This window comes from Leopardus geoffroyi, chromosome A1 (assembly GCF_018350155.1).
Source record: "Leopardus geoffroyi isolate Oge1 chromosome A1, O.geoffroyi_Oge1_pat1.0, whole genome shotgun sequence".
Lineage (NCBI taxonomy): Eukaryota > Metazoa > Chordata > Mammalia > Carnivora > Felidae > Leopardus > Leopardus geoffroyi.
This window is the reverse complement of record NC_059326.1, coordinates 114344309-114445865: the sequence shown is the minus strand read 5'-3', so window position 1 is coordinate 114445865 and position 101557 is coordinate 114344309. Positions and strand designations below refer to the sequence as shown.

General features: G+C 40.1%; 5 protein-coding genes and 1 pseudogene across 17 annotated transcripts; 4 read left to right on the top strand and 2 right to left on the bottom strand.

The window, feature by feature from the left end:
• Positions 1–3838: 3838 nt before the first annotated feature.
• CDC23 (cell division cycle 23) lies at positions 3839–22441 on the top strand. The gene is made up of 16 exons (XM_045490271.1): positions 3839–4037; positions 4122–4194; positions 6344–6481; positions 8656–8698; positions 9478–9583; positions 9682–9814; positions 11603–11780; positions 11869–11966; positions 12099–12180; positions 18913–19066; positions 19182–19301; positions 19642–19717; positions 20024–20085; positions 20784–20862; positions 20940–21059; positions 21476–22441. The coding sequence occupies exons 1-16, from the start codon at positions 3883–3885 to the stop codon at positions 21644–21646; spliced, it is 1788 nt and encodes a 595-aa protein (XP_045346227.1). The 5' UTR covers positions 3839–3882; the 3' UTR covers positions 21647–22441.
• A 529-nt stretch (positions 22442–22970) lies between these two features.
• On the bottom strand, positions 22971–33447 carry KIF20A (kinesin family member 20A). 3 transcript variants are annotated; one of them, XM_045490241.1, is made up of 19 exons: positions 33315–33447; positions 32675–32860; positions 31446–31535; positions 31223–31342; positions 30512–30650; positions 30209–30396; positions 29993–30122; positions 29616–29810; positions 29397–29508; positions 29221–29289; positions 28156–28299; positions 27849–28014; positions 27574–27738; positions 27343–27482; positions 25594–25696; positions 25096–25294; positions 24769–24860; positions 24406–24543; positions 22971–23518 (listed from the first exon to the last, which is right to left on the bottom strand). In XM_045490241.1, the coding sequence occupies exons 2-19, from the start codon at positions 32837–32839 to the stop codon at positions 23201–23203; spliced, it is 2673 nt and encodes an 890-aa protein (XP_045346197.1). In that variant the 5' UTR covers positions 32840–32860; positions 33315–33447; the 3' UTR covers positions 22971–23200. The 3 variants fall into 3 exon arrangements, with proteins under 3 accessions (XP_045346197.1, XP_045346205.1, XP_045346214.1); XM_045490249.1 differs by having other exon boundaries at positions 27574–27681; XM_045490258.1 differs by lacking the exon at positions 32675–32860 and having other exon boundaries at positions 33315–33439.
• A 78-nt stretch (positions 33448–33525) lies between these two features.
• Positions 33526–60532, top strand: LOC123604276 (bromodomain-containing protein 8). 11 transcript variants are annotated; one of them, XM_045490141.1, is made up of 23 exons: positions 33526–33911; positions 34850–34946; positions 40533–40602; positions 41645–41694; positions 42032–42154; positions 42278–42358; positions 42779–42843; positions 43627–43763; positions 44289–44507; positions 44899–45043; positions 45944–46153; positions 46563–46843; positions 47182–47634; positions 49343–49436; positions 49639–49685; positions 50458–50672; positions 50856–50948; positions 51142–51210; positions 51613–51790; positions 52983–53087; positions 57861–58139; positions 59415–59678; positions 60327–60532. In XM_045490141.1, the coding sequence occupies exons 1-23, from the start codon at positions 33893–33895 to the stop codon at positions 60486–60488; spliced, it is 3456 nt and encodes a 1151-aa protein (XP_045346097.1). In that variant the 5' UTR covers positions 33526–33892; the 3' UTR covers positions 60489–60532. The 11 variants fall into 11 exon arrangements, with proteins under 11 accessions (XP_045346097.1, XP_045346103.1, XP_045346128.1 ...); XM_045490147.1 differs by lacking the exons at positions 57861–58139; positions 59415–59678; positions 60327–60532 and adding exons at positions 53572–53616; positions 55259–55661; XM_045490163.1 differs by lacking the exons at positions 57861–58139; positions 59415–59678; positions 60327–60532 and adding exons at positions 53572–53616; positions 55259–55661 and having other exon boundaries at positions 33824–33915.
• A 207-nt stretch (positions 60533–60739) lies between these two features.
• Positions 60740–66466, top strand: LOC123604344 (bromodomain-containing protein 8-like). The gene is made up of 4 exons (XM_045490297.1): positions 60740–61498; positions 61597–61665; positions 65337–65514; positions 66083–66466. Exons 1-4 carry the CDS (start codon positions 61482–61484, stop codon positions 66131–66133), a joined length of 315 nt encoding a protein of 104 aa, XP_045346253.1. The 5' UTR covers positions 60740–61481; the 3' UTR covers positions 66134–66466.
• Positions 66467–68134: 1668 nt separating this feature from the next.
• On the top strand, positions 68135–89028 carry NME5 (NME/NM23 family member 5). The gene is made up of 6 exons (XM_045490284.1): positions 68135–68262; positions 68822–68995; positions 76898–77103; positions 77773–77873; positions 84448–84566; positions 88823–89028. The coding sequence occupies exons 2-6, from the start codon at positions 68867–68869 to the stop codon at positions 88901–88903; spliced, it is 636 nt and encodes a 211-aa protein (XP_045346240.1). The 5' UTR covers positions 68135–68262; positions 68822–68866; the 3' UTR covers positions 88904–89028.
• Positions 89029–90062: 1034 nt separating this feature from the next.
• Positions 90063–90796, bottom strand: LOC123579329 (annotated as a pseudogene).
• Between the last annotated feature and the right edge of the window lie 10761 nt (positions 90797–101557).

The window sequence follows — 101557 nt, the reverse complement described above, 5'->3', positions numbered from 1 at the left end:
CTTACGGTATCATACAGAGTTGTTTCACTGTCCTAAAAATCCTCTGTGTTATGCCTATTCATTCTACTCTCACCCAGCCGGTAGAAGCCACTGATTTTTACTGTGGTTATAGTTTTGTCATTTCCAGAATGTCATATAGTTGGAATTATGCAATGTCTAGACTTTTCAGATTGGCTTCTTTCACTTAGTAAAATGCATTGAAATTTTCTCTGTGTCTTTTCATGGCTTAATAGCTCATTTCTTTTTTTTAAAGTTGATTTTTATTTATTTAAGATAATTTTTTAATGTTTATATATTTGAGAGAGAGAGAGAGAGAGAGAGAGAGAGAGGACACAAGTGGGGTAGGCGCAGAGAGAGACACACACACAGAATTCGAAGCAGGCTCCGGGCTCTGAGCTGTCAGCACGGAAGGGAAGTTGATGTGGGGTTTGAAGTCACCAACTGTGAGATCATTATCTGAGCCAAAATCAAGAGTGGGACACTTCATCAACCGAGCCACCAGGCTCCCCAGATACCTCATTTCTTTTTAGTGCTGAATAGCATTCCATTTTTTGGATGTACCAGTTTATTCATCCATTCACCTACCAAAGGACATCTTGATTGTTGTCAAGTTGTGGAAATTTTGAATAAAACTGCTATAAACAAGTTTTTGTGTAATATAAGTTTTCCACTCCCTTGGTTGCATGATTGCTCTGGATTGTATATTAAATGTAAAGTTTTGTAAGAAACTGCCATACTGTCTTCCACAGTATTTTTACATTTCACATGCCTAGCAGCAATGAATGAGAATTCTTATTGTTCCACATCCTTGCCAGCATTTGGTGTTGTCAGTGTTCTGGATTTTGGTCATTCTAATATAGGTATGTAGTAGTATATTTATTATTCTTCATGATTATTGTATTCAAGTTTTCTACATTGAAGATATGTTATTATTTTTTAATGTTTATTTATTTTTGAGAGAGAGAAAGAGTGTAAGCAGGGGAGAGGCAGAGAGTGAGGGAGACACAGAATCTGAAGCAGGCTCCAGGCTCTGAGCTGTCAGCACAGAGCCCAACATGGGGCTCTAACCCACAAATCGTGAGAACATGATCTGAGCCAAAGTCAGACGCTTAACTGACTGAGCCACCCAGGCGCACCAACCATACATTATTTTTGTAATAGAAAAAATGCATTATAAAATAGAAAGCTACAAAGTCTGTCATAGGAAGGATTGGGGAGGAGGGATGGTAGAGGAATAAATATTATATAATATTACATTAAAAAACAATACAAAGTAATGATACAACTAGAATGACTCTGGTTTTAAATATTGTAAAAAAAAAAATTGGGGTGACTGGGTGGCTCAGTTGGTTGAGCGTCTGACTCTTGATTTTGGCCAGGTCATGAGTCATGATCCCAGAGTCTTGGGATGGAGCTCCGAGTTGGGCTCCATGCTGAGCATGGAGCCTACTTGGGATTCTCTCTCTTTCTCTCTCTTTCCTTCTCCCTTTCCCTCCTTCTCCCTCCCTCTGTCCCTCCTCTCCTTCATGCTCTCTCTCTCTCTCTCTCTCAAATTGAAAAAAAATGCATGACAATTCTATCCAATTTAGCTTTTCATTGGGACAAGAGACTGGTTACACCCAAAATGTGTTGTTTGTGGAGAAGTGCTTGCCAAAGGCATCTTGAAATCTTTTTTCTTTTTTTTTTTTTTTTAATGTTTATTCATTTTTGAGGCAGGGGGCAGGGTGAAACCCAGCGAGAAACCTGATGAAACCTGATGCAGGGCTCCATCCTGTGTCTAAAAGATCATCATCTGAGCTGATATCAAGAGACTGACACTCAACCAACTGAACCACTCAGGTGCCCCCCCCCCCCCCAAACTTCTCTGTTTTCTTATTATTTAAAAGCAAGACATAGGGAAATCTGGGTGGCTCACTTGGTTCAGCGTCTGACTCTTGTTTTCAGCTCAGGTCATTATTCCAGGGTCTTGGGATTGAGCCCCGCATCGGAATCTGTGCTGAGTGTGGAACTTGCTTGGGATTCTCTCTCTCTCTCTCTCTCAAATGAAAACAAAAAATGGGGGCACTTGGGTGGCTCAGTCGGTTAAGTGTCTGACTTCGGCTTGAGTCATGATCTCATGTGCTGACAACTCAGAGCCTGGAGCCTCCTTCGGATTCTGTGTCTCCCTCCTTCTCTCCCTCCCCCACTCATGCTCTGTGTGTGTCTCTCTCTCAAAAAATGAATAAACATTAAAAAATTTAAAATAATATTTAAGAATTAAAAAAATTAAAAACAAGACAAATTATAAAATCAAATACAATTGTAAAAAATGTGATATTTTAAGGGGAAAAGTTGAGAATTCTAAACAAGTCATAAAAGTATTATTTGACTACGTATAAATCCATAAACAATTACATTTCATCCTATAAGTCAGTATATATTCAATTTATATTCAATATATATAACACGGGTATGATATAATGTAATTTTTGTATTTGCTAACAAATCATGCTTTTTTTCTTATTATAAATTCTTTTTATATTCTTATTTATATTTATTTATTTATTATTTGTTATTTATATAATTTATATATTTATTTTATTTTATTTATATTCTATACATATTTTATATTTATATTTATATAAAAGAATTTATATTAAATTCTTTTTCTTATTATAAATTTAAAACAAGTATAAAGTGTGCATCATTTGTGTAACAAGAAAAAAGTAGAATTCTGCCAATATATTGTATATCATGGTGCAATAAAGTTGACTCTATAATACAATTAAAAAATTTTTTTAATGTTTTTATTTTTGAGAGAGAGAGAAAGAGATAGAAAACATGAGCAGGGGAAGGGCAGAAGGAGAGGAACAGAGGATCCCAAGCAGGCTCCGCACTAACAGCAGAGAGCCAAACATGGGGCTCTAACCTAGGAGCAGGGAGATCACCACCCCAAGCCCAACTCTGGCGCTTAACCAACTGAGCCATCGAGGCGCCTCTATAATACAATTTTAAAAATATGTATTAATCTAAAACAACATGCTTTACCTAAAAGTAGTTCTATATAACAGCCAAGGAATGACAAACGATTCGAAAAATTCTCAAGCTGGTAAAAGTATTTATTAATATGAAAGGGTTAAAAACAAAAAACATTGAAAATGTTCATGTAATGTTTAAGAACGTTAGGGTTAGATCTGGCTCATAATCTAGACTCCTTCCTTGGAAGAGTGATAGAAACTCCCTGAGGTTTCATTTTACCTGTAAAATTGGGATGATACGAATATCACAGAGCTGTTTTAAAGGTCAAACCAGATTATATCTGTAAAAGTACATAACCTGTTACAGGATAAATCCCCAATAAATGTTAACTATCCTCCCCCCGCCCCCCGCCATGGGGTGGAAAATGAGGAAGGAAGGAATCTCCACCTGTGGCCATACATCTTCCTAAGTAAGAAAAAAATCCAGAGTATAGCAGGCATCCTTGCTAGACACATACACCATTTCGTTGTCCAGCGGCACAGAATCTGCTGACAAACTACACTCTCCCTTCCAACCACATTACCCCTAAGATTCAGGGCACTTTCCCTTCTGCGCCCTTTCTTGCTCGTACTCCCAGCCCCAGTTTCCCAGTCCACCTATTCCAGTCACTAGCTCTTGGCCCCGCTTCTTTTTTTTTTTCCACCCTCTATCCCTTCTAGTTCTAAATTTCCCGCCCTAGTAGGTCTTGACCAATCGGGGATGGGATTGTGTCTTCTTTCCCGGCCTTTTGGTGACGTTGAGAGAAGTAACATTTCTGATTGGATTTTCTGGAGCAGAAGGCCACCAATAACTGGCAGACTTTTTTGGCTCAGACGGACCGCTAGTATTATCGCTGGTGATTGGTTGGAGTGGCGAGTCAGGAAAATGGCTGCGAGTCCCTCTGTAGTCCCTATGGCTGCTCCGGTGATGCCGGTCCTGTCATCGAGCAGCGATTTCTCAAATTTGCGAGAAATAAAGAAGCAGCTACTACTCATCGCGGGCCTTACCCGGGAGCGGGGTCTACTGCACAGTAGTAAATGGTGAGACGTCAGGGTCGGAAGAGACTGGGTTTGGATCCTTGGCCTTTGGGGCTTGTTGGAATTAATTCAGTTTGGGTGTTCCAGGTCCGCGGAGTTGGCCTTCTCGCTCCCTGCCTTGCCTCTGGCCGAGCTGCAGCCGCCGCCGCCTATTACAGAGGTAAGCACTTCATCACTGTGAGCGCTCCCCACCAACCCGAAGGGTTATGGTGTATCCCGTCCTGCTTAGCAGGAATGTTTGTAGAGAGAATTAAAGCTTTTAAAGAGCTGGATGTTTTCAGCGATTTTTATCTGTGTGGTTTTGTTGATCTTTGTAAAGATTTGGTGGTGCTTTACTTAAGCTGGAGAGAATTAGTAAACAATCCTTGCTTAAGATTTCAGCCTTTTAAGTTTGATAGCCTAGCCTAGACAATGTTCTTAACGATGAGAAGAATCAAAGGTTTTAACAACAATGTAAAACTGGTTTTGGATTCAGATATCTCTGGGTTCAAATCTCAGCTACACTAGGGACTTTTGGCAAATTTCATCTGTGAAATGCGGATAATAATAGTATCTACCTTAAGTGGATATTGCTAGAATTATATAAAATAGGAATATATTTTATGTTTGATCTACAGAAGGTATTTTTACATAGTCTTTGTGGTTTGAATAATTGTCACAATCCATTTTGTTTCTCCTGAAGATGCCATTTCTTGATTCCCCTCCCCTCCACACATTTTTTTAATTTAATTTTTTATTTTTTAAAATTTACATCCAAATTAGTTAGCATATAGTGCAACAATGATTTCAAGAGTAGATTCCTTAGTGCCCTTTACCCATTTAGCCCATCCCCCTCCCACAACCCCTCCAGTAACCCACAGTTTGTTCTCCATATTTATGAGTCTCTTCTGTTTTGTCCCCCTCCCTGTTTTTATATTATTTTTGTTTCCCTTCCCTTATGTTCATCTGTTTTATCTCTTAAAGTCCTCATATGAGTGAAGTCATATGATTTTTGTCTTTCTCTAATTTCACTTAGCATAATGCCCTCCAATTCCATCCACCTAGTGGCAAATGGCAAGATTTCATTCTTTTTGATTGCCGAGTAATACTCCACTGTACATATATACCACATCTTCTTTATCCATTCATCCATCGATAGACATTTGGGCTCTTTCCATACTTTGGCTATTGTTGATAGTGCTGCTATAAACACAGGGGGTGCACGTGTCCATTTGAAACAGCACACCTGTATCCCGTGGATAAATGCCTAGTAGTGCAATTGCTGGGTTGTAGGGTAGTTCTATTTTAGTTTTTTGAGGAACCTCCATATTGTTTTCCAGAGTGGCTGCCCCAGCTTGCATTCCCACACACACACTCTTAAAAATAGTGAAGGTTTCTGATGTCAGAAAGTATAATGCATGTGAGAGGAGGTGGGTGAAGAAATAAGGAATTGATGAAGACATGTGAAAAAGGCCACTAGACTCCTAAGTTGAATGGATACATTTAGGATTTATTAATTCAATGAAGAAAACACTGAACATGTTTTGGTTCCAGTTTTGTTCAAGTAATATTTGGGCCAAGAAGGATGAGGAAAATGTAGCAAATGAAGATTTAATCGACTTACCCCTAGAATTTGGGAGATTGTATGCTTTATTAACTTAAATGTGCATCATTTCATTTATATACAGAATTATGACTGTGTTCTATACTTTTTGCAATACTAACATGTCAAAACTTTTTTGAAGTATAAAAAATAAAAGTAATTGCACAGTATGTTGCATTTCTGTACATTTTTGAAAGCCTGGAAAAGGAAGCAAATGTCAGATATTAATGCTAGACATTTTCCATGACTTTTCCACTTTTTCCTCATCAAATGTGTATTATTTGCTCCATTTTACCCATGAAAAAATGAGTTCTCAGAGAAACTAAGTAACTTCCCTACTAATGTCATGAAACCAGGAAATCAAGGAATCAGAATTTGAATCCAGTTCCCTAACACTAAAGCCTGTGCACCTTCACACCTCATTTAAAGAACTGGTACAACTTTCTGAGTGTCTTGGTTCAGTTTTTAAAATTTTTAGTTTTTCCCAACTTTTTATTTTGAAAAAAAGTTCAATGACCTTAGTGTGTAATAAGACAAATATACAAAAGTAATTTACATTTCTATGTATATGTAAATATGTATACATATCTACACACACGTATATGCTAGGTTTTGGGGAGGAAGAAAATACTTTTTCTTACATCTTGAAATTAATGAATATGCTTCTTGAATTTGAATTTTTGTTGTCTTGTTCCCAACCACTTATAAAAACTTGTCTCTCTTCTAGGAGGATGCCCAGGATATGGACGCTTATACCCTGGCCAAAGCCTACTTTGATGTTAAAGAGTATGATCGGGCAGCACATTTCCTGCATGGCTGCAATAGCAAAAAAGCCTATTTTCTATACATGTATTCTAGATATCTGGTGAGGGCCATTTTAAGATGTCATCTGCCTTCCATGAGGCATCCATATGTAGAACGAAAGGGGAAAAGTTTAATCTTTTAAATAGTTGAGCAGTAGTCTACTTGCTAAATATACTTTATAAATACTTAACAGTAATAAAGAGGATGTCATAAATAAAGTTAAAAAGTGGCAATATAGAAGAAAATATTAAAACTATTTTTTATTACATTTTATTTATTTTTGATAGAGAGACAGCACAAGTGGGGGGGGAGGGGCAGAGAGAGATGGAAACACAGAATCTGAAGCAGGCCCTAGGCTCAAGCTGTCAGCATAGAGCCCGATGTGGGGCTCAAACTCACAAACCGCGAGATCATGACCTGAGCCGAAGTCGGACGTTCAACTGACTGAGCCACCCAGGCTCCCGGAAAATATTAAAAATATTGATATGAGTCCATGGCTGGCTCAGTTGGTGGAGCATGTGACTCTTGATCTCAGGGTTGTGAGTTCGAGCCCCACCCACATTGGCTGTAGAGATTATTTAAAAAAATAAAATCCTTAAAAAAATTGATAATATTCATTACTGATAAAATAGGCACTAGGCTCCCTATTTTTATTTTTTTATTTATTAATTTTTTTTTTAATTTTTAAAAAACTTTGGGGCACCTGGGTGGCTCAGTTGGTTAAGCTGCCAACTTCAGCTCAGGTCATGATCTTGAGGCCTGTTGGGTTTGAGCCCCATGTCAGGCTCTCTGCTGACAGCTCGGAGCCTGGAGCCTGCTTCAAATTCTGTGTCTCCCTCTCTCTCTGCTCCTCCCCTGCTTGCATTCTGTCTCTGTCTTTCAAAAAGACAGAGACAAAATTTTTTTTGTCTCAAAATTTCAAAAAGACAGAGACAAAAATTTTTTTTTTTTAATTTTAAATCTTATTTATTTTTGAGAGAAAGAGGAACAGAGAAAGAGAGAAGCACTGAATCGGAAGCAGGCTCCAGGCTTTGAGCTGTCAGCCCAGAGCCCGACGCAGGGCTCGAACCCACACACTGCCAGTTCATGACCTGAGCCGAAGCTGGATGCTCAACCGACTGTGCCATCCAGGCACCCCTTAAATTTTTTAATTTTTAAAAGTTTATTTTGAGAGAGAGCATAAGCAGGAGAGGAGCAGAGAGAGGAGAGAGAGAATCCCAATGCAAGCCCAACACGGGGCTCAATATGTGCACAATGATATATGAACAGGGCTATTTATTAAAGTATTTTTTGTAATAGCCATAAAATGTCAATAACCTAAATATTCATTAGTCAAGCGGCACCTGGGTGGCTCAGTCAATTGAGTATCAGACTTCGGCTCAGGTCACGATCTCACCATTCATGATTCGAGCCCCATGTCTGGCTCTGTGCTGATACACAGAGCCAGGAGCCTGCTTCAGGTTCTATGTCTGTGTCTTTCTCTGCCCCTCTCCCGCTTGCACTCTGTCTCTCTCTCAAAAATAAATAAACATTAATATATATTCATTAGTCAAGAAATCCATTGTTAATTCTTGCCTGAAGTATTCTTTACTATGATATTGCAAAATAATGATTTTCCACTCCAGTATTCTCTCCACATTTGTGACTAGCCACTTGGCATTCTACTCTATGCAAGAGTTTTCCCTCACCATCCCCATTTATTTACCATCAGTATGAATTCAAGGATTTGTATTTGTTTTTGTAATTGTTTGTAATTTATTACTGTACTTATAAATTATGTCAATGCTCAAATTATTCCAGATTTGGACAGTGGGAGCCCCTGAATTATTGTTAAAAGTAGTGACCAGTAGTAGTTGACATTTTGGTTGGACTTGGACCCTTTAGCTAGAATCAGACTCCTAGTTTTATTTTTATTTTATTTTATTTTGTTTTATTTTATTTTAATTTATTTTATTTTAATTTTTTTTAATGTTTTTATTTATTTTTGAGAGACAGGGAATGAGCAGGGGAAGAACAGAGAGAGAGGGAGACACAGAATCTGAAGCAGGCTCCAGGCTCTGAGCTGTCAGCACAGAGGCCAACGCGGGGCCCGAACCCACAAACGGCAAGATCTTGACCTGAGCTGAAGTCAGTTGCTTAACTGACTGAGCCACCCAGGCGCCACCAGACTGCTAGTTTTAGAATGAGTTTCAAAATAAACTAAGAAAAGACCAATTTGTTGATTTTCTCTTACAGTCTGGAGAAAAGAAGAAGGATGATGAAACAGTTGATAGTCTAGGTATGGATCTCTTTATCTTACCTTTTGGATGAAAGCAGGGGTTGCATAATCATATGCCTATATGAGCCAGGCAGGTAATATAAAGGTGTGAAGTAGACTTAGGAGGACTGTTGCAAATTGGGGAGCACAACTTGGTAACTTGTAACCTGCTTGTTACCCAGCCCTGCTGACAGCTCCCTTGAAGAAATGTGGGCCTAGTGTAGTCAAGGCTTTCTTCCCTTGGCCCTACCTCATTCTTTGGGAACTGAAACTGGAAATTCAGCTTTTTAGTTGAGACTTCTGCTTTTTAAATTTTTTTTTTTTCAATGTTTATTTATTTTTGGGACAGAGAGAGACAGAGCATGAACGGGGGAGGGTCAGAGAGAGAGAGGGAGACACAGAATCGGAAACAGGCTCCAGGCTCTGAGCCATCATGAGCCATCAGCCCAGAGCCTGACGCGGGGCTCGAACTCACGGACCGCAAGATCGTGACCTGGCTGAAGTCGGACGCCTAACCGACTGCGCCACCCAGGCGCCCCATAGAGACTTCTGCTTTTTAAACACTGATTATTATTTGAAAGTTTTAAAAATCTTTGTGGGCCTAGCAAAATATGACTGTAGACCAGTTATCAGTGGTAATTTCTGGAATAAAGTGGATTGTGTAAGGTATTGTTGGCCACTTCTGAGTATTTGCTGGAAGTTCCAGGTGTAACTTTGGTTGATGTCAAGGGGAATGTCTAGGTCCGTGAAATGAAGATTGTCAGTCTTTCCTTAGATCTGAGATTTGGTTCCTTTCCTAGGTCCCCTGGAGAAAGGACAAGTTAAAAATGAGGCACTTAGAGAATTGAGAGTGGAACTTAGCAAAAAACACCAGGCTCGGGAACTTGATGGATTTGGCCTTTATCTGTAAGTGGTAGAGTAATTTCGATCCTTCTATAACATTTTCTCCAGAGTGGAAGGGATGTGTTATGAAACATTAACTTCTGTGATTGTCTCTTTCCTAGATATGGTGTGGTGCTTCGAAAACTGGACCTGGTGAAAGAGGCTATTGATGTGTTTGTGGAGGCTACTCATGTTTTGCCTTTGCACTGGGGAGCCTGGCTAGAACTCTGTAATTTAATTACGGACAAAGAGATGGTAAATTGAGAGGAGCTATGTGAAAGACCCTCTGCTCCAAGTCTTAATGTAATTCTGTAATGGGCTGGGAAGAGAGAGGTTTGCTAAACCTTTGTAGTTACATCTTTGCTTCTTCTCTAGTCTCTTTCATTGCTGGAATTTCAGTCTTTGTTTGAAAGACTCATGTCTGGCTCTTGTTTGGTGGTTGCTGTTGGATATGTGTCTAGTTATGTTAGAATATCTTTTCATTATTTCATGATTCACATTCATATTTTTTTAAATTTTTTTTTTTCAATGTTTATTTATTTTTGGGACAGGGAGAGACAGAGCATGAACGGGGGAGGGGCAGAGAAAGAGGGAGACACAGAATCGGAAACAGGCTCCAGGCTCTGAGCCATCAGCCCAGAGCCCGACGCGGGGCTCGAACTCACGGACCGCGAGATCGTGACCTGGCTGAAGTCGGACGCTTAACCGACTGCGCCACCCAGGCGCCCCTCACATTCATATTTTACTATGACTTGCTTTATAGACTAAATGCTATTATACTTTTTTTTCCTCATTCCAAAGATGCCATAGGAAAGGTTTCTCTGATATCAAGGATCGTATTAAAAACATTTTTAAGGTCTCCGCTGAGCTGTCCTAGGACTTTGTAGAGATTTAGAAATTTGTTATTTAATGAATTAAAGTATATAAAATTGCTTTATAAACTGCAGACATTTTATTAATTGTTATTATAGGACATTGTCTATAGAGTTTATTTTGCCATTCTGCAGTAGTTACCAAAATTGATAATACACTTGCTTTTGTTGGCTCTAAAGAACTGAAGGCTGGTCGATTTCCCCCAATAATGATACGTGCTACTAAATCTGGGTCTGAAGTCTTATCTTGACTTACTCCTATTTATTATCTCTAACTGCCTAATAGACTTTCATTAAAAATTTGTTTTTTCTCTGAACTCAAAATATGCAAAACCAAGTTTCTGATCTTGCCTACCAAATTCTTTCTTCCTCCCAGCTTGATAGACTCCCTTGATACCATCACTATTTCTCAAGATACCCAGTCTTGATGTCTCATCAGTAGATTTGTTCTTCTCTTTCTCTTATCTCCTTTTATCTAGTCAGTCACCAGACATTGCCATGGTCTCCTTCTTGCATGCATCTCTTTTGGTTTTCTTTGCCATCTTGGTATTCATCTCAGATTTGGATTACTTATAAGTAATAGTTACTTTTCTACCTAGTTTTTCCATTTGTACACTCCCATTCCTATGCTATCGTGCATACTGTTTTCACACTTACTCTTAAAACACCCATGTCATTGTGTCGTTCTCTTGCCAAAAATTTCAGTGGTTTCCTATTGGATCCCACTTCCTGTTTCGCCATAGGACCTGCCCTACCCATTCAGTCTTATTTTTTTCACTATTTTTGAACACATAGCCTCCTCTCAAACTAAGCTAGTTTCCTCATCCTATTCAGTCACACTCAGGATTGTTTTGCCTCTATTGATGTTGTTGCCCTGCCTAGAGTGTTATCTTTTTTCTTCTTCCTCTCTCTTTTTTTCTTTTCAAGTTCTACCTATCCTATAAGACTCACCTGAAATACTAGGCTTTTCTTTGAAGTCTTCCTTAATTTGGTCATTCCTCCCTATTGTGCTTGTAAGTCCTGTTCACTTAATTGAACTGCCCTCTGTTTGTTATGTGCTCTCCTAAAGTTTTGGTGATAAATTTCTTTAGACAAAAAGACAGTTCCTTGATGTTCATTTGAGAGAGAGGTCAAAGTATATTAAGTGTGTCCCTCTCTCTCCTGCTGGCAGCTGAAGTTCCTGTCTTTGCCAGACACCTGGATGAAAGAGTTTTTTCTGGCTCATATATACACAGAGTTGCAGTTGATAGAGGAGGCCCTGCAAAAGTATCAGAATCTCATTGATGTGGGCTTCTCTAAGAGCTCATATATTGTTTCCCAAATTGCAGTTGCCTATCACAATATCAGAGGTGAGTGAATAAGGACATTGAAATACCATCAAATCCTGAATGTAGCACTATGTTGTTATCTAAACTTTCTTACCTTTTTTTCCTGCAGATATTGACAAAGCCCTCTCTATTTTTAATGAACTAAGGAAACAAGACCCATACAGGATTGAAAATATGGACACATTCTCCAACCTTCTTTATGTCAGGGTGAGCTGCTTCCTTTGCTTAGAATTGATCAAGCTCTTTTGTGCTTTAATCTCTTGGGTTGGATTGTCACAAGTTGCATTAGCTAGGGGGTTCCTTAACTCATGCTTAGATTGTCTTTCCTTTTTCTTCTAGAGCATGAAATCAGAGTTGAGTTACCTGGCTCACAACCTCTGTGAGATTGATAAATATCGTGTGGAAACATGCTGTGTAATTGGTAAGAGTCCCTACTTTTTTTCTTTTAAGATTTATTTTTACTGTAAGTAATACAGATGTAAAAAATAACAAAAGTGTCAAAGAGGGGTTCCTGGGTAGCTCAGTTGGTCAAGCATCCGACTATGGCTCAGGTCATGAGCTTCCGTTTTGTGGGTTTGAGCCCCAAATCGGGCACTCTGCTGTCAGCACAGAGCCCACTTCGGATCCTCTATCTCCCTCTCTCTCTGCCCCTCCTCCGCTTGCCCTCTCTCTCTGAAAAATAAATAAACATTTAAAAGTGTCAAAGATAACAAAATATATACTATAGAATGTAAAAGCATAGTGTAATCCCACCCCCTAGATTATTTGGTGAGCATGACTCCAGAATGTTTTTCTATGTGAATACATGTGAATGCTAAAAATGTGTGTGTGGGTGCATGCGTATGTATAACTTGCTTGCAAAAACTGTATCATTATACACACTGCTCTGTAACTTTTCCTTTTTAAAAATATTAACAGTAAGCTTTCTCATTTTTTTATTTAGTACATGAAGATTTGTATTTTTGATGGCTATTCAGTATTTTATTTCATAGATGTACCATTTTTATTTTTATTTAACCATTTTCTATTGTATAAGTTGTGGCCACTATTTATTAATATAAAAATAGTTTCAGGAAACATCTTTGTATGTGTACATTTATTTTTTCATGTTTATTCAACTATCATCCATGTGATCCATTCCTAGCAGTGAAGGTTGGATCAAAAGTGTGTATATTTTAACCTTAATATTACTAAAAAGCTTATAAGAATTTCCAATCCTAGGGGCATCTATGTGGCTTAATCTAAGCATCTGACTCTTGATTTTGGCTCAGGTCATGATCTCACAGTTGTAAGACTGAGCCCTGCGTTGGGCTCTCACTGAGTGTGGAGCCTGCTTAAAGTTCTCTCTCTCCTCTGACCGTCTCACCTGCTCATGCTGTCTCTCTCTCTAAAGTAAAACTGAAAAAAAAAAAAAAAAAAAAAGAATTTCCAGTCCTATGAAAACAAATCAGAAAACCTCTTTCTTCGTATAGGGGTATTTCAATCTTTGTACTTTTGACATTTTGGGCTGATAATTTTTTTGTGTGTGTTGGGGGCCATCCTGTACATTGAGGGTGTTAGCAGTATCGCTAGCCTCTACCCACTAGATGGCAATAACCCTCTTCCCCCAGTAGTGACAACCAAAAATGTTTGCAGATATTGCCAACTCTTGGGGTCATAATCATCTGTGGTTGAGAATCATCCGTGGTTGAGAACCATGCCCTATGTACTCCACCACACTTACTGTGACCTTATCATCAATTGACATAAACATATCAGTGGCCACATTTGGATAAAAGTAAGCTTGGTTGTTTGTGACAGAAAGCCCAGGTTCCCTGGAAATGAAAGGGAAATCCCCCTTCCTGGGTGTTTGGTGACCTGGCGTTGAGATCGTACATTCATATCTTTCTAGGTCAGGAAGTTGTTAGTAAACTGATAGAATTTCTATCCATTAATTTAATATTATTAGCCCTTGAGTAAGTTGTAGTTCAGTGTGGGAAATAAGCGTTAAAAAATATAATAGGTTCTAGGGTGCTTGAGTGGCTCGGTTGGTTGAGCATCCAACTTCAGGTCAGGTCATGAATTCATGGTTTATGAGTTCGAGCTCCACATCTGGCTCACTGCTGTCAGTGCAGAGCCCCCTTTGGATACCCTGTCTCCCTCTCTTTCTGCCCCTCCCCTGCTTGTGCTCTTTCTCACTCAAAAATAAATAAAACATTAAACAAAAAATGTAATAGGTCCTGGGGTACCTGGGGTGCTCAGTCATTTGAGCTTCTGACTCTGGATTTTAGCTCAGGTCATGATCTCACAGTTTGTGAGATTGAGCCCCATGTGAGGCTCTGTGCTGACAGTACAGAACCCGCTTGGGATCTTCTGTCTCCCTCCCTCTCTCGAATGCCCCTCCTCCGCTCATGCATGTGCTGGCTCTCTCTCCCCCTACCCAAACAAATAAACATTTAAAAAATATAATAGGTTATTTTTTTTTTTAATTTTTTTTTTAATGTTTATTTTTGAGACAGAGGGAAACAGAGTGCAAGTGGGGGAGGGGCAGAGAGAGAGGGAGACACAGAATCTGAAACAGGCTCCAGGACTCTGAGCTGTCAGCACAGAGCCCAATGCGGGGCTCGAACCCACGAACCGTGAGATCATGACCTGAGCCGAAGTCAGACGCTTAACCGACTGAGCCACCCAGGCGCCCCAAAATGTAATAGGTTCTATTGGAACATAGGTGAGAATAAGAATAAATGATCTTTTCAATATCAGAACATTATAAAGAAAATATAAAGTCCATTAGGGTGAGGGCATAATCCCATTTTATTCAGAAAACATCTTTTGAACATCTTTTTTTTTTTTTTTTTTTTTTTTTAAGTTTATGTATTTATTTTGAGGGAGAGAGAGAGCAAGAGCTGGGGAGGGGCAAAGAGAAGGAGAGGCAGATCCCAAGCAGGCTCCATACCATCAGCACAGAGCCAGTGCAGGGGTCAAACTCAAAAACCCTGAGATCATGACCTGAACCAAGATCAAGAGTTGGATGCTTAACCAACTGTGCCAACCAGGTGCCTCATCTTTTGAGCGTCTTCTGAGTACCAGACCCTGTGCTTTCTTTTGCAGTACCTACCCTTATTGCCCATTGAGGAAGACTAGTAAAAAAAAATAACTATAATGCAGTGGGTTGAGTGTTATGATTGAGGTAAACCTAAGATGCTAAGAGAGTACATAAGTATCTAATCTAGCCTGTGATTATTAGGGAAGTCTTCCTGAGATGGTGGTGCTTGAAGGCTGGGCAGAAGTAAAACTGTTCAGTAAGAGAGTAAAAGGATTGACTTCGGAAGGGCGTTCCCTGTATAGCACCAAAGTATGAAACAGGCATTCTGCCTGAAGTAGCTCAGCATCTGGAAGCATGGTGTGGGAATGTTCAAAAAGGGCCCCTATCTTGAAGAGGCTTTTATGCCTTGCTGAACATTAGGATTTTATTATGAAGGCAGTAGGAGTCTTCTGACGGAATGTAAACCAGAGTGATGAATGTTCTCAGATTTTCAGATTTTTGGAATAATCCAGTCTAGGGATGATGAGAGCCTACACTGAAGTATTGGCAGCAGGGATGGAGAGAGGCTGTTGGACTTAAAAGGTATTTAAGAAGTAGAACAAATAGGGGGCACCTGGGTGGCTCAGTTGGTTAAGTGTCCGACTTCGGCTCAGGTAATAATCTCATGGTTTGTGAGTTCAAGCCCCACATCAGGCTCTGTGTTCACAGCTCAGAGCCTGGATCCTGCTTCAGATTCTGTGTCTCCTTCTCTCTCTGCCCCTCCCCCACTCACACTCTGTCTCTGTCTCTCAAAAATAAATAAACGTTGAAAAAAAAAAAAAGAAGTAGAACAAATAGGAATTGGTGACTGGGCAGCCAGTTGGATAACAGTGCTCTATACATGAAGAAAGGAAATAGAGGTGGGGGAGAGAAGGAATGAATAATCCTTTTTTAAACCTCCACACTTAATGCCAGTTAAAATCAAAAGAGACTTACATATGAAGAGCAATGATTTAGGAGTTTCTTGTTTGTTTGTTTGGATTTTATAGTAGCTTTTATTATTTTTTATTTAATTTTTTTAAATTTTTTTGTTTTTAAGTTTACATCTAAGTTAGTTAACATATAGTGCTATAATGATTTCAGGAGTAGATTCCAGTGATTCATCCTCTATGTGTAACATCCAGTGCTCTTCCCAACAAGTGTCTTCCTTAATGCCCCTTACCCATTTAGCCTACCCCCTGCCCCCCACAACCCCTCCGGCAACCCTCAGTTTGTTCTCTATACTTAAAAGTCTCTTATGCTTTGTCCCCTCCCTCTTTTCATATTCTTTTTGCTTCCTTTCTCTTGTGATCCTCTGTTTTGTAACTTAAATTCCACATATGAGTGAAGTCTTATATTTATCTTTCTCTGACTAATTTCGCTTAGCATAATACCCTCTAGTTCCATCCACGTTGTTGCAAATGCCAAGATTTCATTCTTTTTGACTGCCGAGTAATACTCCATTGTATTTATATACCACATCTTCTTTATCCATTCGTTCGTCAATGGACATTTGGACTCTTTCCATACTTTGGCTATTGTTGATAGTGCTGCTATTAACTTGGGGGCACATGTGCCCCTTCAAAATAGCACACTGTGTCCCTTGGATAAATACCTAGTAGTGCAATTGCTGGGTTGTAGGGTAATTCTATTTTTAACTTTTTGAGGAAACTCCATACTGTTTTCCAGAGTGCCTGCACCAGTTTGCATTTACAAGAGTTACTTGTTTTTTTAATAATTATTTGAGGTGAACTCCTTAATGAACTGTTTTTTTTTTCCCCCCTCAGTATATGTGTTAAATGCCCAGCACAGTGCCTGACATATGGTCAATAAATGTTTGTTGAATTCAGCCCACCTACTTTAAGAATGAAAAATAAGGAATATTAGTTTATGATAAAAAAAATATCCTTCAGCTTTCATATTATAGCCAATTCAGAGGAAGTAAAAGTAGAAAAAAGGGTAGAGAGAAAAAAAAAAACCTGAGGACCTGAGAGAAAATGAACGCTCTTATGAATAGAATGGTCGCAAGGATCTCCTGTTGGTTTAGTCCTTGCATCTGCTTTGATGTTTCGATGTGAATTGTTTCCTTCTTTGTCTTTTCTGGAGTCCCAATGTCTGACAGGCAGCATTTTATGTACTATGTGAAACAGCTTATACTACAATATAGCATAGTTAAGTTTGAACTCTGGAACCAGACTACCCAAGTTTAAATCTCGGTTCTACTACTAACTAGTTGTGTGACTTTGGGCCTAACCTGTCTCTGCTATAGTTTTCTCATTCACAAAGCAATAGTAATGGATCCTTCTCTCATGTAATTGTCATGAAGATTAGATAAATTAATGCCTACAAAGCACTTACAGCAATGTAGTTGCCCAGCACACTTGTAATCATTAGTGTATTTTAGCTGCTCCAAATGAGATTTAAAAAATCTCATGTACTTGATCTTTGCTCAAAACTTGGCCAATTCTGACATCCTTAATATCTCTATCATTCTCACTCCTTTAGAAGCTAGGGCATATATAGGGCTATACCCTTCTTCCTGGGTGAGGATCAGTATTTTGGCCTAGAAATGTACTATGCTGATGTATATAGCTCTAATCTTCCCTTTCCCTACTCTCTCACTTATGACTATTTATTTTTTTTACTATTATAAACATTCTTCTTCATAGCTACATTACAAACAGGATTTGTGGGGATTTAAAATTATTATTGAAGTATAATGTTATATTAGTTCCAGGTGTATAACATAGAGATTCTACAATTCTGTGTATCATTGAATGCTCACCATGATAAGCTAGTCATGATACAAAGTTATTACAGATTTATTGACTGTATTCCCTATGCTGTACTTTGCATTCTGTGACTTACTTATTTTATAACTGGAAATGTGTACCTCTTAATCCCCTCTATCTGTTCATTCATCTTTTTAAAAAAATAATTTATTCCTGAGGTTCCTAGGTGGCTCAGTCGGTTAAGCATCTGATTCTTGATCTCAGCTCAAGGTCATTATCTTATGATTCTTGAGATCAAGCCCCATTTGGGGCTTTGTGCTAACAGCGTGGAGCCTGCTTGGGTTTCTCTCTCCTTGCTCTCTGCCTCTCCCTTGCTCTCTCAAAAATAAATAAACTTTAAAAATAGCTTTATTGAAAAAAAATAAGTTTATACTTCAAGGAATTTTTGTAAATTTATACAGTTGTGTAACCATAACCATAAATCCAGTTTAGAACATTCTGGCACCCCTGGAAGTTCCCTTGAGTCTGTTTGCAGTCAGTCCCTCTTGCATCCCCCAGCAGACACAGATTTGCCTTCTATCTCTATATTTTGCTTTTTCTAGAAATTTTCATGTGAATGGTATCTTGCAGTTTTTAGTCTTGTTTGGCTTCTTTCACTTAGCTGTTTCTGAGATTCACCAGTGTTGCAGCATGTTTCAGTAGTTTTTTTTTTTAAGTTTATTTATTTATTTTGAGAGAGAGCTCAGCACGTGCACAAATTGGGAGGGGCAGAGAGAGAGGAAGAGAGAAACCACCCAGACACCCCTCAGTAGTTCTTTTGAATGTTGAGTAGTACTCCATTGTTTGGATATGTATATTTTGTTTATCCATTTACCAGTTGACTTAAGATAAATGGGTTTTATACCCTTTCTGCAAATAAAATCTTCCACAGATTCCTAAAAGCTCTCACTTGCTCTTTTCAAGACCAACAATGATAGATCTGATTTGATTCTTATGGGAGAGAGGAGCTCAGAGCTCTACCTTTTTATCCCTTGAAGTACCTCTTTAGAAACCTGGGAATGTAGTTGGAAAACTACCAAACTGTAGAAATTTCCCATCCTTTGTTAAGAAAATATGTATAAGTGCTATATGCAGATGAAATAAACTGAAGAAAAACTTGAAGTGTTAGGGAACATTTTTTTTTTTTAAACCAATATGTGTGATAGATGAGTATATTTCCCAAGGGAATAATGATGTTCCCTTCATGTACATTTTGCCTTTTCTGCAAATACTTTGGGGGAATGAGTTATAGTTTCATGCCTGCTCTGTGGAATGCTATTTTAGGGAACTTTTATTTTTATCTCTCTAGTTACTTACATGTCTTTTGTTTTTCAATCAGGCAATTACTATAGTTTGCGTTCTCAGCATGAGAAGGCAGCCTTATATTTCCAGAGAGCACTGAAATTGAATCCTCGGTATCTTGGGGCATGGACACTGATGGGACATGAGTACATGGAAATGAAGAACACATCTGCTGCTATTCAGGCATACAGGTGAGTTTGTGGTTGAGTGGTGAGGTGGAGGAGATTGATGTTAGGAGCCTCTCTTGAGCCTACAAGTCTCTAACCTTGATTCTCCCCTCTTACCAATCTCTCTTTTGTTTCGTAGACATGCCATTGAGGTCAATAAACGGGACTACAGAGCCTGGTATGGGCTTGGACAGACCTATGAAATCCTCAAGATGCCATTTTACTGCCTTTATTATTACAGACGGGCCCATCAGCTTCGGTAAATCTGACCAGTTGATGATGTGTTTGTTATGAGAAGGGCTGGTACTTTATCTTTTGATAGCTACTGAAGAATCATAGTGAATGAATGGTTTTGACTCTTAGAGACCTGGGTGTAAACTTGCCCTATGCTCCTTGGTCATTTTTATGCAGTATATTCTGATGGGTTAGTTGGTAGTATAATTGTGAACACAAAATACTGTAATTATATGAAGTATTGGATTAAAGGCTAATCCCTGCATGGATTTGAATTAGTGGTTGTTGGTGGTGTGTCCTCAAGGTTGGACTTTAGTAACTTTTTAAAGTCTTTGCTCAGACTGCCTATTCCTCCTCTTTCTTAGGCCGAATGATTCTCGTATGCTGGTTGCTTTAGGAGAATGTTATGAGAAACTCAATCAACTAGTAGAAGCCAAAAAGGTATCTGAATTTGGGTCCTGGAGAATTTGAATGGAGATGTGCTGTTTGGATGAAGGGTTGGTCTCTCTGTGCTCTAATTTTCCTTCATGTTGATCTATCTACCTAGGAAAGTTTTAAGTATTTATAGGTGCATAGGCTAAAAAGCAAAGCACGGCTGACATTGTCAGTGGGATTATCAGTCTAGTACAAATGCTTTGTATTCTGCAAATCTGAACTTCTGGGAGGCTTGTAGGACTTGAGCCTTTATGTGGTAGGTCATGGCACATGGGACAATGGTCAAAAGTGATCAGTTTATTGTTTTGACAGTGTTATTGGAGAGCTTACGCCGTGGGAGATGTGGAGAAAATGGCTCTGGTGAAACTGGCCAAGTGAGTGAAAGGAATGAAATGCTGTTGTTATTTCTGCTGGCTTCTCTGGTACGGCTCATCCTGCACTCTCTAGAGCCCCCATCGTCCTCCTACATGAGTGTGCAGATGCATCAGGGTGTGTGAATACTGGTCTGGAAGTTAAGCCATCTTGACTCAGGAGACTCCTCTCTAAAGGGGGAACTGCTTTCCTGTTAGGCAAGTGATCAAGAATGAATTGAAAGGAATGAAATTTTCATGTCAAAGCAGTCTAGGAAAACTACTTTAAGTACTGATCCTCCTCCAGATAAAGCCCAAGGAAATAAGGAATGACTCAGAAATAGCAGGCAAACAAGTCTTAAATGCAATCTTATTCCTGCCAGTTCTTTTCTGAATTCTTAGAAAAAAGTCTGAATTGCTTGGTGTCTTTTTAAAATTTTGCTCAGAGTATTATCAGAGAATTTTGCAAAGGTGTGTCATCCACTATAAGTATTTACCTACTCTCCCTCCATCACCAGTAGGAGAGGAACGTGGCTGAGTTTTGATGAGGTATCCATCACATTGGGACACTAATATTATTCTGGGTCCCAGTGTGCCATTTATGTCAAACCTTGTAGTTTTCTCTGTATTGCCATTTTTTGGGTCTTAATCATGTGCTTTGCGTTTTACCATTAGCTTGCTCTGAGATCTGATTTGTACTTACAGACCTATTTATTTTGTAGGCTTCATGAACAGTTGACTGAGTCAGAACAAGCTGCCCAATGTTACATCAAATATATCCAAGACATCTACTCCTGTGGGGTATGTTTCACGACCGTGCGAACTGGGTTGCTGATCGTATTCTCATCGCCTTAGTCACTCTTGCTTTCCTTATCCAGGAAATAGTGGAGCACTTGGAGGAGAGCACTGCTTTCCGTTATTTGGCACAGTACTATTTTAAGTGCAAGCTGTGGGATGAAGCTTCAACTTGTGCCCAAAAGTGTTGTGCATTCAATGATGTGAGTAGCAGTTCTTTGCTCAAGGGTTTGGATTTTAGGTTCAAACATATGATGTTTAAGAGGCACCTGGGTGGCTCAGTCGGTTGAGCATTCAACTCTTGGTTTTGGCTCAGGTCATGATCTCACGGTTCGTGAGTCTGAGCCCCACCTTGGGCTTTGCGTTGACAGTGTGGATCCTGCTTGGGGTTCTCTCTTCCTGTCTCTCTGCCCTTCCCCTGCCTTTGCTCTTTCTCTTAAAATAAATTTAGAAACAAACAAAACATATGATGGTTATGATCATCTGAGAGTGGAAGATGGGTAAGAGGGTAAGTGGAAAGGCTTCCTTGATCTGTGAAACTTTTACATCAGTATTTTAGAACTGGTTTTTGAGAATAGCCTTGGATAGACTTTGAAACACTTTCCTGATTTTGTTTCAGACCCGGGAAGAAGGCAAGGCCTTGCTCCGGCAAATCCTACAGCTTCGGAACCAAGGGGAGACTCCCTCCACTGAGATGACTGCTCCCTTTTTCCTCCCTGCTTCACTGTCTGCTAACAACACTCCCACACGCAGAGTTTCTCCACTCAACCTGTCTTCAGTCACACCGTAGTTGGCTGTTTTCAAGCCAGCACAGTACTAGACCCATGTTAAGCCTTACTTCTGTGTAAGGAATGGCCACATCTGTTCTTCCAAGGACCTTAGTTGTCCATTTGTACAGATGGAAACAGCTCCTTGGGGATGGTTTACAGAATCTGACAGAATAATCCTGGCAGGAACGGACATGGTCTTTTGCCGGTTAGAAGCACTTCTGTTTCCCTTCTGTTCAGAGAGTGGCTACGAATCTGGGCCTTCTTCCCAGACCTTTTCTCCCCATCTAAAAAACATCCCTTTAACAGCACTTTAGTACAGGCAAGGCTTACAGAAACCAAGTTTTAATGCTGCTGGGAGTGAGAGATTTCTTTAGGGAGGGATGGAAGGGAGAACAGTGTGCCACTCTACCCTCTGCAGGCAGTAGGGGCACTGGATACCCTAGGAAGGTAAGGGCACCGGATAGACATGACCTCATCATTCTGGATTTACTGAGCATGACTATGCTGTCAGAGGTAAGATTTAAACGGAAGCTACACATTTGTTCTTGCTCTGGGGGGACATTCTTCAGAAACATCATTTTAAGAACTCTTCATAGAAATTTTCATATTGGAATTAACTTACTAGAGTTGAATGAAAGAGGGGGCAAAAAGAATCTTACTTTGCATGGAACTGTTGATGGCAAAAGAGCCTATGGAGTTACCTATACTCTTACTAAAGCGAAGCAAGGAGTCAGGATTACAGATAATTTCATGGATGTTCAAGAGGTGTTAGGTTTTGTGACCGTATAGACAAGAATAAACCCATTTCAACCTGGTCTGTTGTAATAAATATTTTCGATGTAGTTATGTTCCCTACCCGCCCCCCCCCCCCACCCCCATGCCTATTTTCTCCCAACAGAATGGTTCCTTTCAGCCTTCACCTGTTTAGACAAGGCAAAGGGAGTCATTCTTGCTGTGCTCTTGGAGGGTTTCAGGCCTGTGCATGTGTATTCAGTAGGAGGTAATATATGCTATGCTTGTAATGTCTGCTGTAATGAATTTGAACTGTAGATACCATGGATTATTCTGAGCTCAGGGCCCAGCCTTCCTTTATTGTTTCCAGAACAAGTTTGTTACCCATTCACCAACTAAAGTCTGACACTTCATTTTATATTAAGGAAGGTTTAGAATATCTAATGTCCCTTGAATTCATTTTTTACCAAGCTTTCTTAGCTGTACACTAGTTACACGTCTCTACTGCCATTCCTGTGCAAGGTTCCAAAGGGCCTGAATTTTTAATTTTAAAATTTTTTTCCCATTTTACAAGTTCTGTTTTAATGAATTTGTTAAATTTGGAATTCAAACAATGTGAATATGTTTATTTAATATAACTTTGTGTGTGCATAGAAACCATATAAGTAAAAAAGCAATGAGATTACATAGGTGATTATATTACAAAAGGGAAGAAAATAACTAGTACCTGTATATTGCATTCTGGATACAGTTCCAGGTATGTGGTAAAGCTTAAAAGAGACCTATTTCTCCAGCAGCTGACCCGCCTCAGAGCAACGACTGCTCTCTCCTTCCCCACAGCCTTAGTATTTTTTGCCAAAGGGCCCGGATTTGAGTAAAGGGGAGCGCCGTGAGCGCAGGATCCGTGCATAAGGGCTACAGTCTGTTGAGCTTTGGCAGGTGGGTGTTCTGGGAAGTAAGTTTCGAAGAAATGGTTTCTTCCCTGGGGGCTGTTGGTTTGGTTGCTGGTTTTCCTGGTTGGCACCAAGGCGTTTTTTGGTAGAAGCCTGGCCTTGGAGTTTTAGTACAGTATGATACTGCTCTGCGATGCATGCTGCCTTCTTCCGAAGGTCCAGTTTCACTAGCATCATGTTATTCTGCAGTTCAGCCAGGGTCTGATCCTAGAAAGATGAATAAAGTTACAGAAAACCTTTCTGTCTGGTGTATTATAGAAACAAAAGGGTAAGGTACTCACCATCTGTTATTAACAACTGTTTTTAAAAAGATTAATTCTTTAAGTTAGAGCTTTCAATGGAATAGGGGGTATTTTCCTTAAGACCCCAACAAATAGCACTGAAGAGGAAGACATTTTTTCCCATGAGGTGGCATGAACTCGAATAAGTTTACTTAACCTCCAAGAGCGTCAGTGCCTAGGTATCAAATCAAGATACACAGCTCCTTTTTATTTTTTATTTTTTAGTTTATTTACTTATTTTTGCTAATCTCTATACCCACTTGGGGTGCCTGGGCGGCTCAGTCCGTTAAGGGTTCAACTTCGTGTCAGGTCATGATCTCAGTTTGTGGGTTTGAGGCCTACATTGGGCTCTGTGCTGCCAGCTCAGAGCCTGGATCCTGCTTCAAATTCTGTGTCTCCCTCTCTTTTGCCCCTCCCCTGCTTGCATTCTGTCTCTCTCTCAGAAAAATAAACATTAAAAACTTTTTTTTTTAATTAAAAGAATAAACTAAACTTATGACCTCGAGATCAAGAGTCTCATGCTCTACTGCCTGAGCCAGCCAGGCACCCCTTAAAGTCTACACATTTTGGATGAAATACAATACTATTTATTTTCATCAGGTTGTTACAACAGAGAAAACACCTATAAATTACATAGCATAGTGCCTTGTACTTAGTGAATGGTTATTTTTATTTTGCAAAGAAAACAAACTCTCCTTATTCTAAAATCAGCCCCCAAATGTCTGCCTTTCTCATCTGCTTCTCATTCTTTTTTCTCACATATACTCTGGGGTGGGCTGATGTGAGAGAAGGAAATATATAGGGTGCCCTTACCTGTTTGATTAAGATGTCATCACAAGTGGTCAAGGCTTGGCGAAGTTTTCCTGCCCCAGTGCTGTGGCAACAGGCTCTTTCTGCTGACTGGAGAGACTCACCAAGTTTCTGAAGCTCTGTCCGCAGCAGTCTTATATTCTGAAAAAAAACGAGTAGGAACCACACTGGCCAAGACCAACCAGGATAATGATCTGGAGGCACTCAACAGCCATTTGAGAGACGTAAAATTAGAAAGGCTAGTCAGTTAAATGAAGTAGCCACTCTCCAGGACAGCACAAAAACCCCCTGGTCCTCATGTAAATCAGACTGGAAAGGAAATTGCTTTATGTAAGATCCTTGGTAACAGAGAAAGGTATCAATTACCTTCTGTCCCTCCTCTAATTTCTTGTCCACATCAGTGGTGAAGGGCTTGGCTGATGGTGGTGGTTCTAACATTTTCTGATACTTCTGTAGTTCTGAGAGAAGGAAAAAAGAAACTTCAAAATGTGCGCTTTCTAGCCTTCGACTTCCCTCTTAACTGAGTTAACAGTAGCTTGCAACAAATACAGAAAGTGAGGCAATGTGCAATCTAGAGTGAGAGGTTAGGGAGATACAGGTCCAAGTTGATGAAAGTATTTTGGAGTTGGAGTCAGAAGGCCCAAGTTTGAAAACCAGTTCTCTGAACCACTCTCATGCTTTGTGACCTCTCACCTTCAGTGGTGGAACGTAGCTCTGCTCTGCACTGTTCCAGTTTAGCTTTAACCTCCTGGAGCTGCTGGCTGGAGGCAGAAGCCGCCAACCTTTGTGACCGCCGAAGGGACAATTCAGACCCTGGTTGTTGATGGGCTATTGGCTGCTGTCTGGCTTCCTGCAAAAGAGCTTCTAGCTCTTCTATTTTCTCATCCCGCTCCTAAGAGGGAAGCAGAGAACACAATTCCATCCACAGTCAGACAAATCCTACAGGAACAGATGGCCAAATGGTGAATAAAACCTTCCCTGACACTTAATGCCTGTTAGCACTTATACCATTTTCTAGGCCAAACAAATCCTTAATCAATTCATAGACTGACACATATATAGTACCAAAGACACTAGAAAAAACTTGAGTTACATATTCCTGCTGTACCAGCATTTATAAAATCTTATTTATCTCAGGCAACCCAGTGATGGAAATCAGTAGCTGGCTGGGGCTGGTTCAGGACAACTCACCTGAAGCTCTTCTTGGTAAAAACTTGTCAGTGACTCCTTGAGGATCTTTAGTTTCTCTTCATACATTTCCTCTAACAGTTCCTTTTGGGTATCCAAATGTTCACTTTCAGAGGAGAAAAATGGGTAAAGAAGATGTGGTATCCATACACACACATGCATGCACACACTCACACACACAATATTCCTCAGCTATACAGAATGAAATCTTGCCGTTTACAGTGATATGGATGGACAGAGAAAAGTCTTCGGTTAAGCAAAATCAGATGGGTACCTGAGTGGCTCAGTTGGTTGAGCATCTGACTATGGCTCAGGTTGTGATCTCACTTTGTGCATTTGAGCCCTGCAATGGGCTCTGCACTGTTGGTGTGGAGCCTGCTTGGGATTTTTGCTCTCTCCTCTCTCTGACCCTCCCCACTCATGTTTTCTCTCTCAAAATAAATAGAAAGACAAAATACCCTATGATTTCACTTATATGTGAAATCTAAAAACAAATGAACTTAAAAATACTATTAAACTTAAAATTATTTATTTTTAAATTTAAGACTTTATTCCAGTCTTGTCACTTAAAAAAGTTTTTTTTAACATTTATTTATTATTGAGAGACAGAGAGTGAACAGGGGAGGGGCAGAGAGAGAGGGAGACACACTATCAGAAGCAGGCTCCAGGCTCTGAGCTGTCAGCACAGAGCCCGATGTGGGGCTCGAACCCACAAACTACAAGATCATGACCTGAGCAGAAGTTGGACGCTTAACTGACTGAGCCACCCAGGTGCCCCCAGTCTCATCATTTTTTTTGTTGTTTTGTTTTCTTGGAGAGCACAAACCAGTGAGGGGAGCAGAGGAAAGGAAGTGGGCTCTGCGCTGACAGCCTGACGGAAGCAAGCTGATGTGGGGCTCGAACTCACGAACCATGAGATCGTGACCTGAGCTAAAGTCAGACGCTCAACCGAGCCACTCAGATGCCCCTTTCTTAAATTTATTTTTGAGAGAGAGAGATGGTGCAGGTGACTGAGGGGCAGAGAGAGAATCCTACACAGGCTCCACACTGTCAGCATGAGGCCTAAAGCAAGGCTCGAGCTCACCCCATGCAGGTCTCAACTTTAAAACAAAAAACAGACTTTTAAATACAGGGAACAAACTGGAGGGCAGGGGGGTAGGGGAAATGGGTAAAATAGGTAAAAGCAATTCAAAGGTACAAACTTCCAGTTATAAAATAAATAAGTCACAGAGATGAAAAGTAAAACAGGGAATACGCTCAATAATATTATAATAATGTATGGTTGACCAATGGGGACTACACTTTCTTTTTTTTGAGACAGAGAGAGAAAGCATGGATGCATGAGTGGGGGACAGAGAGAGAGAGGGAGAGAGAGAGGGAGAGAGAGAGAATCTCAACCAAGCTCTGCGCTGGAACTCACAAACTGTCAGATCATAACCTGAGCCAAAATCAAAAGTCATATGCTTACCCAACTGAGCTACCCAGGTGCCCTAGATGGTGACTACTATTGTGGTGAGCACTGAATAATGTACAGAAGTGTCAAATCCCTAGGTTGTACATGTGAAACTAATATAACATTGTGTGTCATTTATATTTCAATAAAACATTTTTTTAAAAAAAGAGAAGATAAGTGAGTGAAGATTCTGAGAAGCAAGCTTGGGAGACAGATCTTGAGGCACAAGATCTATGATAGTTTCTATTTCCCACCCTCTGGTCCTATTGACAGACCAAGAGGAGTCACTCAGCTGGTACCTGCACCACTGTTCCCGCTGCTGCATCTGCTCCACCATCTCATTGCAAATTTCATCACGAAGCTGAATCTCCAGCTGCAACTTTTCTTGCCGTTCTTTACAGAGCAGTGCTTTCATGGCTTCTACCACTTGTAGGAGCTCCTAGGAGAAACACAGAGGCGATCAGATGGAAGGCAGCATGGAAAATACATGGCCATAAAGCTGCTACACCAAAGCTTTTTTGCATTCTCACCTCCTTGCCATACATGGAAATGTCAGCTCCATTTTCAGTGTCCTCATCAAGGCCTGGATCTGTCTTAACTCCTGTCTCTAAGCTGGGAGATGCCCGTAGACTGTGTTCCTTGATGAATGAATGTAGCAATGGGAATCCCAGTTGCACAGGTGGAGCATGCACAAGCTAGGGGTGGGGTGGGAAATCAACTGAATTCATAACTAGTCCCTAGCAGATTCCTTAAATAAAGGTACCAGCCCAAAGTGAGCACAACCATCACACCTACAACTTCTTACCTGGCTGGCAATGGCTGAGAACTTGGCCACATGAAGGGTCTCATCATAGGTAGATGCACAGGGATTCACATTGACAATCATGCAGGAGCGGCCTCGGCCTGTGAAGAAGCCTTGGAACACTCGAGTCAACTTGCTGTCACGAAAGGGAACCAGGTTCTGCTTTGACCTAGCAGGGAGAACAGAGCTTTGAGCAGAATTTCAGCCTCTGGTGTAACCCAGCACCATCCCCAGTGGTGACCAGGAAGTCTCTCAGCAAACTGTAGTGCTCCAGATCATCCTAGCGCATGGCTTGTAATCAGAAGCTCACCGATTCTGCTGGTTTTGGCGCAGGGCAGCAATACAGCGGCCCAGGGTGTGCAAAGAAGTATTAATGTTTCCTGCTTCCTTCAGCCGCTCACCACTCTTCTGATCTTTGCAGCGTTCTGAGCCAGCCAGATCACAGAGTGACAACCTTGAAGAATGGACAGGATCTGACATAAGGACCCCACATGTTATGAGCTTTCCAGCCCTTCATATTGTTCTGGGGAGGAGACGACCCACCAAGAATCTCTGTACTCAAGGAAGCAGAGCAAGACTCTAACAGAAGTAATTCCTCTGAGGCCCTCCCTTATCCCCTATTTCTATTACCACTTATGACCAAGAAGTCCAAATTTCTTTCTTTTTTTAATTTTTTTTAATGTTTATTTACTTTTGAGAGACCAAGAGAGACAGAGCACAAGCGGGGGTTGGGGCAGAGAGAGGGAGACACAGAATCTGAAGCAGGCTCCAGTCTCTGAGCTGTCAGCACAGAGCCCGATGTGGGGCTCGAACTCACTAGCAGTGAGATCATGACCTGAGCAGAAGTCGGTCCCTCAACCGACTGAGCCACCCAGGCGCCCCTCTTTTTTTTTTTTTTTTTTTTTTTTTAAAGATTTATTGGGGCGCCTGGGTAGCTCAGTCGGTTGAGTGGCCGACTTCGGCTCAGATCATGATCTCATGGTCTGTGAGTTCGAGCCCCGCGTCGGGCTCTGTGCTGACAGATCAGAGCCTGGAGCCTGTTTCAGATTCTGTGTCTCCCTCTCTCTGACCCTCCCCCGTTCATGCTCTGTCTCTCTCTGTCTCAAAAATAAATAAACGTTAAAAAAAAATTTAAAAAAAAATAAAAATAAAAATAAAGATTTATTTAATTTTGAGACAGAGATCACAAGAGGGGGAAGGGCAGAGAGAGAGGGAGACATAGGATCCAAAGGAGTCTCTGGGCTGATAGCAGCAAGCCCAATATGGGGCTCAAACTCATAAACTGTGAGATTACGACCTGAGCCGAAGTCAGATGCTCAACGAACTGAGCCACCCAGGCGCTCCAAAGCCCAAATTTCTAAACGGAAAAACTTACTCGCTGATCTTGGGGATGATATCCCCTTCCCCTTGAAGGTGCAGGATCCGGATTGAGAAGATGCTGTGACTGGAAATCAAGAAAAAAAAAGAAGTTACTGTATATCTTCCGTGACTATGTAGAGGACCAATGTTTCCTAGAACACAGTGAAAAGCTGACTCTCACAACCCATTCACCTGCGGCTAGAGTTCTGGTTCAGATGGGTACTGGCAAAGCTCTGGTTTTTACGACCCACTTTGAGCAGCTTCCAGGCCTCCTCAGCATCCTGAACATGAATCCAATTGAGATCTAAAGCAAAGAAGAGAGAGGAATACATAAGATGGGAGCACCTAACTTTTCCTGGTTTCTCCCAAGTCCCCTTTCAGGGTTGTCCCCTGCCTCCCACTTTCCCATACCTTTCACATAGGGATTGCCATTCTGATCCTCACATAGCCGCAGAGTCTGCCTCTTGCGCTGCTGGCTAGGCGGTTCTAACAGGTCATAAAGCAGTTCGTTGTAGATCTCAAAGAAGGAGATCCAGATGGAGAAGCGGATGTCTGCAGGGACACTCACAGGGGCAGTGTCTGGCTGTGCCCAACGGTGACTCATTTCTGGGGAAGAAGCCAACGTACGGGGTATCAACCCTAGAGTAGTCCATCTCCCCTATGGTCTGCAGTGGCCTTAGAAGGAGCAACTTGGGTTGCAACCTCTGGTCTTTACCCCTGGCAGCTGTTGGGAGCAAGGGAGTGGGTTTCTACTGTTACTTGGCACAAAGCTCAATCATGGTACATACCATCCAGTTGGCTACTGCTTGTCATTTGACTGATGGAGGAGAGCCCAGCAATGCCACTGTCAAAGCTGCTACTGGTACCCATCCGTCCTTCAATGTAGACACTCCTCTTCAAGGAGGTCGACAGCTCCTCCTGGAGGGGCGCAGGAAAAAGATAAGCACAAAACTTTCCAGAGATTTATCCTCTTATCCCCACCTCTGTGAACATCAACACTTCACCTCTTGGAGGCCTCCATTTAGCAGGGCCAGTTTCTTTATCTCCTCCTGTCGAATCTGCTTACTGTCTAGCCAGATGACCTCATTGGAGAATATGGGCTTCAGATCAGGTGTTGCATGAAGTTGGCCTTGGAGGCTATTGAAGATCAGAGCCAGGGACCGGGGTAGGATTCCCCCATCCTTGATGGTACCTGGAAGCATGCGAAAAATGGATAGCTAAGTGCTATCCCCCAATTCAAAGCATCAAAAGGCAAAGAAAACACCATTACAGGCCAATCAGCAATTCTGTGAGGCCTACTAACTCACCTTGAATTGTGTGGGTTTTCCCTGAGTTGGTGACTCCGTATGTATAGATGAGCCAGTTCTGCCCTTTGAGTACATCCTTTACCATCTCTTTGACAGTCAGGTTGAAGAAAGATGCCTGTCCCACTTCTGGCCCGAAGATCTAGAGATAGACCCAATTTCTCAGACGCCCATCCCTCATCTGTGTAGAGGCAGAAGCATCCCTTCCTGGGTGACTGCCTCTGGACACTACTTAAGCAACTTCTTCCTACAGTGCTGCCAGCTGCTCTACAAACATTAAAGATTAAAACCACTCTCTTCCAGTGCATCTTTCATCCAAATCAACAAATACGTAAGGAATGCTAGCCACTAAGTCTGATGCTGCAAACACAATGGGGTAACACAATGATCACAAGTGTGGGCTTTGGGGATGGGTAGCTCTAGGTGCAAGTCCCAACTCTACCACTGACTAGCTACATGGCTTCCACAACATAACCTTCACTGAGCTATAATATCCTTATCAGGAAAATAGGGACAATAATAATAATAATAGAAATGTTGGGAATTAGTGCACATAAAGTACTTGATGCACTGGTTAGCACATAACAAGAGTCCCCAAAATTGTAGACATGCATATATAAGGAACTCAGAGTCAAGTAAAAAGCTTCCCTTTAAAGAGAGAATAAAGCTGCCTCTACATGTTGGTCCCTTGCTCATAAACCAGTACCTCCATACCTGGGAAAAGGTGAATCTATGTGTGGCTTGTCCAATTCCCCGCTCACTGCTCTTTTGGGCAAAGGAGTCCTTAGGTGCCTGTAGAACAAGGGTCTCCACATTCTCAATACGGACACAATCCTGAGAAGGGGGAAGAAAACAGTTGTCACAGAAGGAAATAATCCTGGGAACCCCTTCTGTTCTGCATCATTCCATCTTGAATCCTCCCTCCTCAGAAACTCACCTGATCTTCCTGTCGTTCCAACTCTGAAGGTAACAAGGGCCTGACCCTCAGGTATACTTTCACCTTCTCTGTACTATCCTCAGATGGAACCTGTGGTAGAATTCCAGGCTGGAATCAGTAGTTACTTCCAAACAGATGGGCAAACATAGAGTAGTTCCAGAGAATCATGCTAACACTACCTCCATTTCACCTCAAATGTCTCTGTACAGCTACTCTATAGTTCTATAATCATTTCAATCCACATGTGTTTTTTCACTACTTCATCACCCTTCACTATCTTTAGTATCTTGGAAACCTGGCTTGCCACAATGACATTCTGAATGAGAACTGGTTAACTGGTATGAAAATCAGCATGTGGTATTTTGGCAAAACACAACAGGTAAGCACCCTGGAAGCAGACACACCTAAATTTCAGTCCTAATTCCATCACTTAGAACAATGACACCTTGAACAAGTTCTTTAGACTCTCTGCCTCTTTTTCCTGATCTGTAGAATGGGGTTAATAATAGAACCCACCTCATTCATTCAACAGATATTTAGAGATCTGCCTACTATGGCCCCCAAACTTTAATAGGCACTGGTAGTCTGGAGTCAGGGACTTTCTTAAGGCTCCTACTCTCATGAAACTTTCTCTATAAAAGAGGAGACTTATCAGTAGAAGTGATCTCAACCAGAGCCACTTTCCTGCCAAGGGACATTGAGGTATGTCAGGGTAAATTCCTTGGTTGTCACAAGTGGGAAGGAGCTAGTGACATCTAGTGGGTAGAGGCCAGGTATGATGCTAAACGTCTTCCAAGGTACAAGACAGCCCCCTGTAACAAATTATCTGGCCACAAATGTCACTAATGCTGCAGCTGAGAAACCCCAGTTTAGCAGAAAGCCTCCATAAATGGAAGCTACAGTTGATATTAAAACCTTACTTAATGGGCAGTATGCTCTTGTGTAAATTAACACATCTAGGCATCACAGTGAAGAAGAGAGAACTATTAGCCTTCTCTCACAGGATTAAGTGAGTATGCACTTGAGAATGTTTCATTTGTACAATGTAAATAATGTTTCTTCCTATGGACACACAAATTTACATTTTTTACTTGTCATGATCTTAATTTGGAATTCATCTCCCAGACCCTCAGGATTATTGGTCTTTGCCCTGAAACTAATTCTGTATGGACAACTAGTAGGCTGAAGATATCACTTTCTGCTGCCAAGCCACTGTCCGACTCCTTTACCTGCTGCTTATCCTCCAGGGAGGTGGAGATGACAGAACAGTCTGTTATCAGGTCCTTGCGTACCACAGACCCTAAATCTGCAGCTGTGGACTCAAACATGGGGGAGACTACAATTTCCTCATCTGACAGCAAGCCGGCTGGCGGAGAAAGGATCCCTTGCGACATGACAGCAGGGGCAGCTTAGGTCTACAAAGAGACAAGAGTGGGTAGGGAGGAGAACCTTAAAGGACACAAGGGGCTGCAAATTCTAGCTAAGAAACAATTTTCTTGCCCCAGGACACCTTCCTCTCGCTGCTTGAATTCCTACTCCCTTCTTCCTTCAAATGCCAGGAGAGAAGAAGGGGATGAGACGGGTTAATTATGTAATCCAGTCTTAGGCATTTCCGACCGCCATGAGGAATGAACAAATACCTCACTCCAAAAGCAAAATCCCCACTTTAATTAGGGTGCCTCACCCACCGGTGTAGAGAAGGTGGTATAATTAGCTTTAGGCTTCTTCTCGAAGCCCGCCCCCAGGCCCAAAGGCAGGACAGACGTATAAAGAAAAAAAGGGATGGCGGCAGCTTCGCTTTCTGAAAACCTATCCCGGGAGGGCAAGAACTCGTACAGCCGTTGGACTCCAGGAGACCCGCAAACTCACCAAAGACGCGACACTCGCTCCTCCTCCGGTACCGGCTCACTCACACCCCGCAGCCGAACCTAGACTTTTACAGTCTGAGAGCACAACTCCACCCACGAGGTGCACCTTTGTTACTGATACAATGTTTTAAATTACGCGCTGCGTTCGTTCGGCCAATCAGATAGCGGAGCCTGCAGCTGCCAATCAGCGCAAGCAAAGGGGGCGGTGGAGCCTTTTAGACCGTTTGCTCTGGTCTGACCTCTACCCTGCTCATGCGGGTCCGGGTTACCAACTGTCGGAGTTTGGATTTGGGAAAGCCTAGAATTTTTCGCGCTTAACACTTTTCCTTGGATACACGCGTTTCTTTTCTAAGAAACTTAAAGGAAATTCTGAGGTTTCAGAGCCATCCTTTTTAGCACATTGCTTCCTAAGATCGCTCAAAAAACCTGGTTTAGGGAGCTTGCTCGTCCTGAAGGTTGGGACTACGCTTCCCAGGAGGCATCGCGAACAAGCGTCGGGACTCTATTTCCCAGAGTTCCCGGGCTTAAGCCCCACCAGGCAGTCCTCCCTGAGAGGGGGTTGGAGTCTTCGGGGCCAAGATGGCGACAGGAACGGGTAGTAAGTATGTCTGCTGTTTTTGTGTGGAAGGCCTCTTAGACCCGAGACTAGGCACCACATTTCTGTCACGCGCTTAGGGAACAGGTGCAATGATTTGCTTAAGAACCCAGGGTCTTCAAAGACCTGCGCTCGATCGTACTGTGAAGACCAACGACTAGACGCCCGGAAGCGAAGGGTCTTGTGTTTCAGGGAGGCTGCGGAGATTTGAGAGGAGCAGCTCGGCGAATCTTTGTGTGTTTGGGAGCTCTGCGGGGTGAGAGATAAAGGGGCTCTGGAGTCTTGGGTGTGCAGACGAAGAAATGCCGGTAGCCGTACAGAGTAGCCTGATCTCCAAAAGCCATTCGTTTTCTGACCAACGTTTTTGAGGCCCGTACTCTATCTCCCACAGAAACAGGGTACTTTAACTGTTAGTTTTTTCGGCCACTAGGGAAACTGCGTTTTCTGCGTCTCAGCCATTTTCCTCTGTTGGATACACTGAAAAGGTCTTTTAGGCCCGACAGCTACTTGGGGGAGGAGGTACTGAGAGAAGTAAACAAGTTTATGCTAAGAAGGAGGCAGGGCACTAGGCTCGGGGTGGAGGAGCGGGTGGCCGCTCGGAATCCTGGGAAGAAGCCTTTGCGTTCAAATTTGAATAAAATGTTAAAACTGGGCCTCTCCGGGAAGTGCCTTATCTTACTCTGACCTTCCCCCTTCCATTTTTAGAATAAAACGGTAGCCATGTCATTTGAAGAAGTAAAAGGTTTGCCATATATTCAGTGCAATTCATATGGAATAATCATTCGGTGGTGGTATTTTCTTAGGTGAAAATCAATATTCGGTGATAGTAACTCATTTTGTTCTTAGAATCCGGGATGTTTTGCATTAGGCTTTTAGTCCTTACTTTGGGCCTTAGAACTAGTGTCTGGGTGGCTTGTTCTCTAAGACTTTTCTCCTTTTAGAACACAAGCTGCTGAGTACTGGCCCTACAGAGCCATGGTCCATCCGAGAGAAGCTCTGTTTAGCCTCTTCGGTTATGAGGAGTGGAGATCAAAATTGGTAAGGCATCTAAGATGGCTGCTTTCTTGGGTCTTAGAAACTTTTGGGTATTTTTTTATTACACTGGTGCAATCTTACAGTTAATCATACTAACCTTTAAGCAGTATTTGTTTTTTAACAGCTTTATTGAAATTTAATTCAAATACCATAAAAGTAACCTAGTATATTCACAGAGTTGTGTAATCATCTCCACAGACTAATTTTAGAACGTTTTCATTACTCTTAAGAGCAGTCTCTTATCCCTTCCTTAAGCTGCCACTTGACAGTCTCCTTTCCACCTCCGTAACATCCACCCCGACACACACCCTCAGGCAAATACCCCGTCTGCTTCCTCTCTAGATGGCCTATTCTGGACATTTCATATAAATGAAATTTGAGGAATAGCAGAACTATGTTTTAAAAGGGCCCCATTTTAGGGCGCCTGAGTGGCTCAGTCGGTGAAGCCTCCTACTTCGGCTCAGGTTATGATCTCAGGGTTCGTGAGTTAGAGCCCCGCGTGGGGTTCTGGGCTGAGAGCTCAGAGCTTGGAGCCTGCTTCACATTCTTTGTCTCCCTCTGTTTGCCCCTCTGCTGCTTGCACTCTGTCTCTCGCATTGTCTCAAAAGTTAGTAAACATTTAAAAAAATTTTAAAAATAAAAGGGCCCCATGGTCTTTATATTCCCACAGGCAATGAATTTTCTTTGTATACTTGACAACACTTAATGTGTGTCATGCTAGTGGGTATGAAATGGTATCTCATTGTGGTTTTGATTTGTATATCCCTGATAATTAATGTTGTTGAGCATCTTTTCAGGTGCTTATTGGTCATTTGTCTGTCTTTGGGAAAATGTCTGCTCAGATCCTTTGGATTATCTATATTTTTATTATTGAGCTTTAAGATCTGTAAATATTCTGGACACAAATTGCTTGTCAGATAATTTGCAAATTTTTCTTTTGTGTGTTGTCTTTTCATTTTTTTTTTTTGATTGGTTTAATTTATGGCACAAAAGTTTTTAATTTTGATATGTCCAATTTATTTTTTCTTGTGTTGCTTATGCTTTTGGTGTCATAGCTAAGAGACCGTTTACTTCTGTGTTTTCAAAGCTAGGTTTATTTTGTTTATGTTTTTATTTAATCTCTCCCCCATTGTGGGAGGCTCGAGCTCACAACCCTGAGATCAAGAATTGCATGCTCTTCTGACTGAGCCAGCCATGCATCCCCAAAGCTTTATAGTTTTAACTCTCTATATATGGGTCTCTGGTCCATTTTGAGTAATTTTTCTGTAGGTTGTAAGACGATCTTTTTTATATGTGGATTTGCAGTTGTCTCACTCTCCAGTCTCTGTTAAAAAGACTGTTCTTTCCCTGTTGAAATTGTCTTGGCACTCAGTATTTCTTTTTAGAGACCAGAAAGTAAGGACTCTGGTTTCCAATTTTTTTTCTTTTTTTTTTTTTTTTTTTACTTCTAGGACGTACCCGTTTTTATTTTTAACATTTGCTTGTTTTTCCTCAGAATCAAAAGACACCTTTTACTTGTCTTAAGCCTGTTAATTATTTAATAAACAAATTTTTGTTTTGTGGCACATCTCTACTATTTTAATTGTTCAAATGAGTCTACAGAGGCACCATTGCTGGTTACACTTAACATTTCTGCAGCTTTATATATTTTCCAAATGACTTAAAAATTTTTTTTAATGTTTATTTATATTTGAGAGAGAGCATGAGCAGGGGAGGGGCAGAGAGAGAGGAAGGAAGACACAGAATCCAAAGCAGGCTCCGGGCTCTGAGCTCAGCACAGAACCTGATGTGGGGCTTGAACCCATGAACTGTGAGATCATGACCTGAGCCAAAGTCGGACACTTAACCGACTGAGCCACCCAGGTGCCCTTCAAATAACTTTTTAAAGGTGAAATCTGGATATCCTAGGTAATAGCTGTTTTTAAACCAAATTAAATGGTAAACCCTAAGACAAAATGCATCACACTAATTTGATAAATCACAAATTAAAAATAGTATAAGAATACTTAAGTAAAACTTTGAAATTTTAAATTGCATTTCTTTTTTTGGAGGTACTAAATCATAAGTTTCCAAGTTCAGAATGGCACACAGTGTCTTCCATTGCTATACCTCATCTACCAGTGTTAGCATTTTCTTAGAGTTTCATTACTTGTGTTTCTCTGGCATTGATTTTATATACATTAGCAAATACATGTTTTCTTCTCCTTTTTTTTTTTTTTAATGTTTAATTTTGAAAGGGAGAGTGACAGAGCATGAGTGAGGGATGGGCAGATAGAGAGGGAGACACAGAATCTGAAGTAAGTTCCAGGCTCTGAGCTGTCAGCACAGAGCCCGACATGGGGCTGGAACCCAGGGACTGAGAGATCATGACCTGAGCCGAAGTCAGACACTTAAACTGACTGAGCCATCCAAGCACCCCTCTCCTCCTACTTTGTAAACACAAATGGTTTTATACTATATATACTGTTCTTTACCTTGCTGTTGCTTGTCTTTTTTTCTGTAACTTAGTGTATGTGAAGCTCTGTCTCATTCTGTTTTTTCTTAAGTGTCTGTGTGGTATTGTGATAAAGGTAACTGTAATTTATTTACCTGGTATTCTATTGATGGACATTTCCTAATACAAATATGACTTTGCATATTTGTATGTAAAATAAAAATAGGATTATTGGGTCAAAGAATATATGATACAGAATTTGATAAATATTTCAAATTGACCTACTCCAATTGTTTCAATTTATATTCCCTTTGGTGATATATCACAATGCTTGTTTTTTGGTTCGATCTTTCACAATATTATAAAAGGTGAGAAATGGTTCTCATATTTTTATATTTTTCATTTACATTTATCTCATGTTGAGTGTGGTTGAATATCTTTGTGTGTTAAAGAGCTGTTTATAGTGCTTTTTTTGTAAGGTGCCTTCTTCCATTTTTCTTCTTGATTATTTGTCTTTTCTCATTACTTGGGAGAGGGCTCCTTACATACTAGGGAGATTAGCCATTTGTTTGAGCTATGAGATGCATTTTTTTAAAAACCAGTGTGCCATTGTCTTTTCTTGTGGTAATATTTTTACATTAAGACTTTTAAAATACACTTAGTTTAGGGGCGCCTGGGTGGCTCAGTCGGTTAAGCGGCCGACTTTGGCTCAGGTCATGATCTTGCGGTCCGTGAGTTCGAGCCCCGCGTTGGGCTCTGTGCTCACAGCTCAGAGCCTGGAGCCTGTTTCAGATTCTCTGTCTCCCTCTCTCTGACCCTCCCCCGTTCATGCTCTGTCTCTCTGTCTCAAAAATAAATAAACGTTAAAAAAAAAAAATTAAAAAAAAAAATAATAAATAAATAAAATACACTTAGTTTATTAATTTTTTTTTGACAGGTCCTGGATTTTGTGACCTATTTAGAAAGTTCTTCTCTAGTCTGAGATTATAAAATAATTCTATGATTTTTTCTCATACTTCCATGGTTAAATTTCTTTTAATGTTAATTATTTATTTTGAGAGAGCACAAGAGCGCGCATGAACAGGTGCGCAAGAGGAGCAAAGAGAGGGAGAGAGACACTCCCAAGCAGGGATTAACTTAGTCCTTAACTGATGCTTAATTGACAGCCACCCAGGTGCCCCTAGTTAAAATTTTTTTAAACATTTAAATCTTTAGTTCATTTGGGGCTTTTCTTGGTACAAGGTGTAAATTATGTATCGAACTTTATTTTTTGTTGATAGCTATCCATATAACAATATCATAATAACAATATTATAAAGGAAAAGAGCTGTGTGATACCATTATCTCAACACAAATTGAAAAAAAACTTTTCTGTTTAAAGTTATGTAGTTTTAGGGCGCCTGGGTGGCGCAGTCGGTTGGGCGTCCGACTTCAGCCAGGTCACGATCTCGCGGTATGTGAGTTCGAGCCCCGCGTGGGGCTCTGTGCTGACTGCTCAGAGCCTGGAGCCTGTTTCAGATTCTGTGTCTCCCTCTCTCTCTGACCCTCCCCCGTTCATGCTCTGTCTCTCTCTGTCTCAAAAATAAATAAACGTTAAAAAAAAAAATTTTTTTTTTTAAATAAAAAAAATAAAGTTATGTAGTTTTTTAACCATATAGTGTGGAGAATAAGATAGGATATCCATGTATCCAGTACCTGGATTTAATAAATCTTAATAGTTTGTCATATTTTCTTCACATCCTTTTAAAGAAATAAACATAGACACAATTAAAGCCCCTTTGCATACCACTGTGATCCCATTCTAGTCTTGTTTTTATTTCTGTCTGTTTGTCTTTTTATCTACAACTTTTTATTATTTATTTATTTGTTTATTTATTTATTTATTTTTTTTTCAACGTTTATTTATTTTTGGGACAGAGAGAGACAGAGCATGAACGGGGGAGGGGCAGAGAGAGAGGGAGACACAGAATCGGAAACAGGCTCCAGGCTCTGAGCCATCAGCCCAGAGCCTGACGCGGGGCTCGAACTCACGGAGCGCGAGATCGTGACCTGGCTGAAGTCGGACGCTTAACCGACTGCGCCACCCAGGCGCCCCTATCTACAACTTTTTAAAAGATTGCTTGATTACATGATAGCCGAAATTTGTGTCATTTTTTCACTTAATATTATGTAGTACATATGTTTCTTTTTGCTACATACATTTTATAATTATTGTTATGGTCTATTTAATGTTTTGTTGAGGTGAAATGCCATAAGTTAAATCCCTTGCAGGCATTTAGGAAAAACTTAACTGCTGTTCTGATCAAGTCCACATCATGCTTTCTTCTTGGTAGTTGCTTTTTTGTTGGATTATTACTATTTTTTTAAAGTTTATTTTGAGAGAGACAGAGTGTGAGTGGGGGAGGAGCAGAGAGAGGGGGCCTCTACTGCACTCTACTAGTACAGAGCCTGACGTGGGGCTCCAACTCATGGTACTCTGAGAACATTACCTAAGCTGAAACTAAGAGTCAGAACCACCCAGGCACCCCTGTTAGGTTATTTTTTTATATTACATTCCTATGAGTTGTATTAGTGGATCAAAAGATAACTTTTTTATTAGAAAAAAAATTTTTTTACGTTTATTCATTTGGACAGAGTGGAAGTGGTGAAGGGCCAAAGAGAGAACTCCCAAGCAGGCTCCTTACTGTCAGAGCCTGATGCGGGGCTCAAACTCACAAACTGTGGGATCATGACCTGAGCTGAAGTTGTACGCTAACTGATTGAGCCACCCATGCACCCTAAAAGATAACTTTTTAGTCTGAAATATATTACAAACTGATTTTCAAAAGACAGATCTCTTTAAAAGAGCCAAAATCAACATGAAAATACTTTCTCAAATGAACAGAAATGATGATGTACTAGACTAATACCTTCACTTCAGCCAGGAAATATATCACCTGTGAGAACGGTTTCACAATGATTCTTTACCTCTAAATGATTTTAAAGTAGTTGTGTCATTTTCCATAGTCACATATTCTAGAATACTTTCTGGTGGCAATTTATTCTAAATTTTGTACTCCAAACCTTGAACTATTAGCATAGCTTCCCCTCAACCCCCACCCCTGCCCCCTTTTTTTTCTATTTAGTGTGTAATAGGCTTTTCTCATTTTGTGTAGGGTATCAGTTAGCAGAGCAATCAAGCCCTTTGCAGAACCTGGCCGCCCTCCAGACTGGTTCTCTCAAAAAGTAAGTTCCCAAGCAAGTGCTCTTTTATTTTTTATTTATTTATTTTTTCCTGTGAGTTTTTTTGTTTTTGTTTTTGTTTTTTACTTTATGTTTTTTGATTTACATTCACATTAGCATATAGCGCAAAAATGATTTCAGGAGTAGATTCCTTAATGCCCCTTACCCATTTAGCCCATCTCCCCCTGACAACCCCTCCAGTAACCCTCTGTTTGTTCTCCATATTTAAGAGTCTCTTATGTTTTGTTCCCCTCCCTGTTTTTATATTATTTTTGTTTCCCTTCTCTTATGGTTATCTGTTTTGTCTCTTAAAGTTCTCATATGAGTGAAGTCCTATGATATTTGTCTTTCTCTGACTAATTTCACTTAGCATAATATCCTCTAGTTCCATCCATGTAGGTGCAAATGGCAAGTGCTCTTTTAGAGCAGTCTTAGAGACGTGAAATGCATTCCCTTCCAGGCCTTACTCTTTAATCACAAGTCTTTTATACCTCAAAGAGAGAAGAGTTGAGAATACTGTTTCCTTTTTTCCCCACTGTTGGCCAGTCTACCCATGTATGTTCATATTATAAACTTTTCTTGTTGTGTAACTAACAGGTAAGGAGGGTCCAAGCTTGAGAGTTAGAAAGATCTGAGTTTACTATGACTTCACTTAGACTCTTTAGACCATGATTCTCAGTTGTCTCATTTGTAAAATAGAGATAAAAGGTACTTCAGGATTCTTGTAAAGATTTAGTTGAGGCAATACCAGTAAAGCGTATAGCACAATACCTTGCATGTGGTAACTACTCAGTAGATGTTAACTATACATATTGGCTATTGGGTTGCTTTTCCTTGCATATATAAATTCTAGGTTAGAAGACTCCCTGTTCTATGTCCTGGTACTAAGTATTTTGAACTGATTTGACTGCAAAGTATTTGCCCTTCTAGAGACCACTCATCTTACATATAGCTCTTCTTTGCAAGCCTTAGTTTGAGATGTTGAAACTTTGAAAGATCGTTCCTTTCCAGGCTTGTTCATCATATTTTTACTTTTTTTTCATAGCATTGTGCTTCCCAGTACTCAGAGCTTCTAGAGACCACTGAGACCCCAAAGTGAGTACAAAGCCAGGTGTTCAAGCCACATCTCTTTAGTGGAGAATGTTTACTGAGGAATCCTGTCAGTTTTATATTATTTATATTATTTATAATATATAAATATATATATAATATACTTATATATATAAATAAGTATTTTTAAATATATATAAATTTATAATATGTGATTATAATATATAAATAATATATTTATATTATTAATATTACTGGGTGATAAAAATAGAGCAGAAGTTATCTATGGTTAGATGGTGGAGAGGCTCAAAGAAAGCAAGTGGGAGTGGGAACAAATGTTCTTTTATGCAAATGTGCGTTTTTGTTTTGAAATTTTCTGCAGACGGAAAAGGGGTGAAAAGGGCGAAGTGGTAGAAACTGTTGAAGATGTCATTGTTCGGAAATTGACTGCTGAACGAGTTGAGGAACTAAAGAAAGTGATAAAGGAAACCCAAGAAAAATATAGGTACTTAGCAGAGGGAATGCCAAATGGTTGGGAGAAACCGAAGGGGCTGACTTTTGGTACTGGTCAGAATTTTTTAAATAATAGATTAAAAGACCCAGTTAACTCATTTCTCTTTATTTCTAGACGGCTGAAAAGAGATGCAGAACTAATTCAAGCTGGGCACATGGACAGCAGACTGGATGAGCTTTGCAATGACATTGTGATGTGGGTTATATTATATTGTTCTTCCTTCTGTATACCTTCCTCTGTTTTTACCCCTTTTCTCCTCAAGTATTCTGGCTTATCTCCTCCATCTGCCATCCCTTTAGTCTTGAGTGATTCTGGAAGGGAAAAGCTGCCCCATGGCCTGGTAGCTGGGAGGGGAGAATGAGTTGTAGACAATAATGTGGAATATTTCAGTGTGAAGATACAACTTAATTTTAACTTAAAAGTGGCTTTAGTTTGCCTGAATGAAGAGCTGGTAGTTAGGCAGTACACTAAAAATTTCCTGTTTTGCTGAGAAGTATTCCTTTTTAGGCCTTTCCTCCATAGAGTGCTAGCCTGGCAGAAATTTCTTTGTGAGGGTGTTATGACCTGTGGAGGAGTTAGAGCTGGCTAGGATCTTACCCTTACTTCCCGCTTTAGGAAAAAGAAATTGGAGGAAGAGGAGGCTGAAGTAAAGAGGAAGGCTACAGATGCTGCATATCAAGGTAAATGGAACCTCCTCCTGACTCCCTTTAGCAGTTAACTATATATACAGTACTGCATGTTAATAACAGTTGAAGACTATATTGTAACATAGAATCCACTAATTCCATTTTATTTGTGCACTTATCTATGTCCTCTTCTTTTTTACCACAATAAAAACATCCCTTTATATCCAGGAAGAAACTCTTGGAAAATGAGCTCTGCTCTGTTCTCACTAGACTTAGGGTCCTTTTAGGACGCGAAGGCTTGATAATATAGATGTTGAATATAATTAAGTTTTTAGGAAGCAAAGCTCTATAAGAAGATTAAGAATAGCCCAGTCATTGGATAAGAATATAAGCATTTGTAGCTCTAGCTCTGAGCCAGTGAGGTCTTTTCTCTTATTAAAAACAAAATCGTAATAATAAGTTGTTGAAGAGGATATTGAAGGATGTTTAAGCCACCTTCCTATTCCAAGAACCTATGAGATAGTTCAGTGGGTTTGCTTAGGGTGAGAATTATGCTTAGGAAAAATGAGTCTTAAAAAGTTGCTTGTCTCATGGTGACTGGCTGGCTTAGTTGGGAGAGCATTTGACATTTGATCTCAGGGCCGTGAGTTTGAGACCCATGTTGGGTGTAGAGATTACTTAAATAAACTTTTAAAAAAGAGGTATCTGTCTCCCACAAGGAGAATGCTGCTTTAATTAGGCAACGTCCCTATTCGTCTTTTATGTAATAGCAGAGTAGTGACCAGTTTCGTTTATTTAATCTTGAAAACTTAAAAATTGTTGCTTTTTATGTTTTAGCTCGTCAAGCAGTAAAGACACCCCCTCGGAGATTACCCACTGTGATGGTCCGCTCTCCTATAGATTCTGCCTCCCCAGGAGGTGATTATCCACTTGGAGACTTGACCACAACCACTATGGAAGAGGCCACCTCTGGAGTGAGTATATTTTCATCTGCAGGAATTGATCAGCAAAGGGGCAATAAGCCAGCAGAGAGCTGAGTGATGAGGAAACCACTTTTGGCCTAGAGGCAATTTCCTCTCTTGGTCTGAAGGCCAGAGACTTAATTTACCATGTTCTGTGCTCTTAAGATAAGGATGGACCTAAAAATGTTGAGCCTTTTGACCTTTTGAGAGATAGGTAAAATAAGAAGTTGTTTGTAAGTAAACTAGTTTTTTAAAATTTCTGCTGAAATGAGGGATAGTGTTCTTATAAATATAATATTGGTAGTGGTTAAGGAGTTTGTAAAAGGCAGGTTGGGTGGAATGTTTGGGTCACTGTGAGTTTGGGTGGAACAGAGAAACCTGGAAGAAACATATGGCTGAGAGCAGGAGGGATAGAGGGTTCTGGGCAGTTACACTCAGGACTAATAAAGTAATAGTTAGACACACTAACCCATCCAGATTAGTAGGGAACCTTCCAGAGTATGAGAAGTCAGATAAAGGTTCTCTGTTGTCTCTTAGGTAACCCCTGGGACTTTGCCGAGTACCCCAGTCACCTCGTTTCCTGGGATTCCTGACACCCTTCCTCCAGGCTCTGCACCCTTAGAAGCCCCCATGACCCCAGTAACAGATGATTCACCCCAGAAAAAGATGCTTGGACAGAAAGCAACTCCACCCCCCTCCCCTCTGCTGTCAGAGCTCTTGAAGAAGGGCAGCCTCCTGCCTACTAGCCCCAGACTGGTATGGAGACTTCTGTGGGTGTTTGAGAGCTGTGGTGATTTAGTACTTTGGAAGGGAGTGCCTGGGACCTAAAATACGACATGGAAAAAAAAAAGTTCAAAAGAGAAAGAGATCTCCTAATTAAATGTTAACTTAACAAAAACAGAAACAAAAAACCAATAAGTTGATAGTATCCTCGGGTCCTGAGTTATCTGAAATCACATCTGTTTTGGTTCTCTTCTACAGAGAACTCTTGTCAAATAAGTTTTAAAAAGTAGAGCTTCCCTTGTGTCTGAAATTATTCTCTATGGATATTAACTTCATGAAGTTTGGTCAACTGCTGAAGCTTTTTTGGGAAGTGGTAGTAAAGGAAAGCTTGAGTGTATCCTTCACCTCTGTTCTTCCCTAATAGGTCAGTGAGAGTGAAATGGCTGTGGCTTCTGGCCACTTGAACAGTACAGGTGTCCTCCTGGAGGTAGGCGGGGTTCTTCCCATGATACATGGTGGGGAGATGCAGCAAACACCCAACACTGTTGCAGCCTCCCCTGCTGCCTCAGGTAAGTCAATACTTTTCCATTATCTACTTTACTTCAAAGATGTTAATCTTAGTATTGACTATCTTTGGTTTCTAGCCTCTGATAATAAGCAACTGTCAATCCTAGATGTAAAGCCCAACTTTTTTTGGAGCTACCTTACCTGTTAAACCACATAGTGCCCCAGATTGTAAATCCATTCTGTCTTCTAAATAGTAATATCTCTGGATGACCACAGCATAGATAATGATGAGAAGAATAGTGAAGTTAGTAGTGAAGCTGCTTCTCTGGGGCTTGCAAAATTATGGAAAGGCGCTAGAGATATCTGAGGCTGTAGTATAGGGGATCAAGATTTGGAGCCAGAGAACTGGACTTGAGTCTCAGGCTTCCTACATTACTGATTTTGTGACCTTGGCGAGATGACTTAACTCTTGAGCTCCAGTTTGCTTTTTTATTAATTGCAACATAATGTACTTTACAAGGATGTTGAGAGAATTGAGTGAGATAGAAAAAGTAAAGCAAAGAGAAAAGCTTTACAAAATCTCAAACCTCAGTTATTGATATTTGAATGGTGTTGAACTTGGGTGGTTTACAGCATGCTTAACTGAAGCAGAAGTGACAGATTTATTCATACCAGTTTTTCGTGGTTTTGTTGTTATTGTTTGATTTTCTTCCAGTGAGAAATTTCCACCCGTTTTTCATACACCCTGTGTGTTCTAGTATTTTGGTTTATTCCTAACTTGGAAGAAGATCTTTATTAGAAAGCTTGGAAAAAGTAAGGAAATAGATAATGAGCTTACTTAAAGAAGAGTTCCTTTCATCCTTTGAGACTAAAACTTTTCTTGGTTGAGTCTTAAAGTGGCTCTTGCTTCGTATTCATGTGCTTTCCTCTTACCTCATTTTGTGTACCTCTTTGTCTGTTAGGTGCTCCTACTCTTTCCCGGCTTTTAGAAGCTGGTCCTACACAGTTCACCACTCCTCTTGCTTCCTTCACTACTGTTGCCAGTGAACCTCCAGTTAAACTTGTGCCACCCCCTGTAGAGTCTGTGTCCCAGGCTACCATTGTCATGATGCCTGCGCTGCCAGCACCATCCTCTGCTCCGGCTGTCTCCACTCCTGAGAGTGTAGCTCCAGGTGCGTCCCTGACCCACGCCCTGAGCAGCCACTAGGTCCAAAATTTCATCTCGAGCTTCAGTTAGAGAAAGCTGACCAAGAGCATCATCTCCAATTCAGATGCTTCTGTCCTGTTCTCCATGGACATCTCTATCCTTAGAAAAACAAGAATGAAAAGATGTGGGCGGGCATTTATGTGTTGGGGGAAAGGGGCTAAGTGTACACATATGAGTAGGCTTGAGAATGTGTGCTCACCCTACTTTCTAGATAAAAGTGAGAACCAAAAAACATAGGCAGATGTAGATCTAAGGTAACTTTTTGAGTTTAAGTGTGTGGGTACTTGATATCTGTCTATAGCCTTGGTTGATCTCCAGGTGGTCACTTGGTACTAGCTAAGCTTCTGAAATTCTTTTCTCTTCCTGTTATTCAGTGAGTCAGCCTGACACCTGTGTCCCCATGGAGGCTGTGGGGGATCCACATACTGTGACTGTTTCCATGGATAGCAATGAAATCTCCATGATCATCAATTCTATCAAAGAAGAGTGTTTCCGATCAGGGGTAGCCGAGGCTCCTGGAGGATCAAAGCCTCCCAGCATAGATGGGAAGGAAGATTTAGATTTGGCTGAGAAGATGGATATTGCTGTGTCCTACACAGGTGAAGAGCTGGACTTTGAGACCGTTGGAGACATCATTGCCATCATTGAGGACAAGGTAACTATTCACAGAGCCCAAAAGAATCTCTCATCAGTCCTACATAGGCTTCTCTCCTCACCCTCTCCTTGCTTCTTGTAGGTACATAAACATTTTTCCTGCTTCTGCCCATCTCCATCTCCATAGTCCCAAGCCCTTTGGTGCTCACATTAGTCCTCTCGCAGCCATCCCTGTGTTATTGGTTTGCATAGGACAGGTGCCTGCCCATTGGTTGCATCTGCTACATGGAGAAGATGGAGAGAGAAGCTATAGATTGAGGTCATTTCATTTGGTGCTAACAGAATTGAGGGACTTGGGCTTCTTTCTTTGACTTCAACAGTGTATGTATTATGGGACAGGTAGATGATCATCCTGAAGTGCTGGATGTGGCAGCAGTAGAAGCAGCACTGTCATTCTGTGAAGAGAATGATGATCCCCAGTCCCTGCCTGGCCCCTGGGAGCACCCTATCCAGCAGGAGCGGGACAAGCCAGTATCTCTCCCTGCACCGGAGATGACAGTCAAGCAAGAAAGGCTGGACTTTGAGGAAACCGAAAACAAAGGAATCCATGAACTGGTGGACATCAGGGAGCCCAGTGTTGAGATTAAAATGGAACCTGCAGAACCAGAGCAAGGCATCTCAGGTCCTGAAATAGTAGCTGGAGTTGTTCCAGCCACAAGTATGGAGCCACCAGAACTCAGAAGTCAGGACTTAGATGAGGAACCAAGAAACATTGCCCCAGGAGAGATTGCTGAAGCAGATGTTTCCGGTGGGAAAGGCGATGAGACTCCACTTACAACTGTGAAGACAGAGGTATTTAAAATTGGCCTGGGAGGGGCACCTGGATGGTTCAGTCGGTTAAGCAGGCAACTCTTGATTCTGGCTCAGGTCATGATTTCACTATTCCTGGGACTGAGCCCTAGCTGTGGCTCTGGCTCTGTGCTGTCAGCAGAGCCTGCTTGGGAATCAATCTCTCTCTTTCTCTCTCTCTCTCTTTCTTTCTCTCTCTCTCTCTCTCTCTCTCTCTCCCTCCCTCCCTCCCTCCCCTCCTTCTGCACCTCCACTTGCATGTGTGCGAGCTCTCTTTCTCTCTCAAAAATAAATAAATATTAGGGGCGCCTGGGTGTCTCAGTTGGTTAAGTGTCTAACTCTTGGTTTCAACTCAGGTCATGATCTTACAGTTCGTGATTAGAGCCCCACATCGGGCTCTGCGCTGGCAGTGCAGAGCCTGCTTGGGATCCTCTCTCTCTCCCTCTCTGCCCCTCCCCTGCTCATGGCCACTGTCTCTCTTACTCAAACTTTTTTTTTATTTTTTTATTTTTTTTTATTTATTTATTTTTTTTTAATTTTCTTTTTCAACGTTTATTTATTTTTGGGACAGAGAGAGACAGAGCATGAATGGGGGAGGGGCAGAGAGAGAGGGAGACACAGAATCGGAAACAGGCTCCAGGCTCCGAGCCATCAGCCCAGAGCCCGACGCGGGGCTCGAACTCACGGACCGCAAGATCGTGACCTGGCCGAAGTCGGACGCCCAACCGACTGCGCCACCCAGGCACCCCTCAAACTTTTTTTTTAAAGAAAAGCTTCAAAAATTAAAAAAAAAAATAAGTAAATAAAATCGACCTGGGAGGATGGAGGGTTATACTTTAGGTAAGAAGTGACTGCTTAAGGGGTGCCTGGGTGGCTTAGTTGGTTGGGCGTCTGACTTTGGCTCAGGTCATGATCTCGCAGTTCATGAGTTTGAGCCCCACGTTAGGCTCTGTGCTGACAGCTCGGAGCCTGGAGCCTGCTTTAGATTCTGTGTCTCCCTCTCTCTCTGCCCCTCTCCCTCTCACGCTCTGTTTCTCTCAGAAATAAACGTTTAAAAAAAAGTGATGCTTGGGGCGCCTGGGTGGCGCAGTCGGTTAAGCGTCCGACTTCAGCCAGGTCACGATCTCGCGGTCCGTGAGTTCGAGCCCCGCGTCGGGCTCTGGGCTGATGGCTCAGAGCCTGGAGCCTGTTTCCGATTCTGTGTCTCCCTCTCTCTCTGCCCCTCCCCCGTTCATGCTCTGTCTCTCTCTGTCCCAAAAATAAATAAACGTTGAAAAAAAAAAAAAAAAAGTGATGCTTAGGCCTTTGGTTTTCCTGTTGCATTCCTGAATTGTCACATGGTTGATGTGGCCATAGTCTGTAGGTGTGATCATTGCTATATATGCTTATCCTGTTCCTTGTAAGGTGACCATTAGATTCCTTTTACGTGGGTAGGACTAAGAGTTTCTTCTGTAGTCTCATCATTAAAAAATAAACTTCTGGGGGTGCCTGGGTGGCTCAGTCGGTTAAGCATGTGACTTTGGCTCAGGTCATGATCTTGCAGTTCATGTGTTTGGGCCCTGTGTCTGCTTCAGATTCTATATCTCCCTCTCTCTCTTCCCCTCCCTGCTCATTCTCTCTCTCTTGAAAAGAAATGAACATTGAAAAAATAAACTTCTGTAGCTGAAGTGATGTATCAGTATTTAGGGTATGTATTCTTTTTGGTCTTCAGGCATCCCCTGAAAGCATGTTGTCTCCATCACATGGCTCAAATCCCATTGAAGATCCTTTAGAGGCAGAGACTCAGCACAAGTTTGAAATGTCAGGTAAATAATAAGCCCAGGAAATCTGAACTCTGTAACTAACTTGAAATCCTTTGCTTAGGCTTCTTGAGGGATTGTGGGTTGTGGGCAAGTAGAGGAGGTAGAATAGGTCAGCATGGAAAGGAGAGCTGCAGGGGATTATTGTCCATAGGAAGGGGAAGGCTAAGGTGGAAAAATCTTCAGGTAGTCTTTCTCTCCTCTGCAGACTCATTGAAAGAAGAATCAGGGACTATTTTTGGAAGCCAGATAAAGGTATTTCAGACTTTTCTTTATTCCTCTTGCTGTGTGACTAGATTTCCCAATAGCACTACCTTTGTAATAAATTTCAGTGAACGTGCATCTTTTTTTCTGAGATGAGACTGGTTAAAGGAGTTGCGTGGGGAAAAGTTGCAGTGGACAGTCAGGCATACTGGCAGTACTGTGGCCACATGTGCTTCCCATCTGAAAGAATATGTGAATTTCACACAGAGCTTTCTTTTGCATTTATAATGCGCAAAGAAACTTTGATACCTCAGAGTGATTTGGAGTAAATAGGGATGCCAGAGTCAGGGAGAACATACAAGAAATCAAATTATTACTCTATCCAAAGAAAGTTATCCAGAGTTTTCTTTTTAGAATTACTAAAGTAGTTATAAACAGTAATAAACATTTAAAGTGATGCGATGTGAGCTTGCTCCATCAGATGAGACACAAAATAAAAACTATTTTTGATAACTTTGTACCCAGGGTCAGAGTTCCTCTCAAGAGCAAGGGGAAAGAAGGAACGCCTCTTAGCTTAGTCTTAAGTAAGTAGCTTTTTTTTTTCTTCCTTTTAAAAAGATCCTGGGTCTTCTTCTTTGTCCAGGTTCTAAATTAAACTTGATCAGTTAGTGTAAGTAGATGGTAGTATAAGTGATAGAGAGCTCAGTCAGGAAACAGTGTGAGGCCATTTTCTAGAACTGATCTAACCCAAAAGATCATGTTTAATGACACTTTGCTGGATAGCTTTGCTTGCATTTGTTGACCGGAGCACACTGTGTCTAAGGATGCCCCAGGTGAGGATGAGGAGGAAGATGGAGTCAGTGAAGCGGCCAGCCTCGAGGAGGCTAAGGAAGAAGATCAAGGAGAAGGCTATTTGTCAGAAATGGATAATGAACCCCCTGTGAGCGAGAGTGATGATGGCTTTAGCATACACAATGCTACGCTGCAGTCCCATACACTGGCAGACTCCATCCCCAGCAGCCCTGCTTCTTCACAGTTGTGAGTATCTGAGATTCTTCTTTGAGGTCAAGATAGTGAAGGTGAGAAGTGAGAGAGTCTTACTTTTTCATCTTCTCTTTCTTGGTCTGGAACTAATAGTGGACAAGAAATGATGAGGATTTTTTTTTTTTTTTTTTCTTTATTTTGACTTATGCTTGATGGGACTCTCTTCTTTTATTTCAGCTCTGTCTGTAGTGAGGATCAAGAAGCTATTCAGGCACAGAAAATCTGGAAGAAAGCTATCATGCTTGTATGGAGAGCTGCAGCTAATCATAGGTGAGTGAGCTTTACCAGTCAGTAGGAACATTTTCTCCTATTCCTCCTGCATGTTTGTGACTAGAGAAGAGTCTGAGTAGGTTTATATGGGATTGGTGGCATTGGCTCTTACAACCTTTAGCTACTTAAATCATGTTCCCTCACCTGCTTCTGAAGGATAAGTAAGTAATTGCACCTTACTCTTTTTGGACAGATATGCCAATGTCTTCCTGCAGCCTGTTACAGATGATATAGCACCTGGCTACCATAGCATTGTACAGAGGTAAGCCATGATCCATTCAGCATACTGACTTGCCTGAATTGTAAATTGTTTAGTCTTAATGGATTTTTGCTTTAGACAGTAAGTTTAAAGCAAATGTTTTTGATGTGAGTAAAGGTAACCAGGTGGTAAGCTAATCATTTCAGTGGCTGGATCACCAAAGATAGTCTAAAAGAACCCCCTTTATTACCTTTCCCAGCCAATACTTACTGTATAGATTAACTTTGGTTTTTGGATTAAGTGCATATTTTGGGGTGAGGGGGTTAGTATTTGAGTCCTGGTAGCTAAGACTAAGGGTATATATGAGAAGATGTATATGGTAATAATATATTCAGATCCATTTGGGTCCTCTTCTCCTCCATTTATCTGTTTTTGTTTTTTTTTGTTTTTTTTTTTTTTTTTTAGGCCTATGGATTTGTCAACTATTAAGAAAAACATTGAAAATGGACTGATTCGCAGCACAGCTGAATTTCAGCGTGACATTATGCTGATGTTCCAGAATGCTGTAATGTATAATAGCTCAGACCATGATGTCTATCATATGGCAGTAGAAATGCAGCGAGATGTCTTAGAGCAGATCCAGGTACTTTGAGGATCTTTAGTATTTTAGCAAGGATGAAATGAAAATATTCAGGTGAAGGGTTGATACTGATGTCAAGAAAGGGTACTGTGGCTTTTACATAGAATATTCATCAGGGACACAATTAGGAACATAAAATTTTATTCTTGCTGGATTCATGTTGGTTTTCTCATGTTGGCTTGGTAAAAGAGTTATGAGAATATTCTCCCTTGGGCAAATAACTTCAGTTTCCTGAAGTTTTTAAATAATTCATTTATAAAATGGTAAACACCTTTTTAAAAATTATATCAAGTGTGTACATAGTAAACAGGATATAGTTTATTCTTTCCATCATGGATAATCGACTTCTATAGTAGTATTACCAGACACCCTTTGGGATATTGGGCTTCCAAGGGATGTTATCTGTCTATTGTCTGCTAAAGTAAATTGCCTAATGACTTTTGGTTCAAGTTTTTTTCTCTTTCTCATTCTTAAGAGATATTTATTTTGTATGATGGCCAAAAAAAAGTTATGTGTATTTAGGGGCGCCTGGGTGGCTCAGTAGGTTAAGCATCTGACTTTGGTGCAGGTCATGATCTCACAGCTTGGGAGTTCAGGCCCCGTGTCGGGCCCTGTGCTGACACCTTGGACAGAGCTTGGAGCCTGCTTCAGATTCTGTGTCTCCCTCTGTCTCTGCCCCTCCCCTACTTGTTCTTTCCCTCTCTCTCTCTCTCTCTCTCAAATATTAATATTTTATTATTTAAAAAAAAAATTTTTTTTTTTCAACGTTTATTTATTTTTGGGACAGAGAGAGAGAGAGCATGAACGGGGGAGGGGCAGAGAGAGAGGGAGACACAGAATCGGAAACAGGCTCCAGGCTCTGAGCCATCAGCCCAGAGCCTGACGCGGGGCTCGAACTCACAGACCGCGAGATCGTGACCTGGCTGAAGTCGGACGCTTAACCGACTGCGCCACCCAGGCGCCCCTCAAGTATTAATATTTTAAAAAAGGTTATAGATATTTAGCATTTTTAGTTCCTTTAGCATATGTAACTAGAATTAAAACCTGAAATGCAAAACTTGTAATCAGTTGAGAAGTTGTTTGAATGCTATTTGCAAAAGGGTACTACATGAAATCCTGTTTACAAGCCAGAAGTGTCTGAATTCTTCCATACTGGCTCAGATCTTGGGGCCAACCCTGTTTCTTTTCCCTGTAGCAATTCCTCGCCACACAGTTGATTATGCAGACATCTGAGTCTGGGATCAGTGCTAAAAGTCTTCGAGGGAGAGATTCTACCCGCAAACAGGATTCTTCAGAGAAGGTGAGGAGACCAAGAAGGAGCCTTGTATGCCAGTGTTCCAGTGCTAGAAGTCTGAAGCATCTAAGGAGCCTTATGTTACTACTTGCTACTTGGTAACTGCTGGGCTGCTACATTCCAGTGGTGTATAGACATATGTACATCTTAAGATGGTGGTGGTTTGCACTTATCCAAACATTGAAGAAACCTGCTGTGACTGAAGGGCCCAGTCATACAAGAAATTGTGAGCTGAATGAGTGAATTATTAGTTTCTCTACGTGAGTGCTTGCATGGTGGGGAAAATGACTTGCAGCAATCGGGGACCATCCGTTCCTGTTCCAGACGCATAATGGCCAGACTGCTTTTGGTTCTCTTTCCTCTTGTTCTTGAGTTTTTTTTTAATTTTGTCTTTGTGTATGTGGTGCTTGTGTCTCTGTCCTGAGGTTTGGGGTGCTTGTGGCTGAGAGTTTCTGTGGAACCTGATCAGTGTTTGTTTGTCCTCTAACAGGACAGTGTCCCCATGGGCTCTCCTGCCTTCCTTCTCTCTCTCTTTGTAAGTATTGAATGGCTGCAAGGGGTGGTGTTGCCACAAAAATTCTCAGCTCCTGCTGGGGGTGGGTGGCAGAGGGAAATCCAACATGCAGACCGTGGCAGTGTCTTGAACTTCTCTTTATTCAGGTCATTAAGAAACTGTCTCTTCTGCATTTCTGTCTTTCTGCATGTGTGTGTGTGTGGGCTGGGTAGGGACTATTTATGAGTTCACTGGGCTGAAATGAGGTACTCTTGGTAAGGATCTAGGATGCATCTACTCCTCATTTCTTGACTCCACCTTTTGCCAATTCTTTTCTTACAAATAAATGATTGCTCAGAGCAGCCGCTACTAGCTGGCTTCTAAAAAGTGTTCCTCATACCAGCAGATGCCCAGCACATAATTATTTTCTTTTCCCCTAATATTAAGTTGCATGACTGATGCCTGATACACAAACACTCTATACAATTTAAGATAAGGCTCTTAGGAACAGTGACCACTACATATAGTAGTGGCTGGTAGAATTAGAGATAAACTTAGTAAAGCTAGCCCTAAACAATTATCGTTTTCCTCTGTAAATTGAACAATCCTCTGGCTCTGTGTTCATATGGGGCATTGAGGCATGATGTAACGGAAGAACATCAGGCTAGAAAACCACATGTTCTGAAACTCACTGGATTATCCGTTGGAGCCTTGTTTTCCTCATCTGTGTGATGGAGCTCATATAACGAGGTACCTGTCCAGCCTACCTCACAGGGATGTTGTGAGGATAAAATGAGACAATAAGTATGGAACTGGCTTGAAAAAAATTAAAGTGTTACACAAATGCAAGGTGGTATTTTTATTCTTCATGTCGCCTCAAAGGCAACTTGTGTTCATGAGCTTTTAAAATTTTAGAGTCCTTGCATGTTAAGAATGTAAAAATGGCCTAGCCCAGCAAAAGTGTTCACTGATTCATCTTGCCTACAGGCTTCATTCAGCCTGTACCACAGACGGAACACTGTAATCTCCCTTCTTTCCTATTGGCCTGCAACAATGACTGTGGATCCCCAAGCAGTTGGCTGGCTGTTGCAAAGCTGGTTAATAGGATCTTTTATCTATTGAAGACAGCAAAGTATTGCACGAGAGGAAGGAGCTGGGCTGCAGGGAGAGAGCAGCAAATGGAAAGAAGCCTTCTGATTGTCCTGATCTCATGGAAAACAACTGTCAGGAGGTGCTAGGGAACTAGTGCCAGGGTCAGTCTGCAGGAAAGGCCTTTCTTATAGGGACCAACAGCTGGACAGGTATGTTAGCCAAGAATCTCACTATCCACTGCCCTTTCTGACCCTCCCACCTTTCTTTTACTCTTCCTCTTTCTTTGAACATGGTTTGGGGCCTGGGTGGGATGACTAATAGTCATTCTTTGGGACCCCAGGTGAACCCCAGTGACCTCTGTAGTGGGCAGGAGCAAGATACTCTGTCCTGCATTACCTCTCACAAACTATTGCCAGGAAGTTTTAGCCCACTCTGTGGGAAGACAGATCTATGCCCTTCATATCCTGGATTTTTCTGCTGATTCTCTTCCTCTTTCCCCATGAAACCAAATCCCCAATATTGTTGCAACTTCTCTCTCACCTCCTCAGCAACTTGTACTCATGCTCCCTTTCTTTGTCTGCCTGTCATCTAGGATGGGGGAACCAGGGGGCGCCGCTGTGCCATTGAAGCAGATATGAAGATGAAAAAGTGAAGCTTCAGAGTACCCTCACTGAGCTGAACCTGAAGTAGAAGTAAACAAGATAGAGCTTGGGCTTGTGGGCCCAGTTCCAGAAGTGGAAGTTACAGAAGAGGAGGCATCTGGGCCATGTGACATGAGCTGGGGAAATCTCTCTCAAGAGAGTTGGAGTAGCACAGTTGCCTGTTTTAGGGCAAAAATCATGGGCTGTGTTAATGTCCTAATGTGTAGCTAGCAGATTGTAGCTAGTTTGTACTGTCTTGTGAAGTGTACAGACTTTTTAAAAAAACAAAAACAGAAAAACACCTGTGAAATGTGTGTGTACACAATACACAATAAACTCTGAAAGAAAAGCCTAGTCTTTGGTGTGTTCTCTCTGTGTATGCGAATGAGAAACTTGTGGGGTTTTTTTCTGCATGATAATTGTTTTATCATCTCTGGAAACGAGATTATTGCGGGGGGAGTGGTATTATAAATATGAGCTGTTCAACTGCTTGGAGAAGGTAAGTAACCAAGACTGAATTTAGAAATAATGTTTTAAAGTGTTGCATCATGCAATGAGGATAATCTTATTAAGCTTTTCTTGAATGTTTGGGAAAACAAAGTTCTCAGTGTTCTGTTCATGGCATTGCTTTTGAAGAAGATTAGAGCATGGACATAGGTCGTACTGACCTTTTTCTCAGACATTGGTTCTACCTAGTTTACTGTCTTTGCAGATGATATTTTTAGGACATTATACTATTTCCTTCCTATTTCTATATGTAGGGTTTATGTGTAGTTTAAAAGTCATTGTTGGGGTGCTTGGGTGGCTCAGTCGGGTAAGCATCTGACTGGCTCGGCTCATGATCCCGCGGTTCTTGAGTTTGAGCCTCCACGTCGGGCTCTGTGCTGACAGCTCAGAGCCTGGAGCCTACTTCAGGTTCTGTGTCCCCCTCTCTCTGCACCTCCCCCACTCATGCTCTGTCTCTCAAAAACTAAACTTTAAAAAAATAAAAATAATAAATTCATTGTTATCTGAAGGCTAAAATCCATGTAAGAGTTAACAAATTTATCATCTAAGTTTATTCTAAATTTTGTTACTAAATAACTGAAACGAAATAGTTATGAGCCTTATTATAAAGAAATAGGTCAATAAAAAAGAAATAGACATAGGGTATTGTCTAGAATGTAGAACCTCCTTAAGAAAGATGTGTTTAAGAAAGTTATTGGAAGTTGCGGATCTTTATGGCTTGAACTATATAGCTTGTTATGATGCTCAAGAAGTAGAAGATATGTTCCTGTGAAGTGATAGAAAAGAGTTCAGTCAATCCAGGAGTTAGAAGGTTAAGTAACTGTAGTATATTCTCAAAGCAGTCTACAAACTTGCATGTGATACAAGCAGTGAGGCCCTAAAAATTAGGAGAGCACTGTGGAGGAGATCCGTTAAAGGACATAGACTTTGGCTTGGCAGAGAAGGTGATGGGTGAGCTTGGCAGAGCAGATTAGATTAAAGATCAAGACACTGACCACGAGGCTATGACATTTATTCCGGAACAGAGGATGAACTTTGAGAAAAATAGTGGATGAAAATGGGGAAGTGGGTTTGCTTACTGAATACCAGAGAAGGAAAGAGGATTAAGTAAATAGCGTTGATGGCGGGCATAAGGTAATTGGGGAGAGCAAATGATTTTGGAGATATTCAGGAAGTGATAATGAGTTTTAGAAATGTTGAGTTGAAGCAGGTGGTAGAGCACCTGAAGGGAATTGACTTTTGGATGCATGGAAAAATGAGACCAGAATACACATAAGTAAAGGTAAAGGTTTAGGAGCCATTTGAATAGGAGTCATCTGATCAAAGTTGAAACCTTAAAATACAGACATTATTTTAAGGAAGTATTCATGAGGAAGCAGAGGCCAAGCAATATAGAAGACAAGGATTTCTTGAAACTTGTAAAAGGGAGGATAAAGGGGTAAGAAAACCAGGATCGTGTAAATGAGAAGGAGGGTATTTTTAAAACTTGATATTGCAGTTCTCATTCTGAGAAGTGAGCGATAAATATGATCTGGAGGGTGCTTCAGGTAATTTTAAAGGATGTTTTGAGGATTTAATGGTTGATAAATTTAAAATGCCTGTACACTGAGCAAAGTATCTCTTGTCTTTCAAATGGATTGCCTTCCAATTGAGTTTAAGGGTGATTTGGGATAGAGGAATTCTGTTCAACTAGCTAACTATGCTCTTGTCCTTCCTTCCTTCCTTCCTTCCTTCCTTCCTTCCTTCCTTCCTTCCTTCCTTCCTTCCTTCCTTCCTTCCTTCCTGAGTATAAGGAAACCCAAGAAAGAATTACTGGGTAATACCTTTGTTAAACTATTTTAACTGTTTGACATGGGGCTTTTTCATTTTATTCCCAATGACAAAGATTTCCTCTCCTGTCTCCCTTCAGCTAGCTTTTATTCTTTCTAATGGTGAGTAGAAAGAAATTTCTGATCCTTTATCTTTCTACTCAACTTTGGAGATGGAAACGTCTTGAAAACAGTGATGTGAGTGAATTTAATGCATTTTTTTTCTGTGTATTTACAGATGGGGCATGAGTGGGTTTGGTTGGATTCAGAGCAAGACTATCCCAATGACTCTGAGCTGAGCAACGACTGCAGGTCCCTCTTCAGCTCATGGGATTCCAGTCTGGATCTTGATGTGGGAAGCTGGAGAGAAACAGAGGAGCCAGGGGCTGAGGAACTAGAGGAAAGCAGCCCAGGGAGAGAACCTAGTGAGCTGCTTGTGGGGGACGGAAGCAGTGAGGAATCTCAGGAAGAGGCAGAGCAAGTCAGCTGCCAGAATCTGCTCCACTTTCTTTCTGAGGTAATGGGGAGCCATTGTTTCCAAAGTTTGGAAGTCCCAAGTTTCTAAGAGAATGCTTACCCATACACATTTCTACCACTTTTGATATTGTTGACTAAAACAAAAGCTCCATAGTGGCAAGAACTAAGTTAATGGCTATGTCTCTAGCACTTGGTGCTAATACAAAATGTGTGCCAAATATGTACTTTTTGGCTGAATGTTCTAAGATTCCAGGTATTAGAAGCCCAAGGTCATAGGAAGTGGGATTTGTCTGTGTAGGACTACCTTATGAATAGCATTGCAGTTTGTTTTTCTGAGTTATGGGAGGCAATGCCCAGACTCTTTTTGAAGCTTATAACGTGACTTGAAGGCAGTATTTTGCAGTGTCCTTATTACCTTGGTTAAGGTTTACCACCAGCAATAAACTAAATTGGACAGAGTCTGTGTGGCAACTTCACACATTCAGGAGAACCTAGGTAAAGATCAGCAAGAATCCACCTCCTGTGTTGTGTTCGTTCTATCTGGATTGTCCATGGCGGATAAAAATTTTCAGCATTTTTCTAGACTGCCACTCCCAATTGATCACGGTTGACACAACGTGAACAATGAGAACGCAAGCTTCTTGAAGAGGCAAGAACGATATCTATCTTGTTTACTATTAGGTGCCTAGCAACTAGTCCAGTGTCTGTGTATATGAGATATTTTATACATTTTATTTTAAAAATTTTTTTAAATGTTTATTTATTTTTGAGAAAGACATACAGTATGAGTGGAGGAGAGACAGAGAGAGAGTAAGACACAGAATCCAAAACAGGCTTCAGGCTCTGAGCTGTCAGCACAGAGCCTGGCATGGGGCTCAAACCCACAAACTATGAGATCATGACCTGAGCTGAAGTCGGATGCTCAACCGACTGAGCCACCCAGGCGCCCCCATTTTATTATTTTTTTAATGTTTATTTATTTATTTTGAGAGAGAGCACAAGCAGAGGAAGGACAGTGAGAGATAGAGAGACAGTAACTGAGGCAGGCTCCAGTCTGTGAGCTGTCAGCACAGCCTGATGCGGGGCTTAAACCAACAAACTGCGAGATCATGACCTGAGCTGAAGTTGGACACAGCCAACTGAGCCACCCAGGTGCCCCGATATTTTATACATTTTAAATGATGGAATGAATGAATTAATCCATTTCCATCTCAAACTTAGTCACATTCACAGTATAATCATGTAACATTATTAATATGTAGATGATCGTTTCTATTGGTGTTCCTATGCATCTAATAATAAACTATGATTGCAGGTAGCTTATTTAATGGAGCCACTGTGCATTAGCAGCAAAGAATCAAGTGAAGGTTGCTGCCTTTCGTCTGGTGCCAAACAACAGGAGGGAAGGGAAATTGAAGCTACTGAAGGAGAAGAACCATGTAGAGAGCCCGGACAGTTTTCAGCCTGGGTAGACACCTTAGTAGCTAAGAAGTCACTGGGAGAAGATGGAAGGCCAGAGGTGGCTCCAACTCCCTCAGATGTTTGTGCAATTCAGCAACTACGCACAGAGAGTGAAGAAGTAAGTGGATAACTTAAACCATCTGACTGATTGGTCCTCTGTCCAGGGAGGCAGAACAGAGTGGTTACTGCATATAGGTTATCTCCAGTGAGTTAGCTACCTGGGCTCAAATCCTAGTTTTAGCACCATTTAGCTGTCTGACCTTGGGTGTGTCAGTGAACATCTTAGAACCTCAGCTTTTTCTGCTGTAAATGGAATAATGGTGCTTTCTCTACCTTAGGTTTGCTATGAAATCTAAATGAGACATTTCGTGTAAAGCTCTTAGCTTAGTACTTGGCTCATAGTAAGCAATGAATAAAATTTAGAATGCCATTGTCGCTAATATTGTCTGATCCACTAGACTAGTTAACTTAAGGTCCACATGTCATGCTGACAGTTTTAAAAGAATACAGCATCTATCTAGCAATTAGTATATTGCTTTTTCATTTTTTTCTTGGGGTATGGCATCGCAGTTCTCCAGACATATTGTTAGCAAGAAATCATTGATGTAGGTCTAGTTAAGTCACCTTTTCTATGATTTCTTTTATAGCTTTATATAATTGACCCTTCTCATCTTAAGGTCAGATTTCATTTACCCCGTGCAGGTAGAATTACCTTGCAGATAGTAAATCTCTTTGTAAAGTTTCCTTTGTTGCCTGGCATTCTCAGGGGAAGGTTCAGCAAGAATCCAAAGAGGAGGACAAGGGTGAAGGGTATGTGTCAGAGTTGGAAGACCAGCCCTGTTCAGGTGAGTGTGATGATGGCTTCAGCATTCAGGAGACTCCTTTGGTGGATATCCTTTTCAGCCGTGCTACCTCCTCAAAGTCGTAAGTATGGATTTTATCCAAGGTTGTTAAGATTCAGACTTTTATTTATGCCTATTTGTTTTTGTTTTTGTTTTTTTTTTAGTGTTTATTTATTTTTGAGACAGAGAGAGACACAGCATGAGCAGGGAAGGGGCAGAGAGAGAGGGAGACATAGAATGTGAAGCAGGCTCCAGGCTCTGAGCTGTCAGCACAGAGCCCGACGCGGGGCTCGAACTCACGAACTGTGAGATCATGACCCGAGCCTAAGTCGGACGCTTAACCGACTGAGTCACCCAGGTGCCCCTATTTATGCCTATTTGAATTTGTTACATGAACATGGATTACTTTTATAAATTAAAGGAAATTAGAATTGCAAAACACTAGAAGTAGATTTAAATATAATTTTATTGTACAAATAGAAGTCTGTATGTTTTCCTCTTATAAAACAAATCTGTTCCAGGTGCCTGGCTGGCTCAGTCAGTAGAGTATGCAACTCTTGATCTTGGGGTCGTGAGTTTGAGCCCCACATTGGGTGTAGAGCCTACTTAAAAAAAAAAAAACTGTTTCATCAACATTGAGAATCTCTTTCATAAATAACTTTTCTCTCTAATTACTATCTTTATTTATTCAGGAAACCTGGCTCAGTCAAGTTGCCCCTCAAGTCTAATACTCAAACTCTTCTTTCAAAAATACTAAAGCAGCTTCTCTTAACTTGAAATATAAAACTTGATATTACTTTTGGTTAATAGTGATTATTAAGAGAATATTTATAGAGTTTGGGGTCTCTTATGGAAGCATTAAATATGTTTTTACTCCTATGGTGTTACTCCCTTTAGATATTAACTAGAAATGCTATGTATTAAGAAAATCTCATTACCCACCTGGGAGAGACAGAATACCATTTGTGAAGTTACTGTTTCCTTTCTGTCCTGTTTTATCCCATAGGTCTGATCTAGGCCAGAGTGACCCTGTTCAGGATCACTTGCTATTTAAGAAGACTCTCTTGCCAGTCTGGAAGATGATTGCCAGTCACAGGTAGGTCTCCACACCACTTTTGGCATTCACAGCCACTCTTCTCATTTAGAGTGACTTTCCAGGATTTCTTCATCCTGTCAGAGTTTGTCCCTTAACAGGTTCAGCAGTCCTTTTCTCAAGCCTGTATCAGAAAGGCAGGCCCCGGGATACAAGGATGTGGTGAAAAGGTCAGTGAAAAAGGGGTCGAAAAAGGTTGGTTGTTTTATATCTGTCTTTTCATACTTTTATTTCCCATTTATTAGTTCCTTCCTCTCTCTTTCTCTCTCTCTCTTTATTTTTTTATTTTTATTTATTTTTTTCAACGTTTATTTATTTTTGGGACAGAGAGAGACAGAGCATGAACGGGGGAGGGGCAGAGAGAGAGGGAGACACAGAATCGGAAACAGGCTCCAGGCTCTGAGCCATCAGCCCAGAGCCTGACGCAGGGCTCGAACTCACGGACCGCGAGATCGTGACCTGGCTGAAGTCGGACGCTTAACCGACTGCGCCACCCAGGCGCCCCATCTCTCTTTCTTTTTTTAAAGATTTTACTTTTTAAATATATTTTTTAATGGTTTATTTTTTTGAGAGAGAGAGAGAGAGAGAGAGAGAGAGAGAGAGAATATGAGTGGGGGAGGGGCAGAGAGAGCAGGAGACACAGAATCTGAAGCAGGATCCAGGCTCTAAGCTGTCAGCACACAACCCAACACTGGGCTCAAACCCATGAACTGCCAGATCATGACCTGAGCTGAAGTCAGACACTTAACCAACTGAGCCACCCAGGCGGCCCATAAAGATTTTAAGTAATCTCTACACCCACCATTGGGCTTGAACTTACAGCCCCGAGATCAAGAGATGTATGTTCTGCCAACTGAGTCAGCCAGGCACCCTGATTACTTCTTTATTTCATTTACATTACTTATAAACTCAAGATATATTTTACAGCTGAACAAGTTTGTAAAGTTACGGTAAGTTTGGTCTTCATTTGAGAAGGATTGCAGGGAACAAAGGATAAATAATAGGCTGTTTTCTTTTTCAGCATTGATTTTTAAGTAATATCCATTCATCTTATATTAGTCTTTGATACTGTTTGATACTGCTCTTTTGGAACAAAACTTTAAATTTATTTTTTTTAAGTTTATTTATTTATTTTGAGTTGGGGGGCAGAGAGAGAGAGAGAATCTCAAGCAGGATCTGTGCTGTCAGCACAAAGCCCAATGTGGGTCTTGATCTCATGTATTGTGGGATCCTGACCTGAGCCGAAATCAAGATTTGGATGCTTAACTGATTGAGCTACCCAGGCGCCCCTGGAATGAAACTTTGAAAAGAATGCTATATTCATTCAAGCAGTTGTAGGTATGCTAAGGCAAAGATGCTACTCCAAATGTTTATTTACACACATTCGTTGATAGCACTATTTTGGATTTTTATAGCATAGTTCACCTAAAATGCTGTCATAAACTAGTGTATAAATAGTGTAAAAGATCAGGAAAGGACGTTTGAGACAGATTACTTCATTCTCTAGATAAGGAAAATAAGGCTCAGAGGTGCTCATGAGCTGGGAGTGATCAACAGTGAATAGCAGAACTAGATCTAAGCCAGATTCTCTTTTTTTTTTTTTTTTTAAGTTACATCCAAGTTAGTTAGCATATAGTGCAACAATGATTTCAGGAGTACATTTCTTAATGCCCCTTACCCATTTAGTCCTTCCCCCCTCCCACAACTCCTCCGGCAACCCTCTGTTTGTTCTCTATGTTTAAGAGTCTCTTATGTTTTGTCCTTCCCCTGTTTTTATATTCTTTTTGCTTCCCTTCCCTTATGTTCCATCTGTTTTGTATCTTAAATTCCTCATATGAGTGAAGTCGTATATTCTTTCTGTGACTAATTTCACTTAGCATAATTCCCTCTATTCCATCTACATAGTTGCAAATGGCAAGATTTCATTCTTTTTGATTGCCGAGTAATACTCCATTGTATATATATACCACATCTTCCTCATCCATTCATCCATTGGTGAACATTTGGATTATTTCCACACTTTGGCTCTTGCTGATAGCATTGCTATAAACATTGGGGTGCATGTGGCCCTTTGAAACAGCATACCTGTATCCCTTGAGTAATACCTAGTAGTACAGCTGCTGGGGTCGTAGGGTAGTTTTGTTTTTAATTTTTTGAGGAATCTTCATACTGTTTTCCAGAGTGGCTGCACCAGTTTGCATTCCCACCAGCAGTGCAAAAGAGATCCTCTTTCTCCGCATCCTTGCCAACATCTGTTGTTGCCTGAGTTGTTAATGTTAGCCGGTCTGACCGGTGTAAGGTGGTATCTCGTTGTGGTTTTGATTTATATTTCCCTGATGATGAGTGATGTTGAACATTTTTTTATGTGTCAGCCATCTGGATGTCTTCATTGGAGAAGTATCTATTCATGTCTTTTGCCCATTTCTTCACTGGATTATTTGTTTTTTTGGGTGTTGCATTTAGTAAGTTGTTTATAGATTTTGGATACTAACTTTTTATCTGATAATGTCATTTGCAAATATCTTCTCCCATTCTGTCTGTTGCCTTTTAGTTTTGCTGATTGTTTCCTTCACTGTGCAGAAGCTTTATTTTGATGAGGTCCCAGTCGTTCATTTTTGCTTTTGTTTCCCTTGCCTCCAGAGATGGGTTGAGTAAGAAGTTGCTGCAGCCGAGGTCAAAGAGGTTTTTGCCTGCTTTCTCCTCCAGGGTTTCGATGGCTTCCTGTCTTACGTTTATGTCTTTCGTCCATTTTGAGTTTATTTTCGTGTATGGTGTAAGAAAGTGGTCCAGGTTCATTTTTCTGCTTGTTGCTGTCCACTTTTCCCAGCACCATTTGCTGAAGAGACTGTCTCTATTCCATCGGATATTCTTTCTTGCTTTGTCAAAGCAGGAAACCCATATGTTTGTGGGTCCATTTCTGGGTTCTCCCATTCTGTTCCATTGATCTGCGTGTCTGTTTTTGTGCCAGTATCATACTGTCTTGATGATTACAGCTTTGTAATAAGAACTTGAAGACCAGGATTGTGATGCCTCCAGCTTTGGTTTTCTTTTTCAAGATTGCTTTGGCTGTTCGGGGTCTTTTCTGGTTCCATACAAATTTTAGGATTGTTTGTTCTAGCTCTGTGAAGAATGCTAGTCTTATTTTGATAGGGATTGCTAAACCCGATTCTTAACTTCTAGTTCAGTCCTCTTTGTACACTGCTGTGTCTTCTGTTATATACCCACTTTTTGTGTCTCATTAAATAATTATTTAGGTAAACATTGACTTGATTCACACTCTTTATCTCCACACAAGGAGAAGGACATTTTTAACTTTTGATTATGTAGTAAGAGAAGTAGATTAAACAAGTATATGACTACACATTGTAAACAGTCAGTCAGTATGATGGGAGTGACTCATCATTGGAGCTCTTTACAACTTTGGTACCTGGGGCTAGCATTCCTCCTACAGTAGAAAGAGTATAATAGCTGGGCTTGTGGGCTCTGGAGTCAGGCTGCCTCTGAATTGGAATCCAAGCTATGTGACTTTGAGCAAGTATTTAGCCTCTCTAAATGTGTTTCCTCTTTGCCGATTGGTGATACTAAGGCGCCAGCTTATAGGTTTATTGAGAGGATAAGTGAGTTAATGTAGAAAGTACCTAGCACACCTCTTGGCCTCTTGTAAGAAGTCAAATGTTAGCTGCTGTTGGCATTTTATTATCTGATGGGTATTGTTATCTTTGCTACTGTTTTGCTGTTTTCATTTACTACTTGGAGAGCTGGTTTTCCATGAGAGCATGTTAGGTCCCACATATTCACCATGAAAATTTGATTTTCTCTCGTTTTTCTTGGCCACCTGTAGACCCATGGACTTAACTAGCCTGAAAAGGAATCTGTCTAAGGGACGGATTCGTACCATGGCTCAGTTCCAGAGAGACCTCATGCTGATGTTCCAAAATGCTGTGATGTACAATGACTCTGATCATCATGTGTACCATATGGCTTTGGAGATGCAACGAGAAGTCTTGGAGCAGATTCAGGTAGTGTATGTAAGAGAGCTATAAGAAGAAGGAGTACAGCCTCTGGAATCTGATTTTAGTAAGTCTGAGAATAAGAGTGATGTTAAAATGACCTGTGTTCTCAGAGTTTATGTTTAAAGGTGATTAAAATCCCTGAGGTACTAACGTTTTACCTACTGCTTTGGAAAACCCTAAACCTCTGTAGGACCAGCTTTAATAGAATAATGAAGTAAAGTAGTATAGGAATACAGGCAGCAGTGAAGAAGTCTCAAGAGAGTTGGGAATACAGAAGTAACAGGAGCTCCTACTTCCAGAGCCTCAAATCAGAGGGCTAACCATGCAAACCAAAGACTGGAGTCACTCCATTTTTTGTTTGCTCTACCTATTGATATTAATGTATGTTCACACTGTCTCATCTATAGGGGTAAGACATGGTAGCCAAAAAGGACAGAGAGTTTCTTTTCTGGGCAAGACCATACTTTAAAGAAAAAAAGCATAGTCAGATCTTACTGCAGAAAAAGAAATAAAATTACAGTCAAATCTCTGTAATTTTTAAGATTCATAGCTTGCTATTACCTTGTCTTTGTAGGTGCTGAGTGTTTGGTTAGACAAAAGAAGAGACTTAAATAGTATGGAATGAGAACCAGCCAAGCCTGTGGATGTTGGAAAACCTCTTTTGTTAACCAGGAACTGCTATCCTGACCTTTTCTGGATTTGGGACCTCTTATTGATAGTTACAGAAGATCCCAGTACTTGTTTACCAGTTCTCTGTTGTCTTTTCTAATAAGAAAAATGCCTTATTCACAACCAAGGAGTCAAAGGTGCCTGTGGACATAACATAAAACAGGGAAAGCTGAGATTTGGGGCTAAGCCATAAATGTTGCCCACAGCTTTGTTCCATAGGCTTGATTTAGATGTAACTAAATTAAACGTCTTATAACTGCTCTGTAAATAAATGTTATTTCACAAGTTATAGATTGCTTTTTAATGATTACAGAATCTGGTATTAAAGGACAGTAACGGGTGGAATGAGTAAGGTACTTGATTTGGGTTTCTTACATATACTGTCTGTAGTTGGATGGTGTAGGATGAATCGAGAGTGTCTATGATTTGTCTCCGTATTTATAAAGTTGAGATAATTGAAGCGTCCTTCAAATGGCTAGGAGGGTGAAATAAGATGAAAATGTTAGAAAACATCTAGTGCTCTTAAGATTCCCAAGGGGGAATAAAGATGCCTGTAGGCTGGCATCCTCTGTTGGATAAAAGAAACCAGCCACAGCAATTTCTTACTTGACACATCCCCAAAGGCAAGGGAATTAAAAGCAAAAATGAACTATTGGGACCTCATGAAGATAAAAAGCTTCTGTACTGCCAAGGAAACAATCAAGAAAACTAAAAGACAACCAACGGAATGGGAAGAGATATTTGCAAATGACATATCGGACAATGGGCTAGTATCCAAAATCTATAAAGAGCTCACCAAACTCCACACCCGAAAAACAAATAATCCAGTGAAGAAATGGGCAGAAAACATGAATAGACACTTCTCTAAAGAGGACATCCAGATGGCCCACAGGCACATGAAAAGATGCTCAACATCACTCCTCATCAGGGAAATACAAATCAAAACTACACTCAGATACCACCTCACGCCAGTCAGAGTGGCTAAAATGAACAAATCACGAGACTATAGATGCTGGCAAGGATGTGGAGAAACGGGAACCCTCTTGCACTGTTGGTGGGAATGCAAACTGGTGCAGGCGCTCTGGAAAGTGTGGAGGTTCCTCAAAAAATTAAAAATAGATCTACCGGGGCGCCTGGGTGGCGCAGTCGGTTAAGCGTCCGACTTCAGCCAGGTCACGATCTCACGGTCCGTGAGTTCGAGCCCCGCGTCAGGCTCTGGGCTGATGGCTCAGAGCCTGGAGCCTTTTTCCGATTCTGTGTCTCCCTCTCTCTCTCTCTGCCCCTCCCCCGTTCATGCTCTGTCTCTCTCTGTCCCAAAAATAAATAAACGTTGAAAAAAAAAATAAAAATAAAAATAAAAAATAAAAATAGATCTACCCTATGACCCAGCAATAGCACTGCTAGGAATTTACCCAAGGGATACAAGAGTGCTGATACATAGGGGCACTTGTACCCCAATGTTTATAGCAGCACTTTCAACAATAGCCAAATTATGGGAAGAGTCTAAATGTCCATCAACTGATGAATGGATAAAGAAACTGTGGTTTATATACACAATGGAGTACTACGTGGCAATGAGAAAGAACGAAATAGGGCCTTTTGTAGCAACGTGGATGGAACTGGAGAGTGTGATGCTAAGTGAAATAAGTCCTACAGAGAAAGACAGATACCATATGTTTCCATTCTTATGTGGATCCTGAGAAACTTTTAACAGAAGACCATGGGGAAGGAAAAAAAAAAAAAAAGAGGTTAGAGAGGGAGGGAGCCAAAACATAAGAGACTCTTAAAAACTGAGAACAAACTTAGGGTTGATGGGGGGTGGGAGGGAGGGGAAGATGGGTGATGGGTATTGAGGGCACCTGTTGGAATGAGCACTGGGTGTTGTATGGAAACCAATTTGACAATAAATTTCATATTTAAAAAATACTAAAATTAAAAAAAAAAAAAAAGAAAAACCAGCCAGAGCCTGTGATACACTGCTGGATTGGCCCTCTGCTGGATTGGCCCTGTGCAGCCACCATCCCTGAACTGTGCTTCAGGTCTCCTAGCAACAAGCTACGTGGCACTAGAGGAGCAGGCACTAGGGTGAGTGCATAGATGAGGTCCTTGCTCAGAATCTGCAGTACACTTTGGAAATGCACTGCAATTTGGCGATCCTGGTTTCTAACCAGGCCAGACCTTATGTGTGGTCTTCCAGGAGGGGTGGGAATGAAGCGGCTTACCTGTCCCTAGAGTAGAGAGTTGCTGCAGAGTGGCCAACAGAGTTTTCACCTGCAACCCTGAAAGTCTGAGCCAGGCCCAGGCCTTCAGACTGCCCCTTGCCTCTCCCCCTCAAGGAAAGCGCTTAGGAAAACCAAGGGCATGAATTAGACATAGAGGAGAAATGGTGTTTGTTTTAGTTTAGTTTAATCTCTATACCCTACCTGAGGCTCAAACCCACCACCCAGAAATCAAGAGTCTCATGCTCCTGGAACTGAACTAGCCAGGCTCCCTGCTACCTCATATCATATTATCAAGACACTGCTTATAGAAAAAGACTCTGCAGTTTCTAATTTTATAAGTTAATAAAATCAAGCGCCTAATAACTCTGTTCTTAGTCACAATTACATTAAATTTGGGGTGGGGTTGATGCCTGTCATTGCAGTTGATTCCTGTGGAGAGTCTCCTAAATTTACATCGAAAAGGCAGAATGCAGATATCAATGCCCCCACCTCAGATATATGTAGAAAAAACTCTGGCTATTATCAAACCGGATATTGTTGACAAAGAGGAGGAGATACAAGATATTATTCTCAGATCTGGATTCACCATTGTTCAGGTAACTTCTGGGCATAATGATCTTGTTTTTTTCTTCTCTTTCCTTTTTTCTTTTTTAAATGTTTATGTAAACATGTTAACCTGTTTAGTTGCTAGTATTTAGCTTTAAATTTAACATTTATTTTAAGTATAAAAGTTATATGTGTTTTAAAAAGCTTTTCACACCTCAAAAGGATCTAAAATGAGAATTAAAATTCCTTTTTCCTCCACCTTCCTCTCCCACCCAAGTTTCAGTTTCCAGGGAAAGGCAACTACTTAAAGCTTTCTGTCCTTTCAGAATTTTTCAATGCATTTACAAACATTTCCCTCCATAAAGATAGTACAATTCTCTTCCCTTAACAAAGTTGCTTAGATAGCATTCCATGTTATTACATCTGAATCTCTCATTCTTCCTAACTTCTGTGTAATACTCCCCTGTGTGAATGAACCACACTTTATTTACTTGTTCCTCAATTGATGGACTGTTGGTATTTTCTTTTTCAACTATTACAGACATTTAAAGTGTTAAGCCTTACACTTATTCTGCAGTTGTTAGAGGTTTGAAAATGTATGTAAAAGGAGTGTTGTTAAAGATTATCATTAGGGGTGCCTGGGTGGCTCAGTCGATTAATGTCCAGCTCTTGATTTCGGCTCAGGTCATGATTTCACAGTTTGTGGGCTCAAGCCCTCCATTGGTCTCCATGCTGACAGTGTGGATCCCAAGATCCTCCCTTTCTCTGCACCTCCCCCACTCATGCTCTCTCTTCCTCTCTCTAAAAATAAATAAACTTAAAAAAAAAGATTATCGGGGCGCCTGGGTGGCGCAGTCGGTTAAGTGTCCGACTTCAGCCAGGTCACGATCTCGCGGTCCGTGAGTTCGAGCCCCGCGTCGGGCTCTGGGCTGATGACTCAGAGCCTGGAGCCTGCTTTCGATTCTGTGTCTCCCTCTCTCTCTGCCCCTCCCCCGTTCATGCTCTGTCTCTCTCTGTCTCAAAAATAAATAAAAACATTAAAAAAAAAATTAAAAAAAAAAAGATTATCATCAAATATAATGGGATTTTTAAAAATATTTGTTTTTGAGAGAGATTGAGAGAGGGAGGCAGAGAATCACAAGCAGGCTCTGTACACAGCCTGGTGCAAGACTCCATGTCACCAGTGGTGAGATCATAACCTGAGCCAAAATCAAGAGCCAGACACTCAATCAATTGAGTTACCCAGGTGCCCCAGGATATTTTAAGTAATCCTTTCTGTACCATCCCTACTTAAAATTCCAGGATTTTTAAATTTTCTTTTATTTCTACAGTGTCATATTGTCTGTTTTGTCAGTGTTTTATGAAAGAAAAAAGAAAATTTCAGTCCTCAGGAAAGATGAGGAATTTCAGATAAGCTTAGGAGGATATGTAGAGGTTCAGTGTAGGAATGGTACAAGAAAGTATAAGGAAAAAGTGCAGGAATGTATAATAAAATATTTAATATATTTAAAAGACTCAGGTTAAGAACTTTTTAATAAATGTTAGGAAAATTCTGTAACCGTTAAAAAAAAGTTGGATTCAAATATTATACTGTGTATACCAGGGTAAACTCCAAATGGATTTAAGATTTAAATATTTAAAAATTAAACATAGGGTTGCCTGGGTGACTCATTTAAGCGTCTGACTTCAGCTCACATCATGATCTCTTGCCTCGTGAGCTCTAGCCCTGAGTCAGGCTCTGTGCTGACAGCTAAGAGCCTGGAGCCTGCTTCAGATTCTATGTCTCCCTCTCTCTTTCTCTGCCCCTCCCCTACTCATGCTTTCTCTCTCTCAAAAATAAATAAAAACATTAAAAAAATAAAAATTAATATTAAACATATAAACTGTAGAAAAAAAGATGCTTAAGTTTCTTTTTGTTCTTGGAGTAGGACAGCCTTTTTTTTTTTTTTTTTTTTTTTTTTTTACTGTGGTTTCTTGTCTAAGAGCCATAAAAGAAAAGATTGATACAACTATAAACATAAACTTTTGCATAGCTAAGTAAACATTATAAACAAAGTCAAAAGCAAATAACAAACTTAGAAAAAAGATTTGCAATTCATGATAGGCAAAGGGCTAATCTCCTTAATACATAAAGAGTTCCTAGAAAAAGATAAAAATTCAGTTGAAAATGGGCAGAACATGTTGGGGTGCCTGGGTGGCTCAGTCAGTTGAGTGTCCGACTTTGGCTCAAGTCATGATCGCACAGTTTGTGAGTTCAAGCCCTGCTTTAGGTGAGCTCAGGCTCCTTATGGGGCACTGTCAGTGTGCAGCCTGCAAAGGATTCTCTCTTACTCTCTCTCTGCCCCTCACTAACTGGTGCTCTCTCTCTCTCAAAAATAAACTTTAAAAGAAAAAAGGATAGATCATGTGGATGATCACAGAAAAAGAAAAACAAATGCATCTTAAACATATGAAAAAATGACCAATCTCTAACAAGGAAAAGCAAATGAAAACAGCCCTGAAATACCATCTGGCAAAAATATAAAAGTAAATGGCACAACCGCTATAGAAGGGAACCTTGCAGTTATCTATCAATATTACAGATGCATCTACCCTTTGACTCAGCACTTCTAATGCTGGGGATCCCTCCTGTGACCCATGTATTAATATGACATTATATGTATACAAGTTATTTTTTGTGGTATTGTTTATTTTCCAGCAAAAGATTAAAAATAACCTAGCATTAGAAAATTGGTTAAATAGGGGCATCTGGCTGGCTCAGTCTGTAGAGCATGCTACTCTTGATCTCAGGGTTGTGAGTTCGAACCCCAGTTGGATATAGAGATTACTTAAAGTATTTAGAGGGGCATCTGGGTGGCTTAGTTGGTTAAGTGCCTGACTTCCGCTCATGTCATGATCTCACGGTTCATGGGTTCAAGCCCTGCATCAGGCTCTGTGATAACAACTTGGAGCCTGGAGCCTGCTTCAGATTCTGTGTCTCCCCTGCTCTCTGCCCCTCTCCCACTCATGCTCTCACTCTCTCTCTCTCAAAAAATAAATTAACATTAAAAAATTTTTTCAAAAATGGGAATGCAAGCTGGTGCAGCCACTCTGGAAAACAGTATGGAGGTTCCTCAAAAAACTAAAAATAGAACTACCCTACGACCCAGCAATTGCACTACTAGGCATTTATCCACAGGATACAGATGTGCTGTTTCAAAGGGACACATGCTCCCCCTTGTTTATAGCAGCACTATCAACAATAGTCAAAGCATGGAAAGAGCCCAAATGTCCATCGATAGATGAATGGATAAAGAAGATGCGGTATATCTATACACTGGAGTATTATTCGGCAATCAAAAAGAGTGAAATCTTGCCATTTACACCTACGTGGATGGAACTGGAGGGTATAATGCTAAGTGAAATTAGAGAAAGACAAAAATCATATGACTTCACTCATATGAGGACTTTAAGAGATAAAACAGATGAACATAAGGGAAGGGAAACAAAAATAATATAAAAACAGGGAGGGGGACAAAACAGAAGAGACTCATAAATATGGAGAACAAACTGAGGGTTATGGGAGGAGTTGTGGGAGGGGGGATGGGCTAAATGGGTAAGGGGCACTAAGGAATCTACTCTTGAAATTGTTGTACTATATGCTAACTAATTTGGATGTAAATTTTAAAAAATGAAATAAAAAAAAAAGTCTTTAGAAAAAGAATTAGTTAAGTAAACTCTGGTGAAACCACCAAATTGAATACAATGCAGCTAATTGTAAAATGAAAAAAGAGGAACCTGTTTGTGTCCTGCTATGGAAAAAATAAGATGCAGAGCAGTGTATAAAAATCTTGTGTGGTAGAAAGAGAAAAAGTAATATATATTCATGTTTGCCAACATTTGCAAATGAAACACTAGGAGATTAAAAACGGTTACCCAGGGCAGTGCCTGGGTGATTTAGTCAGTTAAGCATCAGCTCAGAGCCTAGAACCTACTTCAGATTCTTTGTCACCCTCTATCTCTGTGCCTCCCCCACTCATACTCTGTCTCTGTTTCTCTCAAAAGTAAACAAAAAAAATTTTAGTAAAAATAATTAGTGAAAATTTAAGTATGAATTAAATTATGAATGAAAAATTAGTGTGAATGGTAATATTTAACACTTTCCCTAATCAGCAGTAAACTTCATAGCAAAGAAGGCCTTGGTATACTGTATGCTTTTTTTTGTTTGTTTTAATTGTGATAAAATATACACAACATAAAATTTACTATTTTCACCATTTTTAGGTGTACAGTTCAGTACCATTATGTACATTCCCTTTGTTGTGCAGCCATCACCACTCTCCATCTCCAGAATTTTTGTCAACTGAAACTGAGACTGCTTATTAATCACTCATTCTGTTTACCCCTCTTTTCAGCCTCTGGTAACTATTATTCTGTTTTTTTCTGTCTCTCCGACTTTGACTTTTCTAGATGTGTCATGTAAGTAGAGTTGTATAGTATTTATTCTTTGTATTGTATGCTTTTAAAGCAGGCTTTATTGTAGTTGGGAGTCCATTGAACTTGAGGCTTTCTTGTCCCATCTAGGGAAAACCTGAAAAATGATGTATCCTTTCAGTAGGTGGCAGTCTTTCTTCTTTTAGAAACTAATGGTTCCTTTTTTGATATCATTTAATACTACTTCTCTTTGTGAAAATATTTACCCTCACAACCCCAAGACCAAGAGTTGCGTGTTTCACCGACCAAGCCAACCAGGTGCCCCGATGTAATTTTAAATCAACCAATATTTACTGATTCAGTATTAATTCCACTTTATTTTTTGAGAAAGAGGGCGCACAAGTTGGGGGTGGACATAGGATCCGGAGTAGGCTCCATGCTGACAGCAGCAAGCTTAATGTGAGGCTTGAACTCACAAACCGTGAGATCATGACCTGAGCCAAAGTCGGACGTTTAACCGACTGAACCACCCAGGTGCCCCCCAATTTTAGTTTAAAAAAAGCTCTTGGAGTGCCTGGGTGGTTAAGTCGGTTAAGCTTCTGACTCTTGATTTTGGCTTAGGTTATGACCTCTCAGTTCCTGCATTTGATCCCCACATGGAGCTCTGCCCTGAGTATGCAAAGCCTGGTTGGATTTCTCTCCTCTCCTCCCTCTCTCTGCCCCTCCCCCACCTCTCTCACAAAATAAATAAACTTAAAAAAATAAAAGGAGCTCTTAATTTTTGTAAGTATGCTGCATTAGGTGGCACACCTGCAGAAGGTGGGTTCCCTTGGTTTTAACAAGGGTGTGTGACAAGGGCTTACATTTTAACAGATCAAATTTTTATTTTTAACTCAGCAACAAACCCCCCATACCAATATGCATAAGAATCACAAATACTGACACATCTTTATTTTAAATAAAGAATCAAGGATTATATTAAATCAGGCGGTTTTATAATTTCTCGAATTTCATTTTGTTGACTATATGAATTTCAGTATGAGAACAGATCCAAGCACCTGTTTTGTGGTAGCTGATCCTTGGCTGGTGAGAATGTTAAGTTTGTCAGTAGAGCCTGTTTACAGCAATGCTGACCCACCTAGGTAAGCATCTTCCCATTTCTTGCTTTAGGCAGTTTGGCCAAGTTTCTGAAACCTGAGGATACATGATAGTATTAGAAGTTTTAAGAGATCCCTTGGTAAATTTCACACTATACTCTTAGGAACATCTAACCCACTTTAGAAAGATAGCTCTCTGCCTTAAATATGGAGATTTGTAGCTTTGACCTAGTGATTTATTCACATTCTGATCATCTTTATTCTAGCCAGAAGTTTTCCTTAATGAGGGCTTTGAATCCCTCTTTTATATTTTGAGTCTTTTCCTTCATGATCCACCTTTAGTGGAACTGAGAAACAGTAGTATTGGATGATTTTTTAAAAGTTTATTTATTTATTTTTGAGAGAGAGAGAGAGAGCATGAGCAGGGGAGAGGCAGGGAGAAAGAGAGCATTCTAAGCAGGCTCCGTGCTGATGCAAGGCTTGAACTCCCAAACCACGAGCTCATGACCTGAGCTGAAACTAAGAGTCGGATGCCCAACCCGCTGAGCCACCCGTGTGCCCCGTCAATGGATGATTTTTTTTTTTTTAATTTTTTTTTTTTCAATGTTTATTTATTTTTGGGACAGAGAGAGAGACAGAGCATGAACGGGGGAGGGGCAGAGAGAGAGGGAGACACAGAATCCGAAACAGGCTCCAGGCTCTGAGCCATCAGCCCAGAGCCTGACGCGGGGCTCGAACTCACAGACCGCGAGATCGTGACCTGGCTGAAGTCGGACGCTTAACCGACTGCGCCACCCAGGCGCCCCAATGGATGATTTTTAAAAAGCATTCAAATAGCTGCTTTTAGAGAAGGATGATCTCCAATCAGAAGAATGGCTGACTTGTATGATATTTTTACTGATTCATTCATATAGTCTCATTTGTGAAGAAAATAATGTTTATTTGCCCTCAACAATTTATATTCTTTCAAATTGAGACACTTAATACCAACTCTTTTTTCTTAACATCACAGTCAATCTACATATTTATGGCAGAACCAGAATAAATACACAATTTTCACATTCAAGAGAAAAACTTGTTTATAGCATCATTATACTGGGTGTTATTTCTAAGTACCATAATGAGACCAGCTCCCTAAAATAATGTAGGAAAGTTTCACAATAAATAAGAAAATATCACACAAATAGGTAAAAGATGAATTTGGAATGTTCTAAAATCTAATTTTGTTACTTCAATGTATACAAAGTATATATTAACAAAATATTGGTGATAGTAGTCTTTTTACTTTAAGGAGATAAGCTGAATTCATCATTAACAAACCATATATTGAAGGAGACTGCCAAATAGGAATAGTTTTTCTTAGGTTAAATAGCTCTTTTTTATTTAAATGTAATTAATATACAATGTTATATTAGTTTCAGGTGTACAACATACTGATTTGACAATTCTGTACATCCCTCAGAGCTTACCACAGTAAATGTGGTCACCATCTGTCACCATACCAGGTTATTACAATTTTACTGACTTTCTTCCCTATGCTGTAGTTTTCATCTCTGTGATTTATTTTGTAACTAGAAGTTCCTACCTCTTAATTCCCTTCATCTGTTTTGCTCATCCCTCCCAACCCCCTGGCAACTACCAGTTTATTCTCTGTATTTAAGAGTCTGTTATTGTTTGTTTATTCATTTGTTTTATTAGATTCCACATGTAAGTGAAATCATGGTATCTGTCTTTCTCAAACTTGTTTCACTTAGCATAATACCCTTTAGGTCCATCCACGTTGTCATGAATGGCAAGATCTCATTCCTTTCAAGGCTGATTAATATTCCATTATATATATATATTTTAAAGTGTATATACAATATATATGCAAACATACATACACATCCTTGATCCATATGACATCTTTTTTTTTTTTTTTAAATTTTTTTTTTTTTCAACGTTTATTCATTTTTGGGACAGAGAGAGACAGAGCACGAACGGGGGAGGGGCAGAGAGAGAGGGAGACACAGAATCGGAAACAGGCTCCAGGCTCTGAGCCATCAGCCCAGAGCCCGACGTGGGGCTCGAACTCACGGACCGCGAGATCGTGACCTGGCTGAAGTCGGACGCTTAACCGACTGCGCCACCCAGGCGCCCCCATATGACATCTTGATCTGGGTCATATGGTAGTTTTATTTTTAATATTTTGATGGACCTCCATACTGTTTTCCAAGTGGTTTCGCCAGTTTACATTCATATCAACAGTGAGCAAGGGTTGGTTAAATAACTTACAGAATTTTATTTATAGCCTACATTTAACTTTCTTCCCTCTCCCTTTCTTCATAATCCAAAAATCTCAAATTTGTAATGAGATTAGTATTAATTTCAAGTTACTAATGACAATGAGTTGTTATTGAATTGTCATTTTAAATACTTTTGTTGACTTTGTTTTTCTTATAGAGAAGAAAACTACATCTCAGCCCTGAGCACTGTAGTAACTTTTATGTGGAACAGTATGGGAAAATGTTTTTCCCCAATTTGACAGCTTACATGAGTTCTGGACCACTTGTTGCCATGATATTAGCTAGACATAAAGCCATCTCTTACTGGAAAGAACTTTTGGGACCAAGTAATACCTTAGTAGCTAAGGAGACACACCCAGACAGGTAACTTTCCTAGGGGGGAAAAAAGGAATCCAACAAAAACAAAAAACCACAACAACAAAAAACTGATTTCATTATAATAGGAGTGTCTTTGCATTTGAAAGTTTTCCTAAATCAACTTTTTGGTATTTTGGTTGGGGTAGGGGGGGTCAGTTTTACACTGTAGCTATTTAAATGTCTGTGTTAATACTAAATGCCACAAAAGGCTTCAGGGAATGTCTGATTCATGGTTGATTAGCCTCATTCTTCTCTCATCCTTGAATCAAACCGCCACTGAAGTGGGATTTTTCATAGGAAAATTGGCATGGCTTTTTAAAATAATATTGGTAATAAAGGGCCATAAAACCAGATTTTCAGCATTATCATTAAAGTTTGGGAACTTGAGGACATTGAATTCTTGCACTTTTGAATATGCATTGCCTTTTCACTTCTCACAAAACACCACCTCTTCTTAACCCAGAGAACTCCTATTTTCCCAGTGTATCTCTCCTGCAGATTTAAATATATTTGACCCTCATCTAGATAGGTTTAGGCTTAAAATCAAAATAGATTAAAACTTACATATATGTGAGAAGTGGCAATGCTTCTGTAAATTTCCTGAGCAGAATGCATATGTAAAGAGTAAGGAAAGGATATCACATTGGATGGTTATCATCTCTAACTTGCTTTTAGTCTAAGGGCAATTTATGGCACAGATGACCTAAGGAATGCACTTCATGGGAGTAATGACTTTGCTGCAGCAGAAAGAGAAATTCGATTCATGTTTCCTGAAGGTGAGTTATCGATGAGTATTGCATGTTCCTATTGTTTGCTTTTTCTTTTATTTGGGTGATAGAGCTGGAAAGAAAAATAGCAGGGGTTTTCTCCAATATATTTTGTCATATTTTCAAGTTATAGTTACTTAAAACTCTGAAGCCAAAAATGGAAAACTCACTATTTCCCTCATAACTAAATTGTGCCCTCTAGGGCATCTTTTGAGAAGGGTTTGCTTTTTTTATCTTTTCTCTTAGACTAGCCCTATTTAGGGTTTTTCTTCTCCTTTGTTGCAATTCCTTAAGTTATCCCTAATGAGTCAGTAAAGTTTGTTACACATGAAAAAAAGAATCTCCCTTGGAAATTAGGATAGATGTAACATTTTCTCTACTGGTTGCGTAATGAATACTCGTGCAGTTGTGAAATTAATAGTTCTCAGGCCCATTTTTTTTTTTTTTCCATCCTGTTATGGACGTTGTAAACCTTTTGGAAATGGGCATAATAAAGAACAGCATTGAGGTTTTTAGTTTATTTCAGTAATATTTTTAGATCAGGAAGAAAATTTGGTGATTTCTGTTGTACAGAAAAAAATGTAGGGGCACCTGCATGGCTCCCTTGGTTGAGCATTCAAGTCTTGATATTGGCACAGGTCATGACTCATGGTTGCTGAGATGGAGCCCCATCTGTCAGTGCAGAGTCTGCTTGGGATTCTTTTTCTCTCTCCCTCTCTCTCTCTCTGCCTTTCCCCTGCTCATGCGTGCCCTCTCTCTCTCTCTCTCTCTCTCTCTCTCAAAATAAATAAACATCTTTTTTTTAATGTAAAGCATTTGAGTGCCTGAGTAGCTTAGTCAATTGAGCATCCCACTTCAGGTCAGGTCATGATCTCACGGTTGGTGTCTTCGAGCCCCTGGCCCCTGCATTGGGCTCTCTGCTGTCAGTGAAGAGCCCACTTCAGATCCTCTGTTTCCCATTCTCTCTGGCCCTCCCCCGCTTGTTTGAGCTCTCTCTTTCTCAAAAATAAATAAACATTCAAAAAACTTACAGCATTGAGAAGCATAGAATATTTTTTGGCCTTTTTTTTTTTTTTTTTTAAGTCATTTAGACTTATTTCTCAGTATTTTCTATGGAGGATTTATTCAAAGAAAACTGAAAACTCTCTTGGAACTTTAAAAGTCCTGATTCTTAAACAAAACCTGGTGTGTTTTTTTGTTTGTTTTGTTTTGTTTTACTTTTTTATTTTTAAGCAGTCTCTACACCCAATATGGGGCCCAACTGAGCCAGCCAGACACCCCACAACACCTGTTTATAGATATTTGTACCCAAAAGGATTTGTATATATTTTGCTCTTACTAATTTCTGTCACATATCCTTTCCATTAGGGTATCTTTTTGGAATTGTTTATTGTAGAAAACTCCAAACATAACCAACAGTAGACAGAATAGTGTAATAAACCCTTAATGAAACTATCACCCAATTTAAATAATTTTGGTCAGTCTTATTTCATCTATAACCTCTGCTTCTACTTCTCAATCTTCTATATTGTTTTGAATTATATCTCAAACATGAAATGTCTTTTTTTCAAATTTTTAAAAATGTTTATTTATTTTTGAGAAGGAGAGAGACAGAGACACAGAGTAAGAGCAATCAGGGGAGAGGCAGAGAGAAAGGGAGACACAGAATCTGAAACAGGCTCCAGGCTCTGAGCTGTCAGCACAGAGCCCAATATGGGGCTCGATTTCAAGAACCGCGAGATCATGACCAGAGCTGAAGTCAGACACTGAACTGACTGAGCCACCCACACCCCGCCCCCCTTTATTTTTTTAAGTAGGTTTCATGTCCAATGTGGGGCTTAAACTCACGACCCTGAGATCAAGAGTCACATGTTCTGATGATTGAGCCAACTGGTGCCCCCATGAAGTGTCTTTTTAATGTGATAGTACTTAGATTTAGTCTAGGTACTAACGAATTAGACTTTTCTTCTGGCTCCAGACATCTAACCTCTCTGTGAGTCTTTCTCTTCTCATCAGTCAAATGCAAATAGATTAGTACCTTCCTACCTAATAGGGATATTGTTAGGGTTAAATGTATACATATATATATATATATATATATAAAATTCTTAAAATGTCTTGTGCATCTGTGCTCAAATATTAACTCCTATTATTGTTTTGTTTTTTCTAGTCCTTTTTTTGAAAGCTCTTCTTACTCATAGGATTATATTCCTCAAATGTTATTTTAGATTGCTTTTGATTTTACCATTAATTAGCCCTCTAGACATGAGTTTACGAGATAAAGTCAGACATTTGAGAAGCAGCTGTTGCAGGATAAATGTAAAGATTAATTACCTACCATGTTGCAGATCTTTTGCTGTGAGAATGTGAAGCTCTCTGGAGTAAATTCTCAGTTAGGGATATGAGCTCCCTCTTGCTTACTAGTCACTCAAGAACTATGTGCAGTGGGATGCCTAGGTGACTCAGTCAGTTAAGCATCTGGCTCTTGGTTTGGGCTCAGGTCATGATATTGTGGTTTGTGGGTTTGGGTCTCACATTGGGCTCTGCACCACAGTGTGGAGCCTGCTTGGGGTTCTCTCTCTCTCCCTCTCTTTCTGCTCCTCCCCTGCTTACATGCTCTCTCAAGATAAATAAAATAAACATTAAAAAAAATGAAAAGAACTATGTGCAAAACTCAGTATGATGAGTCACTCAAGCAAGTTATAAAGATATTCAAAGACATGTTCCTAACCTTTGAAAAATATAGTTTGCTTCCCTTTGATTTGAGATGGCTAACTCAAAGTTTTGTTACATTCCATTGCTTCAACAAATTTTTTGTATTACCTACTATGTGCCAGAAATACAAAGATGAATATGTCCCTGCTCTCAAAATGATCACATATTAAAAATCTATAAAAATAAATATGCAATGCAGTGTATAAACTATAAATATTATTAGAAAGCTTCAAAAAGTTCAATGAAGGTTCATCTCTGTAAGAAACATGAAAAGATTCTTTTTTTTCACATTAATTCATCCGGCCCTAGTTGCTAGAGACAAATAATAAATGGTCAGCAAAAGTAGATGAGGTAGGAACAATCCAAAACGAAAGTTAAGGAAATAATTTCATTCACAATAGCATCAAAAATAATAAAATACTATTTCACTCATAGGTGGGATTTACAAAACAAAATGAACAAAGAAAAAAAGAGACAAAAAAAATTAGACTTTTAAAAATAGAGAACAACAAAAAAAACAGAGAAGAAACTGATGGTTACCAGAGGGTAGCTGGGTTGGGTGTTGGGTGAAATAGGTGGTGGGGATTAAGAGTACACTTATTTTGATGAACACTGAGTAGTATATAGAATTGTTGAATCACTATATTGTACACCTGAAACTAATATAATACACTGTATACTAATTATACTGGAATTAAATAAATAATAAAATACTTAGGAATAAGCTTAACAAAAGAAGTACAATTCTTGTACAATGAAAAACACAAAACATTGCTGAAAGAAATCAAAGACTATCTAAGATGAATAGACCTCACACGTTGATGTATCAGAAGAGTCAATGTTGTCAAGATGGCATTTCTCTCCAAATTGATCAATTAATGCAATCCCTGTCAAAATCCATGCATTCTTTTATGTAGAAGTTGATAAGCTGACTTTAAAATGTATATGTAATTGTGGGCACCTGGGTGACTCAGTCGGTTGAGTGTCTGACTTTGGCTTAGGTCGTGATCTCACAATCTTTGAGTTCGAGTCCCGCATCGGGCTCTGTGCTGACAGCTCAGAGCCTGGAGCCTGCTTCGGATTCTGTGTCCCCCTCTCTCTCTGCCCCTCCCCTACTCATGCTCTCCCTCTGTCTCAGAAATAAATAAACATTAAAAAATGTATATATAGGGGCGCCTGGGTGGCGCAGTCGGTTAAGCGTCCGACTTCAGCCAGGTCACGATCTCGCGGTCCGTGAGTTCGAGCCCCGCGTCGGGCTCTGGGCTGATGGCTCAGAGCCTGGAGCCTGTTTCCGATTCTGTGTCTCCCTCTCTCTCTGCCCCTCCCCCATTCATGCTCTGTCTCTCTCTGTCCCAAAAATAAATAAACGTTGAAAAAAAAATTTAAAAAAAATGTATATATAATTGCAAAAGATCTAGACAAGCTAAAACAATTTTCAAAAAGAACAAAGTTTGATAACTTCCACTAACCTGATTTCAACTCAGTCAAATTAGGCATTGGACTCTTGATTTTGGCTCAGGTCTTGATCTCACAGTTCAGGGGTTCCAACTCCACATTGGGCTCCGCACTGTCAGTGCAGAAATTTTTGGGATTCGCTCTCCCTCTCTCTCTGCCTGTCCCCTGTTCTCTCTCTCTCTCTCTCAAAATAAATAAATAAACTCAAAAAAAACCAAAACTTACTATGAGACCACAGTAACTAAGGCAGTATTGTATGAGTCATATTAATCAATGAAACAGAATTAAGAATCTAGGAATAAATACTTACATAAATACGTTTATGGTCGATTGACTTTCAACAAAAGTGCCTAGACAATTTGATGGGGAAAAGATAGTCTTTTTCAACAAATGATGATAAGATAACTGAATATCCTCATGCCAAAAAAGAGAAAGAACTCAGATCCTCTTTTCTTACCAATTAGAAAACTTAACAACAATGGATCATAGACCTAAGCATAAGGGCTAAAAATATCTAGAAGAAAACATGGAAAATCTTCATGACCTTGAGTTGGACAAAGGATTTTTGCGTATGACCTCAAAACATGATCCATAAAAGACAATACTGATAAATTAGACTACATCAAAATTAAAAGCTTTTATGTTTCAAAAGCCATCATTAAAAATATTGGAAAGATTAGCCACAGAGTGTGATAAGAAATATTTGCAAATCTTATGAAATAAAAGACTTGTATCTAGAATTTATGAAGAACTCTTGCAATTCAGTAAAAAGAAGGCAGGCAATTAAAAATCAGGCAGAGGCACCTGGCTGGCTTAGTCAGTAGAGCATGTGACTCTTGACCTCAGCATTGTGAGTTCAAGCCCCACATTGGGTGTGGAGAGTACTTAAAAATAAACCTTTCAGGGGCGCCTGGGTGGCTCAGTCAGTTGAGCATCCAACTATTGATTTCAGCTCAGGGTCATGAGGTCCAGCCCCACATCAGGCTCTGTGCTGAACCTGGAGCCTGCTTGAGGTTCTCTCTTTCCCACTGCTCCACTCCCCTAAATGTGCATGCTCTTGCTCTCTCTAAAATAAATAAACAAATAAATAATAAAACCTTAAAAATTAAAAAAAAAACACAGAAAAGATTTTAATAAACATTTCACAAAAGATATATGAATGGCTGATAAGCACATGAAAAAGTGTTAAAACATAATTAATCACTGAGGAGGGGGACCTGGGTGGCTCATTCACTCCAGCTCTTGATTTTGGCTCTGGTCATAATCTCATAATCTCATGGTGTGTGAGTTCAAGCCCCATGTCAGGCTCTACACTGACAGTGAGGAGTCTGCTTGGGATTCTCTGTCTCCCTCTCTCTCTGCCTCTCCCCTATGCACACACATATGCTCTTGTAACCTCCCACCCCACTTCAAAATTAACTTAAATATTTATGTAACTAAAAATTATTACAACAATCAGTACAAAAAAGAGTGCTATAATGAGACTAATAGGAAAGGAACTTTTTATTCCAATCCCTTGTGACGTTTTCTAGCTTTACCTGCCATCCTGGCAAAGGACTCTCCTGTTGTTAGTTGTACCTCTCATTGAGATTGAGCCCATATACTAGTCACACAGAAATCTGTCTTCCCACCCTCTTTTTCCTTGGGCCAGTAATGATTTAGATCTGAACATGTGAGATCAGTAGCTTTGCATCCCCATCTTTATTGAAAGTTGCACATTAATGGAGGTCATCCTCAAAAGACTTAAGACTGTAAACTACATTCTTCCTTGTATAAATATATTCTTTGGTACTATGAGTCTGATTGACCTACATAGTGTTCAAACAAAGCTAAAAAGACTAAAATTTTCCTATATGTTATATAATTTATTTAAAAACTTGAAAAATAAGCAGGACTGTTAATATATATTACATAGACACAAATAGATTTTATGTGTATATTCAGTAGTCTATAAGAGAACAAGAAATACACGTACACCGTTATATCTATACCACTTTGTAAAGTGCCTGCCATTTTGTTGGCAGCAATTAATTGTTGGAATTAATTAATCTCCTAGATTTTACATGATATTCATATTTTTCTTTTTCATGACATTGTCCATTGTGATATTTACTATAAAAAATATGGAAATGGAAAAGCAGGCAAGGATATAGTAGAAAACATAATCAGAACTTTATACATGATCACTGTTAGCATTTTGGTATGTTTCTTGCCTGTCTTATATAGTCTTATTATTTCTCTGTGTGTGCTTATGTGTTTTTGAACAAACTATGTATGCTATATTCTAGTTTTGTTTCCTTTTTTAAAAAAAAACTTTGTAAGTATCATGCCACTAAAATTTCTTCTTTTGTAATGATTGTATAATATTTCATCATTTGTATTAATTTTAATGGGAATACATTTGTGTTTACAGTGATTATTGAGCCTATTCCAGTTGGACAAGCTGCTAAGGACTATTTAAATTTATATGTAACACCAACTCTGCTTAAAGGACTCACAGCCCTTTGTAAGGAGAAACCAGCAGATCCTTTTGTAAGAAATGTTTTTATTCACTCTAAAGAAATTGTCTATAGTTTTAATTTTTTTTTTAATTTTTTTTTTAACATTTATTTATTTTTGAGACAGAGAGAGACAGAGCATGAACGGGGGAGGGGCAGAGAGAGAGGGAGACACAATTGGAAGCAGGCTCCAGGCTCTGAGCTGTCAGCCCAGAGCCCAACGCGGGGCTCAAACTCACGGACCGTGAGATCATGACCTGAGCTGAAGTCGGACCCTCAACCGACTGAGCCACCCAGGCGCCCATAGTTTTAATATTTTAAACATTAAATTTTTTGAAACAGTGAATGAGCATTTTAAGAACTATCTCTTACACATTTTGGATACTCCCTTATGTGTAACTTTGGATTACTTATTCTCTTACTGTGTTTTACTTCTTAAAAAATATTGTTTTTAGGGGCACCTAGGTGGCTCAGTCGGTTATGCATCCGACTTCTGCTCAGGTCATGATCTCTCAGTTCATGGGTTCAAGCCCTGCATCAGGCCCTCTGCTGACAGCTGGGAACCTGTAGCCTGCTTTGGATCCTGTGTCTCCCTCTTTCTCTGCCCCTCCCCCACTCTTGCTTGCACTCTCTCTCTCTCTCAAAAAAAAATATATAAATAAACATTAAAAAATTTAAAGAATAAATAAACATTAAAAAATTTAAAAAATGGGGCACCTGGGTGGCTCAGTCGGTTTAGCAACTGACTTCAGCTCAGGTCATGATCTCACGGTTTGTGAGTTCGAGCCCCGCATTGGGCTCTGTGCTGACAGCTCAGAGCCTGGAGCCTGCTTCTGATTCTGTGTCTCCCTCTCTCTCTGCTGCTCCCCCATTCATACTCTGCCTCTCTGTATCTCAGAAATAAATAAACATTAAAAAAAATAATAAAAAAATTTTTTAAAAATTGTTCCAACAAAACAAAGAAAAAACATTGTTTCTAAATACATTTTCAATACTGCATCCTTTAATTACAGAGCATTGTTTTTGTGTATGATTTATATAATCACATGATAAAATTAAATATATATTTAAATACATTCAAAATTATTTTTTAAATTATTTTTTTAAAAGTAGGCTTCAGGGGCGCCTGGGTGGCGCAGTCGGTTAAGCGTCCGACTTCAGCCAGGTCACGATCTCGCGGTCCGTGAGTTCGAGCCCCGCGTCGGGCTCTGGGCTGATGGCTCAGAGCCTGGAGCCTGTTTCCGATTCTGTGTCTCCCTCTCTCTCTGCCCCTCCCCCGCTCATGCTCTGTCTCTCTCTGTCCCAAAAATAAATAAACGTTGAAAAAAAAAAAAAAAAACAAAAAAGTAGGCTTCATGCCCAGCAGGGAGCCCAACTTGGGACTTGAACTCATGACCCTGAGATCGATACCTGAGCTGAGATCAAGAGTCGGATGCTTAACCAACTGAGCCACCCAAATGCCTCTCAACATTTTTATTTTATTTTATTTATTTTTTTATTTTTTTATTAAATTTTTTTTTTCAACGTTTATTTATTTTTGGGACAGAGAGAGACAGAGCATGAACAGGGGAGGGGCAGAGAGAGAGGGAGACACAGAATCGGAAACAGGCTCCAGGCTCTGAGCCATCAGCCCAGAGCCCGACGCGGGGCTGGAATTCCCGGACCGCGAGGTCGTGACCTGGCTGAAGTTGGACGCTTAACCGACTGCGCCACCCAGGCGCCCCTCAACATTTTAATTTTTAATGATATCTAACTTTTTTTCATAGAAAACTTTTTTAACGTTTATTGATTTATTTTGAAAGAGAGACAGAGCTAGTGGGGGGAAGTAGAGAGGGAGAGAGAATCCCAAGCAGGCTCTGTGCTGTCAGCATGGAGCCTGACCCAGGGCTTGATCAAACCCATAAGTTTTAAGATCATAACCTGAGCTGAAACTAAGATCGGACCAACTGAGCCACCCAGGCACCCTTAGAAAATTTATATTTGTTCACATCCCTAGATACTTCATTACCGCTCAGTCAGGTGAAAGAATGTTTGGATAGGAGGAACTAGGGTGCTTGTCAAGGGCCAAGTGTCTTCCTGGTTCCTTCTTTACAGGTACTCTCACTCATTTGAAGACTCAGAGATAATGAGGAAAGGTTATTTTATTGTGTTTATTTTTTTTAATTTTTTTAATTTTTTTTTTTTAATGTTTATTTTATTTTTGAGACAGAGACAGAGCATGAGCAGGGAAGGGGCAGAGAGAGAGGGAGACACAGGATGTGAAGCAGGCTCCAGGCTCTGAGCTGTCAGCACAGAGCCCCATGCGGGGCTTGAACTCACAGACTGTAAGATCATGACCTGAGCCGAAGTCGGACGCTTAACCAACTGAGCCATCCAGGCACCCCTGTGTTTATTTTTTTAAAGTAAGCTCTGTGCCTAACGTGGGGCTTGAACTCACAACCCCAAGATCAAGAGTGGCATGATCTTACCACTGAGTCCTCCAGGCAACTCAGGAAAGGTTATTTAAAAAATATTTTCGGGGGCACCTGGGTGCCTCAGTCCGTTGGGAGTCTGACTTCAGTTTAGGTCATGATCTCACAGCTTGTGAGTTCGAGTCCTGCGTCGGGCTCTGTGCTGACAACTCAGAGCCTGGAGCCTGCTTCAGATTCTGTGTCTCCTCTCTCTGCCCCTCCCCTGCTCATGCTCTGTCTCTCTGTGTATCAAAAATAAATAAAAACATTTTTAAAAATTAAAAAAAATTTTAATGTATATTTTATTTTTGAGAGTGAGAGACAAATTATGAGTGGGGGAGGGGCAGAGGGAGACAGAGACAGAATCCAAAGCAGGCTCCTGGTTCTGTGTTGACACGGGGCTCAAACTCATGGAGTGCAAGATCATGACCTGAGCCAAAGTCAGACACTTAACGGACTGAGCCACCCAGGTGCCCCTGGGAAGGTTATTTCAATACCAGCCCTGATAAAATAGTTATCTCTAGCCTCTGTTACCATTCTCAAAGGGAATCCCCTTTGGAAGACAAAGATTTAATTTCTCCTACTAATTTTGTCACTTTTACCAAAAACAAACGTTATTTCTTTTTTTATTATATTTTATTTACTTATTTTAAGTAATCCCTACATCCAATGTAGGGCTTGAACTTACGACCCTTGAGATCAAGAGTCACACACTCTATCGACTAAGCCAGCCAGGTGCCCCTAGGCAGGACTTTTTACTTTTTTTAAATGTTTACTTATTTTAAGAGAGAGAGTGTATGCACATGTGCACAGGAGAGGGGCAGAGAAAGAAGGACAGAAAGAATCCCAAGCAGGATCCGTGCTGGCAGCACAGAGCCTGATGGGGGTCTATCCCGTGACCTGTGAGATCATGACCTGAGCCAAAATTAAGAGTCCAACACTCAAACCACCTGAGCCACCTAGGCACTCCTAGGTTATTTCTTTAATAATTCCTTTTCATTGTGACAATAACATCTGTTTATTTAGTAAGAAACCTGAAACTACTGAACAATGTAAAGAAAAGAAAAAGATACCTCTGGTTCCATTTACTAAACATGGTCTTTGAAGTCATCTTGTCTGGATTCAACAATGACCAAATTCATTTAGTAGTTGTAGTAACTTTCTTGTGGATTCTTTGGGATTTTCTATATATAGGATTATGTCATCTGTAAAAGGAAATAGTTTTACTTCTTTGCCAGTTTGGATCTCTACTTGATAATCTTGCATAATATAAAACTTAATGTTTTAATTTTTTAATAGTCATTTTCTCATTCTTAGAGTGATTTTGAAAGCTAGGTTTTAAATTGATATAGTACTAGGTTTTAAATTGATATAGGCACCTGGGTGCCTCATTGGCTTAAGCATCTGGCTCTTGGTTTCAGCTCAGGTCATGATCTCACGGTTCATGAGTTTCAGCCCTATGTAGGGCTCTGTGCTGACAGTGCAGAGCCTGCTTGGGATTCTCTCTCTCCCTCTCTCTCTGCCCCTTCCCCCATTCACATGTGCACATGGTTATTCTCTCTCTCTCTCTCTCAAAATAAATAAATAAACTTAGCAAAAGAGCATCTGACTCTTGATCTCCGCTCAGGTCTTGATCTCATGGTTGTGAGTTGGAACCCCATGTTGGACTCCGCGCTGGGCGTGAAGCCTACTTAACAACAAATAAATTGCTATAGTACATATTTATACTATTTGTAGTGTATGTTTATATAGTATATTTATACTATTCGTAGTATTTGTTATTTATAGTATTTATAATTAAATGTTTATTAACTTAAGAGTTTTTTTCTTTTTTCCATAGATTTGGCTAGCTGATTGGCTGCTGAAAAATAATCCCAACAAACCAAAGCTTTGTCACAATCCAACTGCAGAAGAACTTTAGTAAAATAAAGTTCCCCAAGGACAAATCACTATCTTAATGTAAAAGACACGCTTCTACTATAAAAGAAACAAACCTTCCTAAGGGTTTAAGTAACTGCATGTGAAATAAATTGTCTTTATAAGTTTTAAAAGAATGTGTTTTGTGCATAAGATAACATTATCTAAGGTAAAATACAGGTTTAGAGTATGGTTTTTGTTTTCTAATAAGAAAATTGATTTTATCTAGAAGTATTTGGAATGTTAATGAAACAATTCTAAGTGTTTTGCAATTGCAGACTGGTACTCTGCAATTAAGAGAACAATCAATTCATATAAGATGCATTAGAGGGGCACTGGGCTGGCTCATTCGGTAAGCAACCAGCTCTTGATTTCTGCTCAGTTTGGTCTCGCAGTCTGTGAGTTCAAGCCCCAAGCTAGACTCTGCACTGGCTGCATGGAGCTTGCTTGGGATTCTCTCTCTTTCTGTGTACCTCCCTCAAAAATAAATAAATATACATTAAAAAAAAGTAAGATGGATTAGAAACAACTGAAGATGAAAAGACTCTCATCCCCATGTATAACTACTTCATGTTGTGTGCCAAAAAGAACCTCTCTTAAATTTCCATGCTACTTTACATTCCTACACTGTACTCAGCAAAGGTAGTGGCTGCTGAAAATGCCACTAGGACAAGACTAGGTAAAGATACTTTTGATAGTGTTTTAACTATACAAAAGAAGATACTGTACAGTTTATTTATTTTTAGAGATAGCACGCAAGCCATGGAGAGGGGCAGAGGAAGAGAGAGAGAGAGAGAGGGAGGGAGAAAGAGAACGTTAAACTCCACACTCAGCACAGAGGGCTGGATCCCATCACCCTGGGATCATGACCTAAGCCAAAATCAAGAGTTGGATACTTAACCAGCTGAGCCACCCAGGCACCCTGAAATTATACATTTTAATTTTTTTTTAATGTTTATTTTTGAGAAAAAGAGAGAGAGAGCATGAGCAGGGGAGGGGCAGAGACAGAAGGAGACACACAGAGAGAGAGACAGAGCACGAGCATAAGCATGAGCAGGGGAGGGGCAGGGAGACACGATCTAAATCAGGCTTCAGTCTCTGAGCTGTCAGCACAGAGCCTGATGGGGGCTGGAACCCACTGACCACGAGATCACGACCTGAGCTTAACTGACTGAGCCACTCTGGCACCCTGAAACTGTACAGTTTAAAAACAAGTTCCATGCAGCCTTAGATTTCACCCCTTTTTTCTTCCAAATGGGTGAATTGTGTACGGGGAGTTTAAATACTTTACAGACAAGAACAAAAGTAGTACTAACGTATTCATTATCATCCTCTTCGTCCTTTCCATCTTTCTTCTCTTCCTTCTTTTTCTTGTTTTCAGCCTTGATGACTTTTTTGTTTTGCCACATAGGCTTGTTTTCATATTTTGGTATTGCAGCAATCTGATTTATGTAATTTTCCTCAGCTTAGCAGCCTTCTTTTCCTAAGACTGCTTGTGGTCTGCAGCCGTGTTACTCTACATCTCTCCCTGTTTCTTTGCAGCATCACTAATGCATAGGGCAGGGTGTTCTCCTTGGATTTGGGCCAGTACTCAAAAACAAAAAGACTGAAGGTGATTTCTTCAGTACATTGGGATCCTTGACCTTCATTTTGTTTCCCCTTTTGGAGGAATGTAGGTTTTCATTTCTTTTATAACTGCCTTGTCTGTATTTGCCATATCTTCAAAGTTACCTTTCTCTTTATCCCACATGGTCTTCTACATCTCTGAGTGCTTTTGTAAAACTGAGAAGGTGACTGAAGCATCTGGTTGCTTCATGTGTTCCTCCTGGCAAGTTTGCACAAAGAGTACATATGATGACATTTTGCTTCTCAGCCTCTTAGGATCTTCTTTGCCCATGTTTAGTTTTTTTTTTTTTTTTTTTTTCCAGTGTGACACAGAGTCTCACATTGCCCATCTGGTTCTTACTTGCCCTAGTCCTGTCTCTATAGAGCTCAGAGTACTGCAATGGCTGTCAGTTTATGGTATGATTTTGACAATGATGTAACATTAAGTAATAGGAGACTGGTAAAAGATGTTGCTGTATTATTATTATTTTTTAAGTTGGAGAAGTAAGACGTGGAATTTATTTTTAAATTAAGCTTTGTATGGGGCTTGAACTCATGACCCTGAGATCAAGAGTCATATGCCTGGGATGCCCGGATGGCTCAGACTGTGAAGTGTTTGACTTCAGCTCAGGTCATAATCTCATGGTTCCTGAGTTAGTTCCCCACGTGAGGCTCTCTGCTGTCAGCACAGAGCCCACTTTGGATCCACTGTCCCCTTCTCTCTCTGCCCCTCTCCTGCTCATGCATGCACATTCTCTCTCTCCCTCAAAAATTACAAAATGAATGTTTTGGTTTTTTTTTTTTAAAAAGGTCACATGCTCTACCAAATGACCAGTCAGATGCCCCAAGACAGAATTGTAGTTATGATATTTTCCTAAGCATATATCCTATATGTAGATGCATAATTAATACACATTTCAGACAGTTTAGTTCAAAAAGTTTAAATAATCATTTTGTATAATTAAAATAGAACCAGATTATGATTTTAACCAATCACTTATATATAACTATTTCCTCAACAAGTGCCTTCCAAGGATTACCAGAGAGTAGGGTAACAATTCATCTTTGTTTGCCTAGGATTTTGCTGGTTGTATAACTGAAAGTTGTGCATCCTGGAGCTTTCTTAGTCCAGAGCAATATGGAATGCTTGGTCACTCTACCAAATAGTCCTTAGGTTAGTATTTCCCAGTTATGTTTTTGTGATAAGGTACTAGTTTCAAAAGAAAATGTAAAATTCTCACTTCTTAAATTTTTAAAAATTTATTTATTTTAGTAATCTCTACATCCAACATGGGGCTCAAATTCATGACCCTGAGATCAAGAACTGCATGTTCTACTGACTGAGCCAGCCAGGCGCTTCTCAATTCTTTAATTTTAATTTTCAAAAACAAACGAACGAATAGGTTGTAAAGCACTTTATTAACAGATTTTTAACCTGGCCTAACCTCTTCAAAAAGTCAATGTCATTATTAAACAAAAAGTGGAAATGTGGAAGAACTTCTACATTAAGAGACTAAAGAGACCTCTAAAATTAAAGCATCTAACTAAAAGCAACCAAAAGCATCCTAACCAAATCTCACGAGATTGTGACTTGATCCTGGTTTTAAAAAGGGGAGTGCCTGGTGCCTCAGTTGGTTATACATCCGACTTTGGCTCAGGTCATGATCTCATGGTTCATGAGTTTGAGCGCTGCATTGCTGTTGTCAGCTCAGAACCCGATTCAGATTGTCTGTCTCCATCTCTCTCTGCCCCTCCCTTGCTTGTGTTCTCTCTTTCTGTCTCGAAAATACACACACACACACACACACACACGCACACACACACACACACACACGGCACCTGGGTAGTTCAGCTGGTTAAGTGTCCAACTCTTCATTTCAGCTCAGATCATGATCGCATGGTTCATGGGTTAGAGCTCCACACCAGGCTCTGCACTGGCAAGTGTGAAGCCTGCTTGGGATTCTCTTTCTCTCTCTCTCTCTCTCTCTCTGCCCAACTCCCCCTCCCCCCCCCCCCCCCCCCCCCAGTTTGTGCTCTCTCTCTTTCAAAATAAATAATAAATAAACTTTAGAATATATATATAAGATCCTTGGGGGCACCTAGGTGACTTAGTTGACTAAGTGTCTGGCTCTTGGTTTCGGCCTAGGTCATGATCTCATGGTTCATGTCTTTGAGCCCCACGTTGGGCTCAGTGCTGATTGTGCAGAGCCTGCTTGGGATGCTCTCTCCTTCTCTTTTTGCCCCTCCCCTGCTCATGCTGTCTCTCTCTCAAAATAAATAAACTTAAAAAAAATCTTGGGGCTTCTGGGTGGTTCAGTCATTCAACTTCCAACTTCAGCTCAGGTTGTGATCTCATGGTTTTTGAGTTCAAGCCCTGCATTGGGCTCTGGGCTTCCAGCTCAGAGCCTGGAGCCTGCTTTGGATTCTTTATCTCCCTTTCTCTCTGCCCCTCCCCCAATTTCACTCAGTCTCAAAAATAAATAAACAACAACAACAAAAAAACTTTAAAAAATCTTTAGAGGACTATTAAGGACATCTAGCTATGGATTAAATATTAGGTGGTAATAAGGAATAATTGCTAAATTTCATAGGGTCAAAATGGTATGATCATAAAAGGAGAATGTAATTATTTTTAGATCATGCATTCTGAAATATTTAGGATAAAGTTTTTGATGTTTGCAATTTATTTTCAAATGGTTTGTCAAGAAAATATTTTTATACATTTTTGATAAAACAAAGTTAGCAAAATAATTTAACAATTATTCAGTTTAGGTGGTAGGCACCCTAGTGTTCATTGTACTATTCAACTTTTCTGTGCTTTAAAACTATTCATAAATAAAGTTGGGGAAAAAAAGAGAAAAGATCTGTCATCACCATAATCTAGTAAGTTTTTCACATCATTGATAGGGAGACATTCAGATGTTACATGCCTCTTTTTTTTTTTATTTAGTTTTTATTTTTTTTCAATGTTTTTTTTTTTATTTTTGAGAGAGAGAGAGAGAGACAGAGTACAAGTGGGGCAGAGAGAGAAAGGGAGACACAGAATCCACAAAGCAGTCTGCAGTCTCTGAGCTGTCAGCACAGAGGCTGACTGAAGGCTCAAACTCCTGAACCACAAGAATGACCTGAGCCCAAGTCGGACACTTAACCATCTGAGCCACATAGGCGCCCTAAGATGTTGTATACCTCTTGATACAAAATGAAATATACTAGTCATCTATGATGTGTTCTAGCCAAATGTAAGTACCTTAAGATTATTTTAAAGATTTTATTTTTTAACTAATCTCTACATACAGCATGGGGCTTGAACTTACAACCCTGAGATCAAGAGCTGCATGCTTGGGGTGCCTTGGGTGGCTCAGTCCGTTAAGTATCCAACTTAGACTCAGGTCATGGTCTCATGGTTCGTGAATTCAAGCCCCACATTGGGCTCTGTGCCGACAGCTTAGAGCCTTGGGGCCTGCCTCAGATTCTGTGTCTGCCTCTCTTTCTGACCCTCCCTAGCTTGCACTCTGCCTCTCTCTCTCTCTCAAAAATAAACTTAAAAAAAAAAAAAAAAAAAGCAACTAGAGAGGTACCTGGCTGGCTCATTCGGTGGAGCATGCAAGTCTTAATCTTGGAGTTGTGAGCTCAAGCCCAACATTAGGTATAGAAATTGTTTAAAAATAAAATCTTTTAAAAAAAAAATGTAAGAAGCACCTAGAAAAATTTGGAAGATGGTATGTTCGGCAGGACAGCTGCCCCATCTTCTTAACACACTGGTGTCATGAGAAAAGGGATTACTTTAGATTAAAAGAGACTTAAGATACATAATCAGAATCAATTCTTGTTTCTAGATTGGACCCTGGTTTAGACAGACAAGGGGCAAAGGATCTTTTTGAAGAGACAACTGGGAAGATTTGAATTCAGACTGAGTATTAGATGAGATGAAAATGTATTATCTTGTAAGGTAAAGATTGTTAACCCAAAAGAACACATTACAAAGCAGTATGCACAATGTGATCCTACTTTGATGAAAAAAATACATATATGCATATACATGTAGAATATGATGTGGAAGGATACCCACTTAGTATATATCTTATTATTATAAAACGTCTGGAAGGTGGGAAGATGCTGTTTTACTTTTTTTAAATTTTTGCTTAGTTGTATTTTCAGTACAATTCCAGTTGCATTTCTCCAGTGTTCATGTTACTGCTTTTGTAATTTTTTCTAAGGTTGAGAAAGATAAACATCTTAATAGATGTCAACATTAAAATTGTTGGCAACATTTCTTTATTAATAGACTTTCTATGGGCAAGATGTTTTACAAGTTCTTAGTGCTGGCGTATATCTGAATTTTTGGATGTATTCCTCCTGAGACTAATATGCCTGCTATATTCAAAACACCTTTAGCATCAGTGTTGGGAAGACCAACCAAAATCTTAATAACAAAGGTAAGTAATAGATTGTTGTATTTTGAGCAATGGACAAGAGCACATAGGAAAAAGCAAATTTTACAGTCAGAGTCCAGTGTGACAGCTTCAGGAGGTCATTTCCACCACAAGAGATTCCTCTTGTGGAAAAGAGAGGCAGCATTGTATATGGCAGAAAAATTGCATTCTAGAAGTCAGCTCCAGTCTTCTGTTTTTTAAAAATGGGGCAGTGGGGTGAGAGAAAACAGACTAATCTGAGATGTATTTGGGAGATCGGATAGACAAAAATACATGCACATGGAAACATTTATAGTTAGCCACAGGATTCCTTAATTTTAGGTTATTATTTCATGGGCCATACTGCAAAGGGTAGCGTAAGGTGAATAGGAAAACAAGAAGACCGCCTTCTTGTTTACTTCCTGGATCATTGGAGAAGGGAGTAGACCACTTTCTGACCAACCTTTTATGTAGTACCAGAGTACTGTGCCCACACAGGTCATCGTTAAGTGCTTTAATGCATCTCTCTCACACTGAATGATAGTGTCATATCCTTATTAATCAAGATAGATCACTTCAATTCAGTCCCTTTCTCCAGGACTCCAAGAGACCAAAGAAAGCAAGCAAGCATGTAATTCTGTTATGGTTTGGAACTAAATGGTTCAGATGTTTCTTTACTTCTGTAGAAGTTTAGATACAGGATAACATCTAGAAGCTTCCCATGCCTGTTACCAGTCTTCTTATACTTAGCCAGGAAACATGGCATAACATGTCTAACCTGGGCATATCTTCTCAGCATATGTTTGGGGGGTTTTGAAGGGTAGAATATTGCTTGAAGAAGAGAGCTCCCGGCAGTAGTGTATATGCCCTGGCAGAAGAGTGCTACAGATTACCTTGATTTGAAAGTGTCACAAATACTTTCGAGAAGTGCTTGCCTAGCTCAGAAATACTACTACTGCTTTTCTGGAGCTCTTTATAAGAACTATTTAAATTAAGCTTTGACTTAATTCAGAGATGGCCCAATTCTTTGTTTGCTATTTCTCTCACTTCAGATGCTTTGCCTGGAAAGGCAAAATGCTTTTCCTTAGTCCCCTCACTAACAGCAGTCCCTATCCTAACTTTATTCCTTTCATTTTAGATCCATAATTGCTTTCCAAAAGCCCTGTCAGACTTAGGAGAAACTTTAACAGAATTTACTTCTAAAGGTAGAATCCAGTGATTTCTGGCAATTTGAGATAGTGTGAGTTAGCTTTCTCCTACCTCACCAAAGGACATGACTAAAGGAGGAGCTTTGTGGAGCAGTCGTGCATGGCTTTCCTATTAAATTAGACCCTTGAGTCCACGAGACTAGGATAACTAAATAAAATGATATTGTCTGTTCCTTTCCTGCTTCCAAGGTGACCCAAAAAGTTCTCTCCCATCCAAATCAAGGGTTGATGACATTGCTTTGATTGATACCTTTTGTCCCCAAACCAAATTGTTTTTTATAGCTCACCCCCTGCTAGCACTTTCCAAAGTGCCACTGCCATCAGCTCCAGAGGGAGCCCCTTCCTCAGGCTTCCTGGCCAGCAGCTGCACTGTGATGGCCAGTAACACCGAATGGGAGGAGAAAGCAGCTTGCAGACAAATGGGCAGCTAATCTGACCGACAGCCCCATCACTAGAACCATAAAAAACTTCTCTTTTTCCCCTGCCCCTCCCCCACTTGCCTCATCTGCATTTCTTAGCTGAAGTGGGTGGAATGCCTCTTGGAAGAATTATGGCTTCAATATTGTTTATCAAATCAACCTCAATTCTTTTTTTTTCCCCCTTTTTTCTTTCTTAAACCAATTCTGTTTATTGGGCCCAATATTGTCAAATCACTACAGACCTTATAGATATTAAAAGGACAATAAGGGAATATTATGAATAACTTTATGCCAATAAGTTTGACAAATTAGATGAAATAGACAAAGCCCCTAAAAGGCACAGATTATCAACAATGTGTCTGTCACCTGAACTATAGTTTCTAGATCCTTCTTTAAACTTTCTGTTACTACTCTCTGTGTTCAGCTTTTTATTTTGAAGCAGCCATTCAGAGCTTACTTAATTAGCATTCTCAATTCTTCTGGGATCTGGTTACTTTTCAGCACAAGTTTTGTAATTGTGTGAGAGAGGGGTTAAGCTATTGTATGAGAATAAGCATCTCAGGGGTTAATAAGTCTTATCTTAAGATTGTAAAACCCTGATCCTTCTGGGTGGCCTTTATGTTGAGGCCAGAATGACAGCCTCTCTGGACTTTATCTAGTGTCTCTCTGGTCCTTGCAATGTGAGAACATTTCAAGGAGTCATTAACATATATATGTGGTTAGAGCCTCTTGCACCATAAAATGGTTAGACAAGGACCAATATAAAACAGTCAGTCTACAATGAAGCTGAGGCCTTGAAAACAAGCACATCCTTTTCAGTGGTACTTGCTTTTTTATAATGTGTCATTTAGCAAATAGACTGTGAAGAATTAGTCATGCCAGACTTCTAGCCATCTGATGACTGGCTGTAGACTAAATATCCCAGTTGAAAATCTTTAGGCTTTAAAGCTTCAGTCTTTCCTTTCAAAGTTCAATTGAAATAAAATACTACATCTGATAGGACTCCCAAGTTCTAGTCTAGTTTAACTTGTTTGCACCTTTCAGAGATGCAAGTTCAGCACACAAATGGCAAACTTTTATGAGTTCCTTCATGCCTCTCAGGGGTGTAAGAAAATGAAATTTTGAAACCATTGTTACCTTTGTGCTGAGACATACAATACTAGAGTTAGGTAAAAATGTAATATTATTAAGGTATTGTCTCATCGGCCAAATCACCATGTTACATCCCCCTTTCTATTGCGAATATGATAGGTCCAAGCCTGAATTCACTATTGTGTATGGAAAGCCAGACCTTTTCTTGAGATTCCCATAGGTCTGGATACCCCTACCTGCCTTCTTCTCTCAGCTCTTTCAATAGTTAACTGACTCTCAGGGCCTGACTGTAGGCTCTCCTAAGCCACCTGGCTGGCCTTTTCCCTGGACTCCACACCCTTGCATCTTCTTTTACTTTTCTTACTGTCACAGCTCCATTCTTAAAGTCTCTTCATTTTTTTCTTGATCATCATTTCCTTTTATCTTTACCAGTGAGTTTGGTATTCCTGACCTCAACACAAGCTGCTATAAAGGTTTGGGTTTGTTGGTTAAATCTCAATAAAACTGAAAAAGATAAAGATTTTTTGAAGTTATGAAGCACATCACAGACTAAAGTACTTAAAAACATTATGCTATCATACTTTGTTACTGTTCTAGTTGGCCTGGGGACTCAAGTTGACTAGACACTGCCCATGATGAAAATAGGTTTCCTTCTTCCATTGAGTAGCTAGGTTTGACATTCATTCTATTTTGTGACAACAGGTATTTGTTGAGTAGCTCATGTATACCTAATGCGTTAAAAATAGTATCATATTTGTTGGTCTGGTATTCATAGCTCTCACAGACTGGCCAGTGTTTGTCTTTCCAACTTTATCACACCAGAACTTGCCCTTATGAACACTGCTCTAGCTAGAGTGGTCTAGTGGCTCATTCCTAATTGTGTTCATTTGCTGAAGCCAGTCTCTTCCTTTACTCCTGCATCCCCACATCACAAATACTGGATGACTCTCCTACTCTTTTATGGTTATGCAATTCCTAGTTTAGAAGGCAATTTCCTAGAATTTTGCTCTAAAATATGCTTGCTTCTTGTGCCTGTGAAATACTCATGCTTAATTTCTGACTTCTCTGGCACTTAATAATATACTCCGTAGACATAATGTAGTGGGTAATATGGTCAAATGGTTTAGCATTTGGCTTTTGGAAATAGTAAAGCAGTTTTGTATCATAACTCCATGACTTACTAGTTCTGTGACCATGGGAGGAGTTGCTTAATCTCTAAGACTGTTGCCTCATCTGTAAATTGAGGATAATGATAGTATTGACCTGACAGGTTGTTGTAAGAATTAAATGTGAAATGTAAAAGCACCCAACAGTACCTTGGAGGCACAGAGTAAGCACTTAGTCAATGTTAGCTATCATTATTTGCCTCATGTATTTTATTATTGTTTTTAATTATGAATTTTTTTCTTAAGTAAACTCTAGCCCCAATGTTGGGCTTGAACTCATGATCCCAAGATCAAGAGTCACATGCTCCACTAGACTGAGCCAGCCAGGTGCCCCTACCTCCTGTATTTTTAACTCATTTATATATGGATTATGTTCCCACCATTAATGGAAGAACTTTCTCCTATTACCTATTACATGCCAAACGCTATACTAAGCACTTTTATTATTTAACTCTCACAACAATCTTGAGGTTAAAATGATGGATCTCAGGGTGCTTGGATGGCTCAGTAGGTTAAGTGTCCAACTCTTGGTTTCAATTCAGGTATGTGGGTTCGAGCCCCACATCAGGCTCCATGTTGACAATGTGGGGCCTGCTTGGGATTCACTCTTTCTCTACTCCCCTCTCCCCCACCCCCACTCTCTCTCCCTCTCTCAAAATAAATTTCTTTTTTTTTTTTTTTAATTTTTTTTTTTTCAAAGTTTATTTATTTTTGGGACAGAGAGAGACAGAGCATGAACGGGGGAGGGGCAGAGAGAGAGGGAGACACAGAATCGGAAACAGGCTCCAGGCTCTGAGCCATCAGCCCAGAGCCCGACGCGGGGCTCGAACTCCCGGACCGCGAGATCGTGACCTGGCTGAAGTCGGACGCTTAACCGACTGCGCCACCCAGGCACCCCTCAAAATAAATTTCTTAAGAAATTCTTAAGAAATTTCTTTAAAAAATTTCTTTTAAATGATTGGGTCTAGAAGCCATATCTAGGAATTATTAGAGCTACGGTTTTTAACTTAGTTACATTTGGCTCAAAAGCCATTCCATGACTTCATGGTGTTTTTTTCACAGACCTAGAAAACCTTGTGTTTTTCATAGGTCCTGCTAAGTGTTGTGTACAGACCAAGTTCATTCATTTAATGGACTTATTTTGTATAAATCAGTGGAGTGGAACTTGGAGCTTTCCTACATTTATGCTATTGCTTTTGGGGGCCGATAATCACAGTTTTGTTTCCTTTATCACAAATGAAATGCCTCCAAATCCCTTTTCATTTTCCATATTACTAAAGGCATTCATGCCTTTATTTACATTTAACCACTACTTGTTCTTGCTTAGTTTTACCAGTGAATATTAAACTACATAATAAAACCCCTTCATTTATAGTTGAAGCAGGGTAGCTAAGAGACATGCCCAAGGTCACACATCAAGCTAATGGCTGATGAGCCAGGTTCCTGGATCACATCCAGAGTGCTACTTACTATGCAAGGAGCCCCTTGAGAAGAAGCACTTTTGAAAAGACTGTTATCATAAGCTGTTAACAGCCTCCACCTGCAGTCTTTTTTGTGGCATTAATTTAACAGTAAACCTTTTAAAAAATATAATATACAAATAAGCTGCCTTCAGCACAAAATTCAAATTATTGAAATCTAATCATAAGACCATATGTACTTGAAGAACATCTTACTATTGCTGTTTTACAGGCTATAAGCTTCTAGAAACCAAAGGGAGTTCTAATTTATTCTGTATGGCAATTGGCATGAGACATCATATGAAGGCCAGACTGTCAGGATAGAGAAACTTAGGGGCTCAGAATAGAATTTTAGAATTCCAAAAAAGTTTTGTGCATATCTAATGCATTTGAATCCAGTCCCATTCTTTTTATAGTAACGATTTTGAAGCTCAGGAAGTGATTTGCATGGCATTATAGTAAAATCTGTGGCAAAATCGGCAACACTTTTCCAATAATGCCCAATTGCATTCCTTGATTACTTGAAAATTAAAATTAAATTGTGTTGATATCACAAAAATAGCAGGAATAAATACTTTTGGAAAAATATAACCTTTAGGGAACTAAAATCAAACATTACCTTAATCTCCCTTGAAATGTGAACCGCCATATTATGTAGGCAACTTCACTGCATATACAGATTTTCCTGGCTTTTCAACAGTCCTTATGTGTTACTGGCAGAATTATTTTTTTCACCAGAAACATCAGAATTCAGAAAGAGAGAAAAAGGGAATTATCTCAGCTAAATGGGAACTTTGAAAATATCCAAATTGTGAGCTATTCTAAAGTGGCCTCAGTTTTTAACAACTTCTGATCACGGAGAGGAATTGGGATGGGTTTGGGTCATCCTCTAGGAAAATCAACAATTCTTTTCTAGTACTTTAGCCATAGAGGCAACAAAAATATCTGGCTGTTCAATATAGCTTTAACAGTATTTTTATCCTCAGTGTTTTCTTTAGGTTGTGGGTTATGTGTGTACACCTATTTGAGACCAGGATTCAAGAGAAATTTTGTATTGTCAAATTTTTGAGACAATTTCATTCTTCCCAGTTTGTGCTCATATAGATTCAGGTCACACTTTTTTCTTTGGTACAGTACTACCCAGCCTGGGTCTAAAATCAGACTGAGAAGGAGAATTATATGACAGTGGGGAACCACATCCATACCTTCAGCCCAGCCCTGTCCTTCAAACTCTGGAGATTATTCAGAGTCAACCCCAGGACACTAGTGAGTGTGGGAAGCTCTTGGAGGGGTGAG

What these genes read in the sequence shown, in the direction of transcription:
- CDC23 (XM_045490271.1), top strand. Translation starts at nt 3,883, where the DNA reads ATGGCTGCGAGTCCCTCTGTAGTCCCTATGGCTGCTCCGGTGATGCCG. An exon ending in CGCCGCCGCCTATTACAGAG is followed by an intron (nt 4,195 to 6,343) that starts GTAAGCACTTCA and finishes TCTCTCTTCTAG; the next exon opens with GAGGATGCCCAGGATATGGA. An exon ending in ACATGTATTCTAGATATCTG is followed by an intron (nt 6,482 to 8,655) that starts GTGAGGGCCATT and finishes TTTCTCTTACAG; the next exon opens with TCTGGAGAAAAGAAGAAGGA.
- KIF20A (XM_045490241.1), bottom strand. Translation starts at nt 32,839, where the DNA reads ATGTCGCAAGGGATCCTTTCTCCGCCAGCCGGCTTGCTGTCAGATGAG. An exon ending in AACCAGAACTCTAGCCGCAG is followed by an intron (nt 29,290 to 29,396) that starts GTGAATGGGTTG and finishes CTTGATTTCCAG; the next exon opens with TCACAGCATCTTCTCAATCC. An exon ending in AATTAGAGGAGGGACAGAAG is followed by an intron (nt 24,544 to 24,768) that starts GTAATTGATACC and finishes GTTTTTTTTCAG; the next exon opens with AATATAAGACTGCTGCGGAC.
- LOC123604276 (XM_045490141.1), top strand. An exon ending in CAGACTGGTTCTCTCAAAAA is followed by an intron (nt 40,603 to 41,644) that starts GTAAGTTCCCAA and finishes TTTTTTTCATAG; the next exon opens with CATTGTGCTTCCCAGTACTC. An exon ending in TACCATAGCATTGTACAGAG is followed by an intron (nt 51,211 to 51,612) that starts GTAAGCCATGAT and finishes TTTTTTTTTTAG; the next exon opens with GCCTATGGATTTGTCAACTA.
- LOC123604344 (XM_045490297.1), top strand. An exon ending in TACAAGGATGTGGTGAAAAG is followed by an intron (nt 61,666 to 65,336) that starts GTCAGTGAAAAA and finishes GGCCACCTGTAG; the next exon opens with ACCCATGGACTTAACTAGCC. An exon ending in AAGTCTTGGAGCAGATTCAG is followed by an intron (nt 65,515 to 66,082) that starts GTAGTGTATGTA and finishes TTGTCTTTGTAG; the next exon opens with GTGCTGAGTGTTTGGTTAGA.
- NME5 (XM_045490284.1), top strand. Translation starts at nt 68,867, where the DNA reads ATGCAGATATCAATGCCCCCACCTCAGATATATGTAGAAAAAACTCTG. An exon ending in AAGGAGACACACCCAGACAG is followed by an intron (nt 77,104 to 77,772) that starts GTAACTTTCCTA and finishes ACTTGCTTTTAG; the next exon opens with TCTAAGGGCAATTTATGGCA. An exon ending in AGAAACCAGCAGATCCTTTT is followed by an intron (nt 84,567 to 88,822) that starts GTAAGAAATGTT and finishes TTTTTTCCATAG; the next exon opens with ATTTGGCTAGCTGATTGGCT.